The sequence below is a fragment of the Cyanistes caeruleus genome, chromosome 2, assembly GCF_971803275.1.
Source record: "Cyanistes caeruleus chromosome 2, bCyaCae1.hap1.1, whole genome shotgun sequence".
Classification (NCBI taxonomy): Eukaryota; Metazoa; Chordata; class Aves; order Passeriformes; family Paridae; genus Cyanistes; species Cyanistes caeruleus.
In genome coordinates, this window is record NC_141702.1 from 93028714 (window position 1) to 93172892 (window position 144179).

General features: G+C 40.9%; 1 protein-coding gene and 3 long non-coding RNA genes across 7 annotated transcripts; 1 reads left to right on the plus strand and 3 right to left on the minus strand.

Annotated features, from left to right (window-relative positions):
* Positions 1-35655: 35655 nt before the first annotated feature.
* LOC111927611 (uncharacterized) lies at positions 35656-41849 on the minus strand. Its single transcript, XR_015283621.1, has 5 exons — positions 41821-41849; positions 41578-41732; positions 39791-40277; positions 38714-38814; positions 35656-37913 (listed from the first exon to the last, which is right to left on the minus strand). It is a non-coding gene; the product is annotated as an uncharacterized LOC111927611 (long non-coding RNA).
* Positions 41850-57660: 15811 nt separating this feature from the next.
* Positions 57661-80543, minus strand: LOC111927610 (uncharacterized). The gene is made up of 7 exons (XR_015283623.1): positions 78989-80543; positions 78259-78352; positions 76519-76607; positions 74472-74631; positions 67274-67425; positions 66695-66886; positions 57661-57950 (listed from the first exon to the last, which is right to left on the minus strand). It is a non-coding gene; the product is annotated as an uncharacterized LOC111927610 (long non-coding RNA).
* A 315-nt stretch (positions 80544-80858) lies between these two features.
* SOCS5 (suppressor of cytokine signaling 5) lies at positions 80859-117953 on the minus strand. Of its 4 annotated transcripts, none has more exons than XM_086878376.1 (4): positions 117527-117767; positions 93809-93903; positions 91653-91744; positions 80859-88570 (listed from the first exon to the last, which is right to left on the minus strand). In XM_086878376.1, the coding sequence occupies exon 4, from the start codon at positions 88556-88558 to the stop codon at positions 86951-86953; it is 1608 nt and encodes a 535-aa protein (XP_086734502.1). In that variant the 5' UTR covers positions 88559-88570; positions 91653-91744; positions 93809-93903; positions 117527-117767; the 3' UTR covers positions 80859-86950. The 4 variants fall into 4 exon arrangements, with proteins under 4 accessions (XP_086734502.1, XP_086734501.1, XP_086734504.1 ...); XM_086878375.1 differs by having other exon boundaries at positions 93809-93900; positions 117527-117746; XM_086878378.1 differs by lacking the exons at positions 93809-93903; positions 117527-117767 and adding an exon at positions 117836-117953.
* Positions 117954-126006: 8053 nt separating this feature from the next.
* LOC147655002 (uncharacterized) lies at positions 126007-132802 on the plus strand. The gene is made up of 2 exons (XR_015283622.1): positions 126007-126273; positions 127706-132802. It is a non-coding gene; the product is annotated as an uncharacterized LOC147655002 (long non-coding RNA).
* Positions 132803-144179: the final 11377 nt, after the last annotated feature.

A 144179-nucleotide genomic window follows, 5' to 3' on the forward strand; every position in this document is an offset into this window, starting at 1 on the left:
CAACAGCCTTTTGGGGCCACACCATCACTGATCATTCCAGATCACAGCTTCACTGACAGCGTGTACAACTTGACAAGTAAAAAGTACAAGATAGTGAAGGAATTTTGTTCTCTCCCCACCCCCACATTTTAGTACCACTGAATCCATATAAACAAATTGTATCATTGACTTGGCCTTTTCATCCAGGAATACTATTTCATTTAAAATAAGGGATTGGAAACCCTCCATAAGAGACAGGTAAAACTAGCATAGACACATCATTCCCAAACATACCTTAAAAAGAAGAACAGAAAAAAAGAAAAGAACAGCAAGAGGCAAAGATTGACCGAGGGACCTAAAAGTGCTTTTTTTCATTTCTAGCTGCTATCGGCTTTCTTGGAGAGAAACAGTTGCTGTCTCCCAGAAATGATGGAAACCCTGTTTTTGCCCTGGCTTGAAGTTGTGCTTAACTGGAGGGGGGTGAAAAAACTTACAAGAAGTGCTGATTGCTCTCCCTGTTTATTCAAGTAATATGCTGGCCCACAGGGGCCCTCTGCTGCTCCTCAGCAGCCAGGGCCAGGCAGAGACATAAGTGAGGGGTACAGAGTGAAGGGCAGTGCTTGACTTTCCCTAGTGGACAAACCAGCTGCTGAGGAGAAGCAACACCTCATATTATCCCCACTGTATCTCTTGCAAGGAGCACAGTGGGCAAGCAAGCAGTCTGTCCCATGGGAGGGAGGGAAGCTACCTTAGTCAGCGTGGCAAGAGTCAGTGCTGCTCCCTGCACTGTGAGAAGATGGAGGGAGATGTGTCTCCATGCTGTCTTGGAAATAAAATGCTTCTCTTAATCACTCCATTATAATAATGAATCTTTCCACTCATGCAGAGCATACAAGACCTCTCAGATGCTCTCAAAACTTCTTCCTTAGATTTATTGTGCAAAAAGGCACCATAAACTACACATAAATCCACAAGTTTTCTCTTGGTGCTTGGAGCCCTCACCTCAGTTCATCCCCACACACTGTGAAAATTGTTCTCTTTTGGTTTTTTCCTAATGATGCCATGAAACCAGGACACAACACTGTGCAACTAGGCGCTAGGCAACTAACTGCAAATATCAAACTTCAAAAGATAACAGCTTAAATTACCTCTGACAAGTTTCCATAGATTTTTTTTTTTTACTACTGTTTAAACCCACTGCAGAGTCCTTATGTATCCATATATGTAGTCCCAGAGTGGATTTTATGGGGTAACACAAGATCCCCGAGACAGACATGGGCCACCTTGGGCTGACAACAGAAAGGGGAATATAAAAGAAGATTTCAACATCATTTCCAAGCCAACAGTCTTTTTTTTTTTCCTGCTGGCCAAGATACACTGATTAAACAGACACATCTTGATAGAATTACCTTGATACAAACATTAAAAAATGTTCTGTTCATAGCATACAAACTTCTATAGAAGTTCAGCAAAAATTCATGTGAATTTAATCAATTACATGGGGAATAGGGGGAAAAGACTATTTTTAATTTTTTTTTTTTTTTTTGCACCAAGAACTACTATAAATTCAGCAAAAGAAATTGTATTTCACTTCAATCAATATACAAGTTCTTTGTATGATTTGGGAGGGGTGTAAAAACCAAATTGCCTAATTTCACTCATTCAATGTATCTTCTGCCAGTCAACAAGAGCTTTCAGCCTAGACAAAAACTAAAACAAAGCACACCAAATGAAAGCCATGGACATATAATTGTCATTTCCCAAAAGCTTCTTTCAGTCCCAGATTCTCAGAAAACTACCCAAGCATTAATGCTACCATCTCTCAGGGAAACTAAGTATAACTGGAAAAAAAAAGAAAAAAAAAAAGAAAAAAAAAAGAAAAAAAAAAGGGGGGGGTGGGGCAGGATAGAACCCACATGTCTAACTGAATATATAAATAACAGTTGTGCCATTAAAACTAACATTAGAGATGGCAAAAGAACCACAAGGCAAGAATGAATATGTTAGACACCACCAGGCTCCCATCAGATTATTCACATTAAAATGCAGCCATCACCAAAAGAATGTAATCCTTGTGTGCTTCCACTGATATGGCTCAGATGGCATGCTGGTATTTCTGAGCTCTTGCAGAGCTGAAAGTATCAGCAATTCCTTGTTTACTGTCTGGACTGAACTGACTCTTCGAGCTCCTTAATGACAGATAAACAGACAGCCAGTGCTTCATCCACTAAGACATGCTGATTGCCATCCAAGTAAGTATAACCTTCCACATAGTTCTAAAGCAGGGTCCTCCTCACATCATCCAAGGAGCTGCTCACAAAGACTGCATTTAATCAGCGCAGTTCCACCTTTGTGGCACAGCAAGAGAATCATCCCTTTTAAGAAGAACTAAGTCCTGGAATCAAGGAAAGAGAGTGTATGCTGAGAGGAAGGCAGCAGCAGAGAGGAGTTAAGCTTTCTGCCCATAATTTATCAAGAACAAGAGTTGCTATCTCTATCAATACAATTGCACAGCCCCAAAGAAATCATGAGCACATATATTCTGAATAACTTCATTCATTCCCTCGTTTCACCTTGCCAACAAAAGGCTCACTAAAACTAGTTTTTCTGTCAGCAGCTGAGCTAATGAAACTCAGCTTCCTATGGATTTGTTACATACCCCCACAATACTGCTGAAACCAGCTTACTACCACCCCGTTACATCTTTGGGCTTACTTTGCACCCCCCACTGACAGTATTCTCAGGTTTTCTGATATTTATTCATCCTTCAAAAATAGTCATGTTCCTGAAAAATTGACAGTGAATGATACCTTATAGGCATTCCTCCCTTATTGCTGTCACCTATTCATCATGGTTCACGTATTTCTCTTTCCCTACAGACTCTTTCCCTAGTCTGACACCCTACAGTTCCAAGTTTCCAGTGACATCTTTGACTCCCACAAAACCTTTACTTTTCCATTGCTTTGAGGCAAGCAAGAAACAGCCTATGCTCTAACTGGTTTAAAACCTTTCACACAGTGAGAGGGCAGATGGTTTTGGTACATTTGAGACAAAATTAAAGGACGATAGCTGAATGGTCACAGCTTTACCTTGAGGGGGTATTAATCAAACCTTTGGAAAATTTCCACCAGACTTCATGAAATTCATAAAAATGGTAGCATCTTTGAGAGGTTTTCCATTCTTTTCAGATCAGCTGAAATTTGCTGACAGTTTGAAAAGTTACATAGAAAAGCAGGGTGGGGGACACCAACAGATGGATAGACAAGCCATGGCAACTGTATAAGCCTCATTTCTTCAGAAAACCACACTAAAAATAGGAGAAAAATACAGTGGGTGATAGATTTAATTGACATAAACATACAAGATTTCATTCCATTAGCATTCTTACTGGTCTAACTATTGCATGAGAGGTTTAGTTGCCATTTCTGATAGAAAATAACTCAGCTGTGCAACAGTCTGCAAAGAGTCCCTCAGACTCTGAATTCCTAGGCAAAAGACACTCTTTCCTATTGATTCTTTGCATTAGTCAAGAGTTGCCTCTAACAGACACAACAGAGCAATCTCTTAAACTTGTCTTGTGGACTTTTTTTTCTTCTGTTTATTGGTATTTAACTTGGAAGAGCTGCAGACTGAGTAAGTATATTAAGACTTACATTTGAAACAATGTGTTATGTACTGAGGGTATAGATCAAAGTCATGATGTCAGTGGAAAGGCTCTCATTAAAGTCAATCAGTTTGGAGAGTCAGTTAATAGAGAGTAGAAACTCTTGATGAGAGAGTATCAGAGCATCTCATGTGACTGAGGCCCTCCAGGCAGCTGAGTTGGGGCCACCCTTTGTGTGCTGGGGCCAGGCAAAGTAAATCCAAGTGACGTGGCACCAGATTTTCCCCGGCCAGCTCCTAGCACAGGGCCAAGAGTGGGCTGTTCCCAGAAAGCAGCACAGTCCGGGATATAACTTTGGTTTATGCTCTACGACACGAGCTGTCAAGCATTGAGGGCAGAGGCAAGGACAAGGGAGAGGTCTTCCATGTGGTTTCCAAAAGGGGTCTATCCTCTTGAAGGTTCCAGGGAAGAAAGACAAAAGATACAGGGGTACAGCAACTCATGTGTGGGGGAGGAGCAAGGGGAGTGTACAAATAATAAACCAATAGGGGAAAGACTGGGGAGGAGGACAGGGCAGAGTTACAAAATACATAAACCAATGGGGAACACAAGGGGAGGAGAGTGGGGCACATGGGCCAACAGGGCTTGGAAGAATAGGGGAATTCCAAAGGGGGCGGTCCAGGCAGAGGTTGACACAAGGGACGATTAACAACATAATGGGAGGGGGAACAGGGAACATTCGGGAACAAGGGGCAGATATCAGGGTGGATTGGCAACTGGGGTAGGAGGGCACAACTGGGACTAAAGTATTAACATGAGGGGGGCAGGGGGTACAACTTAGAAACACAGAGAGTGTTTAATTACATTAAATATAATGAACAAAAATGCACTGCAATGTCCAAACAGCGCAATGCTGTGACGTGCAGAAATGCCAACCTTAACAAGCCCTCCAGAAATACAGCTGTTAGGGCTGTTTCTAGCATTAGTGCAGATTGTGATACCTCTTCTTTCGAGGGATACAGTCTAAAAAGGTTATATGCCCTCATCGCATCTTAAAATTAATAAAAATACTCATTTTCTCAATCTCTAATTTTGGGTTTAAAGTTCCTGAGTTATCCTGTCAGCCTAGCCTATAGCTAGGATGTTTTGTTTGAATGCTGCCTTCGATTTTTAATACCTTGACCACAGATAAGAGACGTTTTTCTTCAATAATTCAACACAGCCTTTAGGACACTACTAGATGACACACTAGAGTCACCTAGGGACTTAGAGGGACTTGTCAAAATAAAATAGAATTTACCTTAAGGAAACAGGCACTACAAGTTCCATATAAAATTCACCTTGGAATGTCTTTGATAAGTGGTGAGCAGACCTTGTTTGGGCATGAATATGAAATTCCATCTAAATATCAGAGGTGCTCATTCTATGGAATATGTCAGATACAAACACAGAATGAGCAGGTTCTGGTTGAATCATTATTAAACTTTTTGGCTCTCTGATGTCAGCAGGGCAACTAAGAGACCGTGCAGATAATTGCAGCAATTTGCAAGGATAGCAGAAACTAAAATCACTATCATTCATTTAAAAGTGCCTAATCTTCTACCTAAGGAAATAAATGTCATATAAAAAAATTATCTGAGATAGGATACTGCTGGGAGAGTTCAGATTTTTTTGATCTGCTGTTCTGTTCCAGAAAGGTTTTTTTTTTCCTTTCTCTCAGCTCATACAGTGCAGTCATGCTGAGGATTTCTTGAACATTTTGTGATCTTAAAATTTGCCCCTTACTTTGTTTTTCAGATGCAATTACTTTATAGGGTCCCTAGCCTTCCCCAGGGGTTTGGACAAACCCCACAGCCCTGCAGAGACTGTGAGATTCACCCTTGCAGCCTTACTGGTTTGGGCTAGCACCCTGCCAAATGACCCAGAGGGAAGCAGTCACCTCCTGCTTCCATACACCAGCATCTACATTCGTTTCCAATGTGCCAGCTTGCAGCACTCAAAACAACATTCTTCAAAGCTATCTCTCTCTTGCTTCTCCTGCAAAACATTGTCTATGGGAAAGGGGCAGACAGACGTCAAGGTCAGATTGTGGTTGACCGTGAATAGTTTTTACTTCTCATCCCTTGCTACTCTTACTGACAATTCACCCTTTCCACAGCCATTAGTTTTCTTGACTGCTACCACAGCCAAGTATTTCCATTGTGAAAATTTGAAAGCAGGCCTGTCTTGTTGGTTATTTGCAGATCTTCAATGCACACAGACACTGCAATGGGATGGATACAGGTCAGCAGCCAAGTTAGTGACATGGGATTTTTGGAAAAGGAGCTCACATGACATATGTGAAAAATTCAAGTCCTTCCAGAGACTTCTGCAACAATTAATAAATTTCATTCCACCAAAGCCACCTTCTGCTGTGAGTATTTCAATGGCATGAAAGTCTCAGAGAGGATTTTGGGTTTTCCTTTATCTTTTGATATTTGTCACACCAATCTGATATAAAGTCTTGCCCTTCATCTCTGCAAACTTGGTGACACAGGCAGGAAGAAAACAAAAACATCTAAACTACTTGTGAGATCTGCCTGGGAGATTAGATGAAGAAAAATCAAGAGCTAAACCTAGCTATGGAAAAGGGAACAGACTATAACTGTTCCAGCAGAGCCTCTTGGGAGTTGCAAGGATTTGGTCTTTCCAAAAGGAGGCATGCAAGCAATTAGAACAATATCCATAAAATTATTTATTTTCAGGCAAATGGAAGAAACTTCAATTTTACAGGTTGCAGAGACCTGAGGAGAAGACACCTGTATGTTTTCATAGCTTGTATTTGGGTAGTTATTCATCAGAAAAAGTTAGAGGGTTTTGACACTATGAGTACACCATTAAAACTCATTTTCCTCTTGCATCCCTTACAAATAAGTATCTTCTACTTTCCTCTTTCATTCTCAGGGTTGCAAATAAGGATGATAACTGTGATGTGCCTCAGGGAGGCAAAGATTTTGTTTCAGATAAGCATTGTTAAAGTGGAGGCATGGCTGTAAAGCCCGGCTAGTGTGAATCCTGAACTTTTGCTTTGGAGGCAGGACCCTGTGAGCCCTGGATGAGTTGCCCTACCCCAGACCCCTCGAGGGGGGCGGCCCAGGAGTTCTGGGGTTGGGTTTGAGCCCCTGGGGTTTCTCCCTTGCTGTGTTCCTAGTGGTCCCTGACCCTGAACTCCACCCTGGTTCTGTCCCTCAAAACCCCTCACCCTGCCTTTGTTCAGCACTCTCTGTCTCTGAATCTGAGTTTGTTCCCATGCTGAATAAATGATTTAATGAACAGAAGCCCATCTCGTTCCTGTCCCATGCTGGTTCCCAGAAACTGTAGCTTCTCTGGACATGATCCTGGCTGCAGAATGCAACAATAACTATTCAGGAAGAGCATGAAAATGGCTGTCAAGTTTATGTAGCAGCAGCTGAAAATTCTCTGGTTGTTCAGAAGTACCCAAATCTACTTAGAAGGCTCTCAGATGCTGGAAAGGAAAACAGGAGGTGTCAGTGAGCAAGAGAGGAGTCTGGTGCCCTCAGAGATGGGCCATCCCAAAAGCTCCCTGACAAAGCTCTTCTTTATGTACCAGGCCTGTGAAGAAAACACTTTTTCTTTAAAAACATGTCCCAATAACATCTTCATGCTAAATAATCCCAAAACCTGTAGAGCTGCCCTTCATGCTCTGCCCTAGCAAAATCTCATTATTCAATCTATACAATGTATATTAGTGGTATAGAGAAATGAGGAAATGGGGAAGAAAACAAAACAAAACAAAACAAAAAACCTGGAGAAGGATATTTATGCCAGCTGGATCTGTTATTCCCTAGGATTAAGGAAGCCACAACACTGCAGGAACAGCATTGACAAAAAGTCCCCAAATCCTTCTGTCTTTTGCTGTGTGCTTCAAAAAGTTGTCATTGACTTTAACAAAAAAAGTTCCAAAATTTTTAAATAAAATTGTCCTTAAAACTATTCACCCACTTTTCTATGACAGCAAAATATCTATGTGCTATAACTACGCTAGTTAGTTCTTTTTGCACCAGGATCTCCCTGGGAGACAGGCAAATTTGATTTGCACATGGATGCCTGAAACCACCAGGATCTTTCCCTGTGACCCTGCTAAAAGAGATTTTACTTTGCTCCTTGGAGAGGAAGCAATAGGAAAGCCTTGGTACAGCACAGGACTTTGTGTTTATGAAGGGATGTGTCCATGAAATTCAGACAGATGTATGGTGATCATGCTGATACTACGGCTAAGAGTCATCATTCTTCACTTTCTTCTCTAATTTGAAATAATTCACTGTAATTTTTACATCCTAGACAGTTTCCACTGTGCTCATAATTTTAAATTATTTTGAGTATATTACTTAGAGCCGGAAGAAGGGCAGAATGCTACGGTGAAAGAAATGCTCATGCTTTTCAAACAGGCAAAGACCATTTTCAACATTAGCAATGAATGGTGAGTGACACAAATTTGATGCTTCATCTGCTAAAAACATAGACTTAAAGTAAGTTTTGGAAGAGTGCTTGGAGCTCAACATGTGGCTCAGCACAAGGTTCAAACACAATTCTAGTGTCCTTTTTGGTTTTAAAACTCACTCATAACAGGGCAAGACAGAAGGAAAGCTGCAGCTTCTTTCAGATGATGGAGGACAAGCCATCCTGGAATTATGCTGGAAAGAGACTACTGCATTCAGAGCCAAGGCAGGCTTTGATGGTACTAGCTAGTCCAAAAAAGAAAATATAAGATATAAATCGAAGATCAGTGACAGCTTTGGAAATCAGCTAGTAGATTATATCCTGCCAGCCCAAAAACCTGCACGTCTTCAAACTCAGAGGAACTGTCAAAGTCATTACTGAATAATTGAGGGGAACAAAATATTGACTTGAAGTCCTTTATGCTCATAAATCACGGGTTTCATTTTTCAAGCTGCAAGTTTCCTCACCTATGCAAATGCAATGTCTCAGGAAATCTTTCCCCACAGTTTGTTCCCACCCATGTCAAAAGAAATCATCCCTGTTATATAAGCTTTATTTGGCAAAGCCCAATTATTTTTCTTTACTATTGTATCCAGTCTCCAAAAAATAATCAACCAAAACAATTATCTTCCCATTCATTTTGATTCATTCTGATCTTCATACTCATTTCTGGCACAAATACTCACAATGAACAGATGATAGCAAAGTACTTAAAATCCAGGGTCACATAAACACTGGTGCAAATCTTGGGCCCAAAAGCTAAAGTATTGCTTCAACAAAAACCTCCTGGGATTTTATTGCTGGTTTGAAGCACAGTCTGCAGCATGAAGGTAACAACATTGGAGACTTGGACAGAATTTATCTCTGAGGAACCACAGATGTAATCTTAGCAATGCAAACAGGTCTTCTTGTACTTATGATAAATTTAATCTGTGATACTGATTTTGTTTCCCTTGCAGGTCCAGATAACCATCTGGTATAAATCAGACTGATTCCTTTGACTTTACCAGGATTATAATGCTCCAAGCCAGTTACAGATCTCACCCAGTGGCTAAGGAATATTTGCTCATTTTCACTTCAAGTTGGAAAATACTGATAGCTTTAAGTTTTCAACCAAACACAAAGGTGAGATAAACAGAAAATATTTTTTTCTAAACAATGCAAGACAATCTAGACATTATTTCAGGTCAGTCTGAAACATTTAATTGAAATTAAATTAATAGGCTTAGACTTACATATGAAAAACAAAAGTTAAAAACTTCTTTTTTTTTCAGAAAACACCTCAACAAATGGATGCAGGGCAGGGGGCACAAATCTATGCTTGCCAGTATAGGGTCAAAATACAAAGGCAGTTTTCTGTCAAAAAACTAGAATTATTTCTTTTAGGGAACAACAAATAAAACTATTTTTAAAAGAAGAACAGGGCAAATTCTACTCTATATGATGCGTAATTCTTCAAAATCTAACATTTGCAAATCTAGGAACTTGGAGAGACATGGTTTCCTACTGCTGAGTTCTGCTTGACACAAAGGAGAAACCCATTCATCTGTAATTGCATAGAAGCATGCGTGCTTAGCTGTTGCAGTCGCCTCTTCCATCACCACCTGTTTCACCAGGCACTTGCACACAGGGTTCAGGATGCAACAGCCTTAGCACAGTAGTGTACAGCTGGCACTGGGAGTGTGGCTCACAGATCTGGATGTGCAGGTCCAAAACATGGGAGACCCAGTGCCAAAACACACCCCCTTCCAGTTCAGTAGCATCAGGAACAAACCATTATGTCTGTATAAAGGCTATCCCAAACCATTTATTAACTGAGGGGGACATGAATGCCTGGCTCTTTCTGATGCCTGATGTCCAGAAATAAGCTGCTGATCCTGAACAAGTCAGCCTTTGAAAAATCCACGTATGGAAATCACAGCCATTCATTCAGTCTCTGTGCTGTGCTCTGAGTTTCTGCTGCCTCCTCTCCCCTGTGCCACAGCCAACACAGTTCATTTTCCCTCCCTGCCTCCCCATACATCTTCTCAGGACACAGACAGATCCTTCTTTAAAAACAGCTCCTTCCTGGTCCCCAGTCTTCCCCTTCCCTGCTCCTTCTTTCTGTCAACTAATACCTGAAAGAGAGGATGTCCCTATGCATCATGGTTAATACAGCTTGTCAATATAAAAAAAAGGCAACAACTGCAGTTCTTTAAAATTAGGTAAAATTTGGATAAGACAGTCTCCCACCTTGCAGAGATTGCTATGGATTCTCTTGAAGTGTTGTGATCTCTTGCCTGCAGGGAAAACATATCCAGCACCCAAATGACTCCTTGGCATTGCTTGACAAAATTTCACTTCTACCAAAATAACATTTCTTTCAGTACACACTACATAGTCTGATGGCAATCAGGGTGAGGATACTCATGCTAGGGACTGTGCAGTCCCTGGATGTGTGTGGCCCTTAAAACCAACTGAATTCAACAGACAAACAACAGACAAAAAACAGACGAAATACCCCAAGTGCAGAAATAGCAGTGTGGCACTACCTATTTCTTTTCAAAAGCAGATTTTATTACCTCCTCACAGCTGGTGCCTGGGTGGCAGTCATCTGGAATTTGAGTTTCTCTCTAGGAACTTAGTTTTACCAGTAACATTTTCATCTGCTCTTCAGAGTTAGAAAGCAAGTGAAAATTAAGAGTGAGTACACTCCAGGATCCTCTGAGCTGTACTTTCCAGTTGACCACTGGACTCTAATTTTGTTGCCAGGCATTTATCTTCATAATGCATGGATTTGGTGTTACCTTTCCAGAGCTGTTGTCTGACAAGGAATTTTAATTTGAGGTGATTTGTGCAGAGTGCAGGATCCCGGCAGGACTGATTCTGAGAAGTGCTCATTATGGGTGTGGTTAGCTCTCCTGGAAGAATAAGACTATCATATTTAATGTGTGAGGCGGGAAAGGACAACAGCACCGGCCATTTGGCCCTAGGAGACTGTAATTTTCAGTAGAAAACAAGTAAAACTTGGCATCAACTTTGAAACATATAAGTAACACCTATTAATTAATTAAATACAATTCCCATTAAAATAAATGGAATCACCTGATTCAAGGCTAATAGGTTTGTATCAGCTGGACAGTTAGGAGAGACCCTTAATGTCCCCTTCTTTTTTGGCTTCTTGGGATGGGCTTTGTTTTTCTTTTGCCTACAAACTTCAGATAATGGCTCAGCTGTGGCTCAATCAGTTTTTTAAAATTATCTTCCAACATAAAGAGGTATTTCAAATCCTAAATGTAGGGACTGGAAAGGAAATCTGAAAGAGCACCAGAACAAAAATAAACAAGGGGGTTGTCACCTAACAAACCTTTCAGATGGATAAACAAGCCTCAAAAGCAATATAAATTCCATGTCTGCCTTGGCCTTGTAAGATATGCCTGGACTGGGAGCATTAGTTTTACTACCCAGCTTTCAGGCACAGGTGGCTATTCCAGCAGTATGCAAAGGTTACCCAGCAAATATCTGCTCACCTGGGGAATAACATCCCGCATCACACCTGATCTCTGTGTGCATCATACACTGAACAGCTGCAGAGTCAGTGCTTTTCCAAAAGGCTGAAGCAATGGAAGTCCCTGTCTAGTTCTTCTACCTTCAAATCTCATGTCTATAGTGTTTCTGGTCTTTTTTTACCAGTCTGACAGTTTACTTCTTCTGTGAGGACTGCCTTGTAAGTGTTCTTACCACCTGTTTATGCAAAGGGAGACAAATGTAATCTCCTTGCAGTTGCATAATCTCATCTGTATTCATAGCTATATGAATACTGATGCAAGTTTTTCCCTATCCCTTTCCTTTTCCCAGTACAAGGATCCTGTAACGAAGAGTCCCAAGGAAAGTCAGAAAATCTGTTGTAGTGACTCACATTTATTATGCCCCAGCAAGACTTTTCTTATATAAGGCTGAGTCACTCATTAGCAGAATCTTTGCAAAGAAAGGAAAAAACAAGGGCTTTTTCTTCAATACTCAATTCTCATTTTTTTATGCTACAGCAACATGGATTATGCCTTCACCAGAATTTTTATTGCATTTCCTGTGACTTTCCTGGTTTTCTTTTTCTATTTCTTTCTTATGGCAGCATCCTTATGCCACTTGAACTGACTTGAGTCTTGGGTTGTCGGGCAATATATTTCCAGGTGAAACTGGTTCTCTTGAAACCTCTTCTTCTATTTCACATGCTCTGGGTGTTTCATATTTATTTTTCAAAGCCGCAACAATACACACATGACTGAGATGTATTTGTCTCCCTGTGCCTAAAATGAAGTTTTTGAGAGGTCATTCCTAGTTTGTATCTTAGAATCACATTGACTTATATACAGCCCTCACTCCACTGGCTGCCCAGCCTTCCTGCTTTGGGGAAACAGAGTAGACCTGTGTGTCTGCTAATTTGTTGCAAACCTGAACAAGTCTCCTGGTGACTGTGATTCCTGAAAAACATCTCCCCAGATCTTACTGCTGGTCTCTGTGAATCCAACACATTTGAAACAAAATGCTAGGGCAACTTTCTTTCTGACCAAAAATTAATGTGGTAAATTACTTTGAGTGAAATTAGAGGAAATTTGCATCTTCACACTACTCATAGTATTTCTTTGTCTTTCACTTCAAAGTACCCATATTTTCACATTAAAAAATTTTGGTCCACATCTAATTTCTTAGGCTTCACTGTCAAATCTTGATTATGATGTTGGTGGGATATGTCTAGATGGCAAAAAAACTAAAACAGATTTACCAGATTTTCCCCAGAACAAGTTTTAGGAGCCCATGTGGCTTCAGCTACCCTTGAAAAGATGATGTAGAAAAATAACCTGCCTTGACCTTTTACAGTTACATAGTAAAAACCAGTGCAGTGCTTTTGTCCAGTAGGAAAACAAAGTGAACAAAGGTGTGCTGGTCAGTGACTGGCAATTAAATAACATATGGTGAAGTGTAGCTTGTATCTTGCAGGGATTTAATGCCCATGTTGTACATTTACTGCCCAGCAGACAGGAGTATAACTGCTAACTTTTATGTGTAGCAGCTGCTAATGGGCTTCAGATTTATTTGTAAGGGAAGGTCTCTGAAGTTCGACAGAGAGTTCAAGCCCCATATTTAGTTTGAACCTTGCGCAGTGGACGTTTCCCACACCTCTGAGATTTCCAACCATCACATCATATCCATCTTTCTTCAAATGAAAGCTGTCCCAAAGTGGCTAATCACTGTCACGTCTTTTCCTCCATCAAGAGCCAGTCAGGGATTACACACATCTAACTAATTTAGACAACTGTATCAAATATCTCTGCTGATAGATTGACACCAAATATTTGGCTTCAAACGTGGAGATGCTTCAGGCAGAAACACTGTGAGGCCACAATTTCAGAGACCTTAAATCACCCCAGCACAGCAGACGCCTCTAATTTCTACCACTCACCTGCCCCTTTGCTGGTATTGCCCCAAGTATTCTTGCAGCTTCACAGTCCAGAAGGTGAAAGAAGTGATCCAGCGAAAGATAAATTCACAACAACAGAAAATAAAGGTAAATCTCAAAATGGATGGGTGGTCTAGCCCCCACCAGTACATGACCCCACAGCATGTCCAAGGCCACCAGGGAGAAGGAGGAGGTGGAAGGATAGGACTGTGAGTAGGATTGTTCTTTGTGGTGACAGTTAATGCCAGGCCAAATTGTTGGAGACCTGTGGCCACAGTTGAGGAAGGAAGGCAAGAGATGAGTCAGGAGAGCACCAGCCAGGTGCCACAACAAGATGAATTCTCAAAGGTCCAGGCATGTGTGTCTGGTTTTTTCCACTTAAGACTCACACAAATAACTGTGACTGTTTTCCTACTGTGCATGCTGTAAATAACTACTTCTGCTTACATTTTACTTTGGTCTAACTGAAATAACAGTGATTTTCAACACAAACAGCATCCATTTCTTGTCCAAAAAGGATAGTGAAGTGTAGTTATGGATGCTAACTCTGAAGCAGGCAGCATAGTGCCTGTGGAATAGCAGGCCACATAACTTTCTCAGTCTTGCCTGAGAAAGTGGCCTGGGAAATCATAAGGAGGAATTAAAACAATCCTCAGTGACAGAAAACAGCCTTGCAGGTGCTGTTTGTCTGTTCCTTGTTTTCTTGCAAGAGAAGGTCGAGGAGTGGTGTACCTCACTGACCAATGATGGTGATGTGTTAGTTTACTAACCAATAAGAGTTTTTCTTTTCTGTACTTTCACGTATCGGTCTATAAAAAAGATCTGAGGTAATAAACTGAGAGAAATTCTCCAGTTCAACTCCCAGAGAGTCTGTGGCATTCTTCTCACCGTTCCCAATAGAGTGACATGTAGTGGAACTGAAAACTGTAGATGTGAAAGCTTACCTTCAGAAGTGCTCAAGCCCTGCAGGGTGTTTTCCAGGTTATCTGAAGAGTACAGGAGGGTGTCTCAACTGAGTTGTAGGATAGCTTGAGAGATAGCATTGTGGGTCAGAAGAAGAAATGTGTGTGGTGCCTGTCTGGATACTGAGCATCCCAGAGAATTTGACTTGTTACCAATGTCCCACACAAAGGCAAACTGCAGAGGAAAGATTTCAGCCTCTTAGAATCAACATACCAAGTTGCGCTGAAAGCAGAAAGAATACACCAAATGTTGCTTTTGAAAATGAAATTTGATCTGCCCAAGGCCAGTTTTGCACTTCCTTTTTGTTGACATGGAAGAGGGTCAATATTTGCTATTCTCAGGCTCCTATGTGCTTGCTAAAGATACATATTTGCATGAAGCTCAGCATTACCAAGGTTTTCTTGATGGTAAGCTAAAAGAGAAAAAGTAACTCAGCAGTGTTAAAAATGAGTGGGAAACCTCTCCTCAAACTACCAATTATTGTGGACAATATTTCAAGGTACTTGCTTCACTTAAGTACTCTGTAAATATGACTTCCAAGAAAAAAAATCCTGCAGTAAAGCTCTAGACTAGCCTGAGCCACACCATAGCTCAGTTGTTGAAACCAACTTCTGAAAAGGTCCCTGTGAATACAATTTCGTCAAGCAGAGTTGGTGCTGCAAGCCAGGATCAGCTGAAGAAATGTGGATTACATCTGCTTCATTGAATCCTGTTATTATCATTATTCACAGCTCATTTTTTCTTCCCAGTGTGAGGCTCTCCAAGCACAGGAATTTGCTGAGCTCCTGGTAACTTGCCACACACACTAACAAAGCTAGCATTTATCATGGCTTGTCAGAGCAGCATTGCAGCCACTGTGTTCCTGATCCCTGCTACTGCATGAAAAGCCATGGGCCCTGCAGGCAGGCATGGTGAATCCACACACTCAGTATTGCACAGTGCCACAATGCTTGTTTCCCACAACTTTTCTGTTGCCCCCAGCTTTGGCGAGATGTACCTACTTAAAACAACTCTCCCCACCTCAAAGGTTGATGGTCTGCTCTCCCCTTCTTCTGCCCATATTCCACCAGCACAGCTGTTTCCCTGGCTGGGCTTTTCCACACAGTTCCATACCTTGCAGTGGCAAATATTAATGCTGTGACCACTGCTGATGGTCAGGTCTGTCACCAAAGGTAATTGTAATACTATAAAAAAAAATTCTGACAAGAACCAAAAAATCATGTCCTACAGTAGGCATTCCCCATGGCTACCAGCTTTAGTGCAGGTTTGTATGAAAAGAAAATCATGGAAGCCCTGTCAGCTCTGCCTCCTGGCTGAGCTGGCAAACCCTGTGTGATGTTAGTGTATAAATGAACAGTCCAGCTTCTCGACAGTTTCACCAGCAGCTTCTTCAGTTTATTTTTCATTTTTATGAAATACATGTTTTTTAAAGGTCATAATATTGTAGGCTCTTGGTGTTGGCAGCACATTTATCTTCACAGAGGTGGCATTTGGTTTAGCTGTCTCTGCCCATCATAGACTTTGCTAATTCTTTTCTCCTGGCAGCATTAATGGGCTCATGGCTCACCTTTGTAGTTTTAGTGCTTTTGTATTACCATAGTTTACTTTGGCTGGAACTACACTGCTCCCAAAAAGTGTTAGAGAGTGTTGCCGCTGAAGATGAATAGATCGCACGGACACAGGTCAAGGTGTGGTGAAATTTCAGGGTGATATCTCCCCAAGACAGCAAAGGCCTGCCTCCAGTGGGCAATGACATCGCAGGCTTTTTCTCCCGTGTGAGCAGATGCCCACATGGCAGAGGAGAAGGTGTCCACACTGACATGCACATACCGAAGCCGGCCGAACTTGGCAACTTGAGTGACATCTGTCTACCAAAATTCCAAGGCCCGAAGGCCCCTGGGGTTTACCCCCACCGGCAAAGGCTCAGCAAGTGCATGACAGTCGTCATGAGACTCAACAATGTCATGGGCCATAGCTGACATCAGCTGAAACTGTTTCTGCAAAGTATGTGCATTCTGATGGAAGAATCCATGCGATGCCTTGGCCTGGCCAAGCGTATCAGGCTGAGGTGCCACCTACACAGGGTTAGCCAATTTATCAGCCCTCGCATTACCTTCTGCAATAAATCCCGGTAAATTGGTGTGACTCCTCACATGCAGAATGTAATATGGATATACCTGGGCCTGAATGGCATTCCACAGGGCCTTCAGTAAATGAAACAAGGCAGGATTACTGACCTCCTTCAAGACTGAATGACCCAACCTCTGAGCTATACTGGCCACATAGGCAGAATCCATGACCAAATAGAAAGGCTCCTGGGAAAACTTCTGAAATGCCATGACAGCAGCCTGTAATTCCACCAATTGGGCTGACCCAGTCTCATGACTCTCCAAAACTTGCCACTCAGATCCTTCCTTCCAGATAGCAATGGCCTTTCCAGTCCTCCCCAAACCGTCAATAAAGACAGTGGAGCCTTGCACAGGCTCCTGACTATGTTTGGGCCGCAAAGAAAGTTTCGTGAAGTTTGCCACTTGCAGCAATTTATAACTGAGCAGATGGTAAGTGATCTGCCCAGAAAAATTCTCCAGAGCACTTTGCATGGAAATACTGTTTGCAAAGCTCCAGTCAAAGTCCTCCCATGGTACCGGGAGCACAATCTGCGGGATCTGCACCCATCAATTGTAAGCACTGTTGTCAGCATTTGATTATCAAACAACCTATCAGCTCAAACATCGCAGTTGCCGTCTTCTGTGGCTGATGGGGCAGGAAAACCCATTCTAGGACATGCAAGAGATCAGACCACTCATCATTCCACTGGCCAATGATACCCGCAGGATGCAAGTCTGGAGTAACAATGAGCACAGGTGACATCGATGGAAGGGTCAATGCTATGAACCTGACGAGCAGAAACTGCTTGCTGAACCTCCTCCAGCACCTGCTGTACCTCTGGGGTCAGTGTCAGAGATGACTTTAAAATCAGAGTCCCCCTTTAATAGACCAAACAAGGGAGACAGTTGTGTCGTGGTCAGTCCCATATAGGGACACAACCATGTATGTCCATTAATATTTGGACATCATTCATGCAGTGTCTGCGCTGAATGCAAAATAAATAATTGCACCTCCAGATACGGAACTGTTCATCCCAAAAATTTTTTTGACCCTCAAATAATTTCAAGGAGGTTGTTTCTGGAGTCACTTACAGCCCCATATCATCGGCAAATGCCGGCAAATTTTCGCATGCCTTATGGCAAAATCTCCATTGATATCTCTGTGTGGGCTCAGCATTAATGATAGCTGGCACCAGAAAGGCAAATTTCGGTCTGTCACCGGGATGCAAAGGAATTGTAAAAAACAATCCTTCAGATCCACGATGAGGACTGGCCAATCAGCAGGAAGCATGGCAGGTGAAGGCATGCTAGTCTGCAACATCCCCATGCTTTCCATCATAGCATGAACTTTCTGGAGGTCGTGCAATAACCTCCATTTCCCAGACTTCGTCTTGATACAGAAAACAGGAATGTCCCAGGGACTGGTTGAAGCTCCAGATCACCGTGATCCAACTGTTCCTGCATCAAGTCATGGAGGGTGACTAGTCTATCATGAGAGAAGACAACAGAAAATGATGAATAAAGAGTCAGTATCAATTTCTTCTTTGTGTTGAATGTGTCAGCATCAGGTCCAAGGGTCACTCTGGGGGCCCGTCAGCAAACCTGACAATCGTGATGTCCATGCCAGTGTCAAAAAGCCCGCGTAAGCTAATCTCTGACAGTATCTCACCAAGGATGGACAGGGTGCAGACCCGTTCAGGATGATCCCTGGTTGTCAGAACAGCAGTCCAGTGACCCAGGGAGGTCCAGGGAACCCGAAGCCACCATCTCCCCACAGCTGGTTCTCAGCTCTGCGAACATAAAACTCAAAAGGCACAAGGTGAGCAAATCCGGGTCCCGCAGGGATAGGAACAGGAGGGGTGAGTGTGGAACCCGTAGCAGAAATGCACCCCAGGAAATCTGAATAAACATCCCCTAGGTGAGCAATGATGCCCTGAGCAGTGGTATTCAACCACGCCACAAGAAGAGTACTCATGCCCTCACGCACTGGACCAAAGCATTCGGAAGCACATGGAATGCCTGATACGCTCAGCTGCAGAGACATCTTACAGGAGGACAAAGTCCACAGGCCAGCCGAAGAGGCTCCAGCAGCCTGGGAGCCTTTTTCTGTGGAGGCCACCAGCTTCACCCCTGCGGCAGCACCACCGGAGCCAGTGGTAAACAGCTCAGGACCTTGGTCTGCCACAGCCACAGGAGGCGATGGGGGAGGGCCGGCTCCAGCCGCAGGCTTGGGCGATGCCCGGGAACCTGAGGCGGGGTGGGTTGGAGCCAGCTCGGCACAGCTCACCTCCAGCACCGGGGGGGGACCAAGGCGCTGGTAGAGGCACAGCCTGTGAAGCCACAGCACCGTCCTGCTCTGCTGCCAGGGAACAACCCGGGCTCGCAGGAGGGGAATCCTGCAGCATGGGGCCAGCAGAACCTGGCCCAGCGTCCGCACCACTCACAGCACCCATCCCCACGCCCCATGAATCCGGCGCAGGGGGATCAGCTCTCAGAATCGCCCCTAACAGCATTTCTTCAGGGGCGAAAGGTCCAAAAAGCGGCGCTGGCCGCTCCTCCACTGGAAGAAGGTGCGTGTGCATGGCCGCCGGTGCGGAGCCTGGGCCTGTCCCGTCCCCCACCGCGGGGCAGGGCACAGCCCAGCTGCAGCAGGGACATGGGACCATCCCTGAGGCATCCCTCAGGGCTGGCGCGGCCCCCCGTTCAGGCAGCCCCTCATCGGTCTGCGCCGGGAGGGCACACGAAGGAGGCGACCCCACCCCGGGCTTCCACCGCCGGGGCGCTGGCCGAGGCGGCGTTACACCCCCCGGTTCCGCGGTGCCCCCTACGGCTCACTGGCAAGGATCCAACCCCGCCTCAGCCCTATGCCTCCGGGACGTTGGCCACGGCGGGGCTAGGTCCACTGGTCCCGTGATGACCCCATTCAACTCGCTGGGCGCGATCCTGGGGAAGCCAACCTCAGGACCCGAGACACAGCTGCCCCCCAGCTCCGTGCCACCGGGGGAGAGGGAGAGCCCTGCCCCGCTCCCACAGCCAGAGCCAGAGCCAGAGCCAGACCTCTCACCCAGGGCAGAGGAAGCAGCTCTCAATCTGGCATAAGAGGACGCGCAGCTCCTCAGAACGCGGTCACACCCTCACCAGATCCCCAGCAGCCGGACCAGACGGGGATCCCAATATACCGGATTCGATCAGGGAATCGCCTAATGCATCCCAAGCCAGCTTCAAAAGAAGCACCCCAACCACAGGGAAAAACCCTTTAGTTTTGCCATATGTATACAACTGCCAAAAGTCAGCATTCAAAACATCAATCTGTTTCTGATCAAAAGCAGCACACCACAGCCTTACAACCAGGCCCTCCGTAGGAGAGAGCCCAGAAACAGCCATAGCCACAGGCTAGATAGTACCCTGTAAACGTCACCTGCAACACACGTCGGGGTCCTCAGATGTTGCCGCTGAAGATGAATAGATCACACGGACACAGGTCAAGGTGTGGTGAAAAGAAGAGAGAGTTTATTTTTCCTCCCAGGATTTATAGGTTTCTGATCATGGCCAGGGATTGGATAGTAAGGATAACACTTTCCCACTGCACTGGCCATGAGAGATGTCCATCACAAGACATGTAACAGAAGGAATGTATACCTATCTCTATGTTTATAGTTACTGTCCTGGGAAAGCCTTAGAAAACTATGTCAGCAAGCTCAGAAGCTGAATTTTCAGGGTGACAAGAGAGACCTAAACAAGTAATGAAAGAGACAACCAGCTCAAAATCAACTTCCTCTTTCTTTGCTTCCTTAAGAGCTCCTTCAGTGAGATCCGAAGACAACGCAACTGCTCCCACTAACTTGTGGGAGATTCCTTTTTTAGGCATCCAATATTGGGAAACACTCAAAGCTACCATGTCCTGTTGCCCACACCTCGTTCTTCTGTTCAGATGATGAGTGAAGTGTGGAGGAAGACGATAATTATTAGCATAACCAATTATATACATGGACTAAGATCTACTATAATGAAAGTAAAACCTGACTCCAGAGATTAATTATTCCCAACTTTTCATTTGTGTGTGTTAAATAAGGAATTAAAAAAAAAAGATCAGGAAAAGAAGGGGGTATTTTCTTTTTCCTTCATTTTACCCCTCACTGCAGCAGAATTCCTGAAGGTGTTTAAAGACATTCTCATCCTTTTCAACTTTCTTTCCCACAGCTGCACATGGGCTGTGATATCAGTGTGAAAGTAGGGAGACCAGTCCACAGAATACATGAACAGATATCTTGTTTCTTTCTCTTGGCAACTCTTGGTACTATTTCCACTTTTTCTGTTTATTTTTCAGTTTTACCTCAAAAATTTTGGATATACAAAATAGAAAGGACAGCTCTTTTTACCTTTGTCTATCCCCATACCAGGCAATGTTTTTACTACCCTCTGTATCTTTACCAATGTTGAGTTTTTCATGGATGCTTTTCATCCCACTTTTTCTTTCAGATGGGGCATGCTGAAGTTCACACATCCTCATGGACCAGGATTAGAAGGTCCCACCAACCACCTCATTAGCAAGAGGAAGAATATACCCCAGTCTGAGCTCTCCTGTAGCTAACTCTGCATTCTCCTCTGCATGCAGCTCCTCTGGGCTGTGCAAACTTCACAAAATTTCTCAGTGAGAGATTGTGGGTGTCCAAGTACAAAAGTACACTGAAAAGACGGCCAATGGGATTTTCAAATATTCTCAACAGGCCTATTTCCAAAATCAGATTCCTTCAGAAAACTGTACTGTTGTCACCTGCATTCCTTGGCTTTTTAAAAAGCTTTCAACTCTGAAGCATAAACTCTTTATAAAACCTGCTGCGATTTTTCCCTTTTCTGCCAGCCCTAAGTCTGGGTCTTACAGGCTGCTGAAAGAAGGAGTGATATTTCCAGCCCCTTTCCTTGTCACGCAACTTACCCTGTGCTTTCAATGATATGTCATTTTTTTGGTCTAAACCACCCTCTTTATATCCTTACAGGCTTACCCATGCCATGCACAGTATTGGGTAGCATCCCACAGCATGGTAAGCACCTTATCCCTGGGCTGGCTGTATGTGGAACAATTATTACATGAATAACGTTGATGTGTGGTGTGGTTTGTATTAGCATGGGCAGGGCAAAGGCAAACCTTTGCATACAAGCAGTATATTAGCCCAAGAAAGGGCTGAGGTCCTATAGGATTTTTCCATGGCTCCAGACAAACCTGAGAAAGCACTGCCTTCTGCTCTGGCAATACTCTTGTTGCAAAGGCCAGGGGTGTTTTCCACCAGCTCTGCCTGCTTCAGGGCACCTGGCAGTACCCTGGAGCCAGCACCAAGCTGGAAACAACAGCATGATCGAGTGCCTTACACATACAGCTCCCTGCTCCTGCCTTTTGCCAGTGCACTGGCAGCACCTCCATCAGCTCTCGTTTCAGAGGTGCTTCTGCCAAACAGAAAGGCTCAACCCTCTCCATGCCAGGGCAGTGTCCAGGCTCCTCTTATCAGTGGCTGCTGCCACTGGAGAGTGGTAGTTTTGAGGCCACATGGAAACTCTCATAAATTCTGTGAAAAACAGGCTGGCTTTATCCTGACAGGCATTAACAGAGCATTCAACATACATGTGGGATAGAGTTCTATATAGAGATTCTTGCAGTCTGTCTGGATTTACACATAATGCAACTTGAAGCTGTAGATAGCCCTTGCAGCAGACATCCCACTCCCAGGTAAATCCATCTGCGTGCAGCCTAACTGAAGCTTAAAGTTTTCAGGGTGTTTTTTATTTTTCAGCAAGAGAGGATCAAAAAAGTGTTAATCAAAGTATATCTCCATCCCACTAAGCAAGTCTACCTCAAAATATATCCTCTTCCATGTAGAAAAAACATTTATTCTGAGGACCGAAAATTGCTTTTAGACTTTTAGCCTTCACAGACTGCTGTGTTTTTAGGTTTCTCTTTTCACCATGAACTTAACTTTCTTGTTAGTCTTTGGCCTTTTTTTGAGTATCTGTTCGAGAAACTGCATGAAGGAAGATTAGATGCACCCAGTAATCCATACCCAGGTTGCCTGTGATATGTAAAAGACTCTTACAAACATTAGTAGGGCCATACATTCTTGCAGGGTTTATCCACTGTGTAAACACAAGCAACATGGTGGTGGGTGATACAGTCTCAAGCTGAGGAACTTTAAGAGGGACTACATCCCTTTTGACATATTTATGAAACCTTTAACTTAGAAGGTTTCAGTTAACTTAAGATACATGTTGTATGTGTCAGAAATGAACAAGCCATCCTGCCTTATAACCTGTGACTTGAAAAGATGGAGTTGTAACAGACTCCTCGGCTGGAAAGGCAAAAGGCTAAATTGGACCTAGTGGGTGAAATTTAACACAATACTCTCTGCTCTGACAGTCCTTTTGTAACACGAAAGCTGGAAAGCAATATTCTTGTCGCTCTGATGTTCAGCTTTCTCTCTCTGTAAAAGGGATTAATAGTACTTACCTAGCCCATAGACATGTTGACACAATTTGCCTACCATGTTTTGAAGTTTGCATCTGAGAGATGCTCTACAAAAGCAGGCTATTATTAGAAGTACAGTCCTTTTGGAAAAGCAGTTAAAAATAATTAGTTGCATATTCAAGTGTGTTCTGTAGTCTTTTTTCTTTCCATTGATGGTCTTCACTAAATATTTCTTGCATATTTTAAGAATGATATGACTGAAAACTAAGTAACATTTGCCCGAGAAATCATCTTTCAGACAATACCAAAAAACTGGGCAGCTGAAACAGAAGGAAGTCTTTGCCATTTCTTGGAATTTTCCTTTCTTATCAGGTATAAGCCTAGGAGACAATAGTACAGAGCACCATAAATCATAGAGACCTGCACGGCACTGTCTCCTTTGGTGCTTACTGTATAGAACATGTATCTTGCTGAGTTTAGTCATCGCCTTCATGTGAGCAATGATCCATTTTGTTATGAAGAATCTCTATTGGTGGCAAATTAATGTGAGTGGATTCATTAAATAGGTTTTCCTTTGAATGTGTGACTTTGTTTTACCTTCCTCAGAATACAAATGCTCTGTGCATCACTGCTGTGTGGATCAATAGGTTTCTTCTAATTTTACAGGCACAGACAGAAAATAAAAAATGGCACTAGTTTATTTTTTTTTACCACAAGTTAAAAATATCTCAAACTTCTTTGTCACACAGATATTGATTTTTATCTTAGAAAAAGCATGAAATAGGAGTATTTTCACAGCAGAGAAAGAAAGTATTCTGTACATTCTCTAGCAGTAGTGAGAACTTTAGTCCTCTGAAGATATAAACATATATATATTACATATATATGAACCTCCCATAGCACCTGCCTCTTCCCTGTATTGCCCCACCACCAGCCCAGGCCCCACTGGCTCCCACCTGATGATTTTCCAAACCAACAGCTACTTCTCAGCTGCCATCTCTTCTTTGGTGTCTTTCACCTCGTTTTCCCTGGACACACACATAATCTAAAGTAAAGAACTTAACTGGGTGCAAGAGCACTATGGGCTTCTCTCCTCCCAAGGAAAACTAGAAAATATAACTGGTCTATTTGCCTCTGCCACCAAATTAATATTGAAAACATCTTTCAAATGACCTGACGGTACAACCAAAAATTGGTCCTTCCAAATTGTTAATGGCTGATACTGGGGGTCTGTTCGACCCCCGCACTGCCACCATCCCAGGTAAGTGTCCCGAGAGGAACGGCCATCCAGGGAGTTCCAGGCAGTTTCCAGCCAGGGGTAACCCTTATGAGCGCTCTCAGAGGCTTCAAGTGATCAGCTCTTTCAGAAATGATTTCTGCTCCGTGATCAGCCCAGCTCCGCTCGTGGGTTACCCCAGCTAACACGTAGATGAGAGATGGGAGGCTGTGTAGCGTTCTGTGGACTCCATTATTGGCAGGCTTCAGTGAAGGGGGGCAGTGAAGAACTTCTACTGAACTGGGCAAAAGCTGGGGTTTTTATAGGGAAAGGGAGAATTGGGAAAAGGATCCATGGTTTAAGACTGGGATAAAATGACCAATAGTTTAGTGGGAGATAACACGGGGTCCCGAAGCAGGAATGGGTCCACAGTTTAGACTCACCATGACTAAGTAGTTTTGTCTTATTTTAGGGGACAGATCTCCAAGGAGGAAGCCTGTTGGAGGACCGGGCTTTCTCCACACCAAACAATTTTAAATCCCTCTGCCTGACATGGATTTTCCTTTTTTAAGTAGAAGGACAAACCATGACAATGAGCTGACAACTCATGACCAAAGATAGCTTTGAATTTCCTGGGTGAAATCTTGCTAGCTTCTGTCAGAAACTCAGTACTTAAAAGAAGAAATAAAGAAATAAAAATACCCTGAACAAATCCAAACAGCCTCCTCCCCCAAAAAATAAACAAAAAATACCCAAAATAAGCCCCAAATCTGTGTGCTTACTTTCAGAATCAGAAGACTTCATTGCGTAAGTTTGTACTTAGAAAGTTTTGCAAATGCATTTTACTTACTTCACCGACAAGAGCATCTCCACCAGAGCTCTTCTGGCCTGTCAACTGCATAAATTCTTTCAATTAGATTTCTTCTTTTTACTAGACATGTTAGAAACCTACTGGAAAAGATCAGTCCCAGCTTTAGTCAATATATTCATTTTCTGCTTATGTAGTATGCCATTAATATTTTGAAATTATTAGATCTCTGATATTTTTATGAACAAAAGACAAATGTCATCTCCCCATGAACACAAACATGAGATATCAAGCTTTTTTAAATGCTGTTATTCCCCCATCCTCTTCATATTCTTAGAATATCTTAACACTTACTGTGTTTACTATTACTATTATTATTACTAGGGAAAATAATTTCTTGGCTGTCATTTTGCCAAGTTTCACTGTGAAATATGTTTTTATATCTTCGTTACTCTTTTATGAAATTCTGAGAGTTGGGGCCAAAGAGCAAACCTAAACTGGGAGGGATATCGAGCTGTAGTCACCACCCAGCAAAGCAATTCATCTGATTCTGCTCATTTGGAGTTCAGGAAAATTTATTAGCTGAAAGATCAGAAAAAAAGCAATAAGGAAGCTTTCTTGGGAGACCAGAGCATCCAGGTGAGCCTGATTGTGCTTTACAGCTGCCTGCAAGCTGAGGTGAGGATTCTGAAGAGAAGCAACTGCAATTTTGTGATAGTGTTCTATGGCACAACTATTTTCTTTCATGTTAAATTCAATCTGAGGCAAAACATTGAAGAGTCAACAAATATGATACTGAGTGTTAAGTCCTACATGATGTTTTAAGAACATCACTGTCATTTGTTTTTTCAGGAAGGCTCATACACATTAGGAAAAACCAAACTGTTCCACTATGAAAAACATCTAAGCCACTGTTTGTCTAAACCCTATTATTTTTATCTTTAAACTCCCAAATCAGTTTGTTGTCCATGAGTGTGACTGACATGTTACAGTTAGTTGCACAAGCAATTAGGAAAAATTTACTGTTTCTCTCTATATACTATTCATTATTTCAAGCTGTTGAACTTGGACCATCTTGGTGGATTGAACAGATTTTCCAACAGGTAATTGACTTCAAGAGAAGGCCTGGAATAATTCTAGCTGGCTGTTACTCTGAGAATGAACCTCCCTCCACTAATTAATCACTCTGAGGAGAATTTTTCTTTCTGAATAAACTCATTATTTTTAAACATATGACATTTGTCTGTATAAATAAACTCTAGAACTGTGATTTAAAATGTATGCTAACAGTAGGCACAACATGCCATGGATAGCAGAGCCTCCTCTGCATTTTCTGGAGTGACTTTATCTTCTGATTACAAAGAAGTGGGGGCAGGGAAATGAACTGACTTGTGATTTCACCCACTTATAACCACAATTTCTTTACTTGTATGATTGTTGCATTTAAAAACACTCAAGGAGACATCAGCTGTTCAGCTGGAGAGGACCAAAAAGTACTGAAAGACAAAAAAAAAAGCATGTCCAAAAAGGACAAAGCACAACCAAATACAAAAAAAAGATGCAACAAATCAATTTTTCTAAAAGAGAGATGCTCCCTCCTGTTCAGCTGTATCACTTCAGTGAAAGTCAGTCATTCAGACCTTTTTTCATCTTAAAAACTGTTTTTCACAGTATGAGGCTTGAACAGATATTCTGTTCCAAATCTTAAGATCTGAAGATATTACTACCCACGTTGCTAAGAAGAGGTTACAATTTCCTAGCTAATTTTATCTCAAGTGGGTTGATATTTCTCATCAGCAGGACTGGGTAGAAGTTTGCCTCTAATGGAGAAGCTGATTTTTAAAAAAACATTCCTCTGGTAAAACAAACACTGAGTGTCTGTGTGGTAGTTTGACATTTAGGGAAAGCAATAAGAACCACCCAGGGAAGTGATTTCTTTGAGAGAAGCTTCTGGGAGTTTCTTCTGTGCTTGAGATCAGGCCAATAGCTGACCAGTTCTGAGAACTGACAGCATTTTGCACCACTGAAAAGTAAGTCCACCTCCGTGAATACCACCTTTTAAAAACTCAAACCCGGGAACTTCTTTCTCTTTCTTTCCAGCCTTGAAAGGCACCAGAGCTCTGGAGGACCATCTGCTCCCTCCCAGGGGCTGCTGGGCTGAGAGAGGCACCAGCACTGCCTGAAATCCCACACCGTCACTGTCGCAGCCCAGGCAAAATTTAACCCTTTCACTACACAGATGAGACCTGCAGATCTGTTTGGGTTTTTTTCCCCCAGGGAGAGAAAAGAGAAAATCAACACGTAGAAAGACAACCTGAAACATCAAAGTCAGTAAAAGAAGGAGTCAAGCCTCAGATGGAAGAGAGATGAGGAGATGCCGAATGGGGCTGAAATATTCTTTTAACAAGGCCATGGAGATGGACGATAAATCTCCTTCAATTCATGAAAGAGTATTGGGGGAATTAAAGATTCAAGCTGAAGATCTGAGCAGAGGCATCCATTGACGAAGCTAAGCAGATGCTGGAGTAGCTGTGATCCCATGAGATGCTTGAGCAGAGAGAAAGAGATGAGAGCTGATGAAAACCCTTTGCTCCCAGGGAGAGAAGAAAACCTCTGTTCCCAGAGATGACCACAGAGACAGATGGAAAGAACCTTTGCCTTTGAATAACTCATCCTTAAAATAATACTCCTTGAGTTCATGGCCCATGGACACACCTCTAGGAGGGCTGTGAAAATGGGAGGAGGGCACAATGGCAGAATTTGTGCCCGGGTGGCTGCAATTTGTAGAAATTAAAAGCCACAACAAAACTGTTTCTTGTGGAGAACTCTCCATGGAATGACAAGAGAAAACTCCTCTTGCTACAAAGACTGATGAAAAGACTATTGTATAGTTAGTACTGTTTTAACATCCCATGTTTTGTCTCTACGTTGTTGGGAAAAGAAAAGTTGGGTAGGGGGAGAAAAGGTTTCTGAAGGTTTTATTCTGGTTTCTTATTCCTGTAGTCCTGTTAATAAAGTTTCTTTATTCCTTTTAACTTTTAAGCCTCTTTTGCCCTTCTCCTAATCCATATCTCACAGCAAGAAATGAGTAAGTACCCTGGTATTTTTAGCTAGCACTAAAACCCACTACAGTCTGGTAACAGTTTCTGTCTGCAAGTCTGAAAAAAAGCCAAAGAAAATTTTTCATACAATCAACTATAAAAATATACAACTCATTCCTGTATCTGACTAATAGAATGGAATTAGTTCTAGTCCTTATTGTCCACAAAATGTGGTGGTGGTGAGAAGTTTACACTGTGTTCCTGAAATGAAATACATTGATGGATGGCAGATCCATTGTTTGCTGGGCCACAATGGTCGGGATGCTGAGGTCTGAGCTGCTGCTGAAAGGATATCGATAGATCCACCTTCTTTAAGCATGCTGTACTAGCCACAGTCACCTACAGGGCATTACCCTGACCCAGTAAGGCCATTTTTCTCTTGTCAGTGCTGCTCTGCATTAGTTATTCAGAAACAGCAGTAAGTGAATACTGACTTTAGACTCCATCTGGACCACTTGGCTATATCCTTTCATCCCTTTTTCTCTCTGCTATTTTCTAGTCTTAGAAAGGATCCTAAACAGTTCCCCACATCTTTCCAGACTGAACTGGATTCAAGGCAACTCTGGTACAAAAACCAGTTCCTGCCACTTCTACCAAAGAAGAAACACCATCTGTTGCAGCACTATTAGTACTTCATTAGAAGTCACAAAAGTTCTTTCCATGCCTGGTACAACAGCCCACAACTGGTGCATGTGGTTGGCAAAGTATCCAAACCCTTTATGGACTGGCAGACAGGCAAAGCACTTGACCCACTGGCTACAAGTGGGAAGGAAGCCATTAAAAATAGAAAGTCTGTGCCTCCTTGGATATTAACATGATGCTCCAGAGTGTACAATTAGAACAAACATTAACATAATCATTAGTTTTTAGGGCTCCCATTTTAAAGCAATGTTTTTCTAGTAACACCTCTTCAACATCTCTCCTCCATTCAGCTACGAGGTATTAAACTGGGCCCAAGCCAGTAACAACAGCGGAGCCATCCCACCTGGCAGTCCCAGCAGTCTGCTCCATCAGTTCCCACAAGCCTATTGAGCAACACATATAGAAAGAAAGCAGCTGCAGCTGCAGCACTGGCTATGCTTCACTCAGAAGGTATGCACTCCCCATTCCAAAACAGCCACAGTTTTATTAAAGCCCTCACTAAAAACTAGGAAAAAAGTGAATTAACTCCAAATACATTAAATTCATTTAAACTTTTCCCAGTCGCTGGGGAAGCTCCAGTCTGCATGATGACTACAAAAGCAAAGCATTTGAGAGCCTTGCCATGCAATTTGAATGTGTCTGTACAAGACAAAAATTCAAACCTTTCCTATTCAAGCTATCCATCAAAGTGAAGCTAAAATTACAGTTTAACAAGCAGGTATACATGTTTTAGTTAGCAAATAAGGCAAGAAAAGCATTATTTTTAGTTGCAGCGATGAGGAAAAAAGTGAAAAATAGAAGGAGGAAGGAAGGAAAAATGATGTCTCTCCATTTGGCTCAGGCTTCTGAAGTTTTAGTTAACATTGGCAGCATTTGGATACGGTATGTCTCCTAATGGTATTCAAGATGTCTCTTAGACTGAATTATTGCTGTGCATATAATTATATTGTAATTTGTTTCTGGTTTGTTTAGTTTTTTTAATGAGCTAGAAAAGAACGATTGCGCTTGCCCCAAACTTGCAAATAAATTGTGAACTGTTTTATTAGGTGATCCCATGGGGCCAGGATGACTAAGAATCACTGCTTTTTCAAGCAGATGCTCACCAAAACCCAAAGTGCATCAATATGCATTTTCTTCTTGATTCCAAATGCTTTTCAGCTGAAACTACAGAAAACTTTCAAATTGCTTATGACAAAGTCTGGATCAGCAATGAGCTGATTTGCTCTCTCTTAAATTATGGAAACTGTTGTGGCTGGTTCCAGGGGTCTGTCCGACCCCTGGCCACCACTGACTTCCTGGATAAGGGTCCCACAAGGAACAGCTGTCCAGGGGCCTCAGGCAGTTTCCAGCTGGGGTAACCCCTATGAACTCAGCCTGAGGCTTCAAGTCATCAGCTCTTTTAGATATGATTCCAGCTCTAGTCATCAGCTCAGCTCGCTCATGGGTTACCCCAGCTGATGCGTGGACAAGGGCCATGTAGCATTCCAGAGAGTCTTTTATGTAACAGACACACCCACTGAACTGGGAAAAAGCCAGGGTTTTTATAGGGAAAGGGAGAATTGGGAAAAGGATCCATGGTTTAAGACCATTGGTAAAATGACCAATAGTTTACAAGGAGATAACATGGGGTCCTGAAGCAGGAAGGGGTCCACAGCTTAGTCACCATGACCAAATAGTTTTTTTTTTATCTTAGGGAACAGATCTCCAAGGCAGAAGCCTTTCAGAGGACTGGCCTTCCTCCACAGGAAACAATTTGCCCAAACACAGCCATCATTCATCTTCCCTAATACCATACAAAAGCTTGCCAGTTGCAGAATCACTAATCAGACTCCTAGGCTGGTCCCTTGGACCTGAGGTTAGCCAAGTTTCCATTCTCTACATTGGATCAGCAAATCAGATTCCCATAACACTGGATGATGGAGGAAGGTATCTAATTTACCTTGTAGATACAAATTGCGGAATGTATCAACAGAAGTCACAAATATATTCCTACCTACCAAGGAGCTCCAGTTCCAACAGGATTATGATTGTTGTTTGTCTTTCTAAATGCTCTTTGATAAAAGTACTCACTCTTCCAGCTTTAACTCTGCCCTCCGTATATACACACCACCACAAACGCAGTCACAACAGTGTTAGGAGCAAACAACTTCCTCTCGGCACTACTTGAAATGTAGAAGACCATGACTGTGGATGCCAGAACTCTGTCTTGACCTCACATTTTGGCACATTTTGCTCCAAAATTGCAACCCTTTTCTCTGGATAAGGTATATTCATCCATATCCCTAGATGAGGCATAGTGAACACTGAATTCAGGTCACAGATGCTAGACATTTTTGCTAGAATTTCATTCAAACAGAGTTGTTCTGGTAAACTGCTTATCATAAAAAAGGCAAGGCTCCTTCTGAAAAAGTTGCTGCAGAACCCTTTTTGCCAAAGACAAGAGGTCACCGTGAAATGTAAGCTCTTTTTCATAGTAAAAAAATTTTTTGCTAATGTTCAGTGGGAAAGACTCAGCGATGCCACTCAATCCATCTTCAGAATAACCAGCCAAACAAAACTCGAAGCAAAGGCTAGGCTGTGTCACAATATCAGAATTTTCTGAATGCTATTCTCATTGGTTTGATGAATGGGGAAAGCAGAGGAAATCTCTTTTCCTTTTCGTAGTTCTTTCCCTATGAGGAATAATTTCCCAAAGGAATTATTTAATCATAAATTACAGCTACCAACTCACTGAAGAGGGAAAAGAAACAAGTCAGTAATGAAGAATCAACTTTTTGGTCCCAGCAGGGAACTGAAAGGAACAGCTTTTTTCTATTACTATTTAGCCCATCCTTTGGTGTGATTCATTAGTACTTTCATGGCTCACCAGGATATTTTGGTCAGTATTTTAAGAACAGTCCAATCTGTTTTTATGTTGTTTTCGGAACTCATGCTGCATTTTCTTGCGGTTTCTAGCACTCTCCTAAATGCTGGAGGTGCTTGAGGTTCAAGACTGCACTTAGGGGATAAAAAGGTCACTGAGCCAAAAGGAATAGCTATAGTGAGCTTTTGTTCCCCACCAGAAACCACCTCAAAATTTTCATTAAAACAGAAGTTTGAATTTCTGAGCAGCTGCCAGCTCATGGGTATAAGCAGATTCAGCAGGGCAGGAGTGTTTTGCTAGAGAGGGTCTTGAGAGCTTGTTGTGCTGTGCCATGAACATGGAAAAAGGTCACAAGTGAAGTTTGTGGAAGGGAAACATTGGCAGGCTGGAAGGCTGGTCTGACAAGAGACTGTTTCACTGAAGTGTGATGTGTGCAGAAGAGTCTAGGGGTGGGATAAGGCCACTGTGTTTACTAACTTTGAAGGACTTCTGATTTTTAATTCAGAGGGCTAGAGAATTCTGTCACAACTGGCATATGTCCTGGAAAAAACTTGTCCAACCTGTGTTGATACAAACAGGTCCTGTCCCCAGCCAAAGCAAGTCAGCAAGCAAACAGCACGGGCAAAACAGGAAAGTTTGAGAATGAAGTCAGAGGTAGGGATTGCTGGGAATGGAAAAGCAACAGCTGAGAGGCAAGTAAACTACCTGAAATAAAGTCTAAAGCCTCCATAAGTTGACTATTCTCCCCCAAGCTATCTAAGCATCATATTCAAAGTGTTTCATAATCTTCTGAAACTTGGTGAGTTTGTACCTTGGTTAACAATTTTGACAGCAAATCTCACCATTTTAATGGCCCTTTTGTCCCATGTTGTCTTTCTCTCTAGGACAACAAAAGTGTAAGATCTGAATATGGAGAAGAACAAAGAGGAGAAAGTGAAATGAAGGATTTCAATAGATTGGAGAGAAGCAAACGTGATGGTCAGAAAAAAGGAAATGTGTGATGTGGAAGAAAAAAATGGCAGAAGTACAAGCTGTTGGACACATCAAGAGCATGCTGACACATGTCCTTATATGTCCAAGATTCACAGGTGTTGCTGGGGGCTTGACAGCTGAGAGCTGTGTTGGTAAACTTGCATTTGGAGAGGGATTAACCCAGGACACAGCAGTACCAGAGAGGAACACTCCCTCAGGCTGGCCTGTGCTGCCTCTAAGACCAATGCAGAAGCTGCCTTGGGATTTCATGACTGATTTGAGTCCTCATGGTTGCAAGAAAACTCTGTTCCTAAGCTGCTCCAGCTGCAAACTTTAATAGTAATTGTTGCATGCGTCTCATCAATGACATTTATCAGCCTGGAAAATTAAGAGATCAGGAAAACAGACAATGCCATGCTATTCTGGGTCTTCCCCCTTAACATGGAGGGTCACCAATGCCAGCCACAATGAATACAGGGAAGAAAATTTGGGCAGCTGCAACCAGACTGATTTTCACCCACTAAAAGTATTATGTTGGATACCACAAGAGCAGTTTACTTGAACTCATCACAGTTGGAAATAGATCTGTCCTTCAGGAAGCAAAACTACAACAAAAGAGTGGGGGCTTTGTTGCTTCTTTATCCTTGGCAGACTCTTACTGTTGGATGTTTTCAGGCACTCCAGAATAACCAATTTCTTTCATGTGGTGAAGCCTGGTACTAAGAGTTTCCTGTTCCCACTATAACCACTTGATTTGAATTAACTCTGATGGTTTTGCCTAAATTGTTTTAATTTTATTTTTTTTTCAGCAAAATGGTTGGACTATTTCCAAAGCAGAAGCTGTTGTTTGTGATTTTATGCTTACAAGATCCTTTCACAAGCAACTCCAAACCCCATGCTCTGGAGCAATGACCTGGTATTTGTCTGACACAGTCTTTACATCTGAAGAGTAAAAAACTTGTGTAAAAAATTACCCTAATTATGGGTAACTTGGGGTGTGGGAAAAAGAAACTGCAAAAGCAAAATCCTCTTTTAACAGGTCACACAAGGTCCATAGAAGTATCATTACAATTTCACATCCCCAGAACTCACCCATGTTTGGCATGTTCCTGCTTTTTCTGATATTCTGGTGGGAAAACACAAAGGACCCTGGTGAGGGTCTGTATCCAACTGACAGCTAGGTAGGAAAGAAAGAGATTTTACTTACCAGAAGGTAACACTGTGCTACACGCTCAACACCCTGTGCAGAAATGGATCAGATGTGTATTTAATGCCTTTTACAAACACCTGTAAAGCCAGTTCTGTAATTATGATATGAAGAAATTACTGGTATTTAATTCTCCCTGGTTCCAGGATATATTTCCAGCAACACAGGAGTTAAACAGGAAGCAACTGAGCTGAAAACAGGGACCAGTTGCTTGGATGCAAGACAATAAACTACAGAGGGAGATGTGGCTACACGGAGAGATCCCATGATCTGGACTTGGAGAGAGTGTCAGAGAGAAAAGAAAAGAAATAATAATGAATTGTAGCAGTTGGGTTTTTCAGACTTCATGCAATCATTAACTCATGAGATTAAGTTGACAAAGTCCAGGCAATGACAGTATAGGTAAAGAAAAGAGCACAGGGGAACATGTAGCCAGGTAAAGGAGAAAGAAATTCACTCTGGAGAAAGTCCCTGTTGGCCATGAAGCATCAACCTGCTCTGGTGCCCACCTTCAGACAGCTACTTCTGAGAATCTGCTGAGAAACTGAGCACAGCAGTGGAAGGTTACAGAGGCCATAGGTCAGACTCCTTTGCCAGCCACTGGAACAAGAAGGTTTCACATACTGCTTTAAGGGTCCTGAACAAGGAGCCTGAAGAACCTTTGAACTGCAGTACTAGTATAGATAAATGAACTACTGGTTGGCTGTCCTGGGAATGTCTACCCTGAATGTATAACTCTGTGTTAAGGGAATTTGATAGCATTAATTCTGGATTAACTGCTATCTCTTTTTTTTCACCCACAGCTGCAGAAGTAAAGTTCTGACCTCGGTGCACAGATGGAGTGAAGAACCTCACCAGTGGGCTCCTGGAGAATGCTGGTGTCTCTTCCCACAGTAAAGCTCTTCTCCTCCTCTTTCCCTGACCCAATGGTGAACTTTCTATTGGATTAACAGTACTTCAGTGGCATGTGGTTAATGGATTTGCACACATTGTCAAGAGAGGCATGTGCAAGTCAGTAGAAGAGAAGAACAGTATTGATGGGCTGATAATCTCTAAAAACAGGAAGGAAAGATTCATCTGTAAAAATACAATATGTTTGGAGCTGAACTCAGTAGAAGATTCTATTTTTACTTTATCACCTTTTATGGTTCCACAGGTAAAAGTCTGCTTTTTTTGCAGAAACACCTGCAAAAAATATTTGGATTCAATCACCATTTGTCCATGACTATTGAAAGAAGGTAGAGTGATGGAGAACAGTGTGGTAGGAACTATGGATTTATATGGAACATAATAGAGAGAACTGCATAATAACTGATTGGTTGGCTCAATAGCTGGCCAGGAAAAATAGAAAGGGGGAGAAGAGAATCTACTTAAGATTGGCCTAAAATTATTTTCAGTTATTCCTACCAAAATGGAAGAAAAAAAACTTACAAACTTGAGAATATCAGTCCAAAATAGAAGCCTGGAGCTGACTTCCAAACTACAGCTGCTGGGCAGAGCTGCAGCACTGCCAGTTCTTTGGCTTCTTGCCTAATGGTGACAAGAAAGAATTTATATCAAAACCCATTGCTAATACAAGTCATATTTTAAACATTTGATCAGCATTAAGCTTTGACTTCTCAAGAACTGACAAGTAATCCACGGTCTGTCCCAACAAACTTGGTGTCATTGAAAACATTCTAGGCTAATTATACCAACAATGTTACCAGCGTAATTTCTGTCATGCCAAGAGTTATATTAAAAAGAAACCCATACACCATTTGGAACAAGAAACATATGTAAATGATTTAGACATACACAATTGTTTGGGGGCGGTTTATTTCATTTTGTCATGTTTTTAATTATGAATCCACAGGAGATCAATGAAAGTATCAAAATCATCATAATGAAATATTTAACCTCCTAGCTGGCTCAAGCAACAGTCATGACAAGATGCTGCCACATCCAATCCCTGTGAAGAAACCAAATGGTAAACAGACACTACATTGCTTGTCAGGCTGCAGCCTCCTCCTCTCAAACCAAATGCCCATAGAGACAAGGCAGAATGAACTGGCTGTTATGATCATTTATATAAAATAACTGAATATTAAAATGAGAGATGATTGTGCTTTACAATTTGCAGTCACTTGTCCTTCAACTCAGCTTTTCACTTGAATATCAAAACCTTATTAAAAGCATTATTAAATGAGGTCTTGGACCACTCCAACATGAAAGACATCTTAAAATCCTTCACTTCTCAAGTAAGGAAGCTCAAAGCAGACAGACTGGCTCTAAAATTAATTTGTTTCAACTTATGTGGCACATGGGCTACTTCTAAGGGCTCCAACAAAACATCAGTACATTGTGTGGTTTTGAATTATTTTGACCCAATTCATCTTTTCCCAGGTCTTAAAAATAACAACACAGCATGCAATTTGGAGTTGGAAAATGAAAGCATCTGCCATTAACACTGACCCATTCTTCCCAGAGTTTTACTTGCCCCTTCCAAGTCTTGTCAAGGGCTGAGCCTGGGACAAGAGAATGCTGATATCCTGCATATTCTTTCCCACCCCTATTTCCTCATCCCCACTTATGTTCACTTGCCTTGTACTGTAAACAATTAACCAAACTGGTCTAGAAAAATTAAACTGGAGGACTGGAAATGGCCATGCAACAAAATGACAGTTTGCTTTTTTACCTGCTACGATAAAATCAAAAATTCAAGTAGAGTCTTAAGGAAGTAAGTACTTTAAGTAATGTGAATTACTGAATAAAGCTGCATTTATATAAAATAATGCTTCTAATCACTTCTTACTACTAAAGGTTTTCAATATTAATTCTGAAGTGGGACCTGCCTTTTAAAGGATGCTGTGCACCACATAAGCAGTGGATGGCACACATGCACACACACCTCTTTGTACCCATGTATGTCTTGAAGCACACTCTTGCTTTCTTGGAAAGGAATAGTGGTGAGACAGGACCAACCTGACAACAGTGTATGAATCGACACCACAGCAACAGTGACAGCTTCACACTGGCACACAGACAGTAGTCCAGTGGTACTACATCACTACATCAGTGATGCTGAAGTCACAGCATCACTCTCACAACAGAATACAGAGGAAAAGTTGTGGTTGTACACATTCACCAAGAGGCATTTTTGCTTTGGTAACAAACCCTCGCTTTAGTGTTCCTCATTATATCGAGCCTGTGGGGCAAGACTGCAGAGGAGCTGTGAGCCCAGGCTCAGCTCTGCAACAACTTTTCCATTCACACATGGGACAAAAATCATATCAGAAGACAAATCAGGGAAGGTCCAGGATATCCTAATTGAAAGCATCTCTGAGACTGCTTGGCAAATGTGTGTTCTTGCTCTCTCTTCTGACAAGAGAGCACATTCCTGGAGGCTTTGGCAAGTTCAGTGTCCCTGTACAGACACCACTACCATCACCATATTTACAACACACACATACTCCCAGGGCAGATTACCCCCTTCCCAGTACCAAGGAGATGGTACTTCTCACCCAGGATTCACACAGCACTGACCTGGTCCTGACTAACACTTGCCCTTGACTGTCATTAACTTCAAAGAAGACTTGAGGCACACTGTTGGGGCATTTCAATCTGGACATGTAGGTTTTTAGAAGCCTTTGTCCATGTACTGAGCCTTTCCTTATTGTAGGACTGGCACCTTTAGGAGCCTCTTGTTCTGTGGGGCAGCACCTGGATGTCTTCTACTGTCTTTACCTTCTCTGTACTTTCGGCTTTCTCCATCTTTTCAGTAATGCCCAGTGCTAATCTTCCTTTGTTCCAATGTGACCAAAGGATGGCTCTTCTCCTCTTAACTTGGTCATTGTGCTGCAGATTCTTCATGAGGAAAAGCGGAGAAGTGAGTGAAGTGCTGCAGGTGGGTGCTAAAAGGGCACCAGGTACCCTGTTGGACTCCCATTCAATGCAGTGTCTTCCTCAGTGTGTGATTGCTTGGATTTCATTTCCATCAGACGCTTCCCTCAGCCCCTCTCTTTCCCTCCACACTGAGGGTGGAGACCTGTAGGAACAGGAGGGCTCTGCCCAGGGGTCCTGGGCAGGTAAAAGGAGACAAGAGACAAAAAATAACAAAAGGATATTGAGAAATCTCTAAATAACAAGGAAACAAGCAACAAATGCATTGTCATGGCCTGAAGCCCACAAAACAGGGCTTTCAGTAACCAGAAGCACTGGGAATATTCATAGGTGTCCTGGTTTAGGGCAAATTTGGGACCCCCAAATGGGGTCCCTCCAGAAAACAAATTCAAGCAGCCCCTCCCCCAGCTGATTTGGGAAAAAAACCTGTTTATTTAACAGAATTTGAATAATATTAAACAATAAAACCTCTCGCTGTTTGATGAGATGGCAAGTCCAGGAAAAAGTCCTTTTCATGTGGTGTAGCTCGGCTCGCTCAGGTTCTTATCAGTCCCTCCAGGGCTGGAAAGTGCCAAGGTCCAGGCCCTGGTGGGCCACAGGCATGAGCTCCCAGAGATTGTCTGGGTTTTCTGTCCAGGGCAGGTTTGAACAGATCCAAGAAAAAGGGAAAAAAAAAAACAGTCCAGGGAGCTTCTCTGCCTCAGCTAGCTACAACCTAACTAAAAGCAAAGGAGAGCTCTGTCCCACTGTCTGTCCATGCTGCAGACACCACAGTCCAGGAGCAGGATGCGGAGCAGCGAGTGTTTTTCCTCAACACAAACTGCACGCTTCTTCTTCCCCCCTTCGCTCTCAGAGCCAGTCTTAAAGGTGCAGAACTTAATATGCAACATAAACAAGGTGACTGGGGATACAAGCATCATAAAGTCACTGCAGGACAATAGGCTGCAAAAAAAACTTTCGTAAACATTGATACTTACCTCTATTTTGATATTTTTGGGTCCTTATGTCTGAGCTGATTTGTTCATTCTGAATTCAGCTGTTGGCCAGTCAAGCAAAAGGAGGAGAGAAAACCATGGTCCTGTAAAAAAAGAGAAACTACATTCCCAGTTTTTCCAATGCAACAGAGGCAGTAGGATTCAGTGCAGAAGTATACTACTAATACCCAGTACCAAATCAGCACTCAAATATCTTCAGTTAAAGTACTTTTATTATTTTTAAAAAGGGGTGGAGAGTATGATTTTAATTTCCAGGATCCACTCAAGTTCAGAACAAACATCTTCTCAGTAAAAGATAATGTTAAAGTTCTGTCTTGTTCAACAGTCTCATCTAGAGTGAAAAATACCTTTCTCATGCACATCTCTATGTTTGTTCTCCACCTGGCACTACACAAGATTTAAAAACTCTTTCCAAGTTCATTGTGCATATTGTATGACAGGTGTTTGCAGGGAAAACCAAAATAACTTCATATGTGTCAACCCTTCCCATAAGCACTTACACCACATCAGCTTCAGATGATGTTGAGTTTTATATTCTGCCAAGGCACAGATGGACAGAGCACACCTGCAGTCTTTAGTGGGTATGCTTTTTGAATATCTTGGGACAGCTTTGGTTCATTTGTGTCTGGTTCTTATGTCTAAGATAGCCTCAGGATCTTAAGCAAATGCCTATTAAACCATCTCTTCAGGTAGCAAGTGATGAGTGCCAATGTACATTAGATTGTGGGATATTATATCACAAAGATTTACATATTAACTCCAGACTTGAGTTATATTATATTGGAGTAGTACTTAGAGTCATGCTGCATGACTTACCTGAAATTGCCAAGGTGAAATTTGAATTGAGACTCCTAATTAATTAACTTTCTACATTTTTAAATCAATTGCAAGTTTGAAAAAATCAAGGCAAGGTAAGATTTTATGAAATAACTGTTTAAAATAGTCTCTGGGGTTTTGTGCTTCATTTCTGATGACTAGGCCCAAAACTAGATTTTTACCTGGTCTTCACATCAACATTTTTATCTGATCATCTTCCATCAGTTGCTATGTGTTACTTACATACTTGCACGCACTTTGTTTCAACACTTCCATCAAAATCTTCCATCACTGGGAGACTATTTCTCTTTTATTGGTGTTCCAATCCAAATCAATGTCCCAGGAAGAGATCCAGCTCACACTCTCTGTGTCCCCATTTCTGCTCCTCACAGAAGCCATATAACATTAAGTCTTCAAATGCTCAGCATTTGCACTGAGTACATTTGAATGGATACTGTGATATACAGTTCCCTGCACAGCACATCACATTGATTTTGTCAGCAGTTACTTCTGATGCCAAGCAGAGAGCTGACTGATCTAAGCTCCATATCATAGAAACTTGATGTCCCTTTTCATTCTTGCATTTGAATGACTTCTACTTCTGGATCAGCCTGGCACGTCTTTGGGCATCCCCAGATCAAGTCTTTCAGTTCTGTACTAAAATGAGGCAGCCTCTCTCTCTTCAGGACTTGCCACCACAGTGTGGGATAGAATTATTTCCTTTGATGATCTTCTTGTAGGAAATTCCCAGTCAGTAAGATGTGAAACAACAAAAACAAGACAATGAAAATATAACTACATTCACCTTTAGCCAAATAACCTCTAGACTCATAACGAGTCAACGATCTCCTGGTACAGCAAAAAGGAAGTTAATAAATGAGGGCCATTGAAAGGATCAATAACAGAATATAGGGAAGAGAATGGTGTTAGTCATCACTTTGATGTTGAAATATTCTTATACTTTTCTCTAACGCTTCCAAGAAACACCTATTTTGCTGGTACTGAAGACCATGCAGAAGCCATCTGCATTATGAAAGACTTTATAAACAGAAGCCTGAAATAGTTCTCTTCTCATCACCTTTCATTCATGAGAAAACCATAGGACAGAAGCATTTGTGTGTTTCATCACAGCCATCAGCTGTATATTGCTGTAGTCAGGGAAGTTTGCCCTTGCCTCTAGTCTGTCAGTGTGTTCCATTTATCCCACATAGGGTCACTTCAGCTTATTTCTTGCTTTTCATCTCCTTTCCTTACTTGAAACTAAAGCAAAGTGACAGGTACATAGATACTAAACAGCATGACTGAGCTGGATCTCCAAAGGACTCAGACATTCTGACAGTGTTTTTTTAATTGAGTCATCTTCTTTGAAGATGCAGCCACCTGAGAATAAGCCTTTGATTTCACCATGTGTGTTCTTGGAGGTGGCACAGCCTTTGCTTCTATATAGCCCTAAGCAAGAACCCACATATAGTGATGCTGCAGGAAATTATATTTGTGACTCACAGCTTTTCCACAGCCTCCAAAACACTTCACAGTTTGGTGACCTCAGATGGGCACAGCACTTGGTTTGGAAATGGGGTTTTTGGACCTGGGACAATACTCTCTGGCTAGGACTTCTCCAAATGGCCCGGAGGTCAGGTACAATACCAGGTGGCTAATGGGGAGTCTCATTCTGAATTATGGGGCTCTCCCACATCAGAACATGTAAGGTTCAGGAGTTGGATTTAAAATCCTTGATACTCTTCATACTTTCCATAAAGAAAGCTTTCAGAAGAGTTTTTGGCAAAGTTTAAAAAAAAAAAAAATCCTATAATGATACCAGCCACTTGAGGTAGAGAAAAAGCATCATTGCTGTGGTTACACAGCTCCCTAAATTCCTGCAGACTGTGGCTAGGAAGAACTGCACAGTTGCTTATTTGTCCCTAAGACTTAGCTCCTCACTTGCAATTAGAAGCTATTTTTAGAAACTTCCTACACAAAGGCAAATGAAGAACTCAAAAAAACCAAAAAATAATTATCATCCCACTTACCTGTGCCATTTAAGCCTTCCATAAGTCTGTTCGCCCCTTACCATGGAGGTAAGCCATAGGTGAGTTTGGGATGCCTTTGGAGATTTGATAAGGTGGGAAAATGGAGAAGAAGTGCCATTTCTCAAGTAGATTCAAGCAAGACCAAATATTTGTTGCTATAAATTGAGGTACAGCAATTGATTTCAGTCAGTAGCCAACAGTCATGGGGTAAAAGTTGCCACTGTTGTCCAGTCCAGGACCCACCTGCCATTATTCCTGAGGCCTGTACTGAGCTGAAAACAGAGGAATGCAAGATAGGGGATGAGGAAGAAAAATATAACACACAATCGTTTGCATTATATCACACATGCTTGTGCTGACTTCAGAGTCACTTAATGAAGCCTTGGCTGATAGGTCTGTGACCCCAGCAATAGCTCTCCTCCAGTATGAGGCACAATGCTGAGCCCTTTACACCACAGGCTCTTTCATATGTGTATAATGGTTCTAAGTTGAATAGGCCCCCAACAGACATTAAAAAGCACTTGATAATTAAAGTACAAATGATGCTCCACATTCCTCCACTTCACAGTCCTACACTGCCCATTCTGCCAGCCATAAGCTTAGTTCCCAGCTCATGCTTATGAGTCCCATATCTCTATTTTTCAGCATACTGCTCACATTAATTTTACAAGATCTCTGTATAGGTCTGAAAGCTGGCCTATGTTGAATCACATTAATAGGCCAACAGCACATACAGCTCAATTTTTTTTAAGCTCAGACATGTGTTTCTGTGTCTGTTTGCCCTCTTACCCTCTTCATTTCTTAATATGCTGCAATTAAATGAATGAGTGAGACTTCCATATTCCCAGCTCTGCAATTTTAACTGCAGGACTTCACTACACTGACTTCACCAGCTTGCTCTATTGCCTGGTCATAAAGGTCTGCTCATGAATCCAATCTGAAACCCTGGTAGTTTGTTCCTTACCACTTTCACTTATATGATCTATAAAATCACAAATGTAAATGAAAAAGAAAAAAAAATTTAAAAAGCAGCTGTTTTGAGACCTTTGAAATATCTGAAATGTATCTTACAAGGAGCAAATGCTTTTTGCAGAAAAACCTAGAAACCCGAACAGACATTTGGCAGTCTTCTGTCAACTAGCCAGGCACTGGCGAAGCACGTACAAGGAATACCCATCTGAGCAGAATTTCATTTACTAGTAAACTTTGTTTTTACTAAGGAGGAAAAAGAGAACCTGAGAAAGAGTTAAGAATTTCCTTGTCTCATTACTGCTGACCTTCCATTAGTCACTGAAAATGAAACAGCTTGTAATGGGATCTTGTGGTTTCCATGGCTCTAGAAAAGCCATTTTTACAAGGTTGCTGCTTGATGACTCTGATGAGTCACACCTCATGAAAAAAAAAAAGGCAGATTTGAGAGCAGCCAGTTCCAGCAGTCAGGGAGATATGAATGGTCCCCAGACTCCTGTGTCAGGGAGGAGCACTGTCAAAGTCTTGGGAACAGGTCCACCCTGGTTTCAGAGGGCCAGCACAGCACTGTTGGGGATGCTGCCAATACATGCTCACTCAGTGCCAGGGAGCACAAGTGGAGCCATGTTCACAGAAATGTTGAGGAGGAACAGAGAGGCAGCTTCTCAGCAAACACTTGGATTTTTGCAAGCAGTTGTATCAGACAGCATAACAGCCATCATAAAATTAGGCTTTTCTCTCTCTTATTATGGTTTACTAGCACCCACAGTAAATTATTGACACATAGAATCATTTAAGGTAGAAAAGACTTCTAAGAAGAAGTACAGCCATTAAGCCATTAAGCCATGTCTAAAGCATGTCCCTAAGCACCAATCTACATTTCTTTTAAATACCTCCAGGGATGGTGACTCAACCACTTCCCTGGGCAGCTTTTTCCAATGCCTGACCCTTCACCAGCTTCATTGCCCAAATGAAGGCATTGCCCAAACCTTCATTGCCCAGTGCCTCATACACAGAAAAAATAAAGCATCCAGAAGAAAGTAAAAAGGGCAAAAAGCAACTCCCCCTGTTTCCACCATGACTAAAATAATTTCAGAACCATCATATTACCTTAAAGGTTTTGGATAACCTACATACAAGCTATTTTGCATGTACTGCACACATTAACTGATGTGATAATGTTCACTTGCAGTTGCTCTATGTTCAGTGTACCTACCTGCAATATTTACTAATAATTTCTTTTTAGGAGGAACTTAATACAGTAATACTCCAATGATATATGTGAAAGAGGCCTTGAGCTATTTAATATTACAGAATATTTAAAATACTTTTATACAAATCAGCCACTTGAATTCAAACAATTTCTGTGATGACTGCAGCAGAAATAATATTCCTCCAACTTCAAGAATGGCAATAAGAAAATATGAGGAACTACAGACTGGTCAACTTCACCTTAGTCTCTAGGAAGATGATGGAGGCAACTGTCCTGAAAAGCATTTCCAAACACCTGGAGGGTAAGAAAGTGATTGGCAACAGCTGGCATGGATTTACAAAGGAATAATCTTGTTTAATCAACCTAAGTAACCTTCTACAATGTCGTACATTTCCGTTGTATGTCTGAATTCAGTTTGGCACTCCTTGCTCATGCAAGGTTTCCTGCCACTTTTGCTTGATTTCCTGTGCTTTCAGATGGTCCTTTCCTGAGCACTCATCACTCCTGGACTTCTTTTCTCTCTGCAGCCATATTCCATAGGATTCTTCTAAGCAAATCATTGAAAGGATTTTTATGAATGAATATTATGAGATCACTTAAAGAATCATTGGCAAAGGTATAAGCAACAGCACAACAAATTTTGTTGGCAAGATTCACTCTGCCACTTACTAAATGGCTAAGGCACACTGAGGAAAAGCAACTAACTAAAATCCCTAGTCAATCAATCCAAACCAAAATAAACCAAAAACTGTGTGCGAGTGTGTAAGAGTGTGTGTAAGAGTGTGTGTGTGTGTGTGTGTTTGTGAAAAAGGAATAGAAAGGGTAAGGATAAAAGGAATATGGTCAGAAAGTCCTGGTATCACTTAACAGCATTTCAATTTAGCAGCACTTAACATTTACCTTAACTTAAACTTAACACTTCAACAATGGAATAATATAGGATGTACTGTATCACGACAGCAACTTAGTTACAGGCCTAACTTACTTATATATCTGAAGTACTTAAGGATCTAAGAGAGCAATGTTTCTCCCATATTTGATGTAGCATACGCACATCAGTTGCATGCACACAGACGTAAGGAGCCTGTACAGGGTACCTCTAAAAAATATTTCTCAAAGGTAGTGAAATACTTTGGAAACCTTTGCATCTTTTGACTTTTTTCAACTAAGAGTCAAGACTCAAGGAGTGGGCTCCAGGATCTGTCCTTGTCTGGCAATCCTCTGAGTGCAGTAAACCTGAGAGGCCCCACTCAGAGGGAGGTTGCTGGTCACAGCCCTTTGCTGTCCAGGAGAGCTCAAAGGGTCTCCTTTTGGACGCAGTTAATAAGACCACATGAGAGTGGGCTTTAGTCATAACTGTGCTTCATCCTGGCTGCACTTCAGCTCAGAAATTTTCTTTGAAAGTGTGAGAACAAGAATGTTATGCCATTCAGGCAAAAAACAAATAAACAAACAAATTTCCAAGGCTGCTCATAAAATAAAAAAGCAGGGGCTGGTTAGAGAGCACAAGTTCTGGAAGCAGAAAGTGTTTCTGATAAGCTCAAGAGGACCTGACCCCAGGTGCTCTTTGTCAAGGTCAAGGCCTAATGAGCATTACTTTGATCACACTGTGGTGTGAAAAATAGGGGGGGGAGGTGTATTTTGCTCTCCTGAAATCCAGGGCTGTGATCCTGCTTTTTGGCTGCTCCCTCCTCTTAGCTTCGTCAACTCCACAGCCCCATGGTCACTGCAGCCATGGCTGCCTCTGGCCCTCGTGTCACCAGCCAGCTCTTCCTTGTTCATAGAATCAGGTACAGCAAAGAACCTTTTCTTTTCACTTTTTGATCACTTGTTTGTACAGCATTATATCTTTGCTCAATACTGCTCTGCATTGATGGAAATCTCCCTGTGAACATTGTTTGAAGTTTGCAGCATTGACAGTGAAAGCTGTTCTCAGCAGGCATGAGTGCCAGGAAGCCACATGCTGCTCCACTTTGTTTCCTTACTGTAGCAGCATAACTCTTAAAAATCAGACTTTTGGCACAAATAACGATAATCACACTGACAGGATATTCTATCATCAGTGTTTAAAATGTGATATTTAGTGAAAACTGTGTTGGATGTATCTTTATAATTATTCACACAAAAAAAAAATCAGATAGAAGCGTTAAGGCACCAATTCATAAAAACACTGTATATTCCCTTTGAGCTCTTTTTTATACCAACCTGAGTTTGGCAAAATATTAGCATGCATTAGCATGCATGTTTGGCAAAAGTTAGCATGCTCAAGCCCTCTGTCTAATGTAAGGTTAATTCTCATAGAAGTTAAAACTAATGCTTTACCATCCTCCTTATTCTCTACAGTGAGATTCTAAACACTCTTTAAAATATCACCTCTGCAGCACTGTCAACAGAAAGCAATAATTTTGGCTGCCCAAACTGAAATACCTAAGAGAGCCTTTGTTTCCAAGGATAGGTGTTTAAAACTCTTTGAACACAAGACAGTTTTAAAGGCACCTAAACTGGAATTCCAAAAAAACAAAGGCAAGGAAAATCATTAATTGGCTAGTAAAAGCAGTCTGTAACTTAAGAATTGCCTGATTTTTAATGGTTGAAAATTGGAATCTTAATGTTATACTAATGTTATACATGTTTTTACATTTTCAGTAGAAACAGATGGAATGATGTTGCTCATGTAATGCCAACACATTGTTGTTACATAGTCTTTATTAAAATTGCTCCAAGACAAAAAAAAAACTGTATGCACAAAGGTAAGGGGTGAGGAAAGTTGGCAACTGCATTGGATATTCAGGCTTGAGTCCTTTAACTCTGAGCCAACCCTGTGCTTCATTGAGAAATCCCCACAGCTTCATTAAGGGTGAAGTGGAAGGGAAGCTGGGTGCAGGGTACTGAGTGAACTGTGTCCATGAGACTCTTGTCCTGCCAAAAGCAGTGGAGACACACAAATAAAAAGGAACAACAGAAGGGGTAACATGTACAAAATTAAGAAAACCAAGCTTCCCAAATTAAAGCAGCAGAGAGGAGTACAAGAAGAATGAGATTTAAAGGACATTATTGAATTGAGAATTATCATCATCTTATCTTTAAATCCAGGAAAAGCCCCAAACTTTCCTTCCCTATCTTGCTTAGAAATTAATCCCAGTTCTGACAAATGGGATGCAGAGCAGATAGGCACCTGTGTGTGTGCATACATATATAAATGTATCTTGAATACGTGCTTCTACAGTATGATCCACAGCCACTGAATTAGATGGAACCATTCCCATTTGGATTCAATGGGTTTTGTATCAGGTCCCCAAACTCTGTGATTTAGCTTTGAAATAAAAAGAAAGGGACAATAAGATGCTAGATTAGTTCTCATTCTGAAAAATCTGAGCTGATCTGCTGAAGGGGGGGGGGGGGGGGCAGGGGGGGGAAGGAGGGCAAAAAAAAGCCAGACCAAAAAACCAAAATAACATCCCTCCAACTTTTAATCTTCCAGTCATGTAAATGCCTTCAATTAACTAACATTGATTTCCCTTTGCTTATATTGAGAATTTTTTATGCCCCAAAAGGAAGTAGTAAAAACATTTCCATGATAACCATAAAGATCAATGAAAAGAAAATAAAGTTTTCCGTTTCATTACCTTTTCTGTGTGGTAATCAATTACAGAAGAACAGTACAGGTTCAATTAAGCAACTAAATAAAAAGGAATTAAGAGCCACAGGGGATCTTTATTTTACTTATGTTCAAGTAGAGTCCAACTCCAGGCCTCACTGACTTGTTTGTACTGTATAAAGGGGTTTAATTTCTGTGAACCAGTCCGTCAGCATTAGCTGATCATAATTAGGAAAATGGGGTTAGAGAAAACATAGGTACTGAAAATAGCTTTTGCCAAGTGTAACCTTCCCTTCTCTCTGCTTCTTTCCAAATGGGATTATCCTGAGCTCTCAGCACATAGCAAAGTAAAAATGAACCTTCAGCAAAACAAAGGTTTTTGCTTTGAAACATAAGATACAACTCAGGAAAACATGGAATGCTCTGCCCCAGATGATCAAGTGCCCGAGCACATGCTCACCTTTAAGCACTTGCTTAGATGTTCCACTGACTTCAGGTTTAGCATATGCTTAAAAAAGCTCCCTGTGTCCTACAGAATTTCAAGTTCATACTAAGTGGTGAGAGATTCATTTAAAAAGGAAATATAATTCTTTTTTAGAACTTGAAAAAAATAGCTGTGGGTTTGGTTTTGGATTTCTTATTTTGAAGTCTGGATTTTTATTTTAGGCAAATAACTCATGACTTCATTATAGACAGTTAGTTTCACATGGGCAGAAACAAAGCTCCTGGAGACATGCAGTGTTAAATTTGTGCAGAAAGCTGAATGGAAAATTTCAGAGGAACTGGCACCTATGGGATGCTTTGCCAATGGAAAGCAGTTTTGTGGGGATCTGGGATTACATATACATGTATGCCAGTGCATACACACACACACAAAAATTATCATAGGAAAATTAGGCACTTTACTTCAGGCAATAGCTGAAATTTTAGGGATTCAAATGCAGCCATTGCTTCATCCACAACTTTTACACACACTGGCTGGGACTCATCACCTCTAACCCCTGAAGCCTCACAGTCATCTGTCCCAGGCTACGCCAGCTGTATGAGTGGGTGACTTGGGGTGGCACCAAGAAGGGAAAGTGGACTATATCTCTGGCACTGCATGACACAGCACAGGGACCAAAATGCCTTTCAATCTCTGCAGTCTGGTCTTGAACATGTAATACACCTCCTCATCTTCATCAGGGACCTGTGGCATCCCTGTTCAACCATGGTTCATTATACCCCTCTGCAGCAGGGACCCGCAGGGCTCAACATGCCTGCAGCCAGCCCTCCTTCCCACCCTCTCTGGCCATAAGTTAAAGAAGAGCCAAAGGCAAGAAAGCATTTCCATGCTTGATATGGCAGCTGATGGTCCACCAAGCATTCAATTGGGCCATATAGAAAAAAAAGAGAGATTGTACCATCACGTTTCATGAACAGTCAGTATAATCATACATCCGACCAAGAGCTGCACCTACAAAGGGCACAATTTGAGAAAAAAAATCACTCTCAGAAATCTTTTTGCAAAATGATAGCTTGGTATTGCTCATAAATTAAGCCACTCCGTTTCACTGCCAAAATATTCAACAAATTTCTTTTTTGGGCTGCTCATTTTTCATTCCTTCAGGCTACATTTAACTACGTAATCTCCCTATAAATCCTGACTCCTGCATTCACAATGCAGTGGGGGTCTTCCCTACAAATTCTTAGAATCGGTGCATTCCTGATGCATGACAGTCCTTCAACTTCTTCCCTTTTGAAAGGAAAAAAAGTGGAAATCAATCCTTCTTCAAGTTTATCAGAAGAGCAGCCAAACACTGATGTTATACAGTAAAATCTTGAACTAGGAACTAGGCAGCTATTTTAATCTGTGGGCTTATTTCACATCTGTCAAGGACAGTATATTTAGAACTGGACAAGCTATTTCTTCACTGCACCTCTGATATAAAAAATTGTCCAAGCACAGCAATTCTCTGATGGAGTCTTACGCACTTTGGCAAACCTTTGTGAAAGAGTTTAGATAACACACCAGCTATCAACAGGGCCAGGATTTAAAAACAGTAAATAAATGTCTATGACATATAGAACTGGAGCTCTACATCACAGAACAACACAAACAGACCATCACTGCTGTTCAATCAAGCATGGCTATTTAATCATACCTTCTAGGCACCATCAGATTTGAGTGAATCACTCAGATCAAGGCAACAAAATAAGACAATCTCCTTTGTCACTGCTTATCCTCCCAGAGTAAAGCATATGTGAATGTGACATAAGTGATGACCTCTGAGCAACTGACAGCAAACAGATCAGGAAAGCTCTCCTGAGCCAGAAAGAAGGAGGAGCTTCTTTAAGGTACCCCTTCCCAGCCATGCCACCAGGCAGTACTGCAGCTGGCTGCCAGCCTTTTCAGAAGTGCATAGCCTTTGAGCATCAAAAAAAGCAGAAGGATTTTTAGAATGACCTTGCTTCCAAACTAGCCACCCTTACCACAGCACAAAGGTGATAAAAGCTAGCAAAGGCTTATAATCCAGGCTTTTTGGCGAGTTGATAAAATAGGAATGGAGTAGACGTGAAAACAGGATCCTTAGTGAGTGTTGGCAGCATAAAGAGTCTGCAGCATCTGCAGAAATGACTGGGGATTGTCCATTTAGGGCAGTAAGTAGTCATTCCATGCCGCACTTCTTGGCTAGAAACACTAAAACCAGTGTGGATTTAGCCACCAGAAAAAACGGCTGCTGCAGCATTTCATTGCAAGCAGTTTTCTTTTTTTAATCAGCCATTTGGATAATAAAAGTATTAAAAATGAAAGCATTACTGTCCAGCATGTTGTAAGATACCAGAAACCTTACCCATCGGTCTCACCCAGCCTCCCATATACCTTGTCTCACCAGCTGGAGCTGTGGGCTACAGCCGGAGGAGGAGATGCTTGTGCTATGAACAGCAAAGGTCTTTACAGCCTGTGCACTATGCAGGGACTACAGCTTATTTGCTGCAGCTTGGGTACAGAGCTGCCTTTAATGTCAAGGCAAAACACAGACACTTGGCACTGTATTACCGTCCCCATTCTCACTAAGAACTGAAGAGCTTGGATTTGGGACCTCTCATAACCAAAACTCTAGAGCCTAAGAGCCATTTGTACTTGCATCCTATTAATAGGCAATGAGAGGAAGCATCACCCTCTGCACTCATGCAGACTGTCTGTCCTTTGAACAACTTCTCAGAATGCTTTGATAAGCATTAGAGTAGTAATAAAATACTGAAGCACAATGCAGTCTGAACCAATCGCCACCAAACAGGAGTCTACACGGACTTCCATGTATTTCCTACTTCTCTGCTCTTCTACTTTTTTATGCTTTAAGGGAAGAAGAAAAAAAAAAAGCTAAGTTAGGAGTTACTGTCTGGGATATGCCAGAAGACAAACTGCCTAGTAAGGCTGAAATTAAATGACCTGTTCATTCACCACACAACCACCCACGGACTGCTCCAGACCCACCCATCACAACTCTTCAGGGTACCCCTCTCTAAGTGCTGTACAGAGAGAATTGCAGAGAGACCACTGCAGGTAACCATCTGTCAAAAAATGCAGGAGCATTAAAACAAACAACCCCCCCAGAAAAAACCTTACACCTCCTGCTCTCATCATAAGCCATAGATGCTTAACAAATCCCAGAGGAAAATGCCTTTACGATCCTCAGAAGCTTGTGTTTCTCCAGGGTACTGAGGATAACAAAAAACCCACCTGCTACCCTGAGGTGAGGAGTAAATTCCACCCTGATCCAACCATCAATGTCACTGGGAGAATGACAATCTAACAGGCTGTCAAAAGACCTCCCTTGACTTCCCCATGCAGTCTCATCCCCGGGCTTGCCCTGGAGGGGAGAGCAGTATTGCCCCTTGCCTCATCTGATGTAGAACAAGCTTCAGCCCTGGACTGCCTTGGGGCTATTCAGCAGAGCCTGGCATTGGCCTCTTGGAGGGCTGCAATGCAAACCTGCACTTCTGCTGCTGATTTAATATTTCACTCCTCTGCTCCCTCTCCTTTTCCTACACACCAGCTCCATTCCTCCCATGCATTTCTCACTTTCCAGCTCAGTCTTCCTTTATCTCCTTCCCATCTTGCAATTCACCCTCTTTACCTAGACAGATCACAGCTACATAGTCATGGGAGTCATCCTTCACCTTCTTTATGGAAATGCAACACAAAGTGTCATCTACATTTCAGTGACATATTTTACTGCAGCTGAAAACTGCAGTCTCAAGATCAAGAGCTTTGGTCCTAACCACTTCCTCCAAAACCCACCCAACCTTAAGTTGTTTTAAAAATAATATTTCACTGGCAAGAGGTATGATGCAAGCTAGCAAAATACCATTTCCTCCATTAATGCCTGTGGAGTTATAACGTTCTTGCCATAATCTGCCTGCAGATGTACCATAGGTATTGAGAAAGAGCTCAGAGACTCAAAAGCATCAGGAAATGACCACTTTCTGGGGTACAGAGTCAGCTTGTTTTGTACAAACTGTCTGGCTCACTAAGACAGTCTTGTCTTAGACTTGCCAGCCAAGCAATATGAGCTACTGATGTACGTCTGGAAAATATTTATGATAAAAATTATGGTTTCAAAAAGAATAGCAAGTAAGTAGCTGATCCAGCTGGCATGCAAATTGTGCATAATGTTTATCAGAACAAATATGTTCATCAGCACTACCACCTAGTCCTTCTGGAGAACAGTAGGTACTCCTGGATCTTTGTGACCATTAAGCAGTTGGGTTTCCTGCAGCCCTGATAATAAATTTATTGCTGTCTTCTGTAAAACAGGAGAGTGCATTTAACTATCTATCATACTGTCTGTCAGAAGAGCAAATCTGAGATTTTTTTCCATCTCAGAATGCATCGGGGCAAGTGAGGCACTTGAAGCCTTGGACTTTAACTGATATTTCATCCAGACACTGCAACACTTTGTGAGTCCATCAAGGCCCTGGCACTGGTAGAAGAATGCTCAGCAAAATCACCACAGAGCAACTGGGCATCATTTGAAAGTAAGTCCCATCTCTGACATCCCTCCTCTGCCTAAGCAAGCTCTACACACTGCAGCAGCCAAATTGCACTGCAAAAGGGACTTTCCCAGAGCAAAACTTTTGCAAGTGAGCTAAGTTTTTGTGTGCAGGTGCAAAATGGCTGGAGGCAATCAGAGGGGTCAGACAGGCCCCAAGACAGGGAGGTTTTGCAAGGACATGGCATGAAAACTGCTGAAACTGCTCTTCTACAGACAGGAGGAAGAGAAGGGAGGCCCACCTCTGACAGGTGTGCAGAGGGCAAGGCTGGGTTAAAAATAAAGCAGTGCCACCAGGACATTTTGGCTCCACATGTCCTGCACCTCTGTCTGTGCCACCAGGTATCCCTTGCACTATCTGGATCTCCCTATAGCCCCTTTCTGGGGCAAGTCCTCTGCTGCCTATGAGCACTGCTGAGCTTCCACTGCTCCCAGGTCTCTGCCATCTAAACAGGCCACCTGTTTTCACAAAACTCAAGGTGAAGCATGGACAGAGACTCTCCAACTAATTAAAGTTAGAAAATGTATGTTTATTAATTACAATGCCAGGCACATGGGGAGTAACCTCCCAAAGACATGTGCAAAATTCACAGAGCTTCTGCTCTCTTTGTATCCACAAAAACCTTACATATTCATATAATTACCCAATATGCCTATACATATGCATTATCTAACCCTGCCTATGCCCACTGCATATTAAAATGAGTTGAAAGTCCTTTCATGCTTATGCAGTCCTTTCTTCAAAATGGGTCAGTGGGTTTTGAAATGGGTCAGTGGTCTTCTAAGATGAAGGCAGGAACGTCTTCCTCACATTAAATTTTTCACCTTTGTCTTCTTGGCAGACTCTCTGGTCCCTTGGCCATAGACCAAACTCCCCAACCTGGTTCTGGCTGGTTTTGGGGCCCAGGTGTAGTTACGGTTTCTTCATCTTTACAATACCCTATCCTCCCCATCCTGCTTCTACAAATACAACAAAGTCAAGCAAATGATACATTGTCTTAGCTCTAACTAGCTCCATCTGCTAATAATTAACCCTTCTACATTGCTTCTACTCTTCTTACTAAACTCTTATTACATATTGCTTCTATCCTCCTAGCTAAAGTCTTAATTCTTTGGTTCCTTTAAACCTTTGATTCAAAGGAATTTATTATTTTTATCTTGAGAGTGGTCAGAAGGCAGATGTGTTTCCCTGGGAAACAAGGCTAAGAACAGACCCGTAGTCTTCCATGTCTTTTGAGCAAAATAATTAATCTGGGAACTGCTGCGTTAGAGCACACCTTAATGTTGCTGAGGGAGGAGAAACCAGCTCCCAGTCACCTTCCACATTACTGTGGAAAGGTTAAAGACAACATTTAGTGAGATCTAAATCAATCAGGATCTGCGTTAGCATCAGTCCCTTTAGAAACATCTTGACACCCACTCTGCCAGCAAAGACCAGCAAAGCATTTGTGCTCCCTTACTAGCCCAGCAAACCCCAGTCACAGTAGTATTACACTGTAAGCCTTTCCAATCCTTTGACAGTTCTACATTAGACTGTTTTAAAAGGGCCAGATGACTCCTGTCTCCAAAAAGTATGATTTGGCTCTAAGTCTATAAATTCTGTGCTCAGTTCCTGGATAGATGAGATCTGCTGGTGTGACACATTTCCTTGTATTCCCCTCTCTTCCCATAATGAGAAGGAAACCTCCCTTTCCACATCATTTCCTATAACTGTTTTTCCTTGGTCTCAGAACAGATTGATCAGCTATAGGATCCAAGACCAGCTTTGTGTCCACCCTGCTCAGGCTTTCTAGAAATTACTTTGTTCCGGTGTGGATCACCCAGACTGTGGCATAACTGGAAACTTCAGGGTTTATTAATTTTCATTTTCAGTGATAAGTGATTTTTAAAGGAATAATTGTTTCCAGATGTCATGCATGTTTTGCTCTGAAGGAATACTGCAATCTCTGTTAAGGTTACAAAGCTGGAGAGATTGTTTTTCCCTATCCAAGTGGTTCTCTCAAGAGGATTTTGGAACATTGTGTCTCCCATATGGACCCTGAAACCCTTTCTTGGTTGTATGACACACTTCATAAATCTGAAATGTTGAATTTGCATCTGTGATACAATTTTTGGGTTGCTCTGTAGGGAGAACATTTTATTGGGGTCTTAGAGAAAGGCACAGTCAAAACCAGCCAACCCTAGAAGACTTAGATCTCCATTTTCACAGGAGCATCCTCACAGTACATGGAGATACTGATGATGCCAAGTCCTCTCTTGACTTCAGAGTGCAAAGGCTGGAAAAGATAGAAGAACCTGAAGAAGAGGCATAAGTAAAAAATAAAACTGCCACTATGGGCATTCTCAGTAGTGACTAGTTTTAAATGCATTTCTTTAGTCAGATGATTTCTGTGCTTCTACTCTTATAAGATGTGCACACATATACGTACAGAATTTATGTAGCACCAGTGAAGATTAGGTCAGAGCATAGAAGAAATACCATGTTATACCTTATGGGAATCGGTAGTTACATTATCCAGACTCTGAGAGGATGCTCCAAATTACTCCTTACTGCATCTATACTGCATCTGCTTTCAAGAGCCCTGCTCTGTCACACTAGGTAACAAGGGCTCTTGTATCTGTTAACCTAAATTTCCAGTTCCAGAAAACATTATTTCCATAAACATAATTGCTTGTTGAAAGGCAGGTGAGTTCTACACATCTCACACAACACCACCGTGAGCAAGATTCCACATGAGGCCCATGGAAAGAAGGATGGGAAGAGAGCACCTTCTCCAGGACACAAAAAAAGAACCTATTTTGGACACAGGTAGACCAGCTAAAACACTCATACCAACATGAAAATGACTGATGAAGACAGAAGTTGCATTTTGTTGTCTATAAAGTCCTAAAAGTTTGCTTATTTGCAAGGAAACCTTGTATGACACCCAACTACACTTGTAAATTCCTGAAAAATGCTGGGCAGGTGCAAGTGAAATGTGGCAGCTTTGGGGAAAAAAATCAGTAGTTAAGTTGGTAAGAGAAAGCTTTGATAAGACTTAAATGCACTATTTGAACCTTTCTGCAATGGAATGATTAATTTTCTATTTTTGAAAACATTCTTTCAATTCTGTGTAATGCAGAAAATGCATCATTTGATTAGCAAAATCTATTAATTTTTCTTTATGTCTTGTATCAAGAAAAATTTCAAAACTGCAAATGAAATACCCACAAAATTAAAAATGAAGATATCTCTCTGCCTTACAACTAAGAGTAGGTGGTGTTGAAAACTGTCCTAATAACACAGGACAAGACTGACAGGACTAAAAAAAGGGGCTAGGAAAAAAAAAACAGAGCTAGAAATAAACTGGCCTCTGCATCAGAGCATTCTATAATAGGCAGGAAAATATGTTCCTTTTTCTGCAGAAATAGATTATACAGAACACCATAATTTTGTGTACAACACCTACTTCAAAACAGCCCAAAAAGCTGTAATACCTAAAATAAGAAAATTACCAAACTTATGTCCATGTTCAGCAAAACTCCAAATTTCATTTCAATGCTATATCACATGAATAGTTAGTAAGTACATGCTAAAATATACTGTTAAAGGCAAAGAAACATGGGTCTAACTTCAAGGCTTGCCTGGGTAAGTCAGAAGTACATCCAAGAAAGTTTAATCTGTGTTTAAGAGATTCCTTAAATGGGGATAGTTAATTTTAGTTGAGGGCATTCAAAGCTGAAGCACCACAAAACTTGTGATACTGCTGGGAACAGGCTGTAGCATCCAAATCTGCACCCCTAAAAGCATTTTAAACAATAAACAACTTAAATATTACTGGAGTTTGAGAGATGATATGCTAAGCATTCAACCAATGGATTGTATCAAAGAATTATTGCAGATGGTGGTAGGGACACTTCTCAGCACAAGCTGTCCCTTCACATTTTCCTGTTTTCAGCTGTGTAGAACTTTTTAAAGAAATAGACTTTTTTTTCCTACTAAATGTCTGATGCAATTAGATAACTCTTTCAATCAAAGAAGACCTTGCCATCATTACCAAGACAAGCTTCTGCAATGTACTGTTTTGCCCATGTTAAAGTTGTCCACAATTTACCCAATTTGTTGAAAAGTCCTATTGCTTCCAAAGTATTAAAGCCTGGGAGTGGGATTTGGCATAGACCACCACAATCTAAGAATGCCCTTTTTGGCATCCCCACAAACACTGTCCCAAACCTGACAATGCCATGGTGAAAAGTGATCACAATTCATGCAGGGCCATGAGACCCTTGTCTCAAGGTTCAGGGATAAATCTTCTGACATTCAGATGCACCAGCATGATGCATAACACTTCTCTGTGTAAACTGACTTTACATTTATTAACTTTATCTGATTATTTAATTTAATCTGATTATTTTCATTTGATATTCCCAAGTGCTCATGTGCTTCAGGTTCTTTAAATTATGCTATGACACCTTATAAAGGTCATCGAACCACCCACAAAGCCTTTACACACAAGTATACGATAACAAATATATAAAAAATCACTGTGCCACCTAAATGTTCCTCTAAATACTTGCATTTTAATTGAAAGCAATATAAAATAAGTATAAGAAATAGACTGCAAAAGGAAAAGAAAAAAAAAAGAGGTTTTTTTTTTTTTCCTTAACAGCCAAAGGGCCCCACATTAAAACAGCCCATGGTGACCACAGCTCACATTTGTGTAACAGGCACTTGCTCTGCATTAGATTTGATTTCACAGGTCCCATAAGCACAAGCAGTGCCAGGAGAAACTATGCTGTGACTCAGTACCAGGGATACACACTGCTTTTGCACATTTTAAGTAATACTAAGTACTTTTTTTATTTGTAGCTGCACTAACAGGTGTTATTGCAGCATCTGGAGTATGTACTATATGAAGATCCAATTCAAATTCATGGTTAGGCTAATTTTAAGTCTCCACTTTAAAACAGAACTAAGCCTTGACAGTGCCCAATCCTGCAACATGGCTAATTTTAAGAGGCTAAAATACTATGAGATCTGATATTTTGCAAGATTTACCATCCACATGCCTTCCAGCTTGAGAAGCAATTCAGAACCACAGTTATGGGCATGAATCCAAGCTTCAAAGATACAACGTGGATTAATCTCTATTTTAATTCCCACTTCTCTTCTGGGTATTACAAAACACTTGTTTCTGGTTTTAAAGCTTCTGACTTTATCACTCTAAATTTGGAGATGATACCTCTTGGTTCATTAATTAAATAAATTAAATACTTAATGACCTTACCTGTCAATTAGCTTTCCTTGCTCTTCTGATTTACATGAAGAAGGCAGCATTGCCCTGCCTAGCCCACATGGATCAGCAGTGCTGACAGCTGGTGAAAAGCAGAGATCACTGTCCTTCAGGGGTGATGTCCCTCTAGGATCTCCTCTCCAGCTGCGACTTTTGGGTCCTCTTCTCTCTGTGCTAGAACATTTCAGAAACTCTCTAAACCTGCATCTGCCAAGGTGGAAGCAGTGATTTGAGCACTGGAAGACTGCCAGGTCAAACCCCTGATGTCATCAATATGCAGACACCTGTTAAAATGAACAATGATGAGTTCTGTATGCTGGCATTCCATGGTCCAGTTTGAGACTGATGAAGCATCTCTAAGTATCCTTTGATAGAGTATAATAGCAGCTTGTTTAGATTGAGTTAGTTTGCAATGGAGATGACACCTTTTTTTATAAGATGCAGGACACAATGGGAGTTGAAATCTCTAGCTTCTAAATTTTTCAGCAACACAGCAGATGAAGTTGTGGAGGACCAGAATAGTTCCAAGAATGTGTCAGTGATTCAGTGCACCATGCTCTGAGAGAACAGACCCCTGGGAAGGATGCATGCCAGTGGTCTGACAACATCTCCAGCCACATAGTAGTGATACGATGTTCATTTTTCTGAGGACCTGGCAGATGACATTTCCAGCCAGGCTCTTTGGATGCTCCTCTGGAGAGGGACGGCTTCTTCTAGAATAGAGGTTTCAGAGCCCAAAAAGGAGCCTTGCTTTAGCTTCCCTGACCTTTTCATCAGCCCTCTGAAAATGTGTCAGGGAAGGAAGCTTCTTTTCCTGACATCATTCATCTACCAAAACCAGTCTCCTGCAGCCTTGCCTGGCCCCAAGGCCAAGAAGCAGGAGCCTCATGGGCATCAACCTGCCCCTAAATCATCCCCTGAGCAAAATCCACTACTGTGAATGGTGATGAGAGCAACCAGGGCAGCAGTGGTAAGCAAATCTGAGACCCCTTAGAGGGCTTTGCCATCAGAAATGTGGAATAGTCTATTTCAGCTGAAAGCGACTTACAATGTTCATCTAATCCAGTTGCCTGAGCAAACAAGATGTCATATTTCTGATATTTTCTCACTTCTAAGTTTCAGAAATTGCAACTATATCTACTAAATCTGTAAATTTGCATATGTTGTTTATTAGATTATTTGCAATCTTTCTCATTGCTGAAGGGTTAAACATGGTGTCCTTATATCCTGATGATTATAAATAATCAAGGACAAAGCAGAACTCTTCACTAAAAGCTACTATAGTATTTTCCAGAACTGATTTCTAATCCTTTCCAGGACAGCTGCACAATTTAATATTTTAAAAAGTGCTGAATCATATTTCACAACTTGCCAGCTGACTTCCAGGACAGAGGGGTGCGTGGTCCTGGCATGGAGGGCACAGCCTCAGCACCAGCCTGTTTGGAGAACCTAGCTCTGCTTGGTGCCAGTGCCTCAAGCAGCAGGGGCTCAGGAAGGACCATTTCCCAGCCCATCCAAAAGGACACAGGGATTTATTGGTCTGGCTACAGGGAGGGAGGGAGTGCTGCAATAGGGACGCTTCTACACAAATTTGGAGAGGGAAAAGAAGTCACAGCTGAGAGGGAAGTGCTGATTGCCAAGGCCAAGGTGGCCACCTCAGCCCCTCTCCTTCATTACGGCTCTGCACCTTCCCCTCCTTGTAGGTCACAGTGAGAGGTGACAATGGGCACTAAGGGAATTAGCTGGCTGAGCTCAAACAAGCAAGTTGGTACACAGTAGGTCCAAAAAGCTGACTTGTAAAAAAAAAAACAACAAAAAACTAGAAAGGTCAAAATAGTGACCCCCCACATCAGAAATGCCTTCCCCTCTGATGGTACAGCCACTGACACATTTTTCCTTCTCTTGCTTTTTCATTTATCTTGTAAATCAATCCATCTACTCTCAAACCAAACATGCAAGTAAATATGAAGTGTTGCGTTCCGCAGCTTCAGGATCATGTCCAGGGAGGCTACAGTTACTGGTAACCAACATGGGACTCAATGAGATGGGCTTCAGCTTGGTTAAACTCAGGAAACCATTTATTCAACACAAGAACTCAGTTTAGATCCAGAGACAGAGAGCCCAGAACAGAGCCAGGGTGGAGTTTAAGGTCAGGGACTAGTAGGGTCACAGCAGGGAAGAAACCCCAGGGGCACAAAACCAATCAGAACACCCTGGACTGCCACCCTAGGAGGGTCTGGGGGTGAGGTAACTCACAGGGCACATCCCCTGAGGCAGAGGAATGGAATTTACTCTTCCCGGGATTTAAAGCCACACCTCTCACTTTAACAATACATATCTGAAACTAAATCTTTGCGTCCCTGGTCGGAGGCACCTCACAATGAAGATTATTAGGAAGCCTTTTTTTTTCCCCTAGAGCAAATTAAACAGCTGGAGGTTACATTTTTTATTATTCACAAGCCATTACCAGGCATAACATAAAGCAGTTGGCTGCACACGCAGCCGTGCAATGTTTCGCTGGGCTGATGCAGCAAAATCAAGGAACTTGTGTCTTGCACCCAGCTGCAAATGCCAGAGAGGCTCCTGAATGCCACTGAATTTGTGGCAACTGTCACACCAGAAGAGCTGATGGAAGTGCAGCGGAAGTACACAATTCGGTCACATTAAACATTGAGAAAATACCACAGGAGTTCCACATGCCAACTACAAGTGAGTGACACTGGAAAACAGCTCCTAGCTGACAAACGCCATCCCAGCATCAGTGCATAATTTCTACTAAAAGTTCACAGATGAAGTCTGTGGTTGCAGAAGTGTGAGCAATCATCCAAACAGAGGGAGTAGTAACATTTTCCCACAAGGCAGAGCAGAGAGACAGGCAAGCACCAAAGACAGGTTTATTCCTCCTGGAAAGCCACCACTACCTCTTGTTCTGGAGGGGCTGGGCACTGCATTCCTTCAGGAGGGTTTCCTTTAGGGCCAGAACAAGATGAAGCAGTGATGCTCACAGCAGAAGTTTCAGACTTGTGTAGGCATTTTTTCCATGTACAGCGATTAGATCTCCTAGCCCTACCACAGGAATAAAAGTGTTTGCAGTGTCTTTATCATTGCATCCACACACTACGAAGTATGTCCCTGGCCAGAGATGGACTGGTGAGAAATGCACAGCCCACTCTGCTTACAGAAAGCCTTTCACATCCTGTCAGCATCACTGAACTGTGTTTAGCTGAGTCTAGTCTTGTAAACCTGAAATCAAAGGTAGTTGTCAGTTGCAAGGTAGCTGTTGTCACAGATAACAGATGCTCCGTTGCACAGTATTTGGTGCTCACCATAAATTGCACTGAAAAGATTTCTATGCCCTTCCCACAAGGGTGATAATTATTTAAAACATTAATAAAAGGGCTCTGTACAGGACAATCCCTATACAGGCAATGCTGCATGGGGAGCAAACAGACTGTAACACATAAACCTCAACCCTGTGAGAAGCCTCAGTCTACATCTTTTTACTCCCATGTATCTTGAAGTTATTGAGTCCACTGATTACAAAAGAATGTTTGATTTTGCCTGTGATCAAACACATACCCGTGATGCAGCAGCAAGCAGTGTACCTCAGGGAAATGTCACACAGTTTTTAGGATGGTGAGTGGGCAGAACAGCTTTCTCAGCACATGAATTAACACCTCAATTCTTTGAAAGTTTCCATTTTTTCCAATTTCTTCACCAGGGTTTTTCAGTAGAAACACTAGTTGTCACGATCAGCAATCCGGTTGCAGTATCTCCTCTGCATGCATCCTCACAGAACATCCCCATGGTTCACTCCCAAACACAAGAGCAAGGCTATTCTTTACACTTTTAGGTCAGCCCTTTAGCACAGGCCAAGAGCAGCATCTCATCCCAAAGGCAGCTGTCAGAAGGGCATGCAGGAAGTAACCTCCTAAGGTATTCCTGCTGCTGCAGTGCCCATGACCAGGGTCTGAGAGCAAAGCCACACTCAGCACACATTAAGAACCAAACTGAGCACTTAGAGGAAACAACCAACCTCCAAAGTATTTTGAATTGTGAAACTTAGATTAAGTTCCATCCCAGAACAAAGACAGTAAAGTTATGACACCCTCATACATCAGATTTAGTATGTCTGTCATGGCACAAGATTACAACGTCACACTTTCACAGAATGGTTAAGATTGGAAAGAGACCACTGGAAGTCATCTAGTTCCCTGTCAAGCAAGTGTCCCCCAAAGCAGGTTATTGAAGAATGTGTCCAGATAGGTTTTGAATATCTCCAAAGAGAGAGATTCCACAACCTCTCTAGGCAATCTGTTCCAGTGCTTGGTCACCCACACAGTAGAGAAATTCTTACTCATGTTCAGATGGAACTTCTCATACATCAGTTTCTGCCCATTGCCTTTTGTCCTATTGTTGGGCAACACCCAAGCAGAGCATGGTTCCATCCTCTTGGCACTTTCCTTTCAGATACTGACAGACATGGATGAGGTTCTCTCTCTGTCATCTCCTCTCAAGGCTGAACAGACACAGCTCCCTCAGACTGTCCTCATACATGAGATGCTCCACTCCCTTAATCATCTTTATTACCCTCTTGTCCTGAGGAGCCCAGAACTGGACACAGCACTCTAGACACGGCCTCACCAGGGCTGTGAGGGGTCCCCTCCATGCTGGGGAAGGAGGCAGCGGACTGTGTGGGAGCCGGGCGGGCTCTGGCTGTTCCCTCTCGCGGCTGCCGGGCCTTCATCCCCGGGCACAGCCCGGGCCGTGTGGGAGGGCTTGAGGCCGGACCCTCCTCCCGACCCCCACTCCCAGTTACAACACATCGGGCTGTAATAGACGGCTGGGCTTCGGCAGCAGAGAGTGCCATGAAAGAAGAGAAGCAAACTGAAATGCTCCACACCCCCAAGATATGGGGTGGTCTACTGAGAGCAAGAGCTCATCAAAACAGGCCAAGCCTAACCTAGAGGAGACCTGGGACAGAGGAGCTTGCATGTCTGATACATAGCAAAGCAACCGAAAGCCTTAACCAAAAATAATTTAATTAGCTTCTATTTAGCATAACTTTCCCTCCCTTACTCTACATGCCATCCCCAAGACCCCAGCCTGCTTGGGGTTTGTAGAATAATTTTAGGGCTCCATGTTTCTGACCAGATCTCATCTACTGTGACATGTGACAGAACCCAGTGAGTGGAAGGCTCCAACCCACAGATATCCAAGAAAATCTAAGATTTCCTTACTGCTCATGCAGTTTTCTCAGACTGTTTGTCAAAAGTTATTGGTGGCTATTTTTTAAATGGAAAAAGTAGTAAGAAAATAGCTTTGCAGCATATTGGGCTAGCAGATTGTTCAGACACTGTACAGGGACAATAAAGCCTTTAGGATCCTTTAATTGACATATATAATGAATGTAGCTGTCAAACTTTTGTGCAGCGATTTTATTTTGTATTGGCAAGCTATTTCACTGGCTAGGGTTTGCATAAAAGGAACAATTCACATTGTTGTGGTGCTGCTATTTAAAGAGTCTAGAGGACAGTGGCATCAGTATAATATAATTATTAATATTCACATTTCTTTTGAAATACATAATTCTGTATGGAACCTATACTACATGCACATCTTCATGCAGGGGAGAAAGGCATTGTTCTGCAGTGAGAAGAGGGCCTGGAGCTGCTGGGAGTTGTTCATTCACTGATTCATTATGTAGCCTTTGAAAAGGCACTTAGTCACTCTGCAGTTTAATGTTTCTCTCTGTGGAGCAGAGAATAACGCCTCAACACAAACTGCAATCACGCTTATCAGTGAGAGTAGCAGAGGTCACAGAGCCAGCATGGGGTCAAGGGGCTGCTCTGAGCAGCCCTTGTGTGCACTAAGCCCAGGACAGCTGTGCTCTTCTGAAACAGCTTCTTTTTCCTACCAGAGCAGTGGCAGGGTCAGCTTGGGCTATTGAAGACAGCAGTTGCTGCTCACCAACTACCTTTCTTTGGTTATGAACAATTACTTGCCAAGAAATCACTAGCCTCAGAGAAAACAGGCAGAAAGCTACTGAGAGGGCAAAGCAAAACATAAAGGAGAGGAAGAAAAAAAAAAAATCTACATAAGCAAGGATGACCCTCCCAGTGTATTTGCTTTGGAGTCAAGCCCACAAGTGGGTTGTGTATCTGAAGATGGAAATACAAAGACATGTCCTGTTCCCTGGGGAAAGGTAAGCAACTTCTCAAATTATCTTTACGGGGTATTATTAGCCTCACTCTAATACTGATGTACCCCATGCCCAAAGATGCAGCCCACACACATTGTAACCATAAAAAGAGATACTCACAACTCTGCAGTTCGTAGAAGTGCTGGGCCCATGCTCTGGTACCCGTACATTTTAAAAAAAAAAAAAAAAAAAAAAAAAAAAGTCTATGTAGTAACTGAGGGCATGGAAAGGACATGGACAACAAGAACTTGGAAAGAGCGTGAAAATCCAGCTTGGGGTGCTGACGTCAATAGGCACACAATTTCAGAGTGTAACAGGTTTGTTCAATCATTCCTATATTCATTTTCAGTTCCAGAGATAGGAACTCCGTGTCTATCCCCAAATTAATAGTATTGTCTGAGACAAAGCCAACCTGGTATGGCTTGTCAGAGCTTTTCCCAGTCCATCTATGTAATAAAGCATCATATAAAACCAGGAAGCAGAACAGGAGTTTTATGTCCCTGTTACCTGGGTCCTAAAATACAGAGAAAGGAGACAGGGCACAGATCAAAGAATGAAGCCATGTCCCCATTCTCATCACAGCCCTGTAAGGCTTTAACACAAAAGATATAAATATATGGTGAAACATCTAGGGGAGACAGAGGGGCACAGAGGGGTTCTGCAGATGGACTTCAAAGGTGGAAAAAGAGTACCACCAAGCAAAAAAAGTTGACAATACAAATTACTTCAGGCCAAACTCCAATACATAACTATAGATTCCATATATAGATCCAGCCTTAAGCCCAGGAGCAATACAGGTGGGGAGAGAGGAGCCTGAGTGATTGAAACTGCATATTTAAGCAGTTCAGGGTAGCTGAAAATAGCACTGATGCCTCTGGATTTCTGTGTTCATTATTTAAGGTGAACATACAAAACTCAGAGTGCAGGAGCCCAAGGGTGTTCCTCACTGGCTTCCAGCAGACAGTTTCCTAAAAGCAGCACTCGTTGGTTTCCTTGGTTTGCTGACCAGCTGTGCCACCTCCTATCTCTGCTGCCATGGTGCTCAGCCTTCCCCAGTGTCAACAACATGGCATGTTACTCTACTTTGCCAAACTTTAGTACTGAGAATTTCATTCTGAACAGCTCAGCATCTGCTTTAGCCAAAATAGTTCAGCCATTTCCAGGAATACTATTAAAGGAAAAATATACTGCTTGGCACATGTTAAATAAATCCAGGCAACCTTTTATTTGAGGATCTCTAGCTTCAGAAGAGAAATTTTGAAATTTGTCAGAGAAGTGACCTTTGTGGTAGAAATGTGTCTATCCCTATTAAAACCTACCTAAACTTGGCCAGATTACAGAGCAAGGAAATACTACAGTTGAGGACGCAGTAAAGACCTTTTAGAATTGCAGTTACTTTCTGTTTCTGCTGTGGGCAAGAGGTCCCTTTCTCCTGCAGAGCTACAGTTTGCACTCACCCATTACCTTGGCCTTTTGCCTGTACAGTCCTCCTTGGCTGGATGATGAAATTACAGAGCCAAGGGTGAGTGGAGAAACCAGCATTCCATATATTCTCATATTTTTCTGATACTGGACAGCCTCATCTGCCACACAGCCCAGGTTTATTGTCAGCATCATGAGTGCTGAGCAGGTACAAGGACACTGCAGAAAACAAACTGAATAAATCAGGGCAATTACAATACATAGATGCACAGCTGGAAGAATTAATGTCTATCAGACAATGGCATTGCAGACTGTTGTGAGATGCCTCGGGGAGGCAAAGAGTTAGTTTCAGATAACCATTGTTAAAGAAGAGGCATGGCTGTAAGCCATGAGTGTGAATTTTGACCCCCTGTGTTGGAGGATGGGCAGTGCGAGCCCTGGATGAAGTTACCCCACCCCAAACCCCTTGTGAAGGGTGGCCCAGGAGTTCTGATTGGGTTTGAGTCCCTGGGGGTTTCTCCCTTGCTGTGTTTCTAGTGGTCCCTGACCCTGAATTCCACCCTAGTTCTGTTCCCCAAAACCCATCACCCTGCCTTTGTTCAGGGCTGTCTGTTCTGGATCTGAGTTGTTCCCATGCTGAATAATTGGTTTCATGAACAGACGCCTGTCTTGTTCCTGTTCCATGCTGGTCCCAGAACCCTGCGGCTTCCCTGGACATGATCCTGAGGTTGTGGACTGCAACAGCAGACATCCCCAAATAATGAAGACTTGAATGTGCTGTCTCAGTAAAACTCTCTGAATGAGGTTTGTGTGCAGTATAAGGAGAGTTTCTGAAAGAAATATAAATATAGGCCATCATTCTGAAAAACTTCACAACCCCAAGCTCTTACATTCAGGTGCCATCTCACTGACTTTGCTGCAAAATTAAGGCCATTCATGTTAAAAGCAAAGACAAGAACATCTGCTCAAACTGATGTGTTTTAACTGTATTAGTTAATTATCCAGACAATTCTTCTTATGTCATGGAAATGCAGTTTGGACACTGGCAGATAAATGCTCTTGCATTAAATAGGGAGAAATCAGTATTTGCTGTTGTGTCTTTGGCATGAATGGGAGTGACATGAGTAGGTGGGCTGCAGGCTCTCATTCATCTCGTACAAATAGGGATTAAGAGGATTTACAGGTTTACAGTGAAAGCACTCACCTGATTGATAGTTGCAACATTTCAGTAATTTTTCAGTCCTATCTTATGGAAAAAGGACAAAGCCAAACAACTTCCACTTAGACCATGCTATTCCTTCAAGGATATACAGCCCAGCACATCAAGGAAACAGTTTCAAGACAAGGAAAAAGATCTATGGAGGAATCACTCGAAGCAACCATTAATAAAAAAAAAGGTCCCACCTTTCCCACAAGGGTATCTTCCCAATCTTCAGCATTCTATGTAGTCCTTTTGTGTATCCACGTGTGGGATCTCAGGACTCATGTCCATATACCAAGAACTGGCATGTCATCATCATCCTAGAGAATGATTTCAGTTCATGAAGTGCTGCTAGGAGAAGGATTATAATTCTTCTCGCCAAAAGACTTGCTAGGCTACAAAGGAGAGTACAAGGAAAAGTTAAGTTCTTTGTTCAGGATACATACACTATCCCCTTTCCTCACCCATAAAGCAGGAGCAGCACAGAACTTATATAAATATACAGAAGTTCTATATCTATATATAGATTATATACTTCAGGATAGATAGACAGATAGACAGACAGATAGACAGATAGATAGACAGATAGATAGACAGATAGATAGACAGATAGATAGACAGATAGACAGATAGACAGATAGACAGATAGATAGATAGATAGATAGATAGATAGATAGATAGATCTCTGTATTATTATATACATGCTTCAGGCCTGGTTAAAGCATGGTGCAGAGCAGAGGGAATTTGTGGGGCTTTAGTTCCATGGGAGAAGGAAACCATACCTGCTACAGAAGGTAGAGTGTCCATGCAGACTGCAAAAGGCACTCAACAATTTTGGTTTGTCACTCAAGTGCTTTGCTAATGATTCACCCTGAACAACCAGGCAAGGAAGAAGTGAGCTTGTCCTCCTTAAGTCCTTCTTAATTGGCATTGGCTGCATTAAGAAGAAAAAGCTCAATGTGGAGCCAGTGCAAGGGGGAAACTTCCCGCCTGCAGTGCTGCAGGATGCTCTTCCCACGAGCAGGAGCCAGGATTATGCATCACAACAGCAGGTATGGCTGGAACAGGTATGGGCCAACCCAGCCACACATGGACCTTGTATTACATTTTTCATTAGTAGAACCCATAACCTTTACATAGTAGTTGCCTCCCAAATGAAGAAAATGCAACATAAAAAGCATTTGGGTGACTTCCTGATGGGTGACTGCAGAGCCACAGGCTCTTCTAAGCTCTTCCACACCCCCAGGTTTGGAGTGCCTGCAAAATCCTTTTTTTCCTCTTATGTCTCTGAATGGTTCAGGCAGCATGGCTAGCCATTTTGAGGGGATTTCAACAAAATTACACGCTTGATGATTACATGTTTTTGCCTACGAGACAACTTTGATACGCTTTGTGAAACACATGCTTTCATGGAAATCTGAGAAGGAAAACCACATAACCAAGAACAGTAAAATATTGTTCTGTTTGGAACAGACAACTTTAACAAGACTGTTTTAATGGGAAGATTTGGTAGATATTTTTAAATGTTGGCAGCTGTTTTTGCTAAACAAAATTTTATTAAATCATTCATTGCATAGATTGCTAATTGCAAAAACCCATTATTTGAGACCCAACAAATACCATTCTAATGTTAAGAGAAATCCCTTGACTTCCATGTGCAGGTTTGGAGACTGTGATACAAGGTCAAGCCATTTGTGTGTGTAAAGACTCCCTAATACTTAATTTTTCCAGGTGCCACTTGGTGCCACTTGGCTATTTGAAGGACAACTTGAGTTATTCAATGCTTCAACAAAGGACTGCACAGAATGACCATGTTCTTCTTCCCTTCTAAGAGTTACATAAGCAGATTATGATAGATTGGCATTTAAGAAAACAAAGAGAAACACCTAAGGAAGTTAAAACTGCTGGAGGTGAATGGGAGTTTTTCTCCCAGACAACAGCTGGCCATTTCTAAGAATTGACAGCAGTTTTGACCATTGAAAAGTGAGATCAACCTCTGAACACCACTTTAAGACCTAAGCCTGGGAATTTCTTTGTCTCTTTGTTTTCTGGCTGTGAAAGGTAACTGAGCTCCAGCTGGCTTCCCGTCCCCTGCCCAGGCCATGTGGCCCGGGCCAGGTCTGGGCTGGGCCTGCTGCAGCTCCCGGCCGGGAGATGGGGCCTGCGGGGCTTGCCCCAGGCCCTGGCCGGGCCAGGCCGGTCCCTGGCTCGGCTGCAGTTTTTGCTGTGACTGAATTCACCAGAGACTGACGAGTAAAGAAAGAAAAAAGCTCTTGACCTGCGGCGGGCTGAGACAGTGACCACACTCTCCAGAGCAGCCATGAAGAATCTTCCATTGAAGACAGCTCCAGCCGCTGCTCTGGCAGAGATCACAGAACCATCTACAAAGCCTGGGCAAGATTTTAACTCTTTGATTACCCAGATGAGACTTACAGATTACTCCTTTTTTTCCAGAGAGGGAAAGAGAGAGTAATCAACAGGTAAAGAGACTTTATAAACTATCAGAGACAGTAAAGAAAAGAATTAAGCTTAAAAAGAGGTAGAAAATAAGGAGATTTTTTAATTAAGCTGAAATATTTTTCTGTTAAAGCTATGGAGATGGACAATAGTGTTCTGAAAAAACTCCTGTAATTCATGATAGAGTATATTGGGAGGAATAGAGTAGTTCAAAGTGTGAATTTTGAGCAAAAAGTAAAGTAGTTGTGATACAGTGAGGTGCTGGAACAGAGGGGAAGAAGTAATAGTCGAAGATTTGGGGCTGCTTGAAGCAAAGAGAAAACTTCTGTTTCCAGTAGAGCTCACAGAGACAGATGAAGAGAACTTTTGCCTTTGAATAACTCATCCTTAAAAATGACATCTCTAGACTCATTGACCCATATACACCTCAGAGTGATGTGAAATGGGAGGAGACACCCGATGACAGATTTTTCTGGGCAGCTGGCATCAGAAAAGTAGAAAGCTATAACAGAAATAGTTTTCTTGGAAGAAACTCCATAGATTAGCAGAAGAAGAATTCTGTTTCTCTACAAAGACTGATGAAAAGACTCTAGCAAGAATTGGGACTGTTTTAGGCACCAAAGTTTTTTGTCTCTATGTTGTCATGTGAACAAGAGAATGGTTGTGTAGTGAGAGAAAAAGGGGTTTTCTGGAAGTTTTATTCTGGTTTTGTTACTCTTGTAGTTTATTAATAAACTTTCTTTATTCCTTTTAAGTTTTAAGCCTGTTTTTCTCTTGCTCTAATCCGTATCTTACAGCAAGAAATAAGTAAGTTTTCTAGTAATTTTTTTAGTTACTGCTTTAAAACCACAACACAGATAAATGTTTCTGTGTTCAATAACTAAAATTAAGATTCCCTCTGCCTGTAGCCTCCTTCAAGAATATCACTGTTCTGCTTGAGAAATCACATCCTGTTCTGCATCCTATGTGGATTCATTTTGTCAATCGAGAGACATCAAGCTCAGCAACCTTCCAGGACTGCTGATAATCTCTTAAGAGTCCACAGTAAACATTTCTTTATGGACTGGATCAGATTTGTTGAACTATACAATTTCACACCACCCAGGAAAGTGTATGGGACTGGCTTTGTAACTAATGCAGATGCAGGAGTCAACTTATGGGCCAGCTATAATTTTTTCTAGAGAATGCCGAATGTATCTTTTTCCCACTCAGAGCTATTGTTCCATGTTTTCCCAGGACCTCGGGGTGTGTCCAGGAGTGACTGGAACCCCTATACAATAAATCTACTCAGGCTTACTAGGAAACTGGAAATCCAAGGTACATATATGCTATAGTCCATGTAACCTGCTACTACTAAGGGTATTCTAAAGTTTTTGGTAAGTCTTACTCCAGATATTGCTCATGGCTGCACAGTGGATTTACCCAAGTCTGATCCTGCTGGAAAACCATCCCACTCAGTTGGTACAATACACACATAACAATCAAAGACCTCCCAAAGCATCAGATAACCCACACAGCACCTCAGCCATGTTCCCATCTTAGGCAAGGGAGATTAGACATTTCTTGGACAAAGTCCTGTATTTGTAAGTTCAAATACATACTACAGGCAGTAGTAGCACTACAGACTGCATTTGCAGACCCAGCTCCTTGAGACACCTTCAAACAGCTCTCTCCCCATCTCCTGCATGCCTCAGTACATAAAGAAATCAGACCCAAGTGCCTGATTTCTCAGTATGGCCAGTTGATATGCAAAGAGCCAGTGCTTTGCCACCAAGCACCTCTCAGAGCAGACCATGAGCAGCTGACCTCCAGAAAAGCTGACACAGACAGATCCCCTGCATCTCACCACACTTCACTTAGAGGATGTCTCATGGCTGCTTTGACTTGAAGGCAACCTTCACCCCACCTGATGAGACCAGCAGTAGGCTGAGGACCAGGCTCACGGCCAAAGCCTGTGCAAACATCTGCTAGGAATGAGTCAAACGGCCTTTTGCTATGGAAAAGAAGTCTGATTTTGAAATCTGCCCTAGAGATCAGTAGCAGAGGTTGCCTTCTATGCACAGGCTGAGGCATCGCATCACGAGCAGTCTCAGCTGAACATGCCTATTTATGGTAGCAAGCTAAAGGTGCTATGAGTCAGGTGCCTGAACAGGAATCTCTAATTATACCTTCCAGCTACATGTAATATGTAAATATGCTATGTGGGCAGGAATGTATTTAATAGGAAGGCATTTATTTCAATTATTTTAAAGGTATTTTAAAAATATTTAAGTATATGAACTTAATTTGCAGCATGGCAAAAACTGTTGTGAAGAGAGCTGGAAGTGAGTAAACTCCTTACCCGCCTCTCTCCTACAGTCCACTCAGCAAGATGACATGAATGTCACTTTTCTGCCTCAGTTTCTTTATTTTTTACAGCCACACCAGACAACACTGAGCTATTTAATAAACTGATCTGAGTTTTTCAGATGGAAAGGAATTCATAAAGCCTTGTATGATTTATAACAATGTAATACAAGAGCATTTAAACTTCTGACAAAGTGGACAAATTCCTGGATTTCTCGGTTGATGTTTATAGCAAATTAATCTACTAGGAAAAATGCTGAAGTGACAGCAAAAAGAAGCAGAGAAAAGAAGCACAAGGCAGTGAGCAGCAACAGTGGGAAGGCTCCCCACGCTAGCATGTGCCCTCAGGAGAAGGTCCAGGACGACACACACGCTCTTGTCTGCTATGCTCTGGGATGAGACCACCATATATGCCCATCCCTGGCCAGGCCACTGCTCCTTGGGGACAGCCTGCTCCTCTGCTCCCAGCTCTGACCTGGGAGCCTTCAATGTAGTATATGCCTATGCAAACTGCAGGAAAACCATCTAAAATGGCCACAACATAGCTGTGTTGTCTGGCCACAACAACATGTCTGACCAGAAGAGGACTTCCCAATAATGTAGCAGAAGATACTCAGAAGTATTGCAGAATCATCTCTGTAAGAGCAGTTTGAACCCAAGGGATGGACAGTGACTCATGGTGTCCATTGCACAGCTGGAGCATATACAATTACAGTTATTAAAGTCAGCCAGCTATAAAAACCTGCTGCTTCAAAGTGGGATCTGAGAAACCACAATTATTTCCCATTCAAACTGTAGAAGAAAAATGTGGTATTTTTTGGTACCAGCATGCAATAGTGTTTGCAACAGCTGTACATGTTCAACTGAAAGGGAAATTATGGGTTTTGACAAATTTAGGTTCCAATATTAAAAGTCTGTACTATAAAATTCATCAGCCATGAATCATATGTTTGTTGTAGATGTGACTTTAAGACCTTCACTGTCAGGGCAGGATTTAGACCTGTGATGTGAAGCTGTGATGTCATCTACCTCCTCCTTTCTAATTTAAAGGGGGAACAAAACTTACTGATAGCATTACAATTTCCTGAAGAATAAAATTAATGTACAAAAGTTGGGAAGCAGCAAAAAAACAACTGCTGAAGTAAATTTCTAAATCAAGCCAAGAAAACCTTTGACAGCAACCATGGCTCAAGGCTCCTACGACACTGAGAGCAGTGAAGCAAAGTCTTGTGCTTGACTTTTTTCCTGACACGAATCTGGGAACTCCTTGGATGGGGCTGGCATGAAACCTTTGTGGCAGAATGATCACTCAGAGGCTTACAGCAGACACACTACAGAGAAGAAAACTGTCCCACACCTACTCCATGGATCAGATGGAACTATCATTTCAGAGGAGGTATCAAGGGAGAGGATTAAGAGCAAGGAACAATTGCATCTGATGTCCTTGGGCCAGCTAAGCTGCACTGCTTCTTGTCTAGTGGTAACTGCCCCAACATTTTGGGGTTTAGCATTTTTAAATAGTTAAACTGAGGTGTGGCAAGGAGGAATAGCCTTAAATAACAGTTGTGTGTATATGATGCTTTCCAGTATTCTCTGATAGTGAAATGATCTCTTTGGAGGGCTTACTGCTTCTTCTACCAGCCCAAAAATTTGGCTAGGTACAAGCTGGGCCTTTTTCCCCTATCATATTTGTCCAGATTATACCCTGCTAGAACCACACAGCCAACAAGCAAAGAAAACTTGGAGCTTTTTGTTACAAGGCACCAAGGGGAGGCAAGTTCCCCAGAGCATCATGGTAACAGACTTTGCTGGAGCAATAAAGTCTGCACGCATTCAGCAGTCGCCAGTGCCTGTTAAAGTTTCTCAAAGAAGCTTGGGTGTTTGTGGATTTGAGTTATCTCTGAATTCAGTAAACAGAAGAAAGCTGTTGACAGCATTTATCTCATGTAGCCACCATAAGAGGGCCAATGGAAATCCTACACCAGCACAACACCTCTGCTTACCTCCCCACTTAACAGAATATTTTCTCTTCTACTTCAAAGCATTCAGCCAATCTCTAAGAGTATCTTTTAATTTCATCTGTCAGATTCTGCTCCTTAAGGTATCAAGCCTAGAGACAAATAATTTTTATGTGATAAATTCCGTATTTTCAGGCCTCTCTAGCTTCAGGAGAGACTTTAAAACTCTGCAAATAATGCAGATTATTTAAATTTTTATTTTCTAAAAAAACCTCTCAAATTAGAAAAACACACTATTGAGGATTTTTGTACTCAGAAGTAACAAATGATAGATTAGTCTGACTTCCTTCATTATCACAAGCAAAATATAATGTAAATATGATGCATATTCTGACCATTATCTCTAGCTCTGATAACAGAAAAATTCTTTGATTAATAGACTTCTCTTTATGTTCTATAGCTCAGAACTTTACAGTACTCTCACTAGTTTTAATGTATCTCTTGACACATGATAGACCTTTCAGCTGTTGCCATTAAGGGACATTACTGTTTCATATAATAAATTGGTATAAATAAGAGAGTCCATCCCAAAATGAGTAGTCCCGTTATGAATGGGAATGTGGGTATGTCCCAATTTGCAGTGTAAAACGTTAATGCCATAATGTATACTAATTTGAAACATTAAAAGAACTGTTTCTACAGGTTTTGTCCTATGTATCCATCTAACAGTTTCAGGCTAAGTAAATTCTACATAAATCTTAACAAAACAGAATTTAAAACAAACAAATTAAAAAAAAAATACACAAAACAAACACAAAAACATCCAGGAATGCCAATGACCATGCATCATCATCAGAACAACAGGTCTGGTCTATTTAAATCTCAACAATCGCAATAGGAAAGAAAAGACAGTGAATTACTTACAGTTCGTCTCCATGCCATCTTCAAACAAACAAAAAATCCAAGTTAGTTTTTAAATATGTCTACATTTTTATTTACAATTATACACACAAGGCACACAGACACACAGGACTTTGTTCAACTGACAACACGTGTAAGTGAATCATCACACTCCTTGTTCACACAGCCCATCTTAATCATATCTGAGAAGCTGAAGAGCCTTTCTGTTGCACAAGCAATTGCTGGGATTGTGATCAAAACTCTTTGGGGTGTGTCCTGATACACCAAATATTGGGATATTTGTACAATGGACAGTTACCTGTGATGTCCCTGCAGCTGGTTTCCCTTGCTGGAAGTCAGCACGCTGAACCTTTGGCCATCTTGATATGTCCACAACATGAATTGAGTGTAAGGCTTTTGCCGTGGCCATGTAGGACTGCTTTTGGCACACATGCTCCAGGATGACCACATGTCTCATCCTAAAAGAGTTTGTCTGTAAATATATATATGGGAAACCTGGGAGCAACAGGTAACACTGAAACACTCTCCCAGACTGGTTGCTGAGGACAAAGAGTGAGCTGAGTCAGCCCACGCACAACATGGTAATATGACAGAGAGTGAGCACACAGGCAGTGAAACAGGCCACCAAACAGCACTGAATCCCAAGCCAGATGCAGTAAGCAAGGAATAAAGGAGACTCAAACTTTCTTTCCACAAATACACAACAAGAAATCTCTTATTTGGAGTAATGACCTAATGCCAACATGGAACAAAGCACAGCTGTGTTCCTGGAAGGCCATGGCCTTTACAGAGAGAGGGTCCACTGGAGCAGCTGTTGCTTCACAGTCATACTGTGGGACATTTTGAGGAAAGAGGTGAGCCTGTACTATCTGTGGCCACCTTCCCCATGTTGCAGCTTCCATGCAAACAACATTTAAACACACAGTTCAAAAGCTGCAGTGGGGAGCTGGGGCTGGGGGGGTGCATTCCACACGGTATTCCATGAATCCTTCCCAGCCCCCCACCACACAGGCAGTGTTGCCTAACTCAGTCCACTGTTTCTGAGTCTACCGGCTCAAAGCCCCTCACAATTTTCCCTTAACTGCCCATTTTTTTTGTAAACTCATACTAATTTCTCATCTCACACAACAGCATTTAATCAGGGCAGAATAAAACAATTGAATCAAGACAAAACACATAAATTATTAAAACCTGCAGCTTCAAATTCTGTATTTGTAGATCTACAACTTCACTTACAGAAAATCACAGGTGATGTGCTGATCCAGGTCTGGATCTTATACAGGAGGAATCCCAGCCTGTCATTTTTAACCCGGATTCCAAAACCTGTTGACCTAAACAGTAGCTGCGATGCAATGATCCTGAAGGGTCACTTCCAACTCAGCACTTCATACTCAATCATATTCCACGATTCTATAACCCACCACACACATGACAAGTACACCTTCTACCTTTCACCTAATGTCTACACTGACCAACAACTGCACAGTAAGTTCTAGGTGGGGACATGACAGGGATACATGTGCACAAGTTAATTAAGATGTAAAATGAAAATATAGCTTTGGAAGGTCATTCTATACATAAACACATTGTAAGAAAGTTTTAAACTTCTTTTGCATATTTACTTATTAGCTCAAAAACCTTTATGTGAAGGCATTTGCCTAAAGTTTTTTAGTCTTTTCCTCATCCATGCAAAGAGATTGGCTTGGCACAAAGAAACATCCTCCCAAAATACAATTTCAGTAAGCTTAAAATTTTTCAGATAGTTAACCATAGAAAGCATATATCGGTTAAAACACATATGCACGATACACAAGGTCACAACATCATTTTTACAGGAGCAACATCCATTTCCACAGACTCTCCATTTGGTAAACAACCCTGCTATCCCTGGAATCTGAATAAATGATAAGGTGCAGAATTTTGCAGTCCCTAGGGGAGAGGGAAGCAGGGTACTGTTCTGCTGAAAGCTTACCATTCCTGGAAGCCCTTACATCAGCACGCTCCTTGGTAAAGATGCAACCACACTTCCAGGTAGCTGCTTCCATCACCCAGTTCACCAGAGTAGTCCAAGCTTTGCTGAGTGGCATTCTGACCACCTTTAATATTGTCATCCACTCACTTTCATTACAGGTGGTGTCACAAACAGCTCTTCGGTTCCACAACCTTTAGATAAAAGAACTGAACCTGGACTTATATGTGGAAAAACATTCCTAGTTTTTTTTTTGGGAAAAACTGTAATGAGCACAAACAAAACTCAGTAAAACAGTAAAGCAAGTGCAGAAGGCAATTTTGTCAAGAGAAAAACAGTGCAGGGAGGGCCAGTTAGAAGGGTTTGCATTTCTCACCCTTGTCATCAATTTGACAGCCAGCAGAATGGTTGCTATGGGCTCAGCCATCTGATCTTCGTATATGTCGAATCCAGTTTAAATATTCGCTAAGGAAAGAGGTTTTAAAATAACATATTGAGATGAAAATTAAATGAGAATGAAAGGAAATGTTTCTAAATCCATAGGGTTTCTAACCATTGCAGGATGGAGGAGAAAAACAGTGTTTGAGCAGCAAAGACGGCTACAAACAAACTTTTCACTAAGAAGCTCAGATGTCAGTGTGCCAGAAGGGAAGAACATGTCCCTACAGAGAAGTGATGACTAAACTTGAAGGAGAGAATCTAATTACTTGGCTTAAGCATTCATTGCTGCTGTTAATTAGGGTATCTCCCGACAGAAGAGCAAAGTCATGATTTAACATTGAGGACCATATGACTAAGGGCAATGAATAGAGCTTTGAGTGGAGTTGCTGATTTAAAAGTCTGTGAGAAAGTCTGAAGCATAGTGTTGATCAGTGCCTACTTGATTGTTACTGATTAGTTAATTGCTTAGTTATTTTTGGCAAAACTTGCTGTACCACAAATTATTAGCTATTACTGAGTCAAGCTAAAATGGCCATAGTAAGACTAGACAGTGTCTTGAGAAAACAAGAGGAACACTTTGAAACACTCTGGGGGGGGCAATTATACTGCAGAAATTCTCCTTACACAAAACTGAAGGCAGTTCACTGCTCAGAGTGCAAATTGTTCATGATACAGGTGCAGACATTATCTTTGTAGTCCAGGAAAAGGCAGCCTGAGGAGAGCCCTGTTCCATTAACCAAGGCATATGGGCACAATCTCTTACCTTGCACATAACAAAGATACCAGAAATGGCCCTGTTTGGATGGAGGGATTTGGTCTGTAAGCTTACTCAGGCATGAGCCAAGTCAGAGTCTCTCCTGTCAACCCAAGACTTCTGGCTAAAGGAGGGTAGTAAAAGCTCTCTAACCACAGGACATGGAAAGCAAGTTTGGCCACTAGATCCATCCTCTGCCTGGTCTGAAATGGGGATCAACTCTTTCACCTAAACTCCTCTCTTTCCAGATACAATAGGAACCCCCAAGGAAGCAAAGGAAGATTGAGCCACATTCATAGCTTCAGACCATCTTAGGCTGCTTCACGAGGTAGTACTGGTCCTGGGAGGAGAATAGAACCTTTGTGAAAAAGTTAAAACTGCCAAAAAGCAGGACCCAGGGCAAGCTCTGGAGGGCACCAGTGCCTGTGAAGCAGCAAGTGATGACGTGCTGGAAAGTGACTTCCAAGGCATTCACCAAGAGCTGCAGCCAAGTAGTGCTTCAGGACAGTGCTCAACCTCTCTGGGCAACTGTATCTCTGGAGCTGGTGCCAGTCTTAAATTCCAGCCAGAGATACCAGACACCTGAGAATTTAAGGAGGTCTTAAAGTGACACAGATACCAGACTTGGAAACTTCTTTCGAAGTTTGCGCTGGAACTATTTATAAGCACTTTTCCCGTTCTTTTCTTTTACCCTCCAATATATCAAAACAAACAAACAAGCAAACAAAAATCTAGTTGAGGTGACCCAGCGTATAGATTAAGACTCCTTGAAGTATGGAGTCAAGATGAAGCTAAAATAATTTAAAAAAAAATAAAGCTGAAGATGTTGCTGTTTCTTGCAAACACTTGAGTTAAAACCCTCCTCACAGAATGTTTCCTGCTGGCTTTTTCCTGAACAGCATAAAGACTGGCAGCACTCACCAGACTGATGGTCAGCATTGGCTCCACCACATCTGACACAGTTTAAGCCACAGCCTTCATGCAAAGCCACGCCCATAAAGTCAGGAAAGCAAACCTGCAGTTTAAAAGAAAAGCTGGATAGCTCAGGTTCAAATGGACATTTAGAAGAACAAGGATGAAAGCATATTCCAACCATAAGTACACAACATGTGTGCCAGCCTGGGGGTGGAGTGAAGGAGAGCATTGTCATGAGGCCTGCTAAGGCAGAAAAGTTTTTGGCTGAAGTACCAAGGTGTCCACATGCCCATAGTATGAATGGTTATACAAGCAACTACTTGAAGGGAAAGTCTGTATTTTTTCCTCTTGGCACATGATGAAACTGAAGAAAAATGGTATATAAATAAAACAAGGCACTTCTGTAGTACAGAATTATAACAATCTCAGCAATTCCTCAGCTCATTCCAAGAAATTTTCCTTGCACACTGCTTGTAGGTTTATCAGCCTCATCAGACTGGACACAAAAAATAAAATTACAAAAGCGAGGAGGCGAAAGCCAGTGTCTCCACACTGGAGCTTCTAAGGAGCAAATGCCACTTTATGTTGGAAAACCCAAACTATGGCTTAACAAAGGCTGGGTTAGGCCATAAAGGGCATATGGGACACAGTCCACACCATTGCACACCTGCATATCATGTAGGTCACGTCAGTCATCCCTGAGCAAAAACATTGAAGTGCAAATACACACACCTACCTCAGTCTACTGCTTGCTGAAGGAAGAGTGTAACATACATGATGCTCCTCACTAGACCACAAAGCGTTCCACATATTAATCAAGTATCATTGTTCTTCTTCCACGAAAGTGAAACCTGAGCAGCAATACATCCCACTTACTCCATGTCCAGCCAGTCTGATTCCAAGCAGTTCTTTGTGGCCATGTGAAGTCTCTGTCCCACTCTTGAAATCAAGATAAATTTATGTATTCCTACTAAAGTAAAGATGAGAGCTACAACTAATGCTATTCTGAGGATTAGAAACCCTGTAAATAGCAATTGGTAGCTTTTTAGGAGAAGCTGTGAAAACCCCTACTGAAGGTTTATAACCTTTACTTCCCAGATGCCCCACAACACCTGATGGGATAGTGAACTGAAAACAGTCTCACAAGTAGGTCATGCCAACATTATTTCGTCCACACCCAAGCTATCAGATGTTGGGAAGCTCAGATGTGAAACCACACTAATGTTCCTCACACCACCGGCTGCTTCAGAGGTGAAGTGACAACAAAAAACTTTCTTATGGATTCATTTGTCCAGGTCCTGTGTTCGGTGGCATCAATGTCACTTTCAGCAATCTACTGTGCTTAGAGCACTTGCATTCAATTTAGGTAACCAAATAAATGCTTACTGGACACATAGAAGCCCAAGAAAAACCCTACAGGAACACATTCCCCTCTGCAAAACTTGTGCTGGTATAATAGACATGTTCTTTTCAAGGCCCCTCCTACATTTATTCTATATAATGGCATGTTCTCTTCTAGATACATGCCAAATCACAACAAAATAGCTTTCTAAGATACTCCTAAAATTCCCTTCCCTTGGAAAGTGATGCAGAAGATAGTGATTTTAGGAACTTTAGCTTCAGAACACCTGGTGTTTTGAAACCCTTATGAAATATCACTGTGCCTGTATTTTCCTTAGCTAAATACATAAAATACTTAATATAATATTAGGATATCTGCCGTAAGTTTTACAGAATTAGAGCTTAATATTTCAAACCCACCACTTCAACAGGCTAATCAATTTCCATAACTTTCATTTCTTAATTAATTATGGATTTATTTCAGGCGAGTTTAAGACATGTAGCCTTCTCCATGCACCAATGAAGCTAAATCTACAAGGGCAATCTCTATATAAAACAGCCAAAAACACATGGTTTGTTTTCAGGGTTTCAGTTTTCTATTAGTTTACCAGTGATGAGATATAAATACTCCAATGGAGCCTAGACTAAATGTATTTTTAGGAGCAGTGGTCTAGAAAATACATAATTAACAAATTTAGAAGCCCAAAATAGCTCCACAGTGCAGCCCACTTCTTCAGCTTGTGACATGGCTGTTGCTGTGCTCTGCTATAACTGCTCACCAGCAGCATTTTGCTCAGTTTTCATAATTAGCTATAGGGCTTGCACTAATTTGCTTTCAAAGCAGTTCCCATCAGGCACAGAGGAGATACACTCTCAGTTTACAGGATGACATCAACATCTGTTCCTTAGTTTGTGCTCATGGGGGCTGTGCTCTAGAAGACATGTTTGTCACAAAACCATGTCCATAGTCCACAGCTGGAGAGAAGAACACTTTTAAGTGATTTAAGTGAAAACTCACTAAACTAATCGATGCATTTCAAAGAGTGATAAAACTACTGAAGACAAAAACTATCAGTCTGAGGATCTCTTTGCTCAAGTATTTTAGACGAAACAGAAAAGGACTCTGGGTTACTGATTAACTACTTATCTTTCTTGACATGTGCAACTAAATATTTGTAAAACTATGCATTTATAGTATGGACTTAAAATAAACTCATTAAACCCACAACTTTTTGCTCCCAAACAAATATAAAAAGAAAACAATATGGCAGTTTATACCCCGTTTATTAAGACAGAGCCATCTATTACTTAATACACTGGTTGGATAGCCATAAATCACATGAATTTTCTTACTCCATTAAGATGCAAGACAGTTTGGCAACCATATAATGAAGACAAATTAGGCAGGGTGGAGAAACATTTAAGCTGCAGTGCCTTAAAAAACATCTAAGCTGGGGCAACCTAAACCAGCAGTTACACAAGGTGCTGGCATTAGATGACACTTGGCATGGTGTGCTTGCCAGCCAACTCCTCGAGTGCCCAGCAGGCCTGCCAGGCTCCTTCAACTGGAATGTCAGAAAAGGTCCAGGGACCGTCTGGATGCCGCTTTTTTGGACATCTATCAAATAGCGCACCACCAAAGCTACAGTTTCTGTGTAGGGATCGCATAGTTCTTTGTAAAGAATGAAGGCTTCTGGTAAGAGAGTTTATAGTGCAATCTGAATTAATTTGTGCCTACAGTGTCATTATTCATTTTCCCAAAACAGTTTAAATATAATTGTGTAGGAATTTGATATCTCTGTAAAGAAATTACAAAGTAGTGCTTATACAGTTGGTAACTACATAGATTCAATTTTAATAAATATATCTCTTCAAGCTTTTGCAAAACTACAACAAAAGCAAGAAGTGACAAAGCAACCAAGTGCTTCTGCATCTTCCAAACACTATTAAAATTCTCAGGGCTCTAAGGAGTTCAGATACCCTATCACAAAGGAAGCACACGCCCCATGTTCAGTTTAACATCTGCCCAGGGAAGAGTAAAACCTATTTCTGATTCCTCTCTGCAAACGTGCCACCAAGTTACAGCTCCTGCTGAGAAGGCAGAGAGGTTGTTTTACTCCAGACAAGCAAGTTCAGATAAGTTTCTGCTTGTCAGCGTAGCTGTGTGCTTAACATGGAAATTTGTAACACCGCCTGTTATCACACAGTCATACACTTCTTTTCCTAGACAAAAAGGGGTCAAGCACCAGGAGCTTCAGCTCATAAATTCATTGGCCCTAGGGAACCTTGCTGGTAACAGCTGTGGCCTTAATGCAAATTTACAAAGTGAACACTTACTCAGCTCAAAAAGCATACACACAATAGTTACCCTGATAACAACAAATACAGTATCAGGTTAACATCCTGTTGGTAGACAATTTTTTTTAATGGAATATTTTATAAAATCATAAACGGCAATGCTTCATTGAAATAACAGATTTAATTTGCTTCTTGAAACAACTATTCTTAAATCAGTCTGGCAACATGTGAGTAAATTAAGTAAAAGCACCAGATTTCTTTTCAGTTTTTAAATGATTGTAAGGTTTAAGTCATCAAGAGATTGTTGGGATTTTGTTTTTTCTTTTTTAAAGAGTCATGATTTAAGACAGTGACAGGGAAAGATTTCTAAAAAGTATCTTTAGGAGATTCTCATCTCATTGCTAAACATTCATTCTATGTATCTTGACATAAAAACATCAAACCTTTTTCTTTTCAAAGCCCTCATCAGGAGGATTTTCAGTTAAAAAAATACTTAAAATTCAGACATTTACAGTCAACTACATTCAGGAGATACAACTCATGGTCAAGCTAAATGATTCTCTGTACATCAATACTGCAAAAAGGGAGAGCAATTAGCAGTGTTACACCACACTCCATAGGAATTAATAATTTAAAAGCAACTGATTTGATTTCTATTTAAAAATAACAGGTAGGAAAAATCTCCTTTGGTCACAGTCCAGAGACAACTGTTTACGTAAGTGTGACAACAGCAGGAAAAAACATACCAATCAACTGGACATAATATGTAAGTGCAGGTGAAGATCCAAATAAAATAGTCCTTCTAATTGCAAACCATGCCATACACAGAGAGAAAACAGAGAGGATTTTTAGAATTCCAATATATTAATGTTCACCATATTTCAGTACCTTCAAAAAAGACCATGAATGTAAACATGCTTTGAAGCATCTTATTAACATATAAATATACATGTGCCAGATACTGGCAGATTAAGGTTTGGCACATACGTGCTCACTTCAAAACAGAACTTTCACAAAATGAGGCTCAAAAAGCACTTTCATAATATTATATACGAGTTTTAAATGTCTTGCATGGAGAAATGCTTTTTTAGAAAGAATCAACTAAGATTCAGTTCATATTTTTCCATTAAATAGTCTTTCACGATAATTTTGGAAAAAAAAATAACTGTGATGCCTGCAGATACATCTCTCTGGTACTCAGCAACTTCTGACCATGATAACTTCTGTCTTACATTTAATTCTGCAGCAGAGAAAAGCTTTAAGGCATTTTGCAAATATTTTGGCTTATACATGGAGATTGGAGCAAACAGGATTTTTATCACAGAAATTCAGAATCTTTGCGTGTTTCTAAATAGTGCAGAACCTTAAAGTTAAATATGGACTTAAGGATTTGAGTGATATCTATAAGGCTTGACTTCACATTGTCAAACACTACAGATAGACACATTTTTTCACAACTCTGTGCTTCTGATAAGGACTATCATTTTGTAAGCAGCAAGTCTTCAAATGCACATATAAGTACATAAATGCAAAACATTAATTTTTAACTTATTTTCTTCAGAAGTTCCATTCTGACAAGTAAATTACCTATACAAGTGTCTACCTGCCTTACAAGTATTTTCAAGAGTTATGCAATTAAAACTGATAAATACCATAGACCTGATAAAACTGATAAAAAATCCTAAACTCATAGACCCACCTGTATACTCAAAATATACTGTATTTTCCTTTCTCAGATTCCACAGGGATATAAAATATCTTTTATACACAAAACCCTCCTATGGGGTAAGTCCTTTCTATAGCTCTTTCTGCATAAACAAGAATCACCTCAAAAAACTTGACAAGACTGAGGCTCAAAAACTCATCTGTCATGTAACCAAATTACATGATTTGGTTAGACTGGAATAATACAAGTGTACCTTTTTACATTGAATCCTACTGTTAAATTAAAAAAGATAAAGCTGTGGTTTGTGTACCTCTTTAAGACACGTTTAAGATTTTCTAAATGAAACCAGAATGACAGACATAAATGATAAATCAACTACTTGCATTCTCCAGCTACTAGCATTAAAATGCCTTTAGAACTGAAAATGTATTCATTAAGAAATACACTGCAAATGGAATAGTCAACACTCAAGTCCACCAAAATTTAAAAAGCGATTCATTCTAGCATAACCACACTAGCAAATTATTCTGTATATTTCAGTGAAGCAAAGCTTTAAAAAAGTTGTAGAGAAATAGACCATTCCTTTTTTGTGTGTTTTAGGGGAGCGGATCTCTCCATAAAGATTATTTATACAAACGCAAGAGCAAACTTTCTGAGAGAAGAGTTTGGGGTTTTTATTTATTTTTTTTTTCCCCAAAGATTCCATCACATGATTAAAAATCAGATGAATGTGTATTCCTGACCACATTGACAATGTCACAGCTAATTCATGACAAGCAACTGCAACAGGTGTAAATGAAAACAGGTCCCTACACCAGGACAATGCTTGGTTGCAGGCTGACTGTATGACAGTAATATTAAAAGCAAGAATTTAAGTAAACTCATCTGGCATTCAGATTCAACTGAGGGAACAGTGAGAACGACACAGTGAAGGTACACTTAGGTGCAATTTCATGCTGGTGACTTTTTCCTCTTTTTATGCTTAGAGCAGATTTTAAATCAAGAATTGCATATCCAATGACACACACACAATTCAAAACTTAAGAGACCATTAGCACAGTTGTACACAAACTTAGTATTTACATATTTTAAACAAAGTTCCATTTTAACAATTGAAGTCTTTTAACACATGAAAGAAGATAATCTACTACAAAGAATGCATAACGGGATCACAAACTTTCCACAAGCATATAAACACATGTTTTAAAGTGCTTTCTTGGTGCTTCAGATTAACCCCTCATAATATAAGCTTTTATGTAGTGCTGTTCCAGTCATTACAAAATTATTTAAATCATTCCTCTTCAGGTGCATTGTGAGTTCAGGAATAATGACGACACCATTGATGTAAAACTTTTAGGCTCTGCCAACATAAACGTATATATTACTTAGGTTCAGATGAAGTTGTCAAATACTTTGGTTTATCATAGCTTGGGATAAATATTTGATAGAACAAAAATTGCACCTCTCCACTCTTGAGTTTTTGTGGTTTTTTTAAACTAAAAAAATACCCCAACATAAATTGACAGTATTCTTTGGTAAAAACAGGACATTTGACCAGCTTGTGTGTACAAGTATTTATTAAAATAGCCTAAAAGTGAACAAATGCCACTGCTGTACTGTCAATTTAAAGGAATGAGCATTCCTCAGTGGGGAGTATCAAAATACCAACCTTAGCAGTTACTTATATAACAAGCTGAAACACCTTCAGCAACCGTTACAGGGGATCAATAATGTTTTAGAACACTTTTTGCTTAACATTTATCCTTTGCATTACAAAAACCTGTAAAATGCTCTATGCCTGCAGACAAGTCCATTACCTTGCAGTGACTACAGAAACGTTATACAGTGGTGTACACTGTCAAGTTACTGTAACAAAAACCAGGAATATGGTGTGCTGACCAACTAGTATTCAGCTGCACAGTACTTGTGCATTACCTATCCTAAATGCTAAGAAAAGCCTATTAAAAATTCATTTAACTGCTACAAGTTACATGAATATATAAAAACAGAGCAGATATACAAGTATAACACTGAACATACTGTACTTTATTAGCACAAAAAGCCAGAACAAGGCACAGCAAGCAGAAAAATACATCAATAGAAAGGTTAGTGTAGCATACAAGAATAACGTTTATTGTACTTGCAGCCAAAATGTTTCCTACCTCGCACAGGTCACTGCCATAGAGAAGTAAGAAATAAAATACTGTAGCAGCTGGTAAAGAAACTAGGGAGCACTCGGAATTGGTACAAAAACATTAAACAGGGGTCAGGGCATTCCAACAAAATTTTAGTGCAAAATATCTAAGACAGAACTCCTTTAAGTTCCGTCTCCAATTAAATAAGCAAACAGAAGTTAGAATCTTGTTTCTAAGTAATCTGTTGAAACTATCATCAGTGCATATTACTTTAAAACATTTTTAAAAGCGCAGATGGAAAGATATTTACAAATAAAGTGTACCAGTACCCTTGAAACCTGACATTTGTTTCAGATATGTCAGATTATACTCTGATTATAATAATTCAACCACTTGTCATGTTCTCCATAAAAATATCAGACAACTTTAAATAATTAAACATTTTTTTCTTGCCACTATTACCTTCCATTGTAACTTACTAGCAGTCAGGCCACCAAAAGTCTGTTTTGGAAAAAACCCACAACCTTGTGTTTCACAGCAGTAATCTAATTCTGTGTCCTGTCACAGAAGCAGCAATTCACACTGGAAGGTATTTTTAACTGTCTGAGACAGTATTACTTTTGCTAACAATGCCACTTAAATCTCCAAGTGTTTGTAACACAATTACAGTACTGAGCAGGCATATTCAAGTCTTAATGATTAGGAAACCTTATACACTGTGAAAAGCACGATTCATCTGTTAGCATCAAAGCACCATTAACTCTTAATGGACTGCTTCTAATGAACTGCTCTTCATTACATGAAAATATTCACTAATATCTGGAAACTTTTTTGTGAGCTAAATTATTGCTCTGAGTAAAGTTTTCAAGAAGAGAATTTTAAAAAAACACTTCAAATATTAGCAAAAATGCCCCTCCAATAAAGCCTTTCTTTAACAGCATTACATGAATGCCTCATGGGAAATGCCTCATAGTTTCTTCATCCAATTACTACAGCTATAAAAGGGAAACAAATTATTTAGAAATTAGCAAAAATATTTTCATTAGGCCTTAATGAAAAACGTGCAGAATTGTCTGCTCATTGTTTCCAAGAGGCATCACAACTTAGTTTGATTAACAGCAGGCAGCATCTGACAGGATACTAACACTCAGCTTAAATAAGATATTGCAGAAAAGCTAGACGTTGTCGGTGCACTTGCTGCAGTTAAACTGTAATACACAAAAAAAAGCATGTTCCAGAAGCTTATTTTGATTTTCATTTACTTTGTTTTTATAGGTTCCCGCTCCAGCCATCGCACCCTGACTTTTTGTTTATAGTGATACTCCTTTAGAAAGTCTTGCAACATTGAGGGTAGAGGAAGGTCATCAATTCCATCATACGTAGTGCACCTGCAGATTACTGCCCGACAGATATACTGCAGACTAAAGGGAAAGGTCCTATTCAGAGATACAGTAAGCAATGGTTCAAAGAACATGCAAGAGCTGGGGTCCTTGTAGTGTTCCAGAAGCCCCGTAACAGTGGAGGAGTGGAACACACAGGGGTCATGGGCATCAAAGCTGAAGTTGTGGTTCCACTGCTCAATGCGTGCGTGCAGTGAGCGATTGTAGCGGCGGAAGCTCACCGAGAAGAGGTAGTCCTCCTGTGCAGAATCCCTGAGCAAAAAAGTGCCTTCGGGTTTACCCTCCAGAAGTGCTTCTGCTTCGTAGCGGTCCATGACGCCCCAGTAACATGGGTTACCTGTGATTTGGAGCAAGTCTGGCACGAGGCAGTGGATGTAATCGATCTGAGTATGCACTTTCCAAGCCCCCTGCCTGCTGATATGGCTGTGGTTCTCTCCTGACATCTGACGCTGCTTCTGTCGGCGCGACTGCAGGCAAAGCGTCGTTGTGTCCTCTTCGGAGTCACAGTTCCCTGGAGGTGTTATGGTTTTGTCCCCAGTCAGCTCAGTCATACCAGGGGCTAACTTTGGTCCCAGTTTATACAATGGATTTACCTGTGCTGTAGCTTCGAAAGTGTGTATTTGGGCATTGGGAGGGGGATCAACCCCTTCTTCAATACTAAGTCTACGTCTCTCTCTGAGCCTGTCTTCTTCATCTTCTGTGGAAACCAAGGAAGGATCAAACGTGTCAAAGAAAGTTGAATGAGGGCTCACAGGCGCTGTGTGTTGTTTAATCAGATGCCACTTTTGGGCCAGATCTGAGCCTGCAGGGAAAGGGCATTTCTCAAGCATTAGTTCAGAGAGATGGATCTTTCTTTTGTTAGAAAACAGAGGCTTGGTCTGTTTGCTGTAAGTTCTCATGGGAAAACACAGCCCAACAGTATCTTGGAGACGCTGTCGCAGAGAACGGCTACCTACTGTCCTGCTGGATACTGCATCCATGTCATGGACTGAGCTCACCCCATACCTTCTCTCCCTCCTCTGCAAACCACTTCGTGCTCTACCAAATCTTTTCTCAGTATCCAGGGAGCTCTGTGTTTTGGTAGAGCAGGAATGCTTCTTCTTCCCACCCCAAGGAGCATGCCGAGAATAAGAGTCCCTTCGAGCAAGCCTGGCCCCTGTGGTGACACATGAGTCATTCTCTTTCTCAATGCTTATTTCAACAATCTGAGGAATTTCTGTGACACAGTTTTGGTTCCGCCTTGCTGAATTCTTTGAAGGACTTAAGCCTAATTGCAAAGCAATGTTTTCTCTCAAAGGGCTGCTGGGTTGTTGAGTCAAGTCAGTTATCTGGATGGCTTTGTCTTTATCAGATGAGCAATTACTGGAGTTCACAACTATACTCTCATTTTGGCTTCCACCCTCATGACTAAAGAGATTCTGGCACCTGTATTTGAAATTGTTCCACATCTTTCCCACTTTATCCATGGATTATGTTATCTAAATTCAAGAGAAGAAATATTAAAATAAAAATATAGTTTTAAAACATGAGGATACATCTTCAGTTACCAATTAAGTTACAGACCCAAGATGACTATTATTAACTGAATGCAATATGTTTTAAAAAATGCCCTAGTCTTTCTAGGGTTATGTGGAAGCAAGATATATAACACCATTTTAATATTTAGAAAAACATCCATATTTTTGAATATTTTCTAAATGAATATTTAGAAAAATCACCACAAATAAAGTGTTTAAGAAACTACAAACATTTAATTTACAAGTAGGCCCTCCTATTTTTCTGTAGGCATGTAGGCAGGTCTGCATAGTTGTATTTGAGGAATAGGAAATACACAGTCTAAAATTCTTCATTTTAGGAAGAATTTTTAAATCATATGTTAAGTATGACTCCCTGATAAGCTTCCAATAAGCAGCAATAAAACAAATCCTGAATAAGAACTGTCCAAGTCACTCCAAACTACGAGAGCAGTTAGTAAAATCCAACAAGTATGCTGCAAATGTCCAGATACACCATGTAACAGCAAAAGCTCCAGCTGCAGACCACATAAATTCCAATATATAGCTTTGCAAGATTAAAAGAATTAGCACAAAAATAGAAGTTTAGGGGGAAAAAAACCATTCATCGTTATTAGATGAGACAATCACTAAAAGCCAATTTTAGAATTATAAAGTCTCTGATACATTAGCATAAGCCATATGAAACAGCCAAAAAAAACCCCACCAGCCAATGGTCTGGCTTTATTACGTGAGATATAAAAGAACGAAAAAGCCCAAGGAGCCTTCCTATCTTTAGTAAGAACACTTAAAAAGAAAGCAGTTCCAGAGATGACAGTGGAGATACACAGATGACAAACACAATGACAGTGAATCATGAAGATACAGTAAAAAGATAAAAACATTAGCAGTGTGTATTCTGAAATTACATCTTTAGAAGCCAAGTTTGATAATTGGAACAAGACTGCCAAAATTAGCCCTAGGACACAGGGAAACAGGCTAATTCTGTACTAAAAAAAGTCAGGCAATGCCAAGCTAAATTAGATCTAATTAAGTTCTGAGAAAAGTGCTAAACTTAAAAGACTAAAATATGTCATTGTCCTGATTTAGGGAAAATTTGGGAGAGAACCACCAAATGGGGTCCCTCCAGGAAACAAATTCAAGAGGCCCCTCCCTCAACTGGTTCGGGAGAAGATTTCCTTGGAGAAAAGTGGAAAAAAACTGTTTATTTAACATAAATTGAGTAATACTAAACAAAACCTCTCGCTGTTCGATGAGACAGAAAGTCCAGGAAAAAGTCCTTTTCATGTGGTGTAGCTCAGCTCGCTCAGGTTCTTATCAGTCCCTTCAGGGCTGGAAAGTGCCAAGGCCCAGGCCCTGGTGGGCCACAGGTGTGAGCTCCTGGGGATTGTCTGGGTTTTCAGTCCAGTAGGTTTGAACAGATCCAAGTCCAGGGAAACTTCTCTGCCTCAGCTAGCTAAAACCTAACTAAAAGCAAAGGAGAGCTCTGTCCCGCTGTCTGTCCATGCTGCAGACACCACAGTCCAGGAGCAGGATGCGGGGCAGCGAGTGTTTTCCCTCAACACAAACTGCACGCTTCTTCTTCCCCCCTTCGCTCTCAGAGCCAGTCTTAAAGGTGCAGAACTTAATATGCAACATAAACAAGGTGACTGGGGATACAAGAATCATAGTCACCCCAGGACAGTCATCTTATCTAATTTAATTCTCTGTGGAAACTGTTCTATTCTTTGGAAACATATTATTGTGCAGCAACACTCCTCCGTTGCTGCACTTGTTTTCTGTTCCTAACTGGAGAGGAATCTGAAGCGGTAACTGAATGGATGGGGGCTCATGACAAGAAGTGGATGATAAACAAGCAGGCGATACTCTGTTCATCCAGAACATGCAAGTCGTTGTAACAGGAGCATTGTTGTAAGCCTATGACTTTATACCAGAATCCACTGAGACTGGGGAAGAGTCAGCTCACACGAGAAACATGAAACACAATGAATGTATAACACCTGACTTTGATAGGAACAAAAAACAAAAGCTTTCTTTCTCATTCTGTCGTCAGATGATCCAGCAAACCCTGCAAGCCAGGTATCCACTGCACTAAATAAGACCTTAAGAATTGAGTGTGAATAAGGGAGCTGCGGAGAAGGGGGAAATCAGGCCTTCAGTCTCTGATGGTTACTGGTACAAGTTACTTACAACACAGTGCTAAGGGCAATCTGCACAGCACCCACATGGTTATTAAGGAGGGAGACACAGACCAATGTTACACACAGAAGATGCCACATGTATACATAAGTTCCATGTATAAATAAAGTTCCAAGTATACATAAAGACTGTAAGGAGATGAGCAAAGAATGTCTTCCTGATTAAAATAAAAAATCCAAAAATTGTTTTTCTTTCTGGTTTGTCTGGATCAAGCTGGGATCAACTACTAAAGTCAGACCACATACAGATTTGCAGGAAGCATCCAACAACACCTATCATGTCATTGCAATGATCATAGCTGTTTGTGGTATCTCAGAATATCCATGCTGACTATGAGGGAGCACATGTTTGCTGGCTGCCAGCCTGTCAACACTATATATATATATATATAAGGTTGACTTCTATACTTTTGTCTCAAGTTTTAAGTTTTTTATTCGCTTCCTAGTCAGAGAGCTGTTCAAGATTTTTGGGAAGAGAAAAGAACAAGATACTATATAAACTCTACTCCCTTTGCAAGTCAGGTTAGAAAATGTACACATTTTTGTGACAATGAACTTAGAATTACTCTTCTAACCAATCATATGCTATTCAGTGGTGTCTTTTATTCTGAAACTGCTCTTTATTGCTCTTCCTCTGCGCTACTAGTCTAAAATATCTTAAGACTGTTAGACGGGTGCAAAGTTCTCTAAACATGCCCAAAAAACTTCAAGAACAAATAAAAATCAACAAAACATTCCACCCACAACCCCCCAGCATATTGGCTTGACAGACTGTACTTTTCAAAAGTTAAATTTAAAAGGTTAACTACTTTTTGTCACACTCAAGAGAATAAAGATACCTTTCTTACCCAGAAAAGCAAATGAGTCACTGTGTCTTGTCTTGAGAATATACCTCAATTTGAACTTGCTAGATTCCTTCTTTGACTTGTGGACATGATTACTACAAAGGCAAAAGCAGAAATTTTGTTCATAGTTAGAATATCTTTTCATTTAGACATTTACCATTAGTCACTTATGTAAAAGGAATATTTTACTATTTATTTCTGAAATGTGTCCATGGAACTGCCTGCTTTTTATATATTTTTAGTGCATATTAACAAACAAACAGCTTCACAGAACTTGCTTTTCTTTTATGCATTAACAACATTTGTCGAGTACAGTCATGGGGAGGACTCTGAAATAAGAGTTTTGACAACCAAGAGCAAAGCCACAGTCTGTGGATCATTGAAGTGCCAGGCACAATGCACATAATCAAGCCTATGAAATGGTTTCCCCACATTTTGGTCTCAAGTCCAAAACAGTGGTTCCCAGGTTGTGGCTGGTAGTGCTGTCAGATCACCATATGCTGTCCCTCCTCCTTGTTTCCAGCTGCTACATCACATCAAAAGGCAGCTAAAAATACACACTTTTCTAATATTACTTTTCCAGGTAAGCAACTGCTGTACTCTCTACAAGGATGTTATATGATTGTGAAGCAAGAGCAATATGAACCATGATTCTAAAAATGGGAAAGTGGAATACAAGACAAGTTCTTTATTAAAAGAGTAGGTCAGCACTTCCCTAAAATAATCATCATTGTTTTTCAGAAATCCAAGAGGAGTTGAGGGATTTAATGTGCTCCCACCGCTGTCAGAAATCTAACAGTAACAGAACAGAGGAGAATAATTTGCATCTCCATACTAGATCCAAGCCCAGGAAAGCAGTAAGAAAAATACTGAAATGTGATGCACATGTACTTCAATGAAAATCTACAGGGTTAAGCAATCACTGGTGGATATTCAAAGTTAATATTCCTAGGTTTTTTCCTAGGTTTTCCAGAGCAATGGCAGAAAAGTCCAAGTTTTACTAGTTTCCATTCCCCTCTGGAAGCACTAAAATTGCTGAAACATTTTTAAAGTTAGGCCACACTGTTGCTATTGAGATGCCATAAAAGTAACTTTTTCAGAGAGCAACAGAGTGACAAGTACAAAGTATTTAAACCAAAGATCAAGGCATAAGTACAGTTCTTTTGCAACTGTAACATTTACTCTCATTTCTTTTGTTCTGAATTATGTTCCTAACAAGCCTACAAACACAAGTCAAACGTATTATAATTGGTTCAGTGCAAAACCTTAACAGAGGAAATGCAAGGCAAAGTTTCTAGAATAAGGACTATCCAACTTTAAACAAAACCTTACTTGAAACATCTCATTCAGCCGTCAAAGTTCATCTTTATTCCAAACAAAACCAGCAATGCTGCTTTACTGGGCAAAGGGGCTGCATGTTAACCATTTTAACTCATTAAAAATACAAAAAACCCATGGATGCTTATCCTGAAGTGTCATGCTTAATGGTACTAGGTTTATATATCCATGTTCTTCTCAGTTCTGCTCAGAAACATGATCAGACAATGCACCACCTATCACCACTGCCAGCCAGCTGACATGGCCTGTTGGACAAACAGCCAGTTGGCTCCAGGAGGAAGTAGTTTCTTTGGGAACCAGCCTTCCCTAATGCAAAACATTAAAGTCAAAGTTCCTTTGAGCAAATTGTCTCAGTTAAACATCTCAGACTTGTATTAGAATAAAACTTCAGTCACTGGTAAAGTATTTAAAATTCAACCTAATGATTTTAAATTACTTTAAATAAATGTGCAACAGATGTGTGATTTCACAGATTTCTTGTGGCAGCACTAAGCTTGACAAAATAAAAATTGTTTCTGAACTGGTTCTAAAGCCAGCTCAGTTTTAAAAAGAAGCACAATCAGTGGTTACTCTAGCCTAAACAGGAAATCAATTTCATTCCATCAAAATCCACAAAGTGAATTCAACCATTTGTAGATTTTCTAAGAAGAAAAAAACCCGATTATTTTTCTAAGAAAAATAAAAAGTTCTACCGATGTTCTTAACACAATCTCTTTTCAACTAAAAATAATTTCTACCTACTTTGAATTGGCATGAATGATCTTAAAAATAACATATAATAAGCACTCTACAGGGATTACAGAAGCCATAAGCCATAGTACCTTACTGCTATATTTCCATTTGCAGTAAATTTAGAGACCTTCAAAGGCATGAAGCTTGCATGAGTGTAGTCTTCAAGTATTCCGAGTACTAACTGCTGAAACAACAAAGAGATTTTTCAGCAATATGATAAAGCTACAGTTAAAAGTTGTTTGTAATCCTAAAATACCACATATTAACAGATTACTGTGAAAACTCAGACCACTCTTTCCAGAAATGTCACAAGATCTAGCTAGGGCTTTCTGCCTGTGATTTCATAGGAACACTGTTCAAAGTCACGGCTGTGCTCTGTCTGAAAAGATAATACACTTGTTCTACTCTCACAGTTCACCCAATTTTAAAATTACTCAGTATGGTTGATTATATTCAAAGTATTAACTCCTAACAATGTACCATCTTCACCAAAGATGATAAACTGCACAAAGTATGATACAGAACAGGTTCAAAAAAAAAAAATAACGTACAAGATAATTTACTTCTTGTATTTTTGTAAGATGATAGCTTCAAAACTCTGAAAGATAACAAGGTCAAAACATTGAAGGAATACAAAACCAGACAATTCTTACAAGTCAAAAACCCAGTAACCTGACAGGAGAAGGAAAAGAGGGGAGGGAGAGAAATCAGTTTCTCTGCTCCCTGCACACTGTTTAGTTCAATGTTAGCTGGAGCCAACACAGGCAAACCAGCTACCACATTCCATGACCCTGGTGCATGCCCCCACAGACCATGGAGGTACAAGCAAAAGACTGGAGGGAAACACTGCTTCTATTTGTGTCATTCCTTAAAATTATTTGCTTAGCAGTGACAAGAGACTCTTATTAAAGACATTTGCTTCCATTAAGGGATGCTTGCTGAAGAGGTCACTGTCCTACCTGCATGCTGCCAAATGCCCACTGCAGACTCCTGCTGTGGGGATGGACTGAGGGAGCTGTGCCTGTCAGTGCTCCTCAACCTTTATTCAGTCAAAGTGAGTAAAGGCTGGCAAAACCCTATACATCTGAAGTAACCCACTTGAGGAAGGAAGGGCAATACTAAGGATTACAAAGCAATTTCCTCCCATCCAATGCAGAAATTGGAAATTCCAGAAATAATTAATTACTACTGTAAGACTAGAGATAACATTTCTTAAAAAACAAGGACTTCGTTGGCTTAAGAGGAACCATGCATTTTTCTACACACACAAAAATGTGTACTCACTGCATCACTCTTTGAGCTAACTGCTCACTGGAGTTAGCTCAAAGAGGCCTGGAAGGAAAAGGTGGCTGCTATTCTTTTAACTAGAAAAGGTAAGGGGGCCAAGTGTCTCAAGTGCTCATGAAAACCTTATTAGGATAAAGTACTACTGGTTTTCAAATATTAGGATTTGATAAATTGGAAGTGCAGTTCCATAGGAAGATGAGTACAAAGGTTTGAATCCCCAAACCAAAACTCAAACCTGCCAGGAAAGAGGTAAAGGATACAGAGCTACAATTCCAACAACACAACAAAATTGGCCTAAGTCAGCACTGCAACCAAAAGAAATGGTGTCAGCCTCTTCCTGGCCACCTGTGCTGGTGCAGGAGGTGGTCTGTACACCATATGGCTGCTCAGTCAACCAGCTCAAGGAACTGATCCAGACTAAAATGAATTCTCAGAAAAAGTCTCAATCATTTACTCCATCTGGTTATGACTTCTGTACAAACATTCAAGTTAACACATGGGAGAAGCAGATAAGGAGGGAGGAAGCAGCAGCAGCCAGGGCAACACTGCTTCCTTCCACAGCACTGGTTAGTTCTGCTGAAGTTAAGTTCTTAGACAGCTACTGTGAAGAGAAATCTCTGTTCTCAGCTGTGTGGCTCTGGCTGCAAAGGACTCTACTTAAGATGCTCCTTTGAACACTTGCATTGAAAGTTCAGCCACTGAAAATTTTTACTTCAAAAATAAAATGCTGAATAGGCTTGATGCATTCTGCTAAACCACAAGGAAAGCTGGAAGTTTCAAGGACTTAAACTGGCAGACTGTCAAATCAAAGTAAAATAATATTTTGCCATTGTTCCAAGCTGTAGTAAGAAGCAAACTCCTCCCACTCCTTGGTACAGATTTGCAATGAGAAAAAAGCAGTCTTAGTTTGGACTGCTGATGTTCTGCCAGTTTTTTCTCAAGCAGCTATACATTGATAGCTTCAGTTCAAAAATACTGCTCCAAGACCTTGAACAGTGGAACATTCTTGTAAGCCTCTTACTAGGCTTTGGGGTTCCAAAAGGACAATTTTGGGATTATGTGTGTTCACCCTGGATTGAAATGTACTGTACAGTTGCTATCCAATTCTTTGTTGTTCAGAAAATCTGAAAACCCTGAAGCAGACAAGCCATCAATAGATGAACAGAAAGTTATGGCACTAGACCAAAATGAGAGACAACTGTTTTTTAAATACTCCTTTCCCTCTACTTACACAAGTCTAGTAGGTAATAACACAACTATCACGAACAAAGCTAGTAGTTCTAATTATGTAGGAATTACAGAGCAAACGTGAGTTTCAGATATTAAAACAGAAATAACACTGTACACATTTACCAATAACTCCACATAGATCTCTATGCTAGAAACTGCAAATTCAAAACTGTGGCACACGTTAATTCCAAGTCAAGAAACCTTCAAGCAATTTAGGCAGTATCCTGATGATGGCCACTCATTGTAACATGTGAATCCACACAAGCAACATTAAATGGAAGCAGTTTCCTTTAAACTACCTTTGTACACCCTAAGCAGGCAATTCAATTTCACCGTAACATTTGAAAAAACAAAAGAATGAACATTAAGTTAGCAAAGTAAAGTATCAGCCATGGAAGAGAACTTTAGGTGACTTAGTGTAGTAGTGATTACCATACTCCTATGTTTAACTCTTCTCACACAGAACCTGACACTATACTTCGTTAAAACTGTGGACAGAATAAATGGTTCCAGTCAGTGTTCAATTTAAGTACAGGAGCCCTCTTGACGACATCTGCCATAAGTACTCTGAGAATAGTTATGGAGCTCTCCCCTAGCAGAGAAGAATTTCTTTCTGCTTCTAAGAACACTAATGAAGCATATCCTCTTCTAAGAAGTTCTAAAATATAAATAGGTCTCAAATTGATATAGAGTGATCTAATGGTTATTTGTATGTAAATCTGAGTTAAGAAAAAGCACACCTTTTCTTTTTTTACCTGAAGCTGTACCTCACTAAAAGGAAAGGAAATTGGAAGCAAAGCAGAAAAGATGAGCCAAATCACATCTCACATTTTTGATTTGCTCAGTAAAAACATCCAATTTAATGTATTTTGTAAACAGAGCATTTCATTCAATTGCAAATGGCCTATTTTCCAAATACAGTCCTCCTGTTCTGGGATCAATTTATACTGATTTAACAGTCCTTTCTTCTCACTACATTTTTCAAAACCTCCACAGCCCGTCTAATGCCTCTCCCTTACCGCTGTACCCATGCCGCCCCTCAGCTTCCGGGCACCTCCTGTACACTGTATACAGAGCTTTTCTCATGTACCCAGGCACTTCCTATGTGTCCTTTTAACCTGACCAAGCAAAAGATCATATTCTCCAACACAAACTAACTACCTGCTACTTCTTATCAACTGATAAAACCAAAGTTGTACTTGTCTTTCTCTAGCAATGTATCTACAATGATGACCACATAGGGAAAAGTATTACTGTCATTCATGCAATTTGCAAGGAAAAAAAAAGCAGTCCTTCTCTCAAATTTAAGTGAAATGGACCCAAAAGTTCAAAACTTTCTAAAACCATAATAACTGAGAAGAGTAACAGCCCAAGCTGTTATCCAGCTACATCTATGCTTTACAGCAAGTAGAAGGTAGCCTGAGATGGACCATTCTAGTAACATAAACTTATAAAGTGATCTTCATAATGACTTAACTCTAATGACTAACTTTAATGACTAACTTGCCAGAAGTTTGGCAAGTAAACTATCACTACAGCACCACTGGAAATCTTTGATCAGCTTCTGTATAGAATATACTTTAATAAAATAGAAGCCTATTTGAATAACTGCAGAATGAGACCAGAGGTTTTAATCTGCAAAGCATCTGGCAAGCAAACAGTTAAAATCCTGCCTAAGACTACCCCCCACAGCTGCTGTCAGCAGTCAGGCTTGTCAAGAGAAGCTCTGGGCCCTCTTGACAAGACTAATTGGCAGCAAGCACCTGGTTCCCCAGGCCCAGCCTGGGGAAGGTAAAATAATATAAACTCTGCAAAGAAGGAGAAGCAGCTGGAAGGCTGCTACTAGGTCTAGCATATTTCATGTTTTCACTGTAATCCACAGGCAACTTTATCCTAGACTATACCCAGCTACAGCTATCAGAAACATTTCTCTGCAACTTCCCAGTTGAAGGAAACCTGTGCTTTGTGGTTCTGTACCTGCAAGTTCTGCCACTGAGCACCAACCAAGCCTTAGTGTGCAGGGTTCTGCTGCAGCACAGCCAGCTGCAATATCAACACTATCACTAAATTGCAGTGGAACTGAAATTTTGTTTTTCTAATGCCATCAAAAATTCACTTAAAGGTGTTAATATAACTTTAAAATTATGGACTAATTCGCCAGAAAATCAAAACTAAGACTGCTCTGGATATTGTGTACATTGAGCACATAAAGCATGTGTGATGAAAACTTACGAACATAGGAAATTACAGTGTATCTTTAAAGAATCTTAAAAAAAAAGGTTTAAAAAATCCCCAACATTCTGGAAACTAGCTAGAAGTAAGATGCATGAGGAATTTTAAGTGGCATTTCCAGAAAAGTTAAAAGACTTTAAACATATTTTGACTTCTGCTAAGAATTATGATTTCAGTGAACATGAAGCTGAAATTCTGCCCTTGGTTTTTCCACATGATTAAAAATCACCATAAAAAACCTTAAAGCATTAGCCTTGCAGGTTCAGCCCCCGAGGTAGGAAGACCTTTCTTAGGAGTAAGGGATAAAAAAAAAAAAAATCCTTAGTTTAACTGAGTTTGTATAACTGAACCAACAAGTGTCTGTCTACTCATATATAAACACACACAAAAAATTATATATATAAAATATGTATAACAGCAATATAGATCAGAATTTTTCTGTTCAAGATAGTGTAAGTATAAACATTAAAAAGTCAGAACTAAATATCTTCAAAGCAAATTGCTCAGAAAATACATTGACAATATCTTGGCAAGTTTCACATTTTATGCGTTTTAGCTTGCTAGTCAAGAATTCTAACAATGCAGAGCAACAAAAAGTTTCCATATCTTAAAACCCTGGAAATTTGGAAGTGTACTTGTAGTATCAGTACGAAAGACACTTCAATCAATAAGCACTAATGCCAAATGATGGTGATTGGGAGAACAAAAGATTGCAGTGGAACCATTTGATAGTCAACCCACTGTTAGTACAGCAAACTCACCCAAAGAGCCACAGAGTGTGCCACTGTGCTCTTACCTGGGCACACCATATGAACAACTGCAACATTCCTTTAACTGCTAATTATGTTACACAGTACCAGGACAATGATCCATTACCAATATCTAAAGAAAAGCAAACCTCAGGGTAATGAGATTTTAAGTTACTGTGCTAGAGTTACTGCTCCAGCAATAACAAAAAAAAAATTGTTTCTCTGCCTGACAGCAAAAGATCCAGCCCTTTGCAACAGCTGCTCTCCATCTGTATTCAAAGACTGCTAATGAGTAAATCTAGAGTATCTCTTCGTCTCTACTCATGAGCTTCATGACTCAGTTTTTTAAAAAAACAACAAACCAAACCAAACAAAAACACCCAACCAAAAAACCCCACCCCAAAACCAAACCAAGACAAATAAACAAAAAACCCCCACCCACACCACATTTTCCTTGTGCCATGCAAGGAATGCCCATGATTCAAAACACAGGATTAAGACGCACCATAGAAGCTTCGAGTCATAATATCTAACCCTTCACATAGTCAGAAATATAAGACTACGACTATATGCACAGGATATACATTACAGAGAGTGAACAATCACTGGTAAGAAAATCAGTTCTTTCCTCTTTAAAGCATCAATTGCTTCAGTCCATTACAACTTAGATTGCTAACTAGATTATTACACCACTATCTTATCTTCAAGGAGCTAGAGTCCATTGTACAGTAAGATGAAACAGGATAGGAAGATTGTCAATATGTGGCTACATTTTTCTTCTTGGTTTTACATAAAGCAATCAGTTAAATAAAAACTACTTGAATGAAATGCTTATTCTAAAAAAGAAGCACCTGTGCATGTTATGTGAGCCCCACAGGATGATAATTTTCTAAGAAAGATATATGTCTTTGGTTATAAATTGTTCTGAAAATAAAATACATAAATGCTTTCTGTTTTGAAATCATCTATCCAATCCAAAAGCTCAGTTCAGTTATGACTAAAGGATTGTTGCAGCAAGACCCTAGCCATGAGTCACTAATCCACTGGCTAGCTAATGGGCATTCTTGTTGGGAAGGATGAAAATTTAACAGAAAATTTTTACAGATATGAATGCTTAGCAGAAGGTTCTCTAGAAATGAAAGAAAGCTTTGATATATAAAAGATGTTTTTAGGGCCAGTTGTTGCTGGAAAAGCTGAGAGGACAAAGGTTTAGTTGAGCTGGAAGGTTTAGAACAAAGGTTTAGTCAAGTTGGAAGGAGGTTTTATGGCTAAGGTCCAACAGGTTAAATGGTCTTCAAACAAGGCATATTTTCTACCAAGTAAAAAAGCATAGGCAGACAGAAAGATGTTTTTTACCATGGCAAGAAGAATTTTCCACTGCAAAATAAGTTTCAAATTTAACACGTAACTACTAACTCAGATGATTGGTTAATCACTAACACAGTATGGTAATTTTAGCACTTTTGATAGGTTATATGTAAATGTAAAGGTATTGTGTGTGATGCTGATTGGCTGTTACGTATTAAGATGCTCAGCAAAGAAAAATATATAATGCATCATAACCACAACTAAAGGGGGCTTCAGGACACATGGCTTGCCTACAGTCAGCAGATGTAGCCCACAACCCCCAACTATGGAATAAACAGCATTTTAAAGAAGACTTGTCTGAAGTCCCCATCTCTCCATCAGGATCTTACACATTCCTATTAATTAATAGGCAAAAAGACAACTCATTAACGTGTAATATCACTTGAGTGCCTACACACACTAGCTTATTCAGTGTTGGAAAGCCGCTAGGTATCAAGGGCTCCTGTCTGATATGGATGAATATAAGTTACAAGCTGCAGGAACTTCAAGAAGATGCAGCAAAGGAACAGAGTAGAAAAATGAATCTTTATAACACCACTGCTAGCTGCATGACACTAACAAAATCAGTAATACTTTTCTGCCCTACGAATGCAGAGACTCAGTTGTATGAATGGCTTACCCTACTTGAGCAGTGAGGTTGGACCAGATCATCCACTGCACTTCTAACTAACTAACATCCACTTCCTTCTAACATTACCTATTGTGGGATTCTGTAATAGCTTCAGAGGCTGCATTTCATGCAGGAAGAGTCTGTAGCACCACGGAAAATTGAGCAAACCTGAATCAATTATTACTGAGTGATAAACTCGTCAAAGGGCAACTATTGAAGAGTACAGTTCTTTCTAGGTTGTTTCTCATCAACGGAATTTAGCCATGGAAAGGGCACCCTAAGGGTGATAGTCCATGATAACTAATCTGCCACTGTTTTGCACCTATTAAAAGGGATATTCTTGCTTCTCTCCCATCCCTTTGCATTAGTTCAAACATTCATCTGACCTCCATTTTCACCATAAGCTAACTGATGGAAGCACAAGACATAAAAACAGCACTTCAATGAGGAAAAAGAAACCAGAAGAGAAAAGTGATAGCATGAAGGCAGGAGAATCTCCAGTCCCATGCAAAGAGATGAAGGGAAAAGAACCATGTCAACCAGCAGCAGTGAGTGGGCTGTTAATACTGGTTTACCCATTTCTGTGAAACCTATTCCTTAATGTTGACCCAGATTCTCCTTATAACCTGAAACATGTTTTATTAAATGAAAGATTAAATCAAAGTCTTAATTTTAAGGCAAGAACTAAAATTTAGCTTCAAGAATTTTCACTCATGTAGAAAAACACTGTACTCTTCAGAAGATCAAGAACTGCAACACTGTAACAGGAAAAATATTAATATAGAAATACAAGAAATATTCATCTTTATTTTTTAAAAAAGATGGTTCAACTGCTGCTTAAAACACCAGACATTTTCTGTTATTTTTTATAAAGCACGGGAACGTATCAAGAGCACTGGAACAACCTGTTCAGGAAGTGATCTGTAAGTATCCTCCATGATGAAAAGGAATTTGATTCTTGATGTTAAAAATAAAAAAAAAATGTCATTATGAGACACAGCAGTTTCCACATCTAGCTACTGTCATGCAGTGGCCATGAACTCCTGAAGAAAAACATGCATGGTGATCACAATAACGAGAATTCCAAATTCTAGATTCAAAAATAGATGAACACTAAGACATTTGCTTAAGATACTCATGATCAGTCACAGTTCAAGCACCCTTCAAACCATTATATAAAGTTGAAGGGTCCAAATAACTAAAACCAGCTGTGCAAGTTCAGAGATCTCAACCTCTTCTGCTACAGACTGGCAGGAGTCTGCCACTTAGGTGGGGAGAGGGAGGGGGAGAGGGAGGGGGAGAGGGAGGGAGGGAGGGAGGGAGGGAGGGAGGGAGGGAGGGAGGGAGGGAGGGAGGGAGGGAGGGAGGGAGGGAGGGAGAACCCCAGAACACTGCCTAATGTGACCGTACACAAGGTTACAAAATTCTGACAGTACAGGCACAAGTGGCACACAGACACACAAAATTAACTTGTAGGTAACTTAAAATCTGTCATGATTTGAAGAAAAATTATTTATCTTCATAAGAGTTCTGATAAGCAGTCAGACTGGAACATTATTTCAGCAAAATCTGTTTGTTCCTATACTGAACGAACACGGAAAAGAAACACCCAATCCAACAGGTACCAACTTCCTGAGAAGTTCATGCTGGGCTCTGCTTCTGGTTCAGAGAAAACACAGCAATGAAACTCAGAGAAGAGTTCCCACACACAGCTGCAACGTATACATAATTGACACAGATTTTGCTACAGGGGAAATACATTGAAAAAAATAAACTTTCAGCTGTACTGTGTCAACAGGTAAGGCTATCTTTCCTAAAGTTTAAACTAGCCACCTTAAAAATAGCAAAGAAAGTCAGTCTACTTGGTGGCCCCTAAGTCTTTTCACAATAAGAAGGACATGCTTCTGAAAATATTTATTTTTCTTTTTCCTTTTTAAAAAATTATTTACTACTATCACCTAATGCTTCACATCATCAGACACATTCAATTGCTTTCTGCAGCTTTCTGATTTGGTCAGAATTTCATAGGGTGGGTAGCTACCTAAAATAGCTCTTCAAAGTCTAAGTCGTAGGAAAAACATCAAAAAAGTTACATTTTGGCCATCTTTAAAAAGCCACCTCCTCGTTTTATAAATTCAGGAAATGCAGCCTTTGTGTGGAGTATCTTCTGCTATCCTTAGAAAAGTTCAGACAAACTTGGTCCAGTTTGGAACTCCTAAAGAAAAATACCTTTAGATTCATTGTCCCAGTAATCTTTTATCTGTGAAAGTCTCTGAAGAATCATATTGAGCTTTTTTTGGCTGTCACAGCAATTACTCCTGACTAAACGCATATACCCTGCTTGCGGGAAGTGACTGAGCACCCTCCCTACAACCACAGTTACACGAGTGTGAAGAGTGAGATCCTTGTTATGCTCAGAAGTAACAAAGGTATTCAGATACAGAAGAAGCCAAGCTTTAGCCTAGTATGGATACCTCAACTTCTGAGTCTTAACACAGTCAAAGTCACAGTCAAAATACCAGTGTTGGTAGGAGTCTGGAAATACTGCAGAGCTGATAGGACAGGAAAGGAGAAGGAACAAGTGCATGATTCTGGAGCTGACTCCTGTCAGGGCTGTCTCAGAGATTTCCCAGCTGGCTTTGTGCCATAGGACCCCCTTCAATCCTCTAACTTGGGACAATTCTGGCTCCCATGCTATGCAAAACTTATTGAGCCCAAAAATGTACTTGAAAGAAAAATCCTGCTGAACATACAGAATGCACGCAGTCTTGAGGGTACCCCACAAAAACCCAAACAAAACAAAATACTGCCATGTCCAGATCAGAAATTTTCAAGAAGAGAATTGGCTCTGTTTAGGTAGATTTTCATGTAAAATTATAACCATATTGCTCAGCCAGAGGCTACCCACTGACAAATTTAATGTAGTTGTTCCAGTTCAGAGGTGCACAACAATATTTCAAAGTAGATACTGACATTAAAAAGTAGCACAATTATTCTAGTTCTGTTTCTGAAAACAAATGAATTTTGGCAAAAAGCTTTAAACAAAATTAAACTCAAGCTGAAGAAAAGCCCTAAAGTATTTTGGTCCAGAAGATCAGAGATCAGGAAACTTATAAATGAATGAATATATCATCTCTTAAAATTTTTCCAACACTTCCCATTATCTATAGAAGAAACAGATGAAGGCAGAACACCACTGGGAACAACTTGTGTGAACTTCCATTTTCATTTAAGCAGAAATGCTCTTTGTACACAGAAGTTTACAGCTGCATAACAAAATAGGATGCTTTGTCAATGAAACAAAATCAAACTATTCAAATGGTACATTCTGACTTTGCAAACTCCTGGGTGAGTGGCTAGACACACTCCAGAGTTTTCCGTGTGATGACCAATGTCAGGTTCAGTGAAATGACAACACAAGATGAAGTCAGGAAACACAAATAAAACATAATAATATTTTCCTTCCTAAAAATTCCAATTGTTTGTTTACTTATTGAGATCAGGTAACATTAACACTCTATGCCATCTTGTTTTCTCCAGAAAAAATCTGAAGGTAAGTCAGAGTGATTTTTGCAAGCCTCAGAGACAGATTCAACTACAAGACTTAACAGCCTTGATCTCATACAATAGCATACTCCATCCTAAGAGAGCAACAAGAAAATGAAGCAACATCAGCATACGCAAAGACAATATTCTCTTAACACTGAAAATAGAGGACTTTTAGGCCTACTGTAAGCAAGAGCTAAAATCCATAAGGACAAGATAAGACCCCACTAGTAGTAAAAATTCACCAATTCTCGTTTCCTGGCAAATGCACCAAATAATGTGGTGGTTTTACCTCTAGCTAAAATCACCAGGGTATTTATTCATTTCTTGTTGTGAGACGTGGATTAGAAGAATGGCAAAACAGGCTTAATACTTAAAAGGAATAAAGAAAGTTTATTAATAAAATTACAAGAATAAGAAACCAGAAAAAAACCTCCAGAAACCTTTTCTCCCCCCACCAAACCTTTTTCCTTTCCCAATTTGACAACATAGAGACAAAACCTGGGGTGTTAAAGCAGGTTATAGAATAGTCTTTTCATTCGTCTCTGTAGGGAGAGGAGTTTTCTCTTGTCATTCCATGGAGAGCTCTCCACAAGAAAATAGTTTCTCATGGCTTTTCACTCCCATGACTGGCAGCCACCCGGAAGAAAATCTGCAATCATGCCTTCCTCTCATTTTCACACCACCCCGAGGTGTGTTCATGGGCCATGAACTCGAAGGGTATTATTTCAAGGATGAGTTATTCAAAGGCAAAGGTTCTCTTCATCTGTTTCTGTGATCATCTCTGGGAGCAGAGGTTTTCTCCTTTTCTCCCTGGGGGCAAAGAGTCTTCATCAGCTCTCATCTCTCCCTGTGTTCAAGCATCTCAGCATCTCATGGGATCACAGCTACTTTACCATCTGATTAGCTTCATCAGTGGATACTCTTGCACAGGTCTACAGTTTGAAATACTTCATTCCCCCCAATACTCTTTCATGAATTAATGAGTTTTTCAGAACATTATTGTACATCTCCATGGTCTTACTAAAAGAATATTTCAGCTTATTAAAGCTTCTCCTCATTCTCCTTCCATCTGAGGCTTGACTCCTTACTTTACTGACCTTGATATTTCATTTTGCCTTTTTACATGTTGATCACTCCTACTTTGCTCTCTCTGGAGAGAGGATTAAATCTGCAGGTCTCATCTGTGTAGTGAAAGAGTTAAATCTGGCCCAACCCACGCAGGTATTTATGGTGTTGGATTTCAAGTGTCTCTCTCAGCCTAAAGCAGACAGGGATGGTCCTTGGCCTGGGCCATGGTGGGTGGCAGGGTGAGAAGGTATTGGCGAGATGTCAGCAGCCATGACCAGGCCCAGCCTAGGGCCGAGGGGCCCCCTGGGAAGGGCTTCAGCCACTCTGCTGGAATGGGACCCGGAGGGTTTCCCAGGAGGGGCTGCAGCAGTGCCCAGCCTGAGGCCAGGGGACCCCCTCAGTCTCCATCCCCCGCCTGGGAGCAGCTGGAGTCCGGCTCAGCCTCCCCCTCCCCCAGGCTGCACAGGCCATGGGGGAGTGGGGCCAGCCACACTAGAGCTTCAATACTTTTCAACCTGGAAATAAAAAGACAAGAAGTTCCTGGGCTTGAGTTTAAAAGGTGGTATTCACAAAGGTGATCTTACTTTACAGTGGTCCAAAATGCTGTCAGTCTTCAAAACTGGCTAGCTATTGGCCTGATCTCAAGCAGAGAAGAAACTCCCAGCAGCCTCTCCCAGATAAATCACTTCCATGGCTATTTCCCACTTTTTTCCTAAATGCCAAACTACCATACCCCTCAAAGAGTGTGAAGAGGGAACAACCCCACCTCAACTGTAAGAATCTTAAATATGACCAGGAGAGTTTTTTCTTCACTCTTACAAGCAGTCCTGGACATTCTATCGAAATTCAAATCATATATAAATAAAACCAGAAACAGTCATAGCCATTAACTCTTTATATCCAGTTACCATTGTTCAACTCCCACTATGGGCAATTGTAAGCTATTTGAACATCATGACATGAGCATGACATGTACCCAGCTTAAACTGAAATACCTTTGAACACTGCTGCACTTGGTACAAAGTTCCCTTTGTCTAATTACCAGGCTTTTGTTGTTGGAGCTTTTTCTTTCAGCTTGTTTGCTCTGTAGAATAGAATATTTCTGCTGAGAGGGACCCACAATAATCACCTGGTCCAACTGCCTGACCAATTCCAGGCTGACCAAGTTAAAGCATATTTTAAGGGCAATGTCCAAACACCTCTGAAATACTGACAGGCTTAGGGCATCGACCACCTCCCTATGATACCTGTTCCAGTGTTTGAAGAAAAACTTCCCAATGTTCAGTCTGAACTTGCCCTGGAACAGCTTTGAATCATTCCCACACATCCCAACTCTGGATCTCAGGGAGAAAAGCTCAGCACCTCCCTCTCCCCTTCCTCAGGGAGCTGTAGAGAGCAATGAGGTCTTGCTCAGCCTCCTTTTCTCCAAACCAGACAAGCCCAAAGCCCTTGGCTGTTCCTCACAGGACACTGCTTCCAGGCCTTGCACCAGCTTTGCTGCCTGCCTCTGGATGCAAGGAAACTTAACATATTCCCACAACAGATTTCCATGGTCATATGTCCTTTCTACCTGATGAGAAGGGAGAAAGATGCAAAAGCAGAAATAATTATTTTACCATGCTGGCACTGTGTTACAGCCCAGGGATCACACACAAGTTTGGCACCACAGCACCTGTGGTTGTGCTACTGCTGACACACCGCCAACTTCAGCTCAGCAGGGATGACACAGAACTCCACTTCCCTCACTTCACAATATATTTCTTTGCTGCTGCTCCTCACCAAGGAGGCTCAAGTCTGTATTCTTTCTGTCTGCTCCCACACAAAAAGCAGTGCATGAATACACCGTCTACCCCTACCTACTTGACTCCTGCATACATAGGACAGCTACGTTTGTGCAAAGTCTTTTGAGTAGCAACTTTCTACACATATGTATTTGAGCCCCAGGCTCAGCTCCTGCATAGAGGCACCACTTTCCCCTTAGAGCTAAATACATGGTTCAACTCCAAAATTAGTAAAAAGACAAAATACACATGCAAGGCTAAATGAGTAAGAAACAAAGATTAGTAGCAATGGATTCACTTAAAGGATTTGTAAACAGTGCTATACTGGTAGGTCCACCTATTAAGATTTTGTAATAGAGAGTAAACTTTTTTACATTGACATTCTTTTCCAGATTTGGCTTTCATCACTGCCCAAATCAAAGATCAGAATATTTTCATACATAGCTGTATCTGTAACACCATAACTCCTAAATACAAATCAAAAGGATTTCCAACAGCAAAGACCAAGACTATTTTTCCATGCTAACAACAAACTCCTCTGTTTGCAAAATGCTTCCCTTTGGATCACTCCTTATAGCAACACTATGATGTTTTTATAAAAGAAAAGTGCATCTTGGGCATTAGGAAAACTTAAAGTGATTAATGAAACCACAGAACTAAACATCCTTCCGAACAGAGGCATCAGCTGAGTACTCTCAGTTGCTATTGAACGACTAAAGTACGTCATATGGCTGCCTCAGAGCAGCACTGTTGCCTGACACTAAAGGAAAGTACATAAGCAAGGAAAAAGAGAAGTAGTTGTGTTAGGTATGTAATCCATGATGTCACCATACTCTTAAATCAACAACTGCTAATTTACTGTCCTCTCTGAATTCACAATAACTTGAAAAAAGACAGGGTACCATGCTTTAGAGATGACGACCTTACTGTTGAAAGGAAGCCTGGCGGCAGCAGGTTTTAAAAATATCTCAAAATCAATTTGCCTGTAAGAGTGAAAACTAAAAAACTTGCAGAGAATTGCTATCTATTTTACAGGAAAGCTGTACTCCAATAATTTTCTCACTAAATTAAATCAGTTTTATGCTTCCTTGGGCAACAGCTCACACTACATCTACAAATTACCTAGATAACAGAGTTCTGCAAACATTACTAGCACCTACTCCTATATTAGCCTTTGGCAGAAAGAAGTTTTTGACTCATTTTTATGTTCAATTAATCCACAGTCACATTCTTCATAAAAAGACCTCTGGAAAACTCAACTTGCTGGAAACAGTAACTATAATTACTGACCCTCTTCAAGTCAGCTAAAATTAAATTGCAAAGTAGATTTTCTGGCATTGAAGCTTAACTTAATAGTAAGAAGAAAAGGAAATCTATGAGTAAAAGAAGAAACCAAGTCCAGCATTTTTGAGAACCCAGAAAATGAGATACAAGTGGTGAGTTTACAGGGAAAAACTGAGAATGGACCCTGAACATTCTCCTTCTGGATTTGTACTGAATAACAAAAAAGGCAAAATTTCTGCTTTGCTCATCCTTGCAGTATCAAATTTTGTCAAAAAAAGCATTATTATTAAAAAGGAGAAATATGACTTTATGAAATTTCATAGTAAAGAACATATCATAAACTGTAACTGTATGGCATTTTATCTCCTTACATAACATTATTCTCTTTTCTCTACAGTTTTCAGGTTTGCTTTACATAGTGCTCTCTGCAATTATCAAAGTAAAACCAAAAATCAGTGTCTCTATTTCCCAGGGAAACGGAAAGCACCACCGCAGGTGTCCCATTAGAAAACTTGTGTGAAATTGCACATGCCATTGTCAATGAAACTGTCAAATCAAGATTCTTTTCACTTATTACAGGCTTTAAAGCAAGTACAAGGATCACACATTCCTCAACCATGCACAGACATACTATTAGTATGCCACATTAACTTTACTAGCATTGAGACAACAGGCTTACCACAGTGCAAAATTGATGAACATTTCATATTTGACTAAAGCTTAAAAAATGTAGAATTCATGGGCTATGTAGACATTCTGCAGGTTTTGCTTCTACTGAATTATTTGCATAACTGAAACAACAAAAAAGTGATTTCATAATGTGATAATTTTTGAGCCTATAAGCAAGAACTTCCTGGACTAGAATCAAAATAATTTATATTTTAAAAAAAATATTTACAAAATAAGCTGAAGATTTGCAGTTACTGCTATCTATTGTCATCTATGATACTAGGGAGAATGTTTTCTACCCGTATAAACTCTATTGCTGAAAAAGAGCTGTAAAGTTCCTACAGAGCACACAAGCAACAAGGATTTCCATATGTACTTATATATAGGTACGGTCAAAGAGACAACCAATGGTACATTACTATTTTTTTCCATTCTCAAAATTCTGATCAAAACTAGGTGTGAAAAAAGCTAAACATCAGCCACCAAAAAATACAACAGTGATCATCATATGTGGAAAAAGGACAAACCAAACAACACACAAAGCAAGGACATTTCAAACTTTCAGGCTGCTTAAGTGCTAGCCTCTAGAAACCAGCTTCTGACCTGAGAGCAAGTATAAGTTCAATTAACAAAAACTCTTTTTTTCCTGAATTATACAGAACTACAGAACACAACTTTTTCCAAAACTAGTGCCATACTAAATCTAAGTCCAAACCTTGATGTAAGATACAAAATGCCTACTACTATTTCAGACACTAGTTGCTCAACTGGTATGGGTCTTGACCTTAAGGCAAACAAAACAAACCTCATTTATTCTGTTCACAACTGATGGACAAATAGCAAAATAGAAATTTTGTTCAACACAATGGTCATCAGTCACCCACAAAAGCAACTCTGAGCTACAGATAAGTGCAATTACTTGACAGTTTTGATTAGTCACAATAATTCTGACAAAATCAGTGAAATTCCTTTAACAGACACTTCACTCCTAAAGGAGTTTGAGAGAACAAAACCATGTTCTATGCACATGGGGACTAACAATTCTACCAATAAAAATGCTAAATCCTCTAACAAATGCTTCAGACTCCAAGGAATTCAAGAAAACAAAACCATATCATCTGCACATGAGAACTGATACTGGGCAACAGAGACTCTTGAGCCAAAACAGCTTTCTTACTTCTTATAGCACAACTATTTCAGTACTATAAAAATTAAAACTTCTGATTGATTCCCAGATTTTATCTTTTTAGTTCCAGTAAAGGGAAACAGGAGATCATCAGGTCAATCTGAAAGAGTCTGTGTGTTTATTAAAATAAATTTTGCTAGAATACAATTCAATAAAAATAACTCTATAATACAGACTACTGTGCAGATTAACTGAATTTGGAAATAATTTAATTAAGACATGAAAGAACCACAGAAGACCTAAAATAATTTATTTTGGAATTGTCATACTAGAAGACTAATTGCTGAGTTATCTTTCTCATAAAGAACAAGAAATTAATTTTCTTTTTCAAATAGATTAAGTGAATAGGGGTTAAAAAAAAAATATCAGTATTTCTACAACTTTACCAGTGCACATTATGCTAAGTGTCAAGTATAAAGTCAGATTTTTGAAAAATGACCATTTCAAACATTCTCAACTAAAGAAAACTAGGTTATGGAAAGAAACCAACAATTACAATGTCATAATCCAGATGGGACAGAATTTGTTAATGGCCAAGCCAGGCTATATGCTAATCATGTCAGCATATACTAACAGACAACACACTCCTGAAATACAGTAATGGGATGTAACATAGGAATAGCCCTGACCATCACAGGGTACACCTGATAAAAAACCTCTCTGGCCAATACATGCTGTTCATCAGAGAATACAAGAACAGGTGAAATATTTTTTAACATAGTCCTGATAGCCTCTCCCAAAGTCAGTACTCCACTATTGAGCATTTTTAAACCCAAAAATTTTGCATTGGAGAATTTTGCATTCTCCAGGATATACAATACAATCAGCAATTTCAATCTCATAATTTAAATCTAGATTATGACACAGGATCTGTTTTACATCCAGTTCCTGCTGTCGAAGTTCTTGCTTCCATAAATAAATTGACCAGATCTTAAGAACAACCAATATGAGGAATTGCTTCAGTGGATAAACCACACACACTTTTGAAGATAAAGCTGGTTTGATACTGAAACTTTAAATCTGATTTAGATATCCCAATCTACCATCATTGTGCAATCTGAATTAAGGTCTCAGTGTACTATGAACAAATAAAATCAAAGCAAAAATCAAAGATCAGGTTTGTTTCCAAAGTTTTAAATCATGTCAAATGTCCAAATGAGTTAAACTGCTGGCAAGAACTTGTCGAAATACCCAGTGATATCTTGACAGCAGAAACTTCACCCACTGGATTCAAAAGACAAAAAGACATTTCAAAAGACAATTTCTTACATTAAGCGTGTGGCTGGATGAGACAGACTTAAGAGAGAACAAGTCACTGCAGTCTGAAGGGACAACACACCAATATCACCCTTCTGTACCACCATGTCCTTCCACACACCCCAGAGCTGGTCTCCCTTAGCCCACTACCAACTAACCCAGAGGAAAAAAAAAATTAGAACAGTGTGAATTAAATGAACCGGTTGAATAAAAACAGAGAAACAGTGTCAGAGAATCTGGGGACTCCAAGTATGTAATAACACAAGCAGGATTTAAGACACGTCAAACAGAAGCTTTATTAACCATGATCATAGTGAGAGAACATTGAGAATGTCTTTCCTGGTTCCCTGACAAGTGATTGCAGAGACCCAAACCACACATTGTTTCAGAAAAAGGCAAGGAAAAGCAGTCATATCAATGTTAACAAAGTCAGGTACCCTCCCCTGGGAGTGATGGACTCCTTGAGTCTGTTGCTAAACAACCACAATTCTAATGAGGATTCAGGCAGAAAATAACTTGAGAATATGGAGATGGCTTGTGGTGAAGCCTACAGGGATGGCCTGGTATTACCCTATTTGAGATGCAAAGTTGGAAACAATCAGACTGCTAGCTTTTGATTGAAAGAAATGTTCTTTGAGTAAAGATAACCCCTTATCCAGACCTCTCAATCTTAACTGTTAATAATTTTACCACCACAACTCTTTGATAGTTTAAAAATACATTGTTACTTTCTCCTTTCAAGCCCCGAGTAAGACCAACAAATGAGAAATCATATCTGCCAAGTCAAAAACACTGCAAGACACAACTCAATAGAAATTTTAACTTATTGAGCAAATTTAATTTTTTTAAAAAAAATATTTTGATAAAATTGATGAGTTAATGCACTAGTGGAATGATTAAAATATCTCCTTCACAGATGCCAAACATAAAAGCTCCCCAAAACCAAAGTTTAGAATAGGAACTATTTGCACAAGTAAATCACTCAGTAAATCAAACATGTCTTACTGCACATGTCTTACTGCAAAAACCAAAAACCCAAGATACAGAGGGAGAGTATATAGTTTGATATAAAACCAGATGTACCGAAGCAGATGAAATTTTAAGTATCAGAAGTTATAGACATATTGGAGATGGAAGTTTCCTGTTCAAATTCTTTCAAGAAACAGGGTCTAATCCATTAAACGTGCTCATCCTTAGCTAGGCAAGTTCCATGAAGAAAATTAAGTCAAACTGGTGTAAGTAACCACTACAAGCTACATTTTGTTATTAGATGCTAAAAAGCCTAAGAGACTATCTTGATCAGTTTTTATCAGTCTTGATCAAGCCCAATTCATTCAGCTGCAGTCCTTGAGTCTCTACTAGCCTAATACGAATATTAGGTAGTAAGTGCCAGACATTTTTTATTCCAGAATTACAATTCTTAACCCTATGATTGACATTAGAGTCTTGAGCAATGAGGCCCAAGTTATTTCATTTGGGAGCCAAGCTGACTGTTGAATTACTATTAGAATTCATTCTGCTGAAGAAGAACAAAAATGTTATCAGATTTAGTATTAAAAAAAGCTATTTTTGATTGCTCCTACTCAACTGCATCACTACTTTACTTCAATTTTTAAGCAATACTTCAAATTTCACCCCTGTAAATGTGCTCCCGTCAGAAAACACTGAAGCACTTACAAACACTGTAAAAGTTTCTTCCTCTAACAAACTGGTGCTCACCATAGGTATTGCAATACAACAGTATCCTAAGGAATGCTCCATGCACATTCAACAGCAGTGAAAATATTTGTTTTAAAAACCTTGAGTTTACACAGAGTAGTTATGTACTGCACTGAAATTGCTCTTACTCTGCTGCAATAGAAAGAAAACTAAATTCCTGACCTCCTTCATTCTTCAGCTACTGAAAAGATTCAAACTTTCACAAGAAAGGAATACTGGTTGAAACACTTCAGTTAATAACCCAGAACATAACTAAGTAGTCTCCAGCTAACCCTGAAAACACCGTATAGGGCTATATAAAGGAAAATACTTCAACAATACCTCAAGAAGTATTACTTATCTAGGCCAGCCTCCATCTCCCCCTCCTTCTTATCCCAATATTTCAAAGACAGGCTTTAAATGTTTTGCAGCTGTCGAACACTAAAGCTCAAGAATTCAACAACCACAGCACTGTAAAAACACAGGTTGAAAATCAACTATATTCAGGACCCATGACAGTGTCAGAAGAGGTTCCTGACTGCAAGCTTCTTCAGCAAAACCTGGATAAGGTCCCAAGATCAGATAAACCTGTAAAATTATTCTTTCTTCCTTCCTTCCAGATAATCCTTCAAGTGAGTTCCTACCATATAAACTAATGTAGACTATGCATAACTGTATTGAGTTTTAGCCAACCTCTCTCACAGCCAAAAATATCAACCACCACCACTGCACACATTTTCTTACTGAGATTTTCAGAAGAAAAATCTCAGAGATGATATGAGATTTGCATCTTCTAACTACAAAGTTAGTGAGCCATTTCATATTTCCTGAAACTAAACTACACATTAGATGATTCACCAATTAGTATATTTATGAAGCTTTAAGAACCAATCAAAATTTCATTTCTGTTGAAAAATTTAACAGAAATGTCCAGCTGTATGCATGGAGAGAACATGTGGGCTCTTCTCCTTTATTTAACTTAACTAACAGCTATGTTAGCTGGTGAAAAATATTCAGTGTGTCAAAGTTAATTTATCAAGCTGACAAAGTATAACGGCTCCAGAAGGTATAGCATACATTTACTAAATTTTAAATACAACATTTTAACTAGATATAGCTCAAAGATTAAAATAAACTGTCCAACAACCAAACCACACAAATACATATCACTCAAGGGCACTTCTTATTTAATGGAGCAATTGCATGCTTGTTTCAAACTAATGCATAGGTCAACATATCAGAAAAGCTGATCATCCTTCAGACTTCAAACCCCCTAAATCAAAACATGTTTTTTTTTTTAAAGTAGGTGGATATCTTTAGAAGACAGAGAACCCTCTGTCAGTACAGTGCAGGCCATAATCAGATGGAAGGGAGGCACTGCATGTTGCTCAACACATTCAAACCTTGTGCCTCCCCAAAGCCTCTAGGCACAAATACCGCAAGGTAAAACTATGTGCTAATTTCCCCCTAGGGCTGAAACTACAAAGCACAGCTCTTGGGGAAACAAGGCAAGGATATCAGCCTAAAGAAGACACTTACTCAAGAATTACCAATAGATATTCAAGAACTACCATTACTCCAATAGCCAACCTATTCCAGTACTTTGGAATAAAAATCAGTATTCTAGTTTATGATGGAGCCTTTACATCAAAAGTTCACTCATCTGTGAAGTCAGGAATGTACAACTTAGTAAACAAAAAGGTAGCACGTTTATATTTTACTCTTTTTTTCACTATTTGCAGCAATAAATAAAATCACCACTTTAACTAAATTTTAAGAATAGATAAAATTGCTGGAAGTTACACAGAGTAATCTGAATCCATGAAGTATCTATTAAAAATAGGGCTATTTTGCAGGAAGCTATCACAGGACAAGGTGCTTTACAACCATTAACAAAAATCATCACTATTGTTTGTTTAAACTAAAATCCATCTCTAACCATAATGAATGAGCCCCAAAAATGCACATTATACCATCTTGGGTTATAAGTCCATCACAGAAATATCTAATTTGAAGAACAGTCAGTTATTTCTCTAGAACCTTGCTGCAGAGTAACAGGTTTCACATGTTTCAAAGAAGATTTGAAAAAAAACCCTTTCTGCTAGAACACAGTTGATTTCCAGTCTCTTCCATTTGCTCCTTCTTTCTTAGATGTACCTGCCATCATTAAAAGAGCAATAGAAGAGAAATATATATATTCCTCCAAGGACTAACCCAGACATTTTTCCAATGCTCTCATACACATGAAGTCATGTCAAACGACTGCTACCCAACTGTCTGAATTCATCACCTGATTTGTACTGCTAATGCAATCCTGAAAACCAGAGTAGAGGCAGGACCTTTAGAGCAACTGGAAAATCAGAACAGATTTTATCAGCTCAGTCCACCAGGTCACAAAATTGCTTTGTTTTCTCTCTTTCTGTATTTTGCTTTGCACTGACAAATAATTTGCCCAAGAAGTATAGCTAATTCATTCTGCCATACTTAGTCACATACAAAAATGTAGAGAACTGAATCTGTTCTGACTGAAATTCAATTGCTAAGGCTATCACTTCAATATGAGGTCCATTTGAGTATCTTGGTTTGCAGACTGACAACTAAATGAAGTAGGAGGCTGCTAACTTGGAAACTTGCCTCCTTTCAAATGTCTCACTGCAGTAAACTCATCAGCTGGGGATATTCAAGGTAACAGGGGTTATGGTCAGGCTGAGAGATGCATGAAATCTCCAGTGGGAAGTCTTTAATGGCACAAACTCACATGATACAAGGTCTTGAGGTGCATGGATCACACCTCAAGATTTCTATGGATGCAACATTCCCAACCACACTGGAATCAGCTCCAGTGAAAAAGCAACTTTGGTTTGTGTGGTATGGCCAGGGATCACAAGTCACAGAATGGGATATGGCACCATATGATGAACAGCATAACATTGGTTGCTTACAATCCGAAACAGTGCAGAAAACTACAACAAGCTTTACAGGAGAGGGGAAAAATAAAAGAGGGGAGCATTCTGTAAGTATTCAGGAAATGGAAACAGACTATTTCACATGCCGGGTTCGTAAGACCACATCACCAAATGATACACAAACCTCATGAAATAAATATTCAGAGACATAAATGTATTCCATGGGATTAAGTTACTGTGATTCAGTCCAAGTACTGAAGTACAAAGTTAACAACAGCAGCAGAAATAAATCGTTTTATTGCTCCTAGAATTCCAAGAAACCATTCACAACTTCGAGGCAGATGCCTAAAAAGACCACTTGCAAACTTTTATGAGCGCTCACAAGGGAAGATGGCCTCATGCTTAACGCACCCCGCTCCGCAGAAGGGGTTAATAGGAGGCTGGGTGCCCTGAGGTCTCTCTAGTGGTAATTCTGTCAGGGTGATTTCCATACCGACCAACCGTGCGTGCAAACTCGGGCACAGGAGACCGCCGACCACCCCGCTGCTCCTGCACCAACCCTACGATCACCCCGGGTGCTGACACCGGGCACCCCCATCCGGCTGGGCAGGTTCGAACCCCCGCACCCGGGGCTCCGCTGCGAATCCTCAGCGGGGCGGCCGGGACCGAAAATGGAACCGCCCCCCCCACACCGCTCCCCGCCTTCCCCGCCCCAGGCGCCCTTTTCCCAGCCGCGGGTACAGCCGAGTCCTCGCCGTCTCTTCCTCCGGCTCCCTCGGGCCGGGACAGAGCGGCAGCTCCCGCCTCCCTCCCGCACGGAGCCGCGGCCTCGGCAGACGGGCCTGTGGCCGCCCGTGGCCGCCGGGGGGCGAGCGGCGCGGGCGGCTCCCGCCCGCTCACCGCGCCCGCGCCCCGACCGGAGGCAGCACCTACCGCTGCGCCGTCCCGGCGGGGACAGCAGCGCCTCAGCGCCGTCCCGGCGGGGGCAGCGCCCGCAGCATCCCAGCATCCCCGGCCCGGGCCCGCCGCTGATGCCGCTCCCGGAGCGACCGGACCGAGCCCCCTCCCTCCTTCCCTCCGCCCAATGTAAAATAGTTCCCCGGGCCCCGGAGCGGAGACACCGGGAGCGACACCTCGCCGGCCAATGAGAGCCAGCCTGGCCCCCCGAGGCGCCAATGGGAGCGGTGGGCTGGCGGGGGCGGGGCGTCGCCCAGCCAACCGGGCCACGGCGCTCGCACTGACCCGCTAGGCTGTCTCCGGTGGCCTCCATTGACCACCATCTTGGAGTCGGGCGCGATGCCCGCGCCGGGAATGGGCTCGCAGGCCGGCGGCCATCTTGGGTCCTGGCTGAGTCACGTGCGGGGGCAGGCGGCCGGAGGCGACGGGGAAAGGGGCGGCCGAGCGGAGCCCCCGCCCCGCCGGGAGCCGGAATTCCCCGTGACACCCGGCGTCAGAGGCGGAACGGCGGTGGGAAGCTGGCTTTTCCCAGTACAGCTCCTAAGGCGGCCGGATGCTGCGCAGGCTGGGACCGCCCAGGCACTGCGCCTGTAGGGGTCAGGCGGCTCCTTGCACGCTGAAGGGGGCAGCAAAAGCTTACGCGTGGAGACCCTTGGAGACACGTCGGTATTTTTGGGAGTAATGCCCCATTCGAAACAGTTTCCTCTCCCTAACTCCGTATAATGAGGAGCAAATCCATGGCTTGGCCTAAGTGCAGGTGAAGTAACATCCGCTCACGTCGGACAAAGGAATCGCTCGCTGCTGCACCAGCACAAAAAGACAGCTGGTATTCCAAATAACAGAACGTATCTCATCTTCCTGCATCTGGCAGACCCACTGGAACACTACAGTGCACAGGGTGGACACCTAGATGAGAAAAGATGCATAGATCACGGTCCATGGGTTTACTGGAAGGCAGCAGCAAGCAGAGAATGGCAGAAGCCGGTTCTCTGACATCTTTCTCAGAGACTTTTGAGGAGGAGACAGGAGTGTGTGCTCAACAAGCCTGCGTGTTGATGCTAAAGCGGGAACAGTGAGTGCTGAAGGACAGAGCTGCCATTTAAATGGATCTAGACTGCTTGGCGGAATGACCTGACAGGAAGTCTGTAAAACTCAGCAAGGACAAATACAAGGAAATTTGAGAAATCCAGCACTTGGGAAGGAACAGGTCTCTGCAACAGTACAGGGTGGGGACTGATGGGCTGTGGAGCAGTTTTTCAGGAAAGGATGTGGGATCTCGTTCGACAGCACATTGACCATGAGCCAGCAGTGTGTACCCTGGTAGCAAAGGTGGCCAAAAGCATCCCAGGTCATACCAGTGGAGGCATAGTGAAAGTGATTATTTATTTCTGCTCAGCTACATGTGAAATAGTGTGTCCAGTTTTGTTGGAATGCATGAAATAGAAGCCTCTCTGGGTCCCTCCGATAGAGAAAGGAATGCAGGTATTGAATTAAAGCCTTTAGAGGAACTAAAATATATTAAGCCACAGACATGGAGTAGGAGTGTAAGTTTTAGTTTTAAGTAAGCAGAAATGTATCTTAAGTGCTTTAAGAGACTGTGTTAGCTAGTAAAAAGCCCTAAAGTAGTGTTACCTTTTACAAAATTAACTCCAGACATAATGAAAACAGTAAAACATTGCTTATATTTCTAGATAGAACAGATACAATCATTTGCGTAAACAGATAAACCTCTATATGTACATTTTGGGTAAGAACTGACACTACTTTTGCACATTAGAATTAAGCACAAATTAGTGTAAGAAGAATGTTTTAGAATCGTGTTTTTAGCTGATTGGATGATTTATTAATAAAATCCTCCTGTATTGGGGTGAAGAAGGAGAAGGAAGAAAGAAGAAAGAAGCTGCTGCTGCTCAGAACATCAGGACTTTCTTACAGAAAGCTTTTAGCATGTCTAAGACCCTGCAAAACTTGACACAGTTTGGGGTCCCAAAATGCATGAAGAATCTCAAAAAACTAAAACTAGTTCAATGGAAAGCCACCAAATGATCCAGGGGCAGGTGCTGCACTTGCCCTGTAAGGAGAGTCTGAGGTAACCACCGTGGATTACCTTGAAGAAGAGACAGCTTAAAGTACTTCAGCATACAAAACACAGCCTAGCATATACATTACCAGCAAAAAAACCCCTAAGATTGAATAATACTTTATATAAAGTATAAGCAATTTATATATATATAATTTATATAAGTAATTCTGCGCCTTGGAAGAGGATGATAAATATAATGAAACATACATTATTGATGTTAGTTGCATTCAAAATGATACTGATCAGGCCAATGTGTGAATTTACATTTCTAGAGCAGAGTAGCACTCAAGAAGGATTCTTGTGCATTCTGCACAAATGCAGCTATATTGCCCTTTGGCAGTCCTATGTAAACAGTGCAAGAAAGAATGTGCTAGCATGTAGCAACAACAGGCAAAATAAATGCTGACCCAGCATAGCCAGGATCTGGTTAACAGTTCAACATGGGGAAATGCAAAGCCCTGTACCTGGGGAGCAGCAGCCCCAGGCGCCTGTACATGAAGGGGGCTGTCCCAGCAGCTTCGTGAGAAGGACCTGAAGGTCCTGGTGGGCACCAAGTTGAACACGAGGCATCAACACACCCTTGATGCAGAGAAGGATAAGAGTATCTAGGGCTGCATGTTGCCAGCAGGTTGAGGGAGTTGGTTCTGCTCCTCTCCCCAGTGCTGATGAGGCTGAACCTGCTAAGCTCCCCAGTACAAGGGAGATACAAAACTGCTGGAGAGAGTTCAACAGAGGGTCGGTAAGGTATTAGGGGATTGGAGCACCTCTCCTGTGAAGAGGGGCTGGAGGAGATGGGGCTGTTCTGGCTGGAGAAGAGAAGGCTTAGAAGAGGATCTTGTTGATGTGTGTAAGTATTTGAAGGGAAGATATAAAGAGGATGAAGCCAGGGGTTAAACCACAACAGTCTTTTCTGGAGTTATACAACACTGACTCCACTTGTATATAAGTTCCATAAATCAGTTTCAACCTCAACTTACAGGCTGTTTCAGTTTTTAATTAATTCGGTAGCAAACTGTAGAATTTTCATCTCCAGTATGCAGTAAATATTTTTATGCTAAATATCTAAAACTTAACAGAAATATAAAGTTTTAGTAACATAAACCCTCAGATTCGCTATATCTCTTTATATTTGTAGGGCAGATGCTCTTGATGTTACCATTTTTGTCAGGATTAAGGTTCAGCCGAAAGTTTTTATCTATTGAAAACACCTGCCATTCTGTCCTGCTACTAGGGCAAAGAACTGGGTGGAGGGAAATAATCAGCTGGTTTGTTTCATTTTGAAGATCTGACAGTAGGATGGAGGAAAAGAAAGGAAATAGGCTGCTACTTGCTATAAACAAGGAGTAAAATTCCTAATAACAGCAGAGCTAGGCTGTCGCCAGAGCTCAGCAGGATGGAAATTGTTCAGCTGGTGGTTATCATGCCCGGGCTTCACCAACCTGACTCAGACAGCTGTAGGACATATTTAGATTTTTGTGAGGAAGCATTGATGTAAAGGACCAGCTCTGAGCCCTCAAAGCATGATGGAACTTGCTGTGGTTTTTCTGTACTAATGTGTTGGACATCTAAAGAGCTCTATCAGTAAGACTGGAAAGGATATGAGAAAGCCATGGACTGTTGTGGGTGCGCCAAACTATGAGGGTGCAATGACCCTATTGGAAGAAATCAGATCACTTCCTTTCTCAGGGTGTGCACACACCCTGGAATGAAGAGCAATTTCCTGGGGAAATTCTGGGCAACTCCTTGTTTCATCCTCCTAATGGAGGGCAATGATGTGTGCATTGTAGGAGGACAAGGGGATGCTGTGAGGAAACACCACTTGGAAGAAGGTGACCAGAGGCTGGAAACTGAGCTGGCTGCTACCTCCCACATTGGCCTGCTTTCATCTTTCAGTGTTTATTTCCCAGGCATGCTGCCAACCTGGGGTGTGTGCTGCCAACAATGCAGTGCTGCGGGGCATGCTGTGCACAGTGCCCTCAGTCTGCCACTCCTGGGTGACGCTGCCCACTTTCTGTGCTATGGGCCACCGCGGTTGCTTCACCAGCCCTGAGCTGCCACATTAAGCATGTTTTCTTAGCCCAGATCTGTTGGATCGTTGCTTCTTTGTGTCTTCCTGGCTGATCCTGCTTCTGTGTTGCAAATTTTCTGACCCTGGCAACTTCTGCAGCTCTGGCCTCGAGTACTCTCTCCCACTCCCTTCTCCAGAGTTTATCTTCCATGCAGCCTAGAGAAATTTTGAGAAAGCAAATGCAGGCATATACCTTAAATAAAACTTTTTAATTCCAGATGGAATTTTAATAAGTTTGATTAAGTTAGTCAACATACATGTTCTTCCCTCACTCCTAACAGCATCAGCCACATACGAACCTCAGTGTCAGGAGTTGTAAAACTGAATTGGAGTTCAGTAAAACAAAAGAGCACCTTCCAATCCTGGCTGATGTGGCAAGCAGCCTTCTCTGCAGACCCAGCATCTGTGCCCAGAAATCTGTGTGTCTGTGGAACTGAGGTGCAGCTGCAATGGTAGAAATTCCTGTGCTAGTGTGCTTTTTCTAGGCCATAGTGACACACGGCCAGAGGATTGCCCATGGGAATCAGAAGTATGAGTACTTGATGCTGCCTCCTTACTTCCAGTCTTTTTCCATTCAGAGTGAATGAATACTACTCTCTCCTTCAGCCAGGCAGAGAAGAATAATTTGTGATGGAAAATCTAATATAATAGCAAGGAAAGAGCGCAGGAGTAAAATAATAAGCACTTTAATTATTCTGCTGAGGAAATCTTGGTGTCTGTGGATAAATCCTGTCAGCAAAGGATACCTTGAAGCAAAAGGCTGGTGAGCATGTACTAGATAAACCACAAGATTTGGCAAGAGGGATCTCTGCAAAGCAAAGGTAGACAATCCTAGGAACAGTAGAGCAAATGCAGGGTCTTGTTTGGTGTCTAACAAAAATAATCCTAACATACACAGCTACATGATTAAGAATGAAGGAACCCTCATCAACAGGCCAGCCGGCTCCTGCTGGGTACCTTTACCTACCAAGTACTGCCATGCTTTGCCTTTGCTGACCACTGGCAGCTTTGTTTGCATGTAAAATCAGTTGCAGCATGGTGATCTGCTTGTTCACGAGCAGACTCACATTAATTTTACAGGACCAAAAGTTCTATATTGCCTATATAAATAGAAAGTTGCACTTAAAAATGCAAGAACCTCAGGTATCAGAAAAAAATACATTTTTGAAATGTTGACCTGAACATCCAGCACACCTGCTCTTGCCAGGGACTGCCCTTCAAAGAAAACACAAGGCTGGTAAGGTGACTGGACCAAGCCGGATGATATAGGTCCAAGTATTTTTAATATGGGCTAACTGAACATGACTAGAAATAGAGGGGCATGAAATAAGGATACCCATGTGTAATCACTGTAGAGGAAAAAGAGCTCAGGAGGGGTTAGTTACTTGCTTTCTCCTTCAGTCTTTTGTTTTCCTCTGCCTGCTCCACTGCAGCTGAGCTGGGGAAAAGACCAAGAAGCTGTTCTGATTTTTTTGGAAGCTGAGTCATTTGGGTGGATGAAATAAGAACATCTATGATGCTCCTTTCTCCATTGTTCTGTACTTTCAATAAGCATCGACATCAAGGCTGAAACATCAACTTTCTGATTTGGTTGCAGGTTCCCCACTTTGCATAGGTGTTAATAGTGACTCCTCCTGCCAGAAAAAGGACAACCAGGCTCCAGGACAGCTTCAGGCAGGCAGAACACATGCAGTCACACTCAAAAGTACTCTGACATGTCCAAGCATCACCCAAGACTGTAGTATGCATTCTTCATCTTTCTTTTATTGAGTAATACAAAGCAACTGCTAGAACCGGTCCCTAGCCTACCCTCTTTTGCTTGTTCATTTGCTTATTAAGTAACTTCCAATCATCCCAAGAGTCAAGACGTCTGTTCTTGCAGGTGCACAGATGGTATAATTTTAAAATATTTTCCTTTGAAATGGATTTATTTGTGATCTAATCTGGTGGTCTGTTACTAATTCATGAATTGGCATATTTTTGTCACCAGTAAACAGTATCTACCATGGTTTTAAAATGACAGGGTCTGAAGGTTTTGAAAGGGAGCTTGACCATTTACAGAAAATCAGTGCTTAGCATCTTCTGAAAACCAGGTCCATCTTCAAGGTATTTCATACTGAATACATAAAAGCAAAGAAACCTCAAATAATTTTTGACCCCTTTTTGAAAATTTTAGCCAGGGAACATTTTTTTCAGTGCTGGTTGTGGAATCATTAATTATTATTGCACAGACTGTAATAACAAAGCAGAGCTCCACAATGGATGAAAGTAAACCACTTTCTTCTAGCTTTTTTTTTTTTCCCCTTTTATTTTAATTTTTTTAAACAGTAATAATAAAACATGTTATTATGCACTTCCAACCATGAATGTTCTCCAAAGAAATTTGATATTAAACTCCAAATCATCTGACTGGATGATTTCTTACAGATTGTTACTGCAGAGCAAGCCAGGAATGTTATTAGAATGCTTGAGGCACAGTGGTGTTTTACAGAAAATGAAGAACAGTTAAAAATGTAGAGTCCCACAATTCCTTATCTCAAAGGGGATTTGTGGTACTGCTGAGATTAGAGCCATTCCTATTGAAGCGGCTGTATTCCTAAGAAGACCTTCATTTGTGCCTATTTCGTCTGAAGGATCTGGTTTATTTCACCAGGGCAGAATACTAATGTGAGCTGGTGCTTCTCTTCTCTGGATTTGTTTCATTTTCCTTTCTTCAGCAGCAATGCATTTGCACAGCTTTTCAGGCTACAGCAGTAGGAAGAGGTTGGGTTGAAGCCTAGTTAACACCACCCAGATGCATGCCAGGCTTGTATCTTCAGTCCTTTGTCCCTCTGACTGTCCAGTGTATTGCAGGATTGGCAGACTGTCACAGTATTGTCACAGTACAGCTGGCCTGAACTGGAAAAAGGGTATCTGACTATAACACAAAACCAATTCAGTTAGCCTAGCTCATGTCTGAACATGTCCCTGGATGAGTTATAGGGGACCCTCAGCCAGCCCCATCCAAGCTGAGAAGTAAGCACACCACTGGCCAGGAAGCTGGACAGGGAGAGAGATATCAGCCGATGGCTGTCTAGCCTGGGAGATTTGAATTGGGTATTTAAGCGAGTTCTGAATAATAAACGAGGCTGTTTTGTCTCATGAGCACTTGGAGTTGTGGATTTTCATCTCCTCACCCATGACCGGCACATTACAAGTGGTGACCCCACGTGAAGACACAGCCTCTCCCATGAGTAGAGCTGGGGCAATGACAGGGACAGAGCCTGTCCAAAACAGCTAAAATCTGGGACATACAGCTAAAAACTGGGAAAGACAGAGGCGAGAAGAGCCCAGAACTACAGCGAAAAGCTGAAGATGCAGAAAAGCCATCCAAAAAATTACAGCGAGGAGTGCTGTCTGCAGTGAAAAATTGCTAGTTTTCTGGACTTACCCCTACAAATAGAAGAAAATACTCATTAGAGCCATGGGAGCTTGGATATCCACTCAACCATCTCCAGTTTTGAAGGTATGGTGGCTTTTTTTACAATAATTGGGATCAGACTATGTCAGAAAATCATTATCATCTTTAATAACGCGGGCAAAGAACCACAGTTTCGACACAACCAAAGAAGCTGCCTTTGATACAAATATGAGGGAACGAACTGGACATTTTATTCTCAAAGCAGCTCAAAGGGGGACGAAGATGCTATAAAAGTTTTAAAACCTTGAAGATTTATTTTTGACATAGTGAAACAGATAAATGCTGAGCTAGGGAGCAAGAACAGGACTCCAGAGGGGACAGAGAGGGCTTGGAACACCTTCCCAAGCCCACGGGGAGAGCGGCACCACCGAACAGCTGCCCCGCGCGGTCGAGCTGCTTTGAATGCACCCCGCACACCGGAATCGCTTCATTGGGAGACTTTTCCCGCAACTCCGGCAAGCCGGAGAGCCTGGGCAGCCGGCTGTGCCCCAGCGGGCAGAGAAACCGCAGCAGGCGATACCCAGCAGGATTGCGAAACTCTGCCTCATGGCTGGAGCGGCAGAGCAAGGGGCGGCAGTGGGACCCCGAGCTGCGTCGGCACCGCAGCAGCCGAAAGGAACACAGCAGGCAGCGGAGCCGTGGCGGTGCTGAGGACGTGCTGCAGCTGCTCCAACCGGAGCGGCCATCGTGAGTTAGAAAACCCCACCACTTCGGCCCCGGAGCCCGCGGCCACGCCGCAGCCACAGCTCCGCGTCCGCTGGCCACGCCTGCCTGCGCGGCTGCGGGGGCACGGGCCCCGAGGTGACGTCACATGAAATGCCCGGATCCAGAGCCGGAAGTTCCCCAGAAGCAGAGTACGTCATCCCAGCGCCGGAGCCCGGCCCCGCGACAGCAACCAGAGCAGTTCCAGCTTCGCCACGGCTACAACCACGGGATTCACAGCCACAACCAACCACACATCAGAAGGAAACACAAGATCTCCACAGAGACAACCACAGTCTTCACCTAACGCCAGGTCCAGCACCACTCCTATCAAACACCATCACAACACGTGTGAGCTGCAGAGTACAAACCCTGATGAAAAATGCAAACTTGTCTACTTTAGCTCACAGGTATTCAAACTTGAAACAAAACTTTATATATATATATATATATATATATATATATATATGTATATATGCACAAGAGTTTCTAATCTGTATTCAGTGTTTATTATCATTGTTAATTTGCATCCTTCAAGAATTATTAAGGCAGAGGGTACCACTGTGGTCCCTCAAAAAGGAAAAATTTGATATCATAAACTGGGTCAGACCTTACTTAAGATTAACCAACTCAAAATTAACACCTTTATTTGACTTCCTAAAAGGTGATCCAGAATTAACTTCCCCTAAAAAATTAACCCCAGAGGCAAAAGCTGCTCTTGAAACAATGGAGCAAGCTATCTCAAACAGACAAGTCCACCAGATATGCCCAGAAGCGTGTGTCACTGTATTTGTTCTCATTGTGAATCTGCATCCTACTGCTGTTATAAGGCAGGGAACACTCACTGGCCTGACCCTATGCACATCCTAGAGTGGATGTTTTTACCTCATCAGCCAGATAAGACAGCACCACAGCCAGACATGCTGGCACAAACAAAAGCATCACATGATTTCTTCCATCAAGGTGTGCAGGCCCTACAACGGCAATTCCACCTGACAAACACAGAGGTTCATAATATTGTTAGCAGCTGTGCTGACTGCCAAGGCCACACTGTGCCACTGCAGACCGGGTAAACCCTCATGGACTGAATACTGTACAAATCTGGCAAACTAATGTCACACACATCCCTGAATTTGGATATTTAAAATACATACACTTATCCATTGATACCTTTCCATCAGCTGTATGGGCTACAAGGCACACAGTAGAAAAGGGTCAGGATGCCATTGCACACTGGCAGTCAACGTTTGCTGTTTTGAGCATCCCTCACACTATCAAAACAGACGATGGCCCTGCATACATCTCACAAAAAACAAGACATTTCCTACAGCTTTGGGATGTAGCACACCACACTGGTGTTCCTCAAACAGCAATAAAACAGGCCATTGCAGAAAGAGCACATGGCATTTTAAAACATATTGTTGTAGTGTGTTTACTTAATTTTGTCAAAGTTTGTTAAAGTTTGTTGGTATGTTCTTGTTTCCCTATTGATTCAATGGGTATGTACCAGTTGTCAGTCATATAAACCCCTCCTATTTTTCTTGAATGTTCCCTGCCAGTCACCTTAGCCCTGCCCCTACTCCCTATCTATCATTGTAAACCCCACCCCTTCTTCCAGACCCTTCTATGTCTATCATTCCTCCCTTGATACCCCATTGATTGTTATCTCATGTTCCCACCTTCCTTGTACCCCTATCGGCCCTTAGAGTGTAATCTCCTCCCTCCACTCCTCCCCCTGAGAGTTCCCATTGGTTCCTGTACTGTACCTGCCCCTGAGCTCTTAGTATATAAAACCCCATGCAGAAGGTGTTTGAGGCTCTCTTTGGTTTTGAACCCTTCCAGCTAGGGCTCCTGTGTTCTTTCCCTAATTCACCTGAGAACCTCAGCCAAGAGAGTCTCCTCTGTCTTTTCGCCACAACCTGTGACGCCTTGATCTGCAGAGCTGGGAGAGGACTGGTGCTCTGAAGGTTCTGCAGTGGGATCGCCTTTCCCCTGCAGTTCCCCACTCCTGGTGCCTGCCTGTGCTGGAGTGGCACCATAGAGCTAGCCCGGAGTGGCGAGCAGCGTCAACGTACTATTGAAAAACAAAAGGAAGGAATGTGTGGTGAGACCCCACAGAGTAAGGTAGCTATGGCTATTCGTACACTAAATCATTTGGCAATATCAGAAGGGTCCCGTCCCAAAACCCAGTCATTTTAAATCGCTTTCTATCATTACAATCTCCTGGAGATAAACTGTTGCCTATGCCTGTCGTTCCGATTGGGAATGGCTATAAAGAACAACATAAACTCTCAAGGGAGTTTCAACATGAGAATTCTCTGGTTTACTACTTCAGGCCTGTTTTTATAGACTGGTATGTGGAAGGTACAGAAAAGAAACTCCTATTGGTTTACAAAGTGCTACATCACCATCATTGGTCAGGGGGGCTCATCACCCCCCTGACTTCCTCCTGCAAGGAAAACAAAGACTGCAAAACAACACCTGCAAGGCTGTTTAGTGTCCCTGAGAATTGTTTTAATTCCTTCTCATATTTTTCCCAGGCTACTTTCTCAGGCAGCCTGAGGAGCTATGCGGCCTGTAATTTGTACAGGCACTGTGGTTCAGATTTAGCATCCATATATGCCCAAGGTAACAGTGAAAGACTATGGATGCTGAAAGCAGGCAGGGAGCACAGAGCCTGTGTGAAACTAAGTCACACAACGTTCTCACTCTAGCCTGAAAAAGCATAAGGAGGAATCCAAACAGTCCTTTGGAGAAAGACAACAACCTTTGCAGGTGTTGTTTGGATCCTTGTTGTTTACTTGCAGGAAACAGTCAAAGGGTGTAGCAACCAGTTGTCCAATAATGATGATGTGTTGGTTTAATGTCCAATGAGAGTTTTACCTCTCGGACCTTCTCAGAACTGTCTATAAAAGAAGATCTGGATTAATAAACCTTGCTCTCCTGTACAACCCACAAGAGAGTCTGTGTTGTACTGCTTCACCTTTCCTAATATAGTGCGATAAAAGATCTTCTCACTAATAAGTGGGGAGGCACATGGAGTCTCATTACTTGGGGAAGGGGATATGCCCGTGTCTCCATGGACACTGGAACACAATGGGTACCTGCCAGATATGTCTATCCTGCTTTATGTCCTCCCCGGGACCACAAACACCCTCCTGACAGTGCCTGAACGGATGGGATGGAACAAAATTAAGAAGAGTAACCAGAACAAGCCATTCACCTACCTCATGAAAATCAGAGACTCTTGAAAAGACAATTCATTTAAAAACTGTTTATTTACAAATTGTTTTTCTGTTAAGTTGGGTTTTTATCACAGTTCTAAATGTTGAATGTTTTTTTGTTTCTTGCTTATAGAGTTAAGGTATAATCTCAGTTCAAAAACGTTTCTTGTTTTTAAATGTTAAATTGTAACTTGTAACTATAAGTAGTTAACTTCAGGCATCTTAACTTGAAGGATTGTGATTATGACTGCCAGCTCCTGGAAGTGAGTGTTGTAAACTCAGTTTAGTACACAAAGCACGTTGCTAGCCAAGGAGAACTAAGTTTATCAAATCAATTGGAAAACTTCATTCAAATTAAACCTATGCTGTCCCTGTTATCCTCTTCAAACGGTCCTTGCAGATAGGATAACAGATTGCATTTTACATTTTTTAATTTAACCGAAAAGGGCGAATTGTCACAGTATTATCATAGTACAGCTGGCCTGGACAGGACCATACCCATCTGACCATATCACAAATCCAATTTGGCTGGCCTGGTTCATGCCTGAACAAACATGTCCCTGGATGAGTTATAGGGGACCCTCAGCCAGCCCCATCCAAGCTGAGAAGTAAGCACACCACTGGCCAGGAAGCTGGACAGGGAGAGAGATATCAGCCAATGGCTGTCTAGCCTGGGAGATTTGAATTGGGTATTTAAGCGAGTTCTGAATAATAAACGAGGCTGTTTGTCTCATGAGCACTTGGATCACGAGTTGTGGAACTTTGTCTCCCTACCCATGACTGGCACATTACAGCAGACCATGCCTTCCATGACTCAACATGGAAGACTGGTTTTCAGCACTTAAAAGAGCACTTCTAATCTGCAGAAGTCACCATTAGAGAGAGGCAAAGCAAAATTGTGTGTGACACCTGACACCAGCATCAACAGGGTTGCATTATACCGACCAATGTTTTTTCCTGAACCTAAAAAATTGCTTAAAAAAATCTCTTTGTTCTCCAGGTCACTTGATTGTCAGCATAATTTGAGTATAAATCAAAGCAGCTGGACAGTCCCCAAGAATATCTCAGTATGCTGTATTCTTCTGTGGCAGTACCTACCACAGTGTGGTTTGGGAGACATTTTGGTTGGTGACTTCAGTCCACTTGGAGATCTCCATGCTTGCAGCAAAGTTTTGAACTTGTTCCGTGTTTTTCAAAGCACTGAAGATCAGCAATATAGCATTTAGGATTTAGATATTTTACTTTCATAAAAATCTGATGATAATAAGTAGTGGTTGGTGTTAGTGGCTACTAGTGTGATTTCTGAAGGCAGCTAACACTCCCAAGCACCTCAGTAAGGCCAGCAGAACTATGGTGATCACCAGGGAGCCCAAGCTGTCTGAGGAAGAGTGAAATGTTGGAAATTAAGAGGGACAAAATTCAGGACAACAGACAAATTGAAGAAGTCAGGAAAGTTTTAGATGCAAATTTTAAACCTAGAAGGGAATTAGATTGTCTTAAATGTGCTATATTTTGAAAATACTTCATGATTGCTTGACTTATTTTTTAAATGAGGGAAAACTTATCACATGTTCAGCTCACTAAATAGTAGCTAATAATCTTCTAAATTACTCTTCTAAGCTTTGTCTCCTAGGTTAGAACAGAATATATTTAATAGCCTACCTACCTTGCCATTGACACTGAGAGAGCATAAATTTAGTTTAGGTGAGTTATCTGGTAATAGAGCCAGGTAAGACAACTCCTGGATCTCCTGCCTCACACACCCACCCACACACACAGATCCAGACTGGTTTGCCAATGTCATTAGCAATGCACGGAGAACATCTGTCAAACATAGTCCTCTTCCCAAGCCTGCCCAGCTGGGCCTCCACTAGGGCCAGCCTTGCTCTTTAACCTCTGTTGTCACCCTGTTCTGGGAGGGTGACACAGAAAACAGTGAGCTTTGGGGCATTACTGTTGTTTCCCACATGCATACCACATTGTTTGGGATCTTTTCCAGATGCTGTTTTGGCTTCAAATGCGTTGCTGGATTGGCTTTGGTTAAGTCACCCAGGTTGCAAAATGGGAGCAACAAACTGCATGCCTCATCAGACCTTCACCGAGTCATTCTGAGAGTGCCATGCTTCATTGCCAGCTACACAGACAATTTTTACATCTAGGATGGAGTCTGCAATGTCTATCAGGACCAACATGGACTCCAGAAATATAGTCATAGACATGTCTGAGAAAGCAAGCAGCAAGCCTCTTCTGAGGTGAGAGGAGGCCTCAGGGAAACATCTCAAAGTGTGAAACCACGACTAGATTAAAGAAGATTTAAAGCACAGATTAAAAGGAACTCTTATTAGAGAACACATTAGAAGAAGTAGGACAACCAGAACATTTTCTCAGGGTGTGCTCAGAACCACAGAGGAATTGTTTCAAAGAGCAGTGGTTCATGACTAAAAGAGACAGTTTAAAGTGGTTTTGGTCATCATATGTCTCTCATTTTTACCACAGGTTTAGCCTTGCATGCGTAAACAGTCCAATTCCAGTACAAGGGGCATCTCATTTATTACTAAATGCTGTTATTTAAATGTTGACAGTTTGAAGCAAGGGAGCAATGCTAAATTTTTATGCTCTTACAATCCTTCTCCACCCTCTTTGGGATGAAAGCACATCAGGGTTAACCTGCACATATTGGCTGGGTGGGAGCACAACTTTTGGCCAGATACTACTGGTTCCAGTGCTTATTTACCTAGCAAATTTTATTGTCTCCAGTCAAGCTATTTCCATTTATAAAGACCATTCTTCTTGTAAAGGAGTGTACTAGTAGTTTTTTTGTTTGTGACTGACAAGTAGATGGCCTTTTAGCTGGCAATATCCCTAAACTATATGTAGCTGTATGACGAGAAGATTTACTTGAAGAAACTCAAACATTCATGTTGAACTTGCCTTAAAATTTAAATGTCAGAGTTTCCCATTTTTGAAATATCTAACTCCCACTGATTCCAGTGATAGATAATAATTACCCTTGAGGTTTTGAACCTGGAGCATAGCAGAAGGCAAAATATAACTCACAGAAATATATAATGGAAAAATAATTACATTGTAAAAATAACTTGCAGTGCTGTTGCTATGAATGTTCTGCACTTGGATGTTTCTTTTAAAGGAATTTCAAGATTTATAAGTCTGGTTCTACAATGCTTTAGAACTCAAATCTGAGATAGGCTATGTTTTTTTTCAATACCACTAACACATGAATTTAGTTCAAATTGAATTGAATGTAGTTTAAGCCCACAAGAATGAGTATGATTTTCTTGACAGAAAATCAAATTGACTCAATTTTCTTCTATATGTATTTGATAATGTAAGCTACAGAATCACTCAGTTGTTCTTGTATAAAGACTGTACCTCTGTAAAATTCTAAAACTAAACTCTCAAATAAGTGTATTAGAGATAACAAGCTCTATTGACTGTTATGAGAACAAGATATGTGTCACCCTGAAAACTCAGCTTCTGAGCTTGCTATAACATAGTTTTCTAAAGACTTTCCCAGGACAGTAACTGTAAACATAGATATGTGTACATTCTTTCTGTTACACATCTTGTGATGGGCATCTCTCATAGCCAGTGCAGTGGGAAAGTGTTATCCTGACCATCCAATCCCTGGCCGTGGTCACAAGCCTATAAATCCTGGGAGGAAAAATAAACTCTGCTCTTTCTTCACCACACCTCAGCCTGTGTTCGCGTGATCTATTGATCTTCAGCAGTAACAGATATGTATTAAGCTTTGATGTTAGCTACCACCTGTGGGGAACATTAAAAGAAACTAGCAACAGCCAGCATTTAACTTCGTGTGACAAGCAATGTAAGCTGTGAGGTTAGATTAAAAATCCAGATGATTTTGGCCCAAGAAGTCAAATTTTCACTTTTAAACACAAACCACTGTAATTATAGACAGGCAGTTTGTACCTACAGACAGGCAATGAACTGTCTGATTGCCCAAACCACACTTAACACATCTAGTGTGCTTTTGAGTGAGATCCTTTTTGATGTACTGAATTGTATTGAATCTGGATATGCTTACCTTGGATTCAGTAGAACATAATAGGTTTTCAGGTACCTTGTGGTCTCACTTTGTGAAATTAAAACATTCAGGTAGCTTTCCACTCTTCATCATCTATAATACATCACTGATCAACCAACTGAAGGTTCTATATTTTAATTCCTGGAAAGACTGCTACACCTCATGTTCCTCAGAATCTCCCCAGGCTGCACAAGTAAAATTTGGATGGTCTATCTGAGCTTCCCATTCAGAGCTGGATCTGAGTCCCTCATTCCCTGAGCTTGGCCTGGTTTTTGAGTGAAAATTACTGTAGTGCCATCTAGTGCTACTCTGCTGATCCTTGTATTTGCTGTATAGTTTCCAAGGACTTTGCTCTGGATTCAATACTTCTACCTCTAAACATTCTGAAACCTTAAAAATGCAATTACTTTTCTTGGCAACATTCCTCACTTTTTCTCAGGCAAGTCATCATATATATTATATACATTTCTGTAACAGACTTTGCAGCAATGCATTAAAATTGACTTTGAGCAGTGTGACAGTATGGAATGGGGAAGGAGCTGGAGATTATCTTGCAAAGGCATGTGTTCCCATATCTTCAAAATGTGCAACTTTTAAAAATAGAAATGCAGAAATTGCTCTGGAAATTATGCCTGTAGAAGGGAAGGAATCCTTGTTTCAAAGATTATTTTGAAACATCAAGCCCAGTCCAGTTGGTGAAGTATTCTTTTTCCTATATATATGGAGTGCTATATCTGTTGAAAAATTAACAGAGATTGTCATACCCTAGGACATAAAAAAGATTTCCAAGACATTCTGTGCAATTCTGTTCATTAAAATGTACCTGGTTCATGCAGCAATTCTCCGTGTTAACCCGTCCAGGTCTCCTACATTTCCAGACTGGGAGCACTAGAGGGTTTTGGTATGGATATGGAACACCTGCCCTAACTATAGTTGGAAACCAGTTACTCAAAAGGCATCATCTGGCTGTCTGCAGCCTGAAGCAGTGTGCCTTAAGACACCTAATGCCATATTTTTAAACTGTTTTTAAAGTATTCCTACAAAGACAGTCCTAGTGAGAAACTGACTGGAAGCAAGCACTGGGCTTGTGAAGATCCTGCTGGGTTCCTGTCTACATCTGCAGAAGTTTTTGACTCTGACCTCAAGAACACCTTGAGGTCAAGTAAACATGCTTTGCTACATGTGACAGTGATTTTGTGAGCTATGGTACAATGTGACCTGTGGCCTGTGTGATTAAAAAAAGTAGTTGCTGTTGCCAGATGTTCCAGGTGTCTGCCCAAACCTGTTATTTAAAGTGCTGGCAGAAGCAACTCACCAGCAGTCCAGCACCCAGTGGGCCAAATGACTATTTCTGTTTTCTTGAAGAGCTATAATGTTGATGGATTTATCTGAAGCAGTTTGAGGCTATGCCCAGGATAGCAGCTAGGGGGTAAACAATTTCAGGCATGTAACAGGTTCCACTTAAATCAGCAAAGTCTATTCTATGATTTCTTTAATCTCACAATCATTACATTGTTCAAGAACTATATTGGGCTTGCTCTTGAAAAGTCCTACTGACACTCCCGTCATCCACCTTTTCATCACACCTTCAATACGAATCTAAAATTAAACTGTGTTCCTGAAATAAATATAGTTCTCTTCAATACACAATCTGCAAATTGCACAATACATTCTTGTCTCAGCATGGAATTAAACTGAGGTAAGACAAGAAGTTTTATGTTTTGCCACATCTAAGATAATAAATAATAGGAATTGTTTTCCATGCTGTCAGCTTGAAACTTACAACAGTTTACTGGCTCACAGAGCAAACTTAGCCTGATAGGAAAACTATAGGTAAGATAGTAAAATAGGTAAGAGAGGGAAACTTAAAAAACTCTAAATGAATATTTGTAAGAATTTAACCCAATGTACAAATCTAGAAGGATTATCACTTTTTTTTAACTTAGGAATAGGCCCAAACTTCCACATACTTGATATAAATGTCCAGACCTTATTTTGTTTGAGTGAATTTATGTCTATTTAATAAGCAGAATGGTGCCAACAATTTTATAGAGAGCTCCACATGTTTGTTTTTTTCCTCTGGAATGTCTCCAAGCAAGTCACACTGTTAAAGTAAAGAATATTTGGTCCTCATCCTGCGAAGCCTTGTTTGTGTGTCAAGTTTTACATGCTGTGAAGAGTCTCATTGATTTAAATAGAGTTAGTCACTAAGTAAAATGTTAAGCCTCTGCACAAGTTTCACCAGATTCAGAATTTTTATTTGAAATATATTCATGTGTTCTCAAGCTTCTTTTTGGAAGAGCCCCTACTGTCCATTCCTCCGTTTTTGTGTATCCATACTTTCTATAGCTGTTCTAGTATTACTCCAGCCTGAATTTGCTGGAATATTTCACAGGAACTTGTGAGCTGTGGAAAAGGAAACTGCGAATAGGAAACTTACCCAGTCTACATTTTGCACAGATCAGGAGTGAAATACATGATCCTTTGAGCATTATTAATGTAATTCTGTGAGTTAGTGACAGATAGAATTTGATCAAAAAAATTGTCTTAAATCCAGCAGCGGATTTCTCCCCTCCTTAAATGCCAATAACTCATTTTACAAAAAAAGTTTCTAGTGCTCTTCCTGAAAAAATATTCAAATGTGACTTGAGAATTACACATTATGGTACCATCTTCCTGAGTTCACAGAAGATTATTCCAGTCTCTCCACTGCTGCCCAACACCTTCTCATATTGCAAAGAGGTGAAAAAACCTGATGTGAGAAGACACTTTTCAGATTTTGCCATGTAAGTCCTACAGAATGACAGCAAACCTAACATCTTCCTGAAGTCTTTGAGGTGACAGTATAAGCTATTTCAGAGGTGTTCACTGACTATCTTGGATCATGCTCAAGTTAGAAAACTGAAAGCAGTGATTTATAATTACCATCTGACTGCCATCCGTTTGGAACTGTGGAAAAGACTGATACACTTTAATTTAGGGACATGCTTACTGACTTACTTTCCTTTCTGTGTTAGCTCTTAGAAGAGTTTAAATTTTAAGACTGTGCTAAATATGTCTTAGCAGAAAAACACACCAAGAGTGCAAATGAATTATCTAAATTTTACCCCTTTTTAAAGGTCAGGATTACACTTCCATTTTACCTAGAAAACATTTCACACATTCTGTGAGCTCAGTGTATTAAACAAAATTGAGCTGATTGACAGTGGCACAGCTAAGGAGAATACACAACTGTCTCATTGATTTAAAATGTCAGATAGATGTTCTGCTCTGGTATACTTCAAACAGGGTAAGAGATCTAGATACAAGGTGTAGATCACTTTTCCACTGTCAAGCAACAAATATAACTTAAGAAACATTATAGAAGGTTTTAAATACAAGTACTTCCTTCCCCTAGGAGCTGTACAGGGGAGTCAACACATGTGACTTCTGAAGATTCAGTGACATCTGGCTTCACATTTTTCACATTTTTCACATTTTTCCTGCATATGGTGTGATATAAAGTTTTCCTCTCTGATACTGTTCTGGCTGCTAAACCTTTAACCTTGATTTCTGTCTGAAGGACGTTTTCTTGTCTACTTTCTTTTGCAGGTTGTTTTGTTGGTGGGTTGGTTGGTTTCTTATTTATTTATTTATATTGTTACCCTTTGCTGCTTATACCCGTGGTACATTCTTTCTTCTATGGATGATTCTGAACATGGTACCAAGCAACAACAGCATAGGAAACCAACCACTGCTCCAGTACAAGTCCTTTCCAGAGACCTTGTGAATAAATGATCTCTCATTCAACCTGATGAAGATAACTAACCATCTACTGCTATATTAAGCACGTATTTAATAAATAAGAGTCAAATAATGGGTGTGTGCTCATGAGCATGATGGGAGAGGTTGAAAGAGTGTTCTAGAAGATATTGGTGGTGGGTGTTAGAGGTTGAGGCGGCAAGACATGGAGTTTTACAAAGGCAGAGAAAAGAAGGAGCAACTGTGTAGGAAGAAAGCTGGAGAGAGGAGGGTAGGAGTAAAAACCAGGATGCACAGGAAGAGTGAAAAGTGGATGAATGAACTAAAGAGAAACAGCAAACAACAGAATTGGGCCAGCAAATGGAGGCTGATGCAGAAATAGCAGAAGCAAAATTTTGGAATTCAGGAGTGTGGGTTGCACTGAGGACAAGGCCCGTCTCAACTGTTGCTGTGCATCTCTAGACAGTGGGAGAAAAAAAGGCATTTGAGGGCTATGGCTTTTACTCCCTGATCTCAGCCTTAAGGATGCTTGGCAAAGAATAAGATTTTAAAATGCTGAGGGAGAGAGAAAGAAGCAACAAGAGAAGGTGAGATAGGAGTCAAGCCTCGATGTGACTTTTGATTTTATTTCAGGCTGATTGCCAAAACATGTTTTATTTATTTTTCTGGTTACTATTGGATAATGTAAAAATGCGTGTCAAGTTGTAACCTGTCAAAAGAGATCAGAAGGCTTTCAGTCCTTAGCAGGGAAAAGGTTCTGCCACACCCCAGGTTAAACATTTAATATGGCCAAGGGCTGTCTGTGAGTGCAGTAGAGAATTAAGCTGAAGCTATGAGGGGTGGAGGTGGTCTCTGATAAAAATACCAGATAAAAGTGAGAGCAAACTGGAAACTGAGCTGTGCAGAAGCCTGTAAGTGTCAATGTCATCTGTAGCCTAACATCACACTGAAATAAAATACATTTATAATTCACTCTTCCAGCCTTAAGAAAGGTTCAGATACTTTGATGCCCTTGAGCATGGCAGGTCAGTCGTGGGATCCTCTTCCCAGTTGCTGCTGCTCTCCCAGCAGGAGGGAGGTCTGCACTGAGACCCTGACTTGTAGTTGTGATGGCAGCAGGGAGCCCATTTTAAACTGTCTCATCCCAGATACCTTCTTTATTCCTTAATTCAGCACCTTTAAGAGTGAAGAAGAAATTGGTGAATGCACACTGGATTCTGTCACTGAGCTTCAGGGCTTAGGGCTCAGGTGCAAAGCTGCTGCAGCATCCATCTCCCTGAGGCATGGGCTCCTCTATCAGACTCTGCTGCTAGAGTAGGAGACTTCTAGAGACAGTACTGCAAAGCCAGCCTCTGGAGCAAAGGAGGGATGGAGAGAGTTATTTCACCCCTTCTCTGTTCCCTGTTGTAAAGTAATAGTGCACGGGAAAATCGTTTTTGTAACTCACTACAGATTATCTGGTATTTAATATGAGTTGCTGGTTTTGATTTCAAAAGAATACATGTTGCAGGATTGTCAGCTCTGGAGCCAATCTATTGCAAAGATATCCCATTTCACATTGCTGACTAATATACCTGTCTCCCAGTTGCACTGTTTCTTATCCCTTCTGTTTAACAGTCAGATTGATTTTCATTCTTTATTACCATTTTTTAGTTTTACACAGTTCACTGCTGTAAATTCAAATAATCTCCATCTGGAATATCACTTTGGCTCTCTTTCTTTATTACTGAGAACTCAGTTCTGTCAGTGTTTCAGTTTAACTCTGGGGTTTTTTTGGTGGGGTTTGTTTTTTTTTTTTTGGTCATTTTTGGTAATGAGTTCCTGGAAGGTTATTAGCTGAATTTCTTGGTGGATTGCATTACCTTCTGATTCTGATTTAAAGGTACCAGATGCTAAAAGTTAACAATTATGTCATAGCAGAGATAATTTTTTCAAAAACTGGAATAATGCTTGTAATGGATTCCTTTTTTGTCCTCCCAATACCTGGTGTATATTTGTAGTGGATAGTATAAAGATAGTGAGTTTAGATATGAACTTGCACAACTGTGCAGTTGTTTTCTGAAATCTCTGTAACTCCTTTGTAGTAGTGGAATGCCTTTCACCCCACTCCAGTATTTATGCAGTTTCATGTCTCAATAAATAAAAATATTATTTTTATTTAATAGTGATAATACGGATTTCTATATAACTTCACTTACCTTTCCATAAGATTGCTTTCTTTCTATTATTCTTTTCCCTTACAAATGTAAATGGTATCTCAGAACAGACTTGCCTCTTTATCAAGTGTTCAATTAAAATCAGCCAAAGGCTCCTCTTTATAATTTCTGCACATGCAGAGCAGAAAGCAATGAACTGATTTAGGGCCAGGCTGTGTCCTCTTATTCACAGTAGATCCAGAGATCTCTGCTGACTGTTCTGGAGTTGTGGTGTTTTATGTGGTTCATATGTGAACAAAATTTCTGCTTTAATATAAAGCAGCAGCATGGTTCTCTTATTGTCAGGAGGATATTAATTTCTATTAGTGCTTAAACTTTGCTTTCAGAATGATTACAAAGTTATTAGATCTTTTGTAAGTGTGGTCTGAATTTACATTGATAAATTAACATAAAGTTTCACTAAGTACTGCAGAAATCCGTTACGCCATAAAATAAAGACAATTGATTTTTTAAAATTTTCCCTTCAAATTTGAATGCATTTGAAATCTCTTTGACTGTCTTGGCTGCCCTTTCCTGCAGTATAGAATTAGGGTGCTACTAAAGAAAGTTGATACCTACTGGTGCGGCAATCAAACTCTCTAAGAGATTAGCTGTAGATGTCTCTTAACCATTTTCCCCTTCCTCAGGCCTAAAATTTGGCAGATTCATGATCTGCTCGGGGCTTTCTGTAATATGGCTGAAATGCGTTTTACAATGAAGTGAGCCAAGTAAAGGACACAGAAATTGTTCTTATTTTCTATTCACTTAGCACTGCTGTGTGATTTTAAATTCTCTGACAGAAAAAAAATACTTGGTTTGCTCCCATGACTTCTGTGATCTGCAGTGAATATTGTCAAAATTGAAAAGTTTGAAAAGGAGTTTTCATTCTCTTTGAATTTTCAATAGTCTACTTTTATCCAGCTCTGTAGATTTCATTCTAGGCTTCTGCATGTAAGTTAAAGAAATCCTGTCCCAATAAATGGAGCTTCCCTGAGAGAATACTTCCCACCCACTCCACATAGGTAAATTCCCTTTTATGGGGCCAGAGCCCTTGCATTTACCATGAGAGTTTCAGGGAAACTGGAGAAGGCTGGCCTTTGGATCCCTTGGCATTTGCCATTTCAAAAGCCAGTCTGGGTACGTTTCTACTGAAAGTGGTGGGCTTGATTAGTGAAATCCACCTGCCTCTACTGTGCCAGAATAAGACAAGATGATCTGCAATGGCTCTTTCTGGCTGCAGGGCTTATGAATAAATGAAGTGATTAAGAGACATAGAGAAAAAGCCCATGTTCTTGAGAAGTCCTCTTGGACAGGAGAAACAGTAAATATGTTCATATACATGAAAAGCAGACTTAGAGAAGCTTCAAATTATTTCCCAAGGTCTGCTAACTTTGCTTTCTATTTTTTTAAAGTAAAGGTTTTTCATAGAATTCATGTATAATTGAACACATCTGGCACCTTTTATTATTTTTTGTAGTAATTACTTTCCACTCCTGACAGAGCAGTACTGGCACAGCACTGTAACAGCACAGATACTGTAGCTGCAGGATTCCCAAGTGCCATTCACTCTGTCACAACACATTTTTCTACCTCTGGAATGTTTTTCAATTCTTATTGACTGATCTCATCTACAGTGGAGAGATACTGAAAAAAAGTTGTGGGATCTCCAAACTATGTTTGCTTGCTAGAAAGACTTACTCCTTTAGTTGAATTATTTACAAAAACTAATTAAATTTTGTTTAGAAAATATAGGAGTTGCATTATTATTTTTAAAAAAGTAGCAATGATTTAGAGGAAGTATCTTTTTATAGCTCCTAGGCTCTGACGCAGCATAAATTTTCCATAAAATAATGCTTTATTTTTCAAAAAGAGTTGGTTTTACTCCACATGCCAAAAGCTAATACATTTGAGAATGTGAAAATCTTTCTCTATTTTCATTGGACAAGAATTCCCATTTCTAATGATACATGATCTTACAGCTTTGTAAGGTGATATTAGCCTCTATTATTGCTAACATTTATTTTGGAGAAAAAGTCAGCGGGGAGGACTATGGGGCTTAGCAAGAGAGTAGAGACCATTGTAACTACATTAATTGTCCTGGCACTTCTACTATTTCTTCAGACAAATTTGTCTTAGTGTTACAGATCCATTTGCAGTTAAATGCCAGTCAGCTTTATAGTGTTGGAATGTGGTTTTGGGATTTAGAATGACATCATATGGAATTGTTTCTCAGACCACTGTATTTTTTTGAAATAAAGCTTGTTGTTAAGATAACTATTTACCTTGTCTCTTCTTAGAGATTTGCCTTTTTTTAATAACAATGCTGCCTCCACACATTTCAGATAAGGGCCATGCATGGGGCTGGGCATCTCAGCTGCAGCCCCAGCCTTGTTTAAAGGTTAGTGTGAAAAAAAGAAAGTTCTGGAATGAAGTGAAAACAATTAAATGGAAGGAATTAACTGAAGTGCAGTGAAATGAACAGAAGCTTAATTAAATGATACTCATGGAAAGCTTGAGATATCATTTCCTTTCATACAAATAAAGAATTTTCATAAAAGAAAATGAAATGAGAAATCAATAAATGAAATTAAATAAAAAGAGAGGAGAGGAAATAGAATGCAGTAAAACAAAACTGAAAAAAAAGAAAATTCTGAAATTAAAACAATTAAACACAATGGAATGAATGGAAGTTTAGTGAAACAACCTAAACTTCTATGAAATGATACTCATTAAAATCTCAAAACTTCGTATCTTTTTTCATGAAAATTCTTCATTTCATGAAAGGAGATGAGATGAGAAAAAAAGGAATGAAGTGAAAAGATAGGAAATGAAATTAAATGAAATGAAATAGAAAAAAAAAGAATATTCTTACAAGTTATATTTTAAAATGGAATGGAATGAAGTGCAGTGTAATGACCCTTACCTTAATGAAATGATACTCATGAAAATATTGAGATTTAATTTCATGAAAGGCAATGAAAGGAGAAATCAAGGAATGAAGTGGAATGAAAATACAGGAAAGGAAATGGAATGAAATTAAATAAAACTGAAAAAAAAAGGAAAATTCTTAGGAGAAGTTATAGTATTGGAATGGAATTAAATAAACCAAAACTTAGTGAAAGGATACTCATGGAAATCTTGAGATTTCATTTCCTTTCATAAAACAAAAATTCTTCATGAAACCAGAAATCAAGGAATGAAGTGAAATGAAAAGACAGGAAAGGACATAGAATGAAATGAAATTCAATTGAAAAGAAAAGAAAATTCTGAAATTACTAACAGGTGTTATAAGCCCTTTTGCAGCAGAACATGGAGTCTGCTTAGTGTGTGTAAGAAGACAACAGATGCTTGTGATTAGGTAACTGAACCTCACTGTTTCCACAGTGTGTGCTTCAGGAAGGAGTCTCTCTTTCCTTTAAATATTTGAGGGAATTTACCAAAATCTGAACAACTATAACTGGAAAGTTACTCCGGAATTTTGAATACATCCCTCTCAATCCTAGTTTTTTGCCAGCTATAATTTTGTTGAGTGGTCAACTTGAAATAAAGGGCATACAATGTAACATGCAGCTACAGTCAACCATATGTAATAATTCTGTGTCGTAATTCTCTACTCCCAGCCCCGGGAATCACCCAGCTAGCTTCCAGTCCACCAGGGGGGAGGAGGGTCCCACAATGGACAAAGGTGAAAGACGAAGGAGGCTCTTTCTTCCAGGACCACAATCGCACAGTTTATTCTTGGGACCACTCCAGGGAAAAAGGAGACTGAGGGAGGAATCGTGGGGACTTTTAAACTGGGGGAAAGGTGAGGGGGAAATGGGGTGAAAAGGTTGTGATAAAAGGATTTTGCTCAGTCTTCAGTTTCCTGATGATAGGAGTGGAAAAAAATTACCATTTTTCCAGTTGAATCCTAAATTTATTGTCTTGGGAACATTCCTTACAGATGACAGAAAGAGAAGAAACTATCCTACCAGATGTACTTCTAGTTATTCCATTACTTACCTCTCCTGCCTCTTGGAAGTCTTTTTATTTGATTTATTAAATATTGCAGCTTACCGTTTAAAATACCATACAGCAAGACTACTAGAACTGCTATGTTATCCTCCTTTGTTCAGCTCCTATAGGACAAGGTCATTGTTTAATGAGTGTAGGCACATAAAGCCTTCAAGACACAATAAATAAGGCAATAAACTGTTCTCTTTTTCCTACCAACTGTAAAATATGCAGAATGATTGACAATCATAAACACCTCAGGAGGTGAGGTATGAGATCCCTTTTAATACTGAATTCTGATATATGCATTCTGTGTTTGAGGCATGGTGTCTCCAGCAAAGAGCTGTGTTAAGCAAATAAATTGGAACATATGAAATGTTCCATTTTTAAGGCTCTACTGCATCTTCCTCCTGCTAATGGATACTCAACATTATTAACTCTACCCCCTGTTCTGTTTCTGCATCAGACAGAAAAAGCTAATTTTTGTCTTTCAGATTTCTGGGCAGACAGTGAATTTCTTAAGCACTTTACAATAAACTCCTGCCCCCATGCTTCCTAATGGCACGCAGTTCAGTGAGGAATGTACCTTTCACAGAACTTTACATTCTACATTGGTCTGTACTTTAAAAATACATGTGATACAAATATTTAAATAGGTTAACTGCATTTGGTTCTTACTGTCTCTTTACTGAGACAAAGCAATACAGTGATTAAACCCCATGCCATGATCCATGTATGACACAAAACAGAGTACAAGAGCACATTTCTGATTTAGCTCAGATTACCTTTGTTCTGATGAGAATGAGTGCAGTGATCCGGGACAGAAGTGAGAAATGGATAAACAAAGTCATAAAGCACAGTCATTGACCAAGACTGGTACTCACAGGTTCATAGTCAGGTGTTGCCCTGAAAACTCAGCTTCTGAGCTTGCTAACATAGTTTTCTAAAGACTTTCCCAGGACAGTAACTGTAAACATAGATATGTGTACATTGTTTCTTACATTCATACGTCTTGTGATGGGCATCTCTCATGGCCAGTGCAGTGAGAAAGTGTTATCCTGACCATCCAATCCCGGGCCGTGGTCAGAAGTCTATAA

What these genes read in the sequence shown, in the direction of transcription:
- SOCS5 (XM_086878378.1), bottom strand. Translation starts at nt 88,558, where the DNA reads ATGGATAAAGTGGGAAAGATGTGGAACAATTTCAAATACAGGTGCCAG.